This window comes from Cnephaeus nilssonii, assembly GCF_951640355.1.
Source record: "Cnephaeus nilssonii genome assembly, chromosome: X".
Classification (NCBI taxonomy): Eukaryota; Metazoa; Chordata; class Mammalia; order Chiroptera; family Vespertilionidae; genus Cnephaeus; species Cnephaeus nilssonii.
In genome coordinates this window covers 77,139,478-77,283,656 of record NC_137071.1, presented here as the reverse complement: position 1 = coordinate 77,283,656, position 144,179 = coordinate 77,139,478, and the positions used below count along the sequence as shown (strand labels likewise).

Sequence of the window (144,179 nt, the reverse complement as noted above, 5' to 3'; positions counted from 1 at the left end):
AAAAAGCATCCTAGAAACAAATGACAATGAAAACATAAAAATCCAAAATCCATAGGACATAGTGAAGGCAGTTCTAAGAGGGAAGTTCAAAGCTCTATAGGCCTACCTAAAAAAAAAAAAAAAAAAAAAAAAAAAAAAAAAAACAAGAAAAAATGGTAATAAATTATCTAACCTTGCAACTTAAAGAATTAGGAAGAGAGCAACAAGAAAAGCCCATAGTAAGCAGAAGGAAGGAAATAATAAAGATCAGAGCAGCAATAAATGACACAGAGACAAAAAAAAAACAATACAAAAGATCAATGAAACCAAGAGCTGGTTCTTTGAAAGGATAAACAAGATTGGTGAACCTCTAGCTAGGCTCATAAAGAAACAAAGAGAGAGGACCCAAATTAAAAAAAAATCAGAAATGAAATAGGTGAAGTAACAACAGACCCCACAGACATACAAAGAATTGTAAAAAAATGCTATGAACAACTCCACTCCGACAACTGGACAACCACTACAAAATGGATAAAGTCCTAGAAAAACACAAGCTTCCAAAACTCAATCAGGAAATATCAAAAAACCTGAATAGGCTGATAACTACTGATGAAATTGAAACAGTAATCAAAAAGCTTCCAGCAAACAGAAGCCCTGGACCGCATGGCTACACAGGAGAGTTTTGCAAAACATTTAAAGAAGAACTAAAACCTATCCTTCTGAGACTATTCTAAAAAATTCAAGAGGAAGGCACACTTCCAAGCTTCTTCTATTAAGGCAGCATTACCCTAATCCCAAAACTAGATAAAGTCACCACAAAGAAAGAGAATTACAGGCCAATATCCCTGATGAATATAGATGCTGAAATCCTCAACAAAATTCTAGCAAACCAGATCCAGCATTACATCAGAAAGATCATACACCATGACCCAGTGGGATTTATCCCAGGGATGCAAGGCTGGTACAATATCCACAAATCAATAAATGTGATACATCACATAAACAAATTGAAAGACAAAAATCACATAATCATATCAATTGTAGAAAAGCCATTTGACAAAATCCAACACCCTTTCCTGATTTAAAAAAAACAACCAACTCTCAGCAAAGTGGGAATAGAAGGATTATACTTCTACATAATAAAAGCCTTACTAGTATATGACAAACCTATAGCCAACGTCATACTCAATGGGTAAAAACTAAAACCATTTCCCCTAAGAACAGGAACAAGACAGGTCTGGCCTCTTTCACCACTCCCGTTCAACATAGTACTGGAAGTGCTAGCCATAGCGATCCAACAAGAAAAAGAAATAAAACGCATCCAAATTGGAAAAGAAGTAAAACTGTTATTATTCGTAGATGACATGATATTTTACATCAAAAACCCTAAAGACTCCATAAAAAAACTTCTAGACTTAATAAACAAATTTGGCAATGAAGCAGGATACAAAATTAACACCCAGAAGTCTATGGCTTTTTTATACACCAATAATAAACTCACAGAAAGAGAAACTTTAAAAAATCCCATTTACCATTGCAACAAACAAGTTAAGATACCTAGGAATAAATTTAACCATGGAGGTAAAGGAACTCTACACTAAAAATTACAGGACGCTGAAAAAAAAAAGAGTTAGAGGAAGACATAAACAAATGGGAGAATATACCATGTTCATGGATTGGTAGAATTAACATCATTAAAATGTCCATACTACCCAAAGAAATCTATAGATTCGCCAAAACCGGTTTGGCTCAGTGGATAGAGCATCGGCCTGCGGACTGAAAGGTCCCAGGTTCGATTCCGGTCCAGGTCATGTACATTGGTTGCGGGCACATCCGCAGTAGGGGGTGTGCAGGAGGCAGCTGGTCGATGTTTCTCTCTCATCGATGTTTCTAGCTCTCTATTCCTATCCCTTCCTCTCTGTAAAAAATCAATAAAATAAAATAAAAAAAAGAAATCTATAGATTCAACACAATCCCCATTAAAATACCAACAGCGTGTTTCAAAGAGCTAGAACAAACTCTCCAAAGATTCATCTGGAACAAAAAAAAGATCCCGAATAGCTGAAACAGTCTTGAGAAAGAAGGACAAACTTGGAGGGATCACAATACCAGATATCAAGCCATATTACAAAGTCACTGTTCTCAAATTGCCTGGTACGGCACAAGAACAGACATATAGGCCAATGGAAGAGAACAGAGAATCCTCAATTCGTCCCAATCCATTGTGCTCAATTAATATTTGACAAAGGAGGCAAGAGCATACAATGGAGTCAAGATAGTCTCTTCAATAAATGGTGCTGGGAAATTTAGTCAGATACATGGAAAAAAATGAAACTAGATCACCAACTTACACCATACACAAAAACAAACTCAAAATGGCTAAAGGACCTAAATGTAAGATGGGAAACCATAAAAATTCTACAAGACTCCATAGGCAGCAAAATAGCAGACATATGTTGTAGCAATATCTTTACAGACACAGCTCCTAGGGCAATGGAGACTAAGGAGAAAATAAACAAATGGGACTACATCAAAATAAAAAGCTTCTGCACAGCAAAAGAAACCATCAACAAAACAACAAGAAAGCCCACTGCATGGGAGAACATATTTGCCAATATTATCTTTTATAAGGGTTTAATCTCCAAAATGTATAGATAACTCATACAACTTAACAAAAGGAAGATAAACAATCCAATCCAAAAATGGACAAAGGACCTAAATAGACACTTTTTGAAAGAGGACATACGGAAGGCTAGGAGACATATGAAAACATGCTCAAAGTCACTAATCATCTGAGAGATGCAAATCAAAACAACAATGAGGTACCATATTACACCTGTCAGAATGGCTATCATCAACAAATCAACAAATGACAAGTGCTGGAGAGAATGCAGAGAAAAAGGAACCCTCTTGCACTGCTGGTGGATTAGCAGACTGGTGCAGCCACTGTGGAAAACAGTATGGTGTTTCCTCAAAAGGTTAAAAATGGAACTCCATTTGACCCAGTAATCCCACTTCTAGAAATGTATCCCAAGAAACTAGAAACACCAATCAGAATGGATATATGCACCCCTATGTTCATAGCAGCACAGTTTACCATAGCTAATATTTGGAAACAACCTAAGTGCCCATCAGCAGATGAGTGGATTAAAAAACTGTGGTACATCTACACAATGGAATACTAGGCTGCTGTAAAAAAGAAGGAACTTTTACCACTTGCATTGGCATGGATGGAACTAAAGAGCATTTTGCTAAATGAAATAAGCCAGTCAGAGAAAGATAAATATCACATGATCTCACTCATTTGTGGAATATCATGAACAACATAAACTGATGAACAAAAATAGAACCAGAGACATAGAAACATTGAACAGACTGTACAACCTATGAGGGAAGGCGGGGATGAAGGGGTTAGAGATCAACCAAAGGATTTGTATGCATGCATATGAGCATAACCAATGGACACAGATGGGGTGGGGGGTAAGGGCTTATGCTGAGGGGTAGGGGTAGCCGGTGGGGAGGTCAATGAGGGAAAAGGAGACTCATGTAATACTTTAAACAATAAAGAATTTAAATTAAAAAAATAATGCAAAATTCAATTTCCCAGAACACTTTTTTGCATATCACTTTTTTTCTTCCCAGCATAGTTGTTAATAGCCCAGACTCCAGAGCTAGTCTTCACTCTCTATCTGGGTGACCTTAGAGAATTATTTAATCTCTGTGTCTCAATTTCCTCGTTTGTAAAATGAAGGATAGTAACAGTACCTACCTCACAGAGTTATTGTGAGTTTCAAGTGGGTTAATATATGTAAAGGTTTTACAATCGTGTCAAACAATACTAGCAACAGCTCAATTTAAAATTATATATTCTTATTCTCATTCTGCTTTCTTTTCTGAAGGCAGAATATTCTTGTATCATCTTTTCTACCATATAAATTCCTGATTGATAGTGATTGTTATAATCATCTTCAATTGAGTGCAATGTAGGTACTATGATTAATCATAATGAAATCCTATGTAAATAAAAAAAATCTATTCTGTCAGGGATCTAACACTGCTAGATGCAACAGAAAATACAAAGCAAATCTGAGTCAATGCCTGAAACAAAAGAACCTCACAATCTGTCTTACCAGTTAAAATGAACACACATAAAATCATAAGAGAGGAATATATAATGACTAGTAAAATATTGCTCATCCTATCTAATAAAGAGGGAATATGCTAATTGGCTGTCCCACCCTCAAAGATGGTGGCGCCCACAGCCAATAAAGAGGGAATATGCTAATTGCCATGCCCTCAAAGATGGCGGTGCCAAGTCCCCTCAGCCCGGCTGGGGTGCCTGCCTCTGGAGTCCCCCAGTCCCCTCAGCCACCCAGGGCTGGCCCAAGGTGCAGGCAAGCCTTGGATGGCGGCTGCCCAGCCGCCCAGGGCCACCCGAGGCTCAGGTAACCAGGGCCAGCCGAGGCTTGTGCTGCCGGCAGTGGCAGCAGCAGAGGTGTGATGGGATGTTGCCTTCCCCTGATCACTGGGTCGCCTTCCACCCCTGAGGGCTCCTGGACTGTGAGAGGGGGCAGGCCGGGCTGAGGGACCCCCCTCCAGTGCATGAATTTTCATGCACTGGACCTCTAGTAAATTCATACAAGTACAATCTGAATTCAGAGGAGGGAGACAACAGTGTGTCTAAAGCAGGCAAAGAAGCTTTTATATGGTACATATGAGAATCATGCTGAGTCTTAAAGTGTAGACAACATTTACTCTCAGAAGGGGAAATAAATGAAGACTCCATATTAAATACTTAGTAGTTTATACAGTTCTTTTTCATATACAGACTCATTTTATTGTTGTGGAAAGCCCTTAGTGTAGACAGAGAAGGAATTCTTATTGTAGTCCATAGGTGGATCTTGATTCACAGAGCGGTAAGTAACTTGCCCAAGTTCTAGAGCCAGAAGTAGAAGCCACTTACCACTCCAGCTCCTGCAGAGCCTCTGCCTACAATGAGCTTACACTCCTATTAATCATGACTGTCATACACATATAAAAGAACATGTGTTAAAGGTTTTATTTAACTCATTATTAATGAGAGGACTGGGAGGATGCTACAGCTAGTTCAAAGGAGTAGTCAAAGATGCACACATTTATATGGAGTAAAGAAATGTTGAAATGAATTAAAAAATAAATGGGAAACTGTTTTTTTCCATGGTGGGAGTAGGAGGGAAGTTAATTGACTCTCCACCAGACATAATATATTGTTTGTGTATGGACAAGAGTTATTTTTCATTGTTACCAGTTATCTACAACTTGCAGAGTTTTAAAACATCTCAAAGAAAATGAAAGACAAACCAAATAACCCATAATAATTGGTTCTGAACAGTGCATAGTTTCCATTGAGAGGCCCAGTAATCTTTTTTGCTTATTACATGTTTCCCCATTCACCTGAGTTACAGACATAAACAGAATATAACTATAGTAACAGCAAATGATACAAGGCCACAGGGCTGAAGGTGGGGGTTAGGGATGCCTTGACCTCGCAAGATGATCTAGAGTTTTCTGGAACCTAATCAAGGGTGAGGAAAGCAGTTTGTTTTAAGAAGAGTCATTCAGAGAGTTCTGCTCTAAGTCAAGTCAGTTTTGAGTTCAAGGGAAGCTTGAAGGTAGGGTTTCTAAGTTGCTAAGTGGTAGATAGTGATGGGTGCATTCCAGGCTGGCCAATTTTATAGTGCCCAAACTCAGAGATGCACATTAACATTTAATTAAATTTATGTGTAGCATAGCTTTTTTATTAAAAAAAGCAAGTAGTAATTAATTTTATGAGCTCAACATGGATACACTTTCTTTACTACCAGAAACTATAGGTATGAGGTGAACAAGGAAGATGTTTTATTGATGTCCTAATGAGGGGTTTGTACAGACATGCACTTATGAAAGTTGCATTCATATCCATGTATGTGAATATATAGCTCATCCCTAAAAATGTAATTATGTATTTATACAAGGTGATACAAATATTAACACATAGCCTTGCCCTTATATGGAGGCAGTCGCCTACATGGTGTGAACTGAGGATGATTAAAAGCCTCCTTGCTCCCAGATGTCCCCATAGTGATCTGCCTTAATTTATGACATTCCCTCCATTGATGTTACTTCTTTGGAGAAAGAGTTACCTCCAGAAGTCACATGTTAAAATGCAACAGGATTTTTTTAAGAGTACTAACAAAGGAATAGAAAGAAAAAAGCATTCCTGAGAATGATGCCATGAGGGCAGCTCTGGAAAGTGCCACTAAAGGTGCTATGAGAGCTCTAGGCACTTAGAAGGAGGATAAGTGACAAAGAGAGCAGGAAAGGAAAAGTAAAGGAATAGAAGACAAAAATTGACCATACCACAGAGTTGTGATGGCCCAGTTACAGTATCCAACAATATGAATACATTAAAAATTACTATGTAGAATTTAATTTGAAAAAGTCAATTCACATATTATATGAAAGACATCTAATTTTCCTAATGTTAGTATGTAGTTGAAATTGGCTGAGAACTGATATGCTGGGGAATTTGCAAATCAGGTATTACCAGAAAACAAGAATGGAAGTGGGAAAACTGGTTTATCATCCAAGTAGTTAAATGCAAATAGCCAAGAGACATCTTTACTGCCATATGAATCCTCATCATCCTTGGGATCAAAGCAATTATTAAATATATATTGGTATACTGAGCTGAAGCAAATGAGTAAGTACATGCATGATCCTCTGGCCTTGGAATTATAATAGTGTAAACAATTCTGTGATAGAATTATAGTAAAAAAAATTTAGAACTTGAAAAACTAATGACTTACATTAATTTAATAAATTACATATTTTCACTGAGTACATATTAGAAGGTAAGTGCATTTACCAGAGTGTTGAGCAAAGGAGATTGAATTAGGAATTACTGCCACTTTCTCAAGACTTTTCTGGTGGAGATAGATTTTCAAGAGTTGTTTAAATGATGTAGAAAATGAAGCTTATAGAATGGGATTGAGTGCATTTTAATTCAATATTCAGAGGTGTGAATTAAATGAATGAATAAATGATACATTTTAGGGGAACCTCCATTCACTTAACCTTATATTTCCTTGTGGGAATATACACTAGAGGGATACTCATGGTCTCTCCCTTTGGCCCTCCATTTTCCCCTAACTAAGTGAAGGAAGATTTATCTGAGTAATGAGTTTTTGAGAAGAAATTGAGAATGCTCTGCTCTGCCATTTCCAGGTCTTCTGTCTAAGGATTTTACATATTGTGGTTTGATCTTCCTTATGGGAGAAGGCCTGAGCTTATCCCACTGAGCCTGTAGACTAGGTGGGTGAGGCTCCTTAATTCAGGGATCAGGGGAGGTAATCAAAAACATTTGAGGTCTCACATCTCAGCTCTGTCCTCCAGTCAGTTTTGTAGCTGATACATTGATCTATTTGACTTTGTTTCAGTTTCTTTCAAATTAGCAAGAGGAAAAGCGGTGTTATTGATTGTTCTCCTAAAACCCAACAAAAGAATGAGTAAATTTATCAGGGAGAAGTGGAGAGGGCTGATAAGAAAGAAAATTTACACTAACCTTATGAAGAGGCTCAAATTTTACTATCTTCCTTTTTTTTTTTCTACAGTGGTCATCACAAAGATATGCTACTTAGTCCAGTGCTTCTCAAAGTATCTATAATTAAAGACCAGTGTTGCTTTCTTTAAAAAAAATCAATCTATATGGACTGATGCTTTTTTAAAATGCTATAAGAATGAGTCTTTGAGGTATCAGTGCTCTTTGGTGTTGGAATCTTGTTGCATGTCTGCCTGTGTGTACATACACCAACATGGCCTCAAATGGCTATATCCAATAAGCAACCCAAAGCTATGGGGCCTACCCCACCCCACCCAGCCTGGGCAGGGTTATTCCCAGCAGAGCAATCAGCCCTATGGACAACAGAGTTATGGTAATTACAGCCAGTCAGGGGACACTCCAGTCTGTGGCCAGAGTGCCTATGCTTTTTATGGACAGACTAAGAACAACTATGACAGTTAGCTCCCCAGGAATATGGCTCAACTGGTGGCTATGACAGTGGCCAGAGCTCTCAGTTGTCTTATGGGCAGCAGTCTACCCTGGCTATGGCTAGCAGCCAGCTCCTAGCAGCACCTCAAGAAGCTATGGTAGCCCAGCCAGCATGACTCAGTGGTTGATTGTCGACCTATGAACCAGGAGGTCATGGTTTGATTCCCGGTCAGGGCACATGCCTGGGTTGTGGGCTTGATCCCCAGTGTGGGGCGTGTAGGAGGCAGCCGATCAATGATTCTCTCCCATCATTGATGTTTCTATCTCTCCGTCCCTCTCCCTTCCTCTCTGAAAACAATAAAAATATTTTTTTAAAAAAAGAAGCTATGGTATCAGTTATCAGAGCAACAACTATGGGCAGCCTAAGTGAAGGCTGTGGTCAGCAGTCTGTCTATGGTGGATAGCAGCTTAGCTATGGACAGCAGCAAAGCTCCTAAAATCCTCCTCAGGGATATGGACATCAGAAGCAGTACAACAGTAACAGTGGAGGTGGTGGAAGGGGTGGTAGAGGTAACTATGGCCAAGATCAATCCTCCATGAGTGGTGGCAACAGTTACAGCAAGTATGGCAATCAGTATTAGAGTGGAGGTGGCTAGGGGCAAGGCCAGCATGACTGTGCGGGACAAGGTCATGGCAGTGGCAGTGGTTACAACTGCAGCAGTGGTGACTATGAACCCAGAAGTCATGGAGGTGGCTATGGAGGCAGAGGTGGCATAGGCAGAAGTGTCTGTGGTGGCTTCAAAATATTTGTTGGCCTTTGGGACCAAAGATCACATCATGACTTTGAACAGAGTAATTTAAACACCACCATCTTCATGCAAGGCCTGGGTGAGAATGTTACAATTGAGTCTGTGACTGATTACTTCAAGCAGAATGGTATTAAGACAAACTGAAAACAGGACAACCCATGATTAACCTGTACATAGACAAGGAACTGGGCAAGCTGAAGGGAGAGGCGATGGTATCATTTGATGATCTACCTGGTGCTAAAGCAGCTATTGACTGGTTTGATGGTAAAGAATTATCTGGGAATCATATCAAGGTCTTATTTGCTATTTGGCAAGTGCATTTCAATTGGGTTGGTGGCAATGGTCATGGAGGCCGAGGGAGAGGAGGACCCATGGGCCGTGGAGGTTATGTAGGTGGTGGCAGTGGCCGGGGAAGATTCCCAAGTAGAGGTGGTGGCAGTGGAGGACAGCAGCGAGCTGGGGACTGGAAATGTCCTGATCCTACATGTGAAAACATGAACTTCTCTTGGAGGAATGAATGCAACCAGGTAAAGCCCCTAAACTAGATAGTCTAAGACAGGGACCAGGAGGCTCTCATGTGGGGGATAACTATGGAGATGATTGTTGTGGTGGCAGAGGAGGCTATGATCAGGGAAGCTACTGAAGCTGAGGTGGAGTCTTCAAAGGGGGGCAGGGTGGTGGGAACAGAGGTGGCTTTGGCCCAGGCAAGTTTGGCTCTAGGTGTGACCACATACAGGATCACAGGGAGAGGCCAAATTAGCCTGCCTCCTGAGATTCTGGAACATGTTTTCCCCTCCTCACTTTACACTCATCTATATATATATAAAAGCCTAAGTGACCGGCCGACCAGCCAATCGGCCAACCAGCCAGTAGCTATGATATGCACTGACCACCAGGGGGCAGATGCTCAAGGCAGGAGAACTGCTGCTGCCGAGCTGTGGTGATTTGGCAGTAGCAGTTCTCCGGTGATGCACCTGGAACCAGAGAGGAGGGAGCCCAATTCCAGGATGCGTCACCCAAGAACTGCCCTCTTGCAATCCGGGACCCTCCAGGGGGATGTTGGAGAGCGGGTTTCGGCCTAAACCCCGTAGGGCAGGCCTAGGGACCACAACGGTGCATGAATCTGTGCACCGGGCCTCTAGTTATTTTATAACCTTCCAACCCCTGATCACACACAGGTATTTTGTGTCTGACTCTGTAATTGTAACCAATTTCTGGTTCCCATTAAAAAAACATTGTTTTAGCATGTGGCTGCTGCTTCTCGGACAGGGAAGCATCAATCAGACTGGCAAACCTCAGAGGAAAGGTAGGGGAGGGGAGGGGTAAGATGGAGAGAGATCAACCAAAGGATTTGTATGCATGCATATAAGCCTAACCAATGGACACAGACACCAGAGGGGTGAGGGCATGAGTGGGGGGTGGGAGGGCAATGGGGGGATAAGGACATATATGTAATACCTTAATCAATAAAGAAAAAAAGAAAAAACATTGTTTTAGTTAAATTAATAAAATAAAATACTATAAGAATGAATTACTATAAAATGATATTGACTAAAAATCAAAGACATCCAAAATACAAGTCCAAATTTTTTAATAATTAGGTTCAACTTAAAAAAATACTCTGTTACATTGCTATAAATGTCTGTGAAAGCTAAGTCTCAATTTCTGACTTATGTCATCACAGGCCATTAAAATACAGTTCACAGAGAAGCACTGGTCTGCAGCCCACACTTTTTAGTAGCATTGATCTAGTCCACTTTGGTTCACATAATCCTTATCACCCTCCTTTCAAAATGATACACAGAGTAGTAAAGTGGTTAAGAGTGCAGGGTCTGGTAAGACTTTCAATTCCTAGTGACAGAGTGGTGGAGTCAGTATTAATACCTTCCACATAAGATTGATATGAGGATTAAATGGGAATTTGTGTAAAACATTTAACTGTGTAGAGCCTCTTATAAGTGTTCAATAAATATTATTCTTCACCATTATCCATGTTGAATGGTAGACTTCTGCTTAATGTTTTGGAAGAGGCCTAAAGAAGTATAAATAAATATTTACACAATTCATTCTTTGAATGAGTCTAAATCCCTTACCTTTTAATAATTGCAATTGGATATTTGTGTTTTCTTTTGCCCAGAGGCTGACAAAATCAGTGCAAATGAATCAAGGGGCTTGAATATTGGCTGACAAGGCTGCATTTGTTCATCCTTGAAATGAAAATGCTGTAAAAGAGTGAAATGCTCAGTCTCTCTGACTTGTCTGTTCAACTCTGCTTTATTCCCATGGCCTTCAGGCTAATGGCTTCTTTTGAGTCCTGTGTATAGACATGCTAACCATTAGAGGAATTCTGCTTGTGGCTTGAGGAGATAAGGGAAGTATGTATTGTCTACCAAAGACTTGCAGGAAACTCTTGACCTGACTCACATCAATGAACACAATCTTTCTCAGACCCTTGTTTTTGTCTTTCAGTGTGTGTGTGTGTGTGTGTGTGTGTGTGTGTGTGTGTGTGTGTGTGTGTGGTGTTGTTGTTGTTGTTTGTTGTTGTCGTTGTTAAAATTAATTTAAAGACAAGTGCTTGTAAGGATTGGGTGTTTTAAAATTCTCCGAAATATAGAAAATAAGTGAAATGCTTTTCATAATCATGTGATCTGGGAAGATATATTAAAGCTGGTTTTGAATTTGGTTTGGTTAAATAGGTCATGTTATTTCCGTTGCAAAGTTGGTCAGCAAGAAAAAAAATGGAAGTAGGATAAAAAGTTTCTTTTAGGTTTACAATGGCTTTCTACTTCTCTTTGGTAAACTTGGAACTTAAAAGTTTTGTCAGCTAAATTAAACTATAGGTACTTATTGAATATCTGAGTCATTACCACATAAGCATCCTGGGAAAGAAAGTTTTATGTTAGTTCAAGCTTATTAAGTTAAAAATAAATTTAATCAAGTAAGTGAATTTAAATATCAGATATAAGCTGATGCAAAATTATAATTAGGTTTTTCTCTTTCTGCTGAAAAGGACTATTGGTCTGCTTCTGATACTATAATATTGTCTTAATCAGATACTTGATTATTTAAGAAAACGGAATCTCCTCAAATGTCCAAACTTTTTGATATATTTTGACAAACTTCTCCAAATTTAAGTTATAAATAGAGTCTTGACCTGTGAATAACTGAGATATTCAAGAAGGGCCCCTGAAACACCTCAAAAGATTTGTTTTCTCTCCTTACAAAAGAGAAATATTAAACTAATTAGGCTTGTTTTAGTGTGTTGAAATTACATGAAAAGCATTGTGAAATAAAAAATAGCATTGAGCCTTCTTTATATTGTATTTATATAAGTATATGTTACAAATGTTCCAGAAAAATATATACAATTGCTGGAAACCTGAGCTTTCCTGACATATATGTGTCTCATCAAAATTGAGGGACACACTAAAATGATTGAACCTGAGTATCAGAGTGTGGCACATGTGGATGAAGTCCATTATGTTTTTGCAAAAATGGCCCCTCATTGCCAGACTTTTGCCATCCTGATGTTTTTGTAAAATGGCAACAGTCTGTTCCTGAATCAGAGACATTAAGGTGGGTAAACAATAACTTTAAATTAAATATAGTCAGAGCTATGGAAAACCCAAGACAGCTATTTGTTTTTTCCTGACTCCCTGGCATTTCCTCCTTTTTTTCATGCCTTCATTCATCATAGTACATTTAAACTGTACTTCATTCAACTGCCACTTAGTTTAGGTTATCAATATGTTCTTGTTTTTGTGTGTATGCTTTCTATTTGAATTGAAGCTTTCTCATTCCACAAGTCTGATTCCTAGAAAATGTGTTTCCCACTTGGGGTATACCTTCCACAATATCTAGTGATTGGGGCACCCACTTCACTGAGAAAAATCATATGAGCCTTGATGAACAGCCTTGCAAACTTCTTGTAATTATCACTTACCCTATCGCCCTCAATTATCAGGCAAAGTCTAGAGAATGAATGGAAAAATTGAGTTTAATCAGAGCAAGTTTAATTATACAGGACTGATGAAAATGGCTAAAATTTTTATGATTTTTTTGTTTGAGGTTGCTGATTTTCTAATCTTTTAGTTATCCAGATAAAAGGAAACTTGTTTACCTATGATTTAGCAATTTGGTAAATTACACCTCTATAAGCAGGATTAAAACATTTATTTTTTTCTCCCTGCTTTATCTCTCCAGAATCCAGTAATAAGTGACAATATGATTGTTTGCATAAGTTTAATAAGAATCTGTTTTATGACAATGTGATTGTTTGCATAAGTTTAATAAGAATCTGTTAAACTGGTTTATTACCAAGACATTGACTAGAATGTCATGTTTGAGAGAGACATGAATATACTTGGATATGACCAGAAGCCTTTGAGGAGTTAAGATTTACTTTGGAAGCCAATAAAAGCCCCTTCAGGAAGACAGCCTGATACCTTGTTTACATGGTACACAGCAGATTTTACAGGTCAGCATCAAAGGTTGCTTCCTAGGAGATGCAAAGAAAAGAACCTCAGGATATATTGGGAACCTTGAGAAGAGAAGAATTTGCCCAAATCTATAGGTATTGCAGGAAAAGTCTGATGGCAAATATGTGGTTTAGCTTCTCAGCCTTGAGAGACTATTTAAAGCTCAATCTTTTTTTAAAATATATTTTATTGATTTTTTACAGGGAGGAAGGGAGAGGGATAGAGAGTTAGAAACATCGATGAGAGAGAAACATCGATCAGCTGCCTCTTGTACACTCCCCACTGGGTGTGTGCCCACAACCAAGGTACATGCCCTTGACTGGGATCGAACCTGGAACCCTTGAGTCCGCAGGCTGACACTCTATCCACTGAGCCAAACCGGTTAGGGCTAAAGCTCAACCTTAATACTCCTTAGGAAAATTCCAGCAAAGCAGATTTAAAGGTGCCCATGTGGTTCATTACTATTTTCTTTTTTTGCTGAATTTATATAAACAATCAGGCCAATTTTATTGAAAATAGATTTATTTTGCAGAAAAATTAGTCTTAATTTGGCTATCTTTGGTAAAAATGGGGGTGATTATAGACAGAAAAGTATATTTCACATTTGATATTAGCCGAAAGGCCAAGAAGTGATGAAAAGTATATTTCAATACACAGTATATTTTGGTGGATATTAGATTCTAGTTCTATCCATTATCTTTGAGTTTTGTTTTGTTTTACATGATATAAATTTCAGAGAAATTGACACAAGAGCTCATCCTAATATATAAAAACCCAGGGTCCGTAATGACTGACCAAAGGCTCGACCGAACACCAGAAGTCAGTCCTGCAGTCAGTGCTAGGTTGCCGTGGCTGCTGAGTGGGCTGAGGATCAGCCCCAGAGAGAGGCCCAAAGAGAGAGACAGGGTCTGATCTGCAGTCTCCATGGCAGCTGTTGATCAGCCATTGCCTCTCTCTTTCTCTCCGGGCTTCACCAGCAGCCGCACCTCTGTTTCTCTTCCAGCCTCCGCAGGGGCTGCTGATCAGCCCCACCTCTCTGATCAGGCCCAGAGATAGGCCCGGAGACGCTGACTGGCATAGAAACCAACCAATCAGAATCCAATCTGGGTGAACTGTGAGGAGCCAATGGCTGCCTAGGAGGCAGAGCTTTGGACACTGACTGGCATAGAAACCGACCAATCAGAACCAAATTGGCCTGCAGGGGAAGGCAGTTGGGGGCGAGATCAGGCCAGCAGGGGAGGGCCATTGGGGGTGAGATCAGGCCGGCAGGGGAGGGCATTTGGGGGTGAAATCAGGTCGGCAGGGGAGGGCAGTTAGGGGTGATCAGGCACGCAGGCAGAGGGGTTAGGGGCAATCAGGCAGGTAGGCAAGTGAATGGTTAGGAGCCAGCAGTCCCAGATTGTGAGAGGGATGTCTGACTGCCAGTTTAAGCCCAATCCCACAGTTGGACATGCCCCAATTGGAGGGTGCAGGCTGGGCTGAGAGACCCCCCCCCATGCATGAATTTTGTGCACTGGGCCACTAGTACTTAAATAATCTCAGTGATTGATGCTGTATAAGCTACACAGAAAGTTTACCTGAGCTCCAGATGCAAACCAAATCTTATGGAATTTAACCCATATAGTCAGCCATTTGGCCTGTTCTACTGTTCAAGCTCTAATATGCCAACAAACCAACTTAGAGTCCTTGTGTTGAGTTCCTAGACCAAGCATGTCAAACTTGCGGCCCCCAGGCTGCATGTGGCCCACAACAAATACTCATTAATGATTACTCATGTATTTCAGCCCTTTCTATTCAGCATGTCTATTGAAATAAACCTACGTTTCTATGAAAATTGAAGCTTTTGTTTTTTTGCGGCCCACACAAACTTAAACCTTGTTTATTTGGCCCATGTTACCCTTTGAGTTTGATATACTTGCCCTAGACAATAGGATTGCTTTAGATTACTTGTAGAGTAAACAAGGATGTGTTTGTGTGGTGGCCAACTTATCCTGGTTTGGGTCCTGGGGTACATATAACAAAAGTTACTCTTTATTCTTTGTTTAAATTGAACACCCAGAATGCCCCCTATAAGTCTCAGGGGCCATCATGGAAGAGGTAGGTGTGTGAGATTGTAAGAGCCAGATAAGAAGGTAACAATGGGCAGAGAAATCTGACTTCATATTAAAAGCTATTCCTCCCTCTTAAATAAACCTGGACCTGGTTACCCAATTTCTCAAGATTGAGGAATAGCCCTAGCCAGTCAGGGCCAAGGCTTTTTTGTTTTTCTTCCAGGTCTGGATGCAACTTCTGACAAACATGAGGGGGCACACTCTTTGGGAAAATGACCTGTGCTTTTTATAATCATACTAGTGATTTAAATCTATGTACTAGATCACTATGTACTAGTGATCTAGTACATAGATTTGTGCACAGTGAAAGGAAATTAATTAGAAGGTGGCTGGCGGGGCGGGACTGGGCGAGAGGGGCTGGATACGCACTGGAGCCAACCTCTCTTGGTCCCTCCCTGGCTGGCCACACCTGGGGTGGCACTGTGGCTGGAAGGGCATCTTTGGAATAAGTGAGGTCCCTCCAGCAGGAGGGGTCCCTCTGCTTGGCCTGCAGGGATCTGGCCGAAACTGGCTCTCCCACATCCCCCAAGGGGTCCCAGAGTGCAAGAGGGCACTTTGCAACGTTGCTGTCATACAGGGTATGGAACACAAACACAAGAGTGCAGTAAACCAGATTCGGGGCTGACAGTGCCCCAGCAACAACATAACCCATGGCCAAAGGTGGAATCATGCGGCTCCATGAGGAATCAGGCTCCCTCCTCTCTGGTTTTGGGGTGCATCACCCGAGAACTGCCACTGTCAAGTCACTGCAGCTCAGCAGCTCCTGCGTTGAGCGTCTTCCCCCTGGTTGTCAGTGTGCTTCATAGTGACTGGTTGAACGGTCAGACACTTAGCATATTAGCCTTTTATACATATAGATGATCTGGGATAAGGGAACCATATATTGTTTATCAAAGATTTGTAGGAATCTTATGACGGGACTCACATCAGCTAGTACTGTTTTCTTTGGACTCCTGCTGGCACCCAGATGTCTATGGTGGTCAATTACCTCTTGCCCCTCCTGTTTTCCCTTCCCTTGACATAAAATAAGCTTCAACTTTGTACTTTTTTAGTATGGGTTTGAGGAACCAGTAGGTCTCCCATCTTTTCCATCAGCACCTTCTCAATCAATAAATGTTTCCTTACTCACAACCCTGAAATGTTAGTTTTGGCCTTTTGAAGCATCAGGCACATAGACTTTGGACTGATAGCAATATGAGTTTCTTGGGTAAGTTCTAGAAAAATATTCTTGTCAAAATTTCAGTTATAAATAGCTATAAGTGCTCATAGTAAAAAATCTAGCTTCAGTGGATCACTGTGAATGTCTCTGGGAACATTTACAAAGTTTGCTAGTGTTTCCCAATATTGTCTCCTAAAATATTGATTCTATTGCCTATAAAAAAAAGAAGGCATAGAAAGCATTCAGGAACACCTTGGAGTGAGGAAGGGTGAGTTGGTGTGCCCTGGAGCCTATAATGTACCTAGCTTACTTGGGTCAGGAAGCAAAGTGTGCCAAATAGCCTTGTAACAGGGTCACAGAAATTTATACTTGTCAGACAAGCAGCTGACTGTTTCAAGCCCTCCCCTCCCCCTGGCATTTTCTCTTCTGCAGATTTCCAGTGCCAGCTAAATCTACTTACTTATAAAAAAGCAAGAACAAAGCTACACCTGAATGGCATAGAACATTAACTAATTGTAACTCCATATCAAACAAACAAACATGCTTTTCAGAAAGGTATAGCTAATGGAAATAAATCTGATTTGCTCTCACTATTCTGGACTATCTAGTCTGTAGGGCTAAATCTGAGGTGGTTTGGGTCATGGGGGCTGTTTAGAGCACGTATCTGTGGTGAAATGTTTCATGCTCTGTGGTGAAATGAACTGACTTTATTTTTTCCAGTTTAGTCTGGTAAAAGCTACAAGTTTGAAGTTATGTATTTACTTCAAGACACTGTAAAGTTGATTCTGGTATGGTATAAAGAGAATACTATCTTGAGAGAGGTAAGCCAAAATTCTCAGATTAAATTTTGTGTTCAACAGAGGAAATAAACTCAATGACAATTCAGAGTGAGTAGTTGAAGTTGTATTGTAATTTCAGGGTTAAATAGGTCATATGTTGTGTTCATCTCTGAATTTAATTATTATGAAGCCACATGAATTCTCACTGATGGCAGGGAAAAGGGTTTAAGAACCACCAAAATGGAAGGAAATTTTTCATATTGTTATATTTAAGAGAAAGCTGAGCAATGAGTGAAATATTTACCCCCCAGAAACAAGGCCATCTGGCAGGTCCTTGACAAAACTGAAAAGAAACAAAGAATGTTAATTATGAAATCCTTGTTCAAAATTAAAAGCTATTCTTGTTTGTTATCTAATGACTAAAAATGATGCATATTTACCTGGAATATGAACTGCAATGCCTTTCTCACTGTCCTTGACTTTTTGATATGAGTGGGGAGGATTGGTATTTTAACAATTGAAATAAAATTACTCTTCCACTGCTCTCAATCCTCTCACTGGGTGGTTTGTCATGCATTTGCTTTGAAATGATCAACTTCCTGGTCAGAAGCCTCACCTGGGAAATCTTGCTGTCTGTAGCCAATTTTCAAATTCAATTAGGGAGACTATCCTATCTAATAAAACAGTAATATGCAAATCATCACTCCGCTACACTCACAAGCCACGTCCACCAGCCACGCCCACCAGCCAATCAGAAAGCAAATATGCAAATACACCTAACCAAGATGGCTGCAGCCTCAGAGAGCTGCGGTTGTTGGAACTGGGATATTGAAACCGAAGATCAGAGGGGAAGATCGGAGCCAGCGGGGGTCCCCCACAGGTGATCAGAGCCAGCTGGGGTCCCCTGCAGGCGATCAGAGCCACCTGGGGATTCCTGCCCAGGGCCCGAACCTCAGCCAGAGGCTTGCAGCCTTGGCTGGGGGTGGAGCCCCTCGATGGGAGACAGCTGGGGGTCCCTGCCCAGGGCCCAAGCCTCAAACAGAGGCTTGTGGCATTGGCTGGGGGCAGAGCGGGGCCATCAGAGCCAGCTGGGGATCCTGCCCAGAGCCCAAGCCTTGGCCAGAGGCTTGCAGCGTTGGCTGTTGGGGCGGAGCCTGGCAATCCGAGCCTGGCAATCGGAGCCAGCTGGGGTCCCCTGAGGGCAATCGGAGCCAGCTGGGGTTCCCTGCCCAGAGCCCAAGCCTCTGCCAGAGGCTTGCGGCCTTGGCCTTGGATGGAGCCGGGCGATAGAGCCAGCTGGGGGTCCCTGCGGGCGATCAGAGCCAGCTGGGGGTCCCTGCCCAGAGCCCAAGCCTCTGCCAGAGGCTTGCGGCCTTGGCCATGGGTGGAGCCGGGCGATTGCACCAGCTGGGGGTCCCTGCCGGCGATCAGAACTAGCTAGGGGTCCCTGCCCAGGGCCCGAGCCTCAAACAGAGGCTTGAGGCCTTGGCCAGGGGCGGAGCCGGAGATCACAGGAGATAGGTGTGAACTACAGAGGAAATACCTTTTCTGACCGCTCATTGGCTAAGCTCCCTGTATGCCACTGGTAATATTCTTAGTAACTTGGGTATAAGAATCCAAAAAGGTGATCTAGGGCTTTTCCACCACACTCCTGGAGAAAAGAAATGAAGGTCCGCTGCTGGAGGGCTAAGAAATGTCATAACCTGCCCTACACGGTTTGGCTCAGTGGATAATGCCTAGGTTTGCCAACCGCAGAGTCCAGGTTAGATTCTGATCAAGGGCATGTACCTAAGTTGCAGGCTCCTCCCTGGCTGGGGCCCAGGTCAGGGCTCATGAAGGAGGCAAGCAATCTAAGTATTCCTCTCACTTTGATGTTTCTCTCTGTCTTTCCCTTTCTCTTTCACATTCTCTAAAAGTCCATGGAAACATATACTCAGGTGAGGATAATAAAAAAAAAGAAAGGAAGAAATGTCATATTCTATGAAAGAGACATCTTGAAAATGCCTAAAGAAAGTTGTCATTTTTTCTTGGTGAAGGGACTGGAGTCCGTGTTGATGAAAACACCTTGGTGGCTGCGGTGACTTGCAGGGGCTCCAGCAGCGGGGAGTTGGGGCTGATGCCTTTCCCTGATCTGCCTGGTTGTCTCTAACAAAGGGAGGCCAGACTGCGGCTTAGGCCCGCTCCTTATGGGGAGCGGGCCTAAGCCGTCAGTAGGACATCCCCTGAGGGCTCCCAGTATGTGAGAGGGGGCAGGCTGGGCTGAGGAGACCCCCCCTCCCCGCAGTGCACGAATTTCATGCACCGGGCCCCTAGTAAGAAAATAATAGAAGAGTCATTTAAGGGGAAGTCAGTTTTTTTATAAGACAAAACTATAGTGTGTCCCCCAGGAGGCATTTTTCTTGTGTAATTTTCTAAAAAGACAGTATAAAGCAGACATTAAGTGAATGAGAACACCTTGGTTCTGATCTAATGGACTCCTTGGGTGGCTAGGGCCACAGTAAGAGAATACTTGGCTAAAAATATCCTTGCAACCTAGAGCTGCCTAGCACACTATAGATGCCACTAATGTTCCCAGAGCATTGAGCCCCCACCTAAACCCTAAATTCCATATACCATATATGATTCAACTGACTGTGTTCTTCCTACCATTTGAAGCATGTTTTTGTTCATTCATTTATACTTCATATTAAGTGGCATTCAGTTGTGTAGGAGTCCTCCTTGGTTAACAAGTGACAATCCTCTGAAGACATTCTAGTCTTTATTTCTTTTTCTTTTTTTTAAATTTCTTTATTGATTAAGGTGTCACATATTTGTCCTCAGCCCCCCCATTCCCATCCCACACCCCTCCCCACGGATGCCCCAACCCCCTGTTGAACTTAACCATTGGTTAGGCTCATATGCATGCACACAAGTCCTTTGGTTGATCTCTCCCCCCTCCCCCCACCCTCCCCTATCCTCCCTCTGAGGCCCGATAGTCCGATCGATGCCTCCTTGTTTCTGGTTCTGTTCTTGTTCATCAGTCTATGTTGTTCATCATTTCCCCTAGATGAGCGAGATCATGTGTCACTAGAGATATACTTATATGAACTGAATGTGAGATGAGCAATAATAGTTATGCTGACAGTCAAATGAATCAGTCTGTAGTGAGTTTCTTTCTGGACCAACAGTTCTTTTGATACCCAATATCAATGTCCACCAGTTCCTTACGTGTACATGTCGGCATTGACCCCTCAGCTCTGGATGGTGGACAAATGGTGGTAATGCAGGTTCGATTCCCTCTGGTTGGGTCTCGGCTGGACCCAGGGGCACGGCTTCATCCGGACCCAGGGGCACGTGGCCTCACCCGGACCCAGGGGGTGCGTGGCCTCACCTGGACCCAGGTGCGCGCGGCTTCCCCCGGACCCGGGACCCAGCGTCACCCGGATCCAGGGGCACATGGCCTCACCTGGACCCAGGATCCAGCTTCACCCGGACCCAGGGGTGCATGGCCTCACCTGGACCCAGGGGCGCATGGCCTCACCCGGACCTAGGTGTGTGCAGCCTCACCCGGACCCGGGACCCAGCCTCACCCGGATCCAGGGGCATATGGCCTCACCCGGACCCGGGATCCAGCTTCACCTGGACCTCTAGTCTTTATTTCTTTACTAGTGGCCCAGTGCATGAAATTCATGCACATTAAAAGGGAATTAATTAGAGGAAATATTTTAATAATTCTATTTGCCCTTTCTCTATAATAGAAGTGTCACATATTAAAGAAAATTAGTAAAATGTATATGAAACTCTCCCTCCTGTCAGAGTCTGGGGTGCGCCATGGGACCCAGAGTCAAGTCTCTGCCCACCCGTGTGCAGTTCAAAATCACGTGAGACCCAGACCTGGCATGCCCCACCCCCATCAAGCCCCACAGGGTGGGGAGGGGGGCACAGCCTCAGGTCCCCCAGCCCAGCCTCAGGTCCCCTGGCCAGGCCTCAGGTCCCCCGGGCCCAGCGTGAGGGTGCAAGGGCGCCAGGGCGTGAAGGCGCGAGGGCACGATGACCATTTGCATATTAGCTCTTTATTATATAGGATTTTTGGCTAAGTAAACCTTCTCGGCAAGGAAGAGTCACTGGTTTTAATATTCCTCTCTCTGTTGCCTCTTTTTGGTCTGGACCTCCTGAAGTCCTCTGAAAGCTGATTCAGACCTCCAACCAGATTCTTGAGCAGTGTCTACTTTCCTGGTGTCCTTGTTAACAGTGAATGGCACCAGATGTTAGACCTTGATTTTTGAGTACTGGCTAAGAAAGAATTCAAATCCAAGACTCAAATGCAAGTGAAAGTTGATTTAGAAAGTCAGAGAGGTGTAAAAAGTGAGCTTTAGAAGAAGGGAGCCAACTGGGCTTCATGGGCTCAGGAAACAAGTTACAGAGGTGAAAGCAGGGCCTTTGGAGCTTAGAAGAGAGAAAGCAAAAGTATGTGTCTTGAGTGAAGAAGGGTTTGGGCTTTCTCCAGAGAGAGAGAAGTAAAAAAGGAAATAAGGAGGTGGGGAAACCGTGTGTGCACGCGTGCGCATGAGCGCCCATGAGAGAGAGAGAGAGAGAGAGAGAGAGAGAGAGAGAGAGAGAGAGAACAAGCATGGGCATTGGTTCTTTCACCTTAAGGGCTCTTATCTGGAGGTCACAGGATGGGATCTCAATAGAATATTCATTAGCTTTCCAGGTATGTCTCCTCAGGATTGTGGGGCAGGGGATCATTAGTCATCACAGCTGGTCCTAATGCAGCCATGGCATCTCTTCTGGTTTTGCTTGTTTTCTGGGCCAGAAGCTGAAACACAGCTGAGGCCTACATGTTATTTCTAGTTTGACCAAAACTCTGTCTCTATGGTCAACAGATATGAGGCTTTGTTTCTAAGATTATTTGATAGGAGTCAGAACCTCATTTTCTTGAAGGCTTAATGTTTATGGGAGTGGTTGTGCAAGGGCTTGTCCTATGTGGCTATTCTCCACCCCCCTTGTACCTCCTCTAAGGGGGTTTACCACATGACTAGTGACATGCTAGGGGAGGAAAGATCAGGGAATGTCTGAACCACATGACCATGATATGCTATGGGAGGAAATGTCACCCTGTAGGTGTGGTCCCACCCTACAATACTTATCTTCCCAGTTTTGCCTATTTCTAGGCACCTGGGGCTTTTTACCCTGGTGACCTTCTGTACCTGGCCTATAGTTCCTACTTTGCTCATGTCTGTCTGACTAATTGCCTACTATAACATGATTATTAAACTGAACTAAGTTCAGGGTGAACCCTCTAGATCAGTGGTTCTCAACCTTTCTAATGCCGCGACCCTTTAATACAGTTCCTCATGTTGTGGTGACCCCCAACCATAAAATTACTTTTGTTGTTACTTCATAACTGTAATTTTGCTACTGTTATGAACCATAATGTAAATATCTGTGTTTTCCGATGGTCTTAGGCGACCCTGCTAGCGGTTCTCAGGGTCCCACAGGTTGAGAACCGCTGCTGTAGAGCCTAAGACCATTGGAAAACACAGATATTTACATTACGATTCATTAACAATAGCAAAATTACAGTTATGAAGTAGCAACGAAAATAATTTTATGGTTGGGGGTCACCACAACATGAGGAACTGTATTAAAGGGTCGCGGCATTAGAAAGGTTGAGAACCACTGCTCTAGATACATTAACTATTAGAAAGGGTTTCTAAACCTCACCTGGCATTCAGAGGAAATGCAAGGTCCTCTTAATCCATTCTTAGACCATGGATTTGGGATAAGTATACTTAGTGATCTAAAAAAAAGTTTTAGGGTATCAAAGCTAGCCACCTTGTTACTGGGATATAGAGAGAAAATATTTATTATGCTTAACACGTGTATAACACTCATTTTATACTTTTCAATGTGTTTTAACATTGTCTCATTAAATTCTTCCAACCTATGAAGTTAGGGAGTAGATATTCCCATAAGAAAACTGAAGTCAGAAGGTACTATTTCAAAGTCATTCAACTGTGAGGGAAACTTTAGCACAAAAGAGGATTTATTTGTTCACATAATTTTATGGTACTTGGTAGAATTGAAGGGCAAAAAACATGCCAGCATTCAGGGCCTCAGAGATTGAAATAAGAATTCAACATTGCCAGAACTTTCTCTGCACTCATCTTTATTTCATCTTGTCTCTACTGGGATTCATTCTATAGACAGGCTCTCTTTATATGCTGGGAAAGATGGTGAGTAATAGCCCCAATCATATACCCTACAACTCCTGATCAAAGTGAAGAAAACCTTTTCTTGAAACAATTTTCGGTAAAGATTTCAGTTCACTCAGTTTAGGTCATGTGCCCTCTCCCTTGGACCAATCACTGTTTCCTGGGCTACTCAGTGCTATGGTTGGGCCAGGACTCGATCATCTGCCCACTCTTATAGGCCAACAGGTTTGGGTGTGAAGGTGGAACACTGTGATTGACAGCTTCACCAGGAAGACAAAAAATAGAGAGAAAGTTCTTGAAAGGGGGGGGATGGTGTTACTGGTGAAGAAGAATGTCAAAGTGTGGGGATAGACAAAAACCACAACTATAGCTACCCACCCCACCAAAATTCTAGAAAATCCAGGTAACTCTTTCCAAAATACCACACTAGAAGAGAGTGAGAAGAAAGAAATGATTGAATACACAGGAGAATATATAAGGAATTTTAGTTATTTTTCAGCCCTTAGTTATTTTTGAGAAGTCATGAAGAAGAGTTGGATTTAGAGATACATAAAAGTCTGTGCACAACCCAGAATTGAAGAGGAAACTTCTCTTGATAACAATGATGTTTGGAAAGTTAAGAGAGGCCAATATAACTCTGATACCAAAACCTGGCAAGGATAACACAAAAAAAGAAAAGTAGACACTAATATCTCTAATGAATACAGATGCAAAAATCCTAAACAAAATACTAGCAAATCAAATACAACAGTGCATCAAAAAAATAATACATCACGATCAAGTGGGGTTCATTTCAGGGGCCCAAGAATGGTTTAATCAATGTAATATATCATGTTAACAAAATAAAGGATAGGTAAGAGTTCTTTCTTTTTTTAAGCAGCATAGTATTCCATTGTGTAGATGTACCAGAGTTTTTTAATCCACTCATCTGCTGCCAGGCACTTAGGCTATTTCTAAATCTTAGCTATTGTAAATTGTGCTGCTATGAACATAGGGGCGCATATATTCTTTCTGATTGGTGTTCTGATTTCTTGGGATATATTCCTAGAAGTAGAATTACTAGGTCAAATGGCAGTTCCATTTTTAATTTTTTGAGGAAACTCCATATTGTTTGCCACAGTGGCTGCATCAGTCTGTATTCCCACCAGCAGTGAAGGAGGGTTCCTTTTTATCCACATCCTCACCAGCATTTGCAACAGCATGGATGGACCTGGAGAACATTATGCTAAGTGAAATAAGCCAGTCTGAGAAAGATAAATATCATATGATCTCACTCATTTGTGGAATATAATGAACAACATAAACTGATGAACAAAAGTAGATCCAGAAACATAGAAGCATTGAACAGACCATCAAACCTCAGAGGGAAGGCAGGGTTGGTTAATAGATCAACCAAATGATTTGTATTCATGTATATGAGCATGACCAATGGACACAGACAATAAGGATGACTAATGGACACAGACAATAAGGGGGTGGGGCATGTGCTGGGGGGAAGGAGCAGGTAGGAAGAGGTCAATGGGGGAAAAAGGAGACATATGTAAAACTTTCAACAATAAAGAATTAAAAAACAAAACAAAGGATAAAATTTTATGATATTATCAATAGATGCAGAAAAACATTTGATAAGATATAACATCCATTTATAATTAAAACACTCAATAAAATGGGTATAGAAAGAAAGTACCTCAACATAATAAAGGCCATATGTGACAAACCCTCAGCCAATGTTATAATCAATAGTGGAAAAATTGAAATCTTTTTCTTTTAAATCAAGAGAAAAACAAGGATGTCTACTCTCACCACTCTTATTCCACATAGTTCTGGAACAGTAAAGTTTCAGGATACAGTAAAGTTGCAGGATACAATTATACAAAAATCTATTGCCTTCCTGTATACTAACAACAACAAAATCAGAAAATGAAATGAAAAAAATAACAATTCCTTTTGCAATTGCAACCAAAAGAATAAAATACCTAGGAATAAACTTAAAGAGTATGAAAGACCTACTAGTATATACTGAAAATTTACAAAGCATTATTAAAAGAGATTGAAAAAGACACAACAAAATGGAAAAATATCCCATGTTCATGGGTTGGGAGAATTGACAGAGTTAAAATGGCCACGTTACCCAAAGCAATATACAGATTTAATGCAATCGCCATCAAAATCCCAATGTCATTTTTAAAGAAATATAACAAAAAATCATCAGGTTTATATGGAACCACAAAGAACCCCACATAGCCAAAGAAATCCTGAGAAAAAAGAGTGAAGCTGGAGTTATCACACCATTGGACTTGAAATTATACTACAGAGCTATAAATCAAAACAGCATGGTATTGACAGAGAAACAGACACACAGAGCAATGGAACAGAATAGAGAGCCCAGCTATAAAACCATATATATATATATATATAATTTTTTACAAAGAACCCAGAAACACAATGGAGTAAAGATAGTCTTCAATAAATTGTGCTGGGAAAACTGGAGAGTCACATGCAAACAAAAGAAACAGGATTAGAGTTTGTCCCCATGTACAAAAATTAATTCAAAGTGGATCAAAGACATAAATATAAGATCTGAAACAATAAATTACATAGAAGAAAACATAGGTACTGAATGTATGGACTTTGGTCATAGAGAACATTTTATGAACTTGACCCCAAAGGCAAGGGAAGTAAAGGCAAAAATAAATGAATGGGACTATATCAAACTACATCTGCACAGCAAAAGAAACTGACAACAAAACAAAGGGGCAGCCAACTGAATGGAAATATATTTGAAAACAATAGCTAAGACAAAGGTTTAATATCCAAAGTATGTAAAGAACTCATAAAACTCAACACCAAACAAACAACCCAATCAAAAAATAGACAGAAAACCTGAACAGATACTCATCCAAAAAAGACATACAAATAGCCAACATGTGAAAGATGTTCAACCTCACTAGCAATTAGGGAAATGCAAACCAAAACTATAATGAGATATCACCTCACACCTGTTAGGATGGCTATTACAACAAATGCCGTGGCTGGTGTGGCTCAGGTGATTGAGTGTTGTTCCATGCACTGAAATGTTGCCGGTTTGATTCCCAGTCAGGGCACATGCCTGGGTTGTGGGCTGGATCCCCAGTAGGGGGTGTGCAGGAGGCAGCTGATCAATATTACTCTCTTATGTTTCTCTCTCTCTCTAAAAAAGAAAAATAAATAAAAATATTTTAAAAAGACAAGTATTAACAAGCATTGGAGAGGTTGTAAAGAGAACCCTCATTAACTGCTGGTGAGAATGTAGATTGGTACAACTACCATGGAAAATAGTCTGGTGATTCTTCAAAAAAAAAAATTAAGAATAGTTACCATATAAACCAGCAATCCCTCTCTTGGGTATATATCTGAAAAACTCAAAAACATGCATTCGCAAAGATATATGCACCCCTATGTTCATTGTAGTATTATTCATGGTGGCCAAGACATGGAGACAACTAAGGTCTCCTTTGATAGAGGACTGGATAAAGAAGACGTGGTACATATACACAATGGAATACTACTCAGCCATAAGAAAAGACAAAACACTGCCATTTGTGACAACATGAAATGACCTTAAGAATATTGTGCTAAGCAAAATAAGTCCATCAGAAAAAGCTAGGAACAATATGATTTCATTCATATATGGGATATAAAACTGAAACTCATGGACACAAACAGCAGTGTGGTAGTTACCAGAGGGAAGGGAATGGGAGATGAAGGAGACCTAATATAGGGTGACAGAAGATGATTTGACTTTGAGTGGTGGGCACACAGTGCAATATACAGATCTTGTATCATAGAAATCTACACCTAAACCTATATGATCCTATTAACCAATGTCACCCCAATAAATTTAATAAAAAATAAAATAAAATAAAAGTAGCACTGAAGTAGTGAATAAGAAAAAAAAAGAAAGAAAATTAAGAGACGGTTCTTAAACATTTTGATCTGAATAGCCTCTTACACTCCTAAACATTATTAAGAACTCCAGCCAAAACCAGTTTGGCTCAGTGGATAGAGTGTCGGCCTGTGGACTGACAGGTCCCAGGTTTGATTCCGGTCAAGGGCATGTACCTTGGTTGTGGGCACACACCCAGTGGGGAGTGTACAAGAGGCAGCTGATCGATGTTTCTCTCTCATTGATGTTTCTAACTCTCTATCCTTCTCCCTTCCTCCCTGTAAAAAATCAATAAAATATATTTTTTTAAAAAGAACTCCAAAGATCTTTTGTTTACCTGACTTATAGCTTATCTATATTTATAAAAAAAAATTTAAACTAAGACATTTAATTGCATGTTACATAAAAATAGCATTTTAATGAAAAATAATTATAATTTCTACTTCTTCAATGATGTTCTTAAGCAAAATGCTATTTCTTTTTCTTCAAGTGCATGGTGGTAAAGAATACAATGTCTAGTAGTATAGTTTCATGCCTCTGCCTTGATTCATGCTTAGGCACCAGCAATCTTACCCACCACTGACTTTTCACTGATAGCACAAATGCCAACACTCTGCAAAAAAGCAAATAATATTTTTGTATTATTAGGAAAGTAATTTTGACTCCTCCAACACTGTCCAAGTGTCATAGGAACCCCCAAGCTTTTGTGGGTTACACTTTGAGAACCAGAACTGCTGCTGCAGGAGAGATCATCAAATAATCCATTTACTCATCTAGACTAGCATTAAGTACTGCATAGCAAATCATTCCATGACATTTTAATCTCTCTTTTTGATAGAAAAGTGGGCCAAGGCATTAAGAGTGAAACAGTATCATTGTAATAAAATAACTTTGAAACTTTTAAAAAGTTTTTTTAAGTTTACACAGTCACCAACATATGAAAATGTTTGCTAAATTTGCAGTTCCCTAGAACAGATGCCTGTTTCTTCTAAGGGTTTAAAATGTAAGCAAAATTGGTGGTTTTTTTTATTTTCTATTTTTTAAAATATATTTTTATTGAATATATTTCAGAGAGGGAGGGAGAGGGAGAGAGAGATAGAAACATCAATGATGAGAGAGAATCATTGATTGGTTGCCTCCTGCATGCCTCCGACTAGGGACTGAGCCCACAACCTGGGCATGTGCCCTGACCAAGAATCAAACTTCGACCTCCTGGTTGATAGATCAACGCTCAACCACTGAGCCATGCCAGACAGGCACAAAATGTTGTGTGTTTTTTTAATGAGCTCATATTTAAACAATTGAATTTATTATGCCAAATACTCAGATCTAGTTTATTGTCACAGTCTTGCCCATGACATCATCTTCAATATGAACATCACAAGGGGGCAACATCTGTCTGAAAGTCCATCCCCCAAAAAATAAAAAGACTTTTACTGGCTCCTTATTAACTTGGAAGTGCTGTGCAACATATTTCACAGGCTGAGCCCTGGTAATGCTCTATCAAATCTACCTATGATTCCAAAAAGAGCTAGACTGAACAATATATTTGCATATAGCTCTAACCAGGGAACTTGGTTAAATTGGGACTGCATACTGGAAACAGGCCAGGTAATTTTTTGAAAAATGTATCAGCCCACTGAACAGAGTTTTAGGGCATAGAATTTCTAGAGGCAGTTTTGTTATTATAAATTTACTTCTGTTTGTTTAATATCTGCCTTTTGCATTCACCACAATATTCAGAGCCTATCATACAGAAGTGTTCAGTAAATATTTGCTGGATAAATAAATAATTGATTGCTACTACATGGTCTTTCATTGTCTGACCTCTACCCACCTTCCCAGCCCCATCTCCCATCATGTTCTACCAGGCACTTCTGTACTCACATTATATTGACCTTATTTTAATGCACCATACTATCTACCATTAAAGAGTCTATGATGTTTTGTTTGCTTATAATAGTTTCCCACCCTACTCCCTAATTATTACTCATTTGTCAAATATCAGCTCAAGTTTTAGGTTTAGGTTCCTAGAAAAGCCTACCTTGAGCTCCATGACTAGAGCAAACCTCCTCTTATAAGCTTTGGCAGGACCTTGCATAGGTGAATTTAATTTGTTTGTGTGGTTATTTGACTGATGTTGGTCCCTACTCCTATCTGACTAGATACTAAGTTACATGAAGGTAGATACTAAGTCTGTTTTCACTCAGTATTGTAGGTGACAGCACAGTGCCTGGGGCATGGTGTTTCACCATTATGTGTTAAATGAAAGAGAGAGTAAATGGACTGTGCTGTTCTCTTGTCATGTAAGGCACCTAATAAATACTATTTAGGATGTAGGAGGAACATTGAAGGAGTCATTGTTTATTCTCTCATTTCTTCAATTCTTCTTACTCCCTTTATTCTCCTCCCAGTTTGCTTTCTTTGGTTACTCAGCTGAAGTGGCCATTAGAACCCTGATAGTCTAGGATAATTATTTATTATTTTAATTTTTAATTTTATTTTATTGTTTAAAGTATTACATATAGTAGTACATATATCTCCTTTTTCCCCCATAGAGCTTCCCCAAGTCTCCTCTAAAAAAAAGCATTTCTGTAAAAGAAAGGGGGGGGCGGTTTGGCAACTTTCTCTGTAAAGGGCCAGATAGAAGATATTTTAACTTCACAGGACAGACAGTTTCCTTTGCAATTTCTCAACTCTGCTGCAGGGCACAAACAGTCATAGATGATATACAAATGAATGGGCATAGCTGTTTTGTAATAAAACTTTATTTTCCAAAACAGGCTTTGGGTCAGATTTGGCTGAAGTGCAGTAGTTTTTCCATCTCAACTCTAAATAATTATCCTACCCCATAGCATGAAATTAAGGATGGAAAAACTAAGGATGGGAAAAAAGAGGAACATCTGTAATAATCTGAACAATAAATATTAAAAAAAAAGAAATTGAAGCAGCGATCAAAAATCTTCCAGCAAACAAAAGCCCTGGTCTAGCTGACTTTATAGGGGAGTTCTACCAAGCATTCAAAGAACTAAAACCTATCCTCCTCAGACTTTTCCAAAAAATTCAAGAAGAAGGCACACTTCCAAGCTCTTTCTATGAAGCCAGCATTACCCTAATCCCAAAACCAGATAAAGACACCACAAAAAAAGAAATCTTGATGGCCAATATTCTTCATGAACATAGATGGCAAAATCCTCAACAAAATTCTAGCAAATAGGATTCAGCTTTACATTAGAAAGATCATACACCATGACCAAGTGGGATTTATTCCAGGGATGCAAGGATTGTACAATATCCGCAAATAAATAAGTGTGATACATCACATAAACAAACTGAGAGTCAAAAATCACATAATCATATCAATTGATGCAGAAAAAACACTTGATAAAATCCAACACCCTTTCTTGATAAAAACTCTCAGCAAAGTGGAAATACAGGGATCATGCCTCAACATAATAAAAGCCTTATATGACAAACCTACAACCAACATCATACTCAATGGGCAAAAACTAAACTCATTTCCCCTGAGAACAGGAACAAAACAGGGAAGCCCACTTTCACCACTCCTGTTTGATATAGTACTGGAAGTGATAGCCATAGTGATCAGACAAGAAGAAGAAATAAAAGGCATCCAAATTGGAAAAGGAGAAGTAAAACTGTCTTTATTTGCAAATGACTTGATACTGTACATAGAAAACCCCAAACATTCCATCAAAAAACTACTAGACCTAATAAACAAATTCGGCAATGCTGTAGGATACAAAATTAACATGGAGAAATCTATGGCCTTTTTATACACCAATAATGAACTCACAGAAAGTGGAATGAAAAAAAAAAAAACAATCCCATTTACCATCACATCAAAAAAAAATTAAGATACCTAGGAATAAACTTAACTAAGGACGTAACAGACCTGTACTCTGAAAACTACAGGACATTGAAAAAAGAGATAGAGGAAGACATAAACAAATGGAAGAACATACCATGTTCATGGATTGGTAGAATCCACATCATTAAAATGTCCATACTACCCAATACAATCTACAGATTCAATGCAATCCCCATTAAAATACCAATGGCATATTTCAAAGATCTAGAACAAACTCTCCAAAAATTCATCTGGAATAAAAAAAGACCCTGAATAGCCACAGCAATCCTGAGAAAGAAGAACAAAATTGGAGGGATCACAATACCAGATATCAAGCTATATTATCAAGCCACGGTTCTCAAAATTGCCTGGTACTGGCACAAGAACAGACATATAGACCAATGGAACAGAACAGGGAACCCAGAAACTGATCCAAGCCATTATGCTCAATTAATATTTGACAAAGGAGGCAGGAACATAAAATGGAGGCAAGACAGTCTCTTCAATAAATAGTACTAGGAAATTTGGTCAGGTACACGCAAAAAAAAAAAAAATGAAAGTAGATCACCAACTTACACCCTACACAAAAACAAACTCAAAAATGGCTAAAGGACTTAAATGTAAGACGGAAACCATAAAAATCCTTAAAGACTCCATAGGCAGTAACATAGCAGACGTATGTTGTAGCAATATCTTTACAGAAACAGCTCCTAGGGCAATGGAGACTAAGGAGAAAATAAACAAATGGGACTACATCAAAATAAAAAGCTTCTGCACAGCAAAAGCCACCATCAACAAAACAACAAGAAAACCCACTGCATGGGAGAACATATTTGCCAATGATATTTCCAATAAGAATTTAATCTCCAAAATTTACAGAGAACTCATACAATTTAACAAAAGGAAGAGAAATGATCCATTTAAAAAAATGGGCAATGGATCTAAATAGACATTTTTTTTTTCCTTTTTAGCTTTTTTTTTTTTAATTTTTATTTTTTTATTTTTTTATTTTTTTTAAATTTCTTTATTGATTAAGGTGTCACATATTTGTCCTCATCCCCCCATTCCCATCCCACACCCCTCCCCATGGATGCCCCAACCCCCTGTTGAACTTAACCATTGGTTAGGCTCTTATGCATGCACACAAGACCTTTGGTTGATCTCTCCCTTCTCCCCCCACCCTCCCCTATCCTCCCTCTGAGGCCCGATAGTCCGATCGGTGCCTCCTTGTTTCTGGTTCTGTTCTTGTTCATCAGTCCATGTTGTTCATCATTTCCCCTAGATGAGCGAAATCATGTGTCACTAGAGATGTACTTATAAGAATTGAATGTGCGACGGGCAATAATAGTTATGCTGACAGGCAAAAAATCAGTCTGTAGTGAGTTTCTTTCTGGACCAACAGTTCTTTTGAGACCCAATATCAATGTCCACCAGTTCCTTATGAGTACATGTCGGCACTGACCCCTCAGCTCTGGATGGTGGACAAATGGTGATAATGCAGGTCCGACTCCCTCTGGTTTGGTCTCGGCCGGACCCAGGGGGGGCACGGCTTCACCCGGACCCGGGACCCAGGCTCACCCGGATCCAGGGGCCCGCGGCCTCACCCGGACCCGGGACCCAGGCTCACCCGGACCCGGGACCCAGCGTCACCCGGATCCAGGGGCCCGCGGCCTCACCCGGACCCGGGACCCAGGCTCACCCGGATCCAGGGGCCCGCGGCCTCGCCCGGACCCGGGGCCCAGGCTCACCCGGATCCAGGGGCCCGCGGCCTCGCCCGGACCCGGGGCCCAGGCTCACCCGGATCCAGGGGCCCGCGGCCTCGCCCGGACCCGGGGCCCAGGCTCACCCGGATCCAGGGGCCCGCGGCCTCGCCCGGACCCGGGGCCCAGGCTCACCCGGATCCAGGGGCCCGCGGCCTCGCCCGGACCCGGGGCCCAGGCTCACCCGGATCCAGGGGCCCGCGGCCTCGCCCGGACCCGGGGCCCAGGCTCACCCGGATCCAGGGGCCCGCGGCCTCGCCCGGATCCAGGGGCCCGCGGCCTCGCCCGGATCCCGGGGCCCGCGGCCTCGCCCGGATCCAGGGGCCCGCGGCCTCGCCCGGACCCGGGGCCCGTGGCCTCGCCCGGACCCGGGGCCAGGCTCACCCGGATCCAGGGGTCCACGGCCTCGCCCGGACCCGGGACCCAGACTCACCCTGACCCAGTTCCCAGCCTCACCCGGACCCAGGGGCGCGCAGCTTCACCCGGATCCGGGACCCAGCGGGGTTTCGTCTTCTTGATCCCATTTCCTGTTGGTCAATTCCATCTCAGTAATTCCTTCGGCCATTTTCTCAGAGCTCCAGGGCAGCTGCCGCAGAACTCGTTGGGCGGCGGGCTCGGCGAAGCTCCGGTGTGCCCGGTGCGCGGCAGCGGGCTGGTCCGGGGTGGCTGCGTCGGCCCTTGGGTCTGCAGCGGTGGCCAGTCACCGAGCGTGCGCACCTGGCCGCTTCCGGGGCGTTGAGATTCTTGAAGGACTCGGAGGTCAGCAAGCGCGGAGTCTCCCACCCCATGACTCCCAGGGGCTCGTCTGTCCGTGCTCGGCAGCGAGTGGGGCCTTCCCCTCAGCCGGAGACCGCCGGGGGAACTGCGCCAAGCACGTTCCAGGCCGCCACTGTGTCGTCTGAGCCGTAGTTCTTAAAGTGTGATCTTTGGGTCGCCGGCATCAGCATCATCCCGAGTACCCCTCTCTTTTATTCTAGTTGTAGAGCGTCTGCTCAGTCAGCCCTCCGGTGGTTCTGGATGGTGTCTGCTCCGCTCTCCCGTCGTAGACTCAAAATTGTTGTGGTAGGCAGCAATCAGGCTTCCGCCCTATGCCTCCATCTTGGTCTTCCTTTGTATAGTTAAGTCTTGATTGTTGTTGGTGTCGCTGGGAGGAATTGTCCTCCAGGCCAATTGGCCGTGCAGATCCTCTGTGTCTATAAAGGAAGAGTTTCTGTGTAGGAGACAGATTTATGGGCCGGGTCTTGGTGCAGCAAGGCTTTGGCGCTCATTGATTCTGCCTCTGGAATGTGTCCTTTATGCGAGTGGTTGAAATCTGGTGTCATCTCACACCGACCACTAGATGCCCTCGTTTCTGGGTCTCCAATGGTGTGTAGGTCAGCTACTACCTGAGACCACTCAGCAGGACTTACGGCAAAAACTGCAGTTTCCTCCTCCTGTCTGAGCGTCCCTAGAGCAGTCCGACTAGAACCGCAGTTTATCTGGTCAAGCTGCCATAGGGCAGGCCACTCACATGCAAAAGCCGTTGCTTGGAGCCCAGGTGTGCCTGCAAGACGTGCGGGGCGGACCTGCAAAACGAGTGGGGCGGGTCCCAGGGCGGGGCGGGGCCTCAGGGCGCCACCAGGCCATGGCGAGGCGAACCGCACTGGCTGCAAGTCTGCTTTTTCTGTTTTCCACGTTTCCAAGCCCCCTCATTCCGCACTCCAGCGCAGCAAACACTGATTGCTGGGCGCACCTCCACAAGGAAGTCACTCCCACTCTCCGACAGGAAGGCCGAGAGTCCAGCCTCTTCCCGCAGGCGTCTGGGGAGCTAATCTCCCCTAGGGTTGGAACAAAAGCCACAAGACCCTTCCCACGACCCACGCGCCTCCGCACCTCAGCTTCTCCAGAGTTCGCTCTTTCCTCTTCTCTCTTAGCTGTAAATCCACCATTCAGCCAGCTCTCCTGTGGTTCTGGGTGGCAGACGCTCTGTGCGCGGCGAAGTTCCTTTGTTTAACTTTGAAATTGCTGTGCGCGAAGTTCCTTTGTTTGACTTCGCTGCCTTCTTAGTTCTCCTCTCTCAAAATGGCTAGAGGACTTGAGTGTAAGACAGGAAGTCTTAAGAATCCTCTAAGTCGGTGTTGGCGGTCTCCGGGGCCCCGAGGATCTCAGTGGGGAGCTGGGCTAGGTCGGTGACGCGGGTGGGCCCGTCTCGCAGAAAGATGGTCTCTTCCTTCACCGAGAGCCGCTGCGCCGAGTCCGCGGCCACCGCCACAGCAGCTGCCGCGGCGCCCACGAGCTCATGGCCCCGGCTGCGGTGCTGGCTGAGAGGAGCCGCCGCCCGGTCTGGGGAGACGCGAGCAGGAGTCGCCGCGCTCACCAGTCCATCTTTTAGTTGTTTTTCCAAAACTGCCATGCGAGGCAGCAGATCAGCCGTTCACCTCCGCCGCCATCTTGGCTTCTCTCCTTTTTAGCTTTTAATTTGAAGTTTGCTCTAAATAGACATTTTTTCAAAAGAGGAAATACAGAAGGCCCAGAGACATATGAAAAAATGCTCAAAGTCACTAATCATCCGAGAGATGCAAATCAAAACAACAATGAGATACCTTCTCACACCTGTCAGAATGGCTATCATCAACAAATTAACAAACAAGTGCTGGCAAGGATGTGGAGAAAAGGAACTCTCCTGCACTCCTGGTGGGAATGTAGACTGCTGCAGCCACTGTAGAAGACTGTATGGAGTTTCCTCAAAAAGTGAAAAATGAAACTCCCATTTGACCCAGTAATCCCACGTCTAGGACTATATCTCAAGAAACCAGAAACACCAATCAAAATGGATATATGCACCCCTATGTTCCCTGCAGCACAATTTACAATACCTAAGGTTTGGAAACAGCCTAAGTGCCCATCAGCAGATGAGTGGATTAGAAAACTGTGGTACATCTACACAATGGAATACTACACTGCTATAAAAAAAGAAGGAATTCTTACATTTGCAACAGCATGGATGGAACTGGAGAGCATAATGCTAAGTGAAATAAGCCAGTTGGAGAAAGATAAATATCACATGATCTCACTCATATGTGGGATATAATGATCAACATAATTTGATGAACAAGAATAGATCCAGAGACAAATAGTAGGGGAGGGGTGGTTAGAGAGCAACCAAAGGACTTGTGTGCATGCATATTTGTGTAACCAATGGACACAGACACTGGGGCGCTGGAGGCTTGCCCAGGGTGGGAATGGCTGGGGGTGGGAGGTCAAAGGGGGTCAATATGTAAATCTTTAGACAATAAAAAAAGAATTGATATGTCCCTGTCTGACACTGGTTCCCATTTAAATTAATTCGAAGACAGTTTCCCATGATGCCAGCATTTGCAATGACTAATAAATCACAAGGATAAACTCTAGACAGAGTAGGAATATTCCTACCTGAACCCATTTTTGGACATGATCAGTTATATGTTGCTTTCTCTCGAGTTCGAAGAGTGTGTGACGTTAAATTTGTAAATAGTTTATCACAAGGGAAATTGATCAAGCACTCTGAAAGTGTTTTTAGCCGAAACCGGTTTGGCTCAGTGGATAGAGCGTCGGTCTGCGGACTGAAAGGTCCCAGGTTCGATTCCGGTCAAGGGCATGTACATTGGTTGCGGGCACATCCCCAGTAGGGGGTGTGCAGGAGGCAGCTGGTCAATGTTTCTCTCTCATCGATGTTTCTAGCTCTCTATCCCTCTCCCTTCCTCTCTGTAAAAAATCAATAAAATACATTTAAAAAAAAAAGAAAAAAAATGAAAGTGTTTTTACTCTTATTGTGGTATACAGGAAGACATTAGAATAAGTTTAATCAATTTATCAGTCATTTTTTTCAATGTTGTTTTTATATCATGTTTTTGTTGTTTTTATACCATGTCTTTGTTGTTGTTATATCATGTTGTTATTGTTTATTTGTTAATCAATTTATATATTATTTTCATATACATTTTACTAATTTTCTTTCATCTCTGACATTTCTATTATAGAGAAAGGGCGAATAGTGATATTAAAATATTTCTTCTAATTAATTTCCTTTCAATGTGCACAAATTCATGCACCAGGCCACTAGTATTAGATATCTCCAAGGACTCAATGAAAACTGCAATAGAATTCCTTTACCTTTAGAGGGAAATGATGGCTTAGGCTTGGAGCAGTATTCTTCTACAATAGATATTAGTTTAAGAAGTTCAAGTTCTTATTGGAACCAAGGTCTGGAAAACAAGAATTATGTAACAAATATTCCATACTTTTCCAGATGGTGAAATGCGATCACATGAACACTATTATCCAAATTTCATCCACCACAAGGCTCTGCCTGCTCACAGAGGAAATTAATCCCTTTCCAAAGACTCTCCAGTTGTTCCTCAGCAAGGAGAATGTGCTTGTAACAACATGTTACCTATGTGATTGTAACAAACTCACCCATGTCCTTATAATCCAGACTACTAGTCAAAGCACCTCGTCACTGCCTCTATTGCTTATCCCCTTTGTGCAAATAGCACAGAGCTTCCATTCCTTGAGTTACTGAGAACTAAATCATTCACTCAACTGTATATTAATTTTGTCACTTGGACCTTTAACAGCATTATTTGTGTCCAGAATCATAGAAGGTCCTTCATGAAAGTGGTTCCTTCAGATTTTGGCTCTATTTTCCCCAATTGGCCTTGAATCCAAAGGACTAGCCAGAGCACCAACACTCTACTTTACCCTCTATTCTTTCCAGCTCTCTTTTTTTTCTGTGCCACAGCAATAAACAACAGACAAAAACCTACTTTATCACTCCTTCTTCAACTCAAATCCCAAAGGCTCCACTCATATGGACTTATGCAAGTAGGTCAAGGAAGGGATAAGAGAAAGTGTCACCTGATTTCTTTCAGACAAAGTTCTAGCACTAGCTTTAGCCCAGCCAGGATATTCTGTTACACATATAATAACAACATGGGCTATGTTTCTATTAGGGCCTGGGTGGGAATAGGAATAGCATGTCATAGGAAGAAAACTGGTGTAAAAGGAATCACTAATTCAGCAAGAGAATTAAACCTTGAAAGAATCAGTGGCTCCCTTTTTTGTTTTCTTACTGTTCTCCATTTTTTTAGTTTTAATATTGAGTCAAACACTTTTTTCCTTCACCTTTACATCCAGAAGATGACATAAATTAATTAGTATTCATGGTTGAACACAAGTTAAGATGATTTATGATGCTGAGTTTGGCAGGCCTCTTTGCCTTAATTCTATTTCATATCCAAAGCTAAAGCTTTCTGTTCCACAAATCAGTGGATTATTTTTCCAGGTAAAGCAGTCTTAATATGAAGACAATATCACTGTCACACTACAGTTACTGCAACAGTGAAGAAGTGCAGGAAGCCCATTTTAATTAGTTCATCATGAAGATTTTCAAACTGTAAAATATAAACAAATAGTCAAACTATTACCCCATGTCTTAAAGTAGAAGAATTTAGACTTAATTTTTTAGATATTGTTACCTATGAGGAAAATGATAATGAACCCCACCTCAACTGGTATGTTGTGAATTTCTAGACAAAAGTAGGAGGAAAGTTCTAGAAGCTGTGAGTGAGGACTCAGGAGATCTTTTTTTTTTTTTTTTACTCAGGAGATCTTAATGTCATAAGAAAAGTTCTTAAATATCAAGAATTGCTGACAACATAGAGAAGAACTTGGAGTTGGTAAAATATTATAAGAGGTGGAAAGTGCAGGAAGGAAAAGCAAATGATTAGACTGACCTAGAGCAGGGGTTCTCAATCAGGGGAGATTTTGCCCCCTAGGGGATGTTTGGCAATGTCTGCAAACATTTTAAAAACAATAAACTTTTATATTTTAGTATAGTTTTAGAGTTACAAAAAAGTTGCAAACACAGTACAGAGACTTCTGAATATCTCTACTTAGTTTCCTCTATTGTTAACATTAGTATGATATATTATTACAACTAAAGAAACAATTTGACACCTTATTATTAACTAAAGTTCATACTTTATTCAGATTTCTTTAGTTGTTACCTAATGTCTTTTTTTGTTTGTTTCAGGATCCCATCAAGGAAACCATAATGCATTTAGTTGTCACATCTCCTTAGGCTTCTCTTGACTGTGAAAGTTTCTCAGACTTTCCTTTGTTGACCTTGACAGTTTTGAGAAATACAGGTCAGGTATTTTGTAGAATGTCCCTCAGTTGGAATTTATCTGATGTTATTCCCATAATTAGACTGGGGTTATGTTTTTATTTAAGGGGAAGGATGATAGAGGTGAAGTGCCATTCTTATCACATCATATCTAAGGCTATCAACATGACTTATCACTGACAGTGTTAATGTTGACCACCTGTCCAAGATAGTATTTGTGAAGATTTCTCCACTATGAAGTTATATCCCCCCCAACCCTTTCAATACTCTACTCTTTGGAAGGAAGTCACTATGTGCAGCCCTCACTTAAAATAGTTATGCTCCATCTCCTCAAGGGGGCTGTGGGGGGAGGGAGTAACTACATAAAATATTTGGAATTCTGTATGGGATATTTGTCTTTTCTCCCATATTTATTCATTCATCATTTATTTACATTTAGTATAGACTCCAGCATACTTATTGAAGACATTTTAATTTTTTTAAGGGGACACTTATGGCACCTAGTGGTAGAGACCAGGGATGCTGGTTCTATAATGACAGATTATAGAACAGATTCCCACAACAGAAGTTATCTGTTCCCAAATGTCAACAGCACCAAGGTTAAGAAACCCTGCTCTAGAACCTTTGATGTTCTACTCTGTTAGGTGTTGCATATGGAAACGCAACTCTAATTTTATAATTGAAGTCAATAAATAAAGTTGAATTTTCAGAGATGAGTGTTGGAATGCATAAAATGAATAATTCTTTTGGTGTTATCCTATATAATAAAGAGGTAATATGCAAATTGACCATCACTCCAACACACAAGATAGCTGACCCCATGTGGTCAAAGATGGCCGCCCCCATGTGGACAAAAGATGGCCGTCACAAGATGGCCGGCAGGGGAGGGCAGTTGGGAGGGATCAGGCCAGCAGGGGAGGGAAGTTTGGGGCAACTTCCCTGAAGGGGAGGGCACTTAGGGGTGATCAGGCCTGCAGAGGAGGGCAGTTGGGGGGAATCAGCCCTGCAGGGGAGGGCAATTGGGCAGGACCAGGCCTGCAGGGGAGGGCAGTTGGGGATGACCAGGCCTGCAGGGGAGGGCAGTTGGGGGCGACCAGGCCTGCAGGGGAGGACAGTTGGTGGGGACAAGGCCTGCAGGGGAGGGCAATTGGGGGGGACCAGGCCTTCAGGGGAGGGCAGTTGGGGGGCACCAGGCCAGAATGGGAGGGCAATTAGGAGGGACAAGGCCTGAAGGGGAGGGCAGTTGAGGGGGACCAGGCCTGCAGGGTAGGGCAGTTGGGGGGTACCAGGCCTACAAGGGAGGACAGTTAGGCATGACCAGGCCTGCAGGGGAGGGCAGTTGGGGGGACCAGGCCTGCAGGGGAGGGCAATTGGGGAGTACCAGTCCTACAGGGGAGGGCAGTTAGGGGCAACCAGGCCGGGAGGGGAGGGCAGTTTTGGGGGACAAGGCCTGCAGGGGAGGGCAGTTGAGGGGAACCAGGCCTGCAGGGGAGGGCAGTTAGGGGGGACCAGGCCTGCAGAGGAGAGCAGTTGGGGGGAACCAGGTCAGCAGGGTAGCAGTTAAGCGTCAATCAGGCTGGCAGGGGAGTGATTAGGGAGTGATCAGGCTGGCAGGCAGAAGCGGTTAGGGGCAATCAGGCAGGCAGGTGAGCAGTTGGGAGCCAGCAGTCCTGGATTGTGCAAGGGATGTCTGACTGCCCGTTTAGGACTTGCCGCACCGGGATCAGGCCTAAACAGGCAGTTGGACATCCCTTGAGGAGTCCCAGATTGGAAAGGGTGCAGGCTGGGATGAGGGACACACACACCCATGCACGAATTTCATGCACCGGGCCTCTAGTGTAGACATAAATTAGGAGATTTAGTTTCTCTAAGGCTGTGTATAAACAAAATGAGCTGGGAAGTTGAAGCAGCTACCAAGACTATTCAAATCCATTAGTATCCTCCACCTACCACTCTTTATTTAAAGAAAAAATTTGGCTCAATATGTACACATTGGTAGTCTGCATTGAATGTATTTAGTGAATATTTACTTAGCACCTGTGTATGAGTTTCAAGAATCAATAGAGGCTTTGAAATGAGCCCGGAGGTGTGAGAGATGAGATTAAAAAGGAAATGCCATTTCCTTCATAGTCAGCCTCCTGTACATGCCACCTTTTCACTTCCTTGCCTTGAAATAGAACAGTGGTACTAAACCAAGTTCAATTTTGCACTCACCCAAGAGTTTTGGCAACATCTGAGGATTTTTGGTGATACCCACTAGATGCCAGTACACTCCTCAACCTCGGGAGAGACCAGGAATGCTGTTAAACATGCTACAGTACACAGTACAGCTCCCCAAATAAAGAAATATCCAGCTCCAAATGCCAAAGTGACAAGTTTGAGAAACCCTGAATTAGAGGATAAGAAAATAACCTTCCAGGTTGATCAAATCAATTTCTCACAACCAGAGAGAGGTGTCTTTGTATATCCCTTTTTAAATAGTGTGTGTGTGTGTGTGTGTGTGTGTGTGTGTGTGTGTGTGTGTGACACTAAACCCTTTTTGGCTACATTACTGTTGGGGTTGAAAGACATTCCAGAGCATAGGTATACTTGAGTAAAATCAACCTCCTTATCTTAGCCTATAAAACCCTGAAAATCAGGCTCTCCATCCTTTCGGTCTTCTTTTCATGCCCCTCTGCCCTTGGCTCTCTTGATCTATCCAGCTGCACAAGACCCAAGCACAGAATCACTTTGTGATCTTTGCACTTGATCTTTCCCCTAACTTGGGCATGACTGGCTCCCTTTCATCATTCCCTTCTCAGCTCAATGTCACCTTCTCTGCACAGCATTTCCTAATCACCCTATCTAAAACACATCTTCACACAAAACACACTCTTGATATCATAGTTTTATGTTGTCTATAGCACTTCCCACTTTCTGAAGTTATCTTATTTGTTTGTCTTTTACATTAGCATACATGCTCCCTAGGAGCAAAGGCCGTGTCTCTCTAGTCCAGCTTGTATCTGTGTGCCCTACACCCAGTCTGGCACAGAGTCACAGTTAAATAAATATTTGTTGAAAAAAAAAGAAGAAAAAAATAAAAAAATGTATTTGTTGAATGACTGAATAAATGAATGAATTACTTTGGAATAAAGATTTAAATGTTTTTGGAAATTCTGAATTTGCAGTAAATGTTTTGTGCTTCTTTAGCCTAAGGAAAAAATAAAATTGAGAAATAAAAATTTTAAATATGGAATGCTTAAAAAGAAACCATCAACAAAACAATAAGAAAGCCCACTGCATGGGAGAACATATTTGCCAATGGTATCTTTGATAAGGGTTTAATCTCCAACATTTACAGGGAATTCATACAACTTAACAAAAGGAAGATAAACAACCCAATAAAAAAATGGGCAACGGACCTAAATAGATACTTTTTTAAAAAAGACAGAAGGAAGGCCAAGAGGCATATGAAAACTTGCTCATAGTTACTAGTAATCAGAGAGATGCAAATCAAAACAACAATGAAATATCATCTTACACCTGTCAGAATGGCTATCATCAACAAGTCAACAAACGACAAGTGCTGGCAAGGATATGGAGAAAAAGGAACCCTCCTTCACTGCTGGTGGGAATGCAGACTGGTGCAGCCACTGTGGAAGACAGTATGGAGTTTCCTCAAAAAACTAAAAAAGGAACTTCCATTTGACCCAGTGATCCCACTTCTAGGAATATATCCCAAGAAACTAGAAACACCAATTAAAAAGGATATATGCACCCCTATGTTCATAGCAGCACAATTTACCATAGCTAAGATTTGGAAACAGCCTAAGTGCCCATCAGCAGATGAGTGGATTAAAAAACTGTGGTACATCTACACAATGGAATACTATGCTGTGGTAAAAAAAGGAGTTCTTACAATTTGCAACAGCATGGATGGAACTGGAGAGCATTGTGCTAAGTGAAATAAGCCAGTCAGAGAAAGATAAATATTACATGATCTCACTCATTTATGGAATATAATGAACAACATAAACTGATTAACAGAAACAGATCCAGAGACAGAGAAACATCGATCAGACCATCAAACCTTAGAGGAAAGGTAGGGGAGGGTGGGGGTAAGGGAGAGAGATCAACCAAAGGACTTGTATGCATGCATATAAGCATAACCAATAGACACAGACAACAGGGCGGTGAGGGCATGTGTGGGGGGGAAAGGGGGTGGGTAATGGGGGAATAAGGACACATATGTAACACCTTAATCAATAAAGAAATTAAAAATAAATAAATAAAATAAAGTTTGAATGCTTTATCACTTAGGAACACACTACATACTATGTAAATTTTTTTAGATCATGAAATGGTTATATTTGTTATATTACATATAAATGAGGAATTTATTAATATAATTATGAATTTAGATTGAATTTAAAAATATCAAAATTTGCCTGGACGGTAGTGGCTCGGTGGTTGAGCATCCACCCATGAACTAGGAGGTCATGGTTTGATTCCCGGTTGGGACATATGCCCAGGTTGCAGGCTCAATCCCTAGTGGGGGGCATGTGGGAGGCAGCCAATCAATGATTCTTTCTCATCATAGATGTTTCTATCTCTCTCCCTCTCAACTCCTCTCTCTGAAATCAATAACAATATATTTTTTTATTTTTTTAAATTTCTTTATTGATTAAGGTATCACATATTTGTCCTCATCCCCCCCATTCCCAGCCCACACTCCTCCCCACACATGCCCCCACCCCCCTGTTGTCCTTAACTGCTGGTTAGGCTCATATGCTTGTACACAAGTCCTTTGGTTGATCTCTCCCCTTTTTCCAGATTTTCCCCATTTAATGTAAGGAGAAAACTCCCTGAGGACAGATGAAAACATCGATACTAAAGTTGAAGATTTTAGGATTTAAGGTCCTACACAGATGTAGAAAACATTCACTCTTACAAAATGAGCCATGGGTCTTCCTAGCTCCAACCCTTAAGAATATCACATTTTCTGAAATACTGGAAAGTTGCTTTCTGATATAGGTTCTTACAGGCCTTGAATATTTGCTGATACAGTTAAATGAAATAGCAGGAATGTCATAAAAGTGCAGGCAGGAAATAAGGAAGGCAATGGTAGATGGGGTAGGTTGATTCTCAACTCCATGTATTCACTGGGTAAGAAGGAAGTTGCAACCTGGAGTGGACCTTTATATAGTAGTTTGAGCACATAAAGATAATCGACAAATGTATTGGAGAAGTTTGCTTTTTTTTTCCTTAAAAAAATTAGGTAAAGGAGAAGAAATAATCTTTTCCTTCAAAATTTCTACTTGCTTTGTTAAACATGTTCCACATAAAATGAACAGACCATATTTTCCCTAGATATTCCCAATGTGTTTTTTATCCTAGAAATTCAGAATATTTTAATAAATGTAGTTATATTAATTTTGCTTATGGTTAGATTGCCAACCTTCTGGGAAATTAATATGATGTAGGCAAGGTGGTAAAGTAGGATGAGCTTTGCAGCAAGAGTCAGGAGATCTGTTTTTCAGTCACTAGTTCTGAAATAACAAGTTTCATAACCTTGGATAAATTACCCAACCTCTTGGGGAACCCCAATTTCCTCATTTGAAAATAAATGAATGATTGGATTCTAGTTTAACTTTAAAGTTCTTTACAACTCCAAAATTCTATTTGAGAAGTTCGTGTGTTATGTATTTTAAATTTAAAAAGCAAACTCTTTCTTTGTTTGCATGTATAGAAATTAAAATTGTTGCCTCAGCCTTAGCCAGTTTGGCTCAGTGGATAGAGCATTGGCCTGCAGACTGAAGGATCCCAGGTTCGATTCCAGTGAAGGCACGTGCCCGAGTTGCAGGCTCGATCCCCAGTAAGGGGCCCAGGGACACAGACTTCCAAAATCTGAAGCCATGTTCCTCTTTGTGTACTGGCCAAGTGCCTAGGTACACTTGTGTAATGATCTGCCCTCTGCCCTGAGGTTTCTTAATCTACATTTTTCAATGTGTGTCCTATATGTTTGTTTATCAAAAGGAGCACAGCTGTCTCAGACAGGACAGAGTGTAATATCCTAGTCAATGGCTGAAATACTTTTCATCTCCTAAAATTTTCCATTCTTAAATTTTATAACTTCTTTGACCTTAAACGAGGGCACCTTGGCTTTCACTTAATCTGATGTAATCTGATGATGCATTTTATTATCTGAAGAAAGACACTGCGTTTTGAAACTCCCCTCTCCCCCATCCTATATAATAAAGAGGTAATATGCAAATTGACCATCACTCCAGCACACAAGATGGCTGCCCCCATGTGGACACAAGATGGCCACCACAAGATGGCCAGCAGGGGAGGGCAGTTGTGGGTGATCAGGCCAGCAAGGGAGGGCAGTTGGGAGGGACCAAGCCTTCAGGGGAGCACAGTTAGGGACAACCAGGCCTGCTGAGGAGGGCAGTTGGGAGTGACCAGGCCTGCAGGGGAAGACAGTTAGTGGTGACCAGGCCATCAGGGGAGGGCGGTCGGGGGCGACCAGGCCTGCAGGGGAAGACAGGGGTGACCAGGCCTGCAGGGGAGGACAGTTGGGGGCGACCAGGCCTGCAGGGGAGGGCAGTTGGGGGCAACCAGGCTTGCAGGGGAGGACAGTTAGTGGTGACCAAGCTGGCAGGGGAGGGCAGTTAGGGGTTACCAGGCCAGCAGGGGAGGGCAGTTCGGGGCAATCGGGCCAGCAGGGGAGCAGTTAAGCGTCAATCAGGCTGGCAGGGGAGTGGTTAGGGAGTGATCAGGCTGGCAGGCAGAAGCGTTTAGGGGCAATCAGGCAGGCAGGCAGGCAAGCGGTTGGGAGCCAGCAGTCCTGGATTGTGAGAGGGATGTCCCAGATTGGAGAGATTGCAGGCTGGGCTGAGGGACAACCCTACCCCCCCACCCCCCGCCCATGCACGAATTTTGTGTACCAGGCCTCTAGTTCACTTATAAGGAAAAGTTATAATACATTGGTGATCCTGCCCTGCCACCATTAGGGTTTCCCTCCAGTCTTCTAACACAGGACCCAGGGAGCTCTGGGTCATAATCATCGCCAGGAGAGTACAATTGGAAAATTTAGCCCCTGATGAGAGTAAGAGCATAAGATCTATCTAGGGAAGATTATTACATTTAGGCACATCATAGCATGAACCTGTTGATAAGTGGTAATAAAATACAAAGCCAATAGAAAAGATGAAGCTGGTCATCTCAGATAAAAGTAGCTGACATGGTCTTTGTGTTAGTATTTATTTCCAATTTTAGAGGTTTGCTAATGTTTAAACACTGTACCAGATACAATAAAGGCCCTATCAAAATTCACCATTACAGAGCTTTATCATGGAGCTGATCTGATCTGCATTATCTAAAGTTTCGTTTTTGACATTTTTTTATAACCTAGGCTATTTCTTTTATGTTAATTTATAGGTGTACTTTGCATCATGCTTCTCTTGGGATTCTGTATTTAGTCTTTCTTTCAGCCCCAGGTGAGCTTGGTTATTTCCCCAAAAGTGGCAGCTTTTGTAAACTGTTGGGAAAAGGGATAAAGTATAGGGTGTGGGGGAGGGAGGTGTGATTGAAGTTGAAGGGACTTTTAAGGTAGTGTGCTCTGTTTAATTAAGCTGTCTTTCTCTGACATTCCCCCCAAGTAGAATGTTATAATAGTGTACTCCTGCCAAAAAATCCCCAAACTTAAGTCCCAAACAAAAGAAACAACCTCTCTACCCTGAATTAAACACTATTGTTTTTGTATTGGTGACTTATTTGAAGAAGCATTATATTTAATTTAAATATAACCTTTGTGATTCTATAGCAGATCAGTGAATGCACTTGTTTTCTTTTGGGGGCCTATTTATCAATGGGACTATTACTACAAATTAATTGTTTTCTATTTCTTTTGAAAATCAGAGAAAAAACTGTTTTAGTGATATGAGTCAATTATCTTGTATCATTTGATTCTACAAGTTTACATGCAGGAGCTATTCTAAGAAACTAATTTGAGAGAAATGCAAATTTATAATCAAGAATGTAAAATAGTAATCAAGTTTTCAGGTTAATTTAAATTGGCTAATAGAAATAAGTGAACATCCAAGAAAATTTAAGTGTACTGGATAAAATTTAAGTGTACTTTATCAGCTCCATGATAAAGCTCTGTAATGGTGAATTTTGATAGGGCCTATATTGTATCTGGTACAGTGTTTAAACATTAGCAAAGTATTAACTAAAATTTCTATTGGTAGTGCATCTCATGGTAAAATTGCTTAACATGAAATGAACCTAAAGTAGTCTTATTTTTGTGTAAAAAATTAAAATTTAAAGTTATCAAGACTGCATTACAAAATTTACAAAAGCATCCATTAATAAAAAAAAAAGAAAAAGGAGGGATAGTAGGGTAATATCATGTAAGGAAAAATATCCTGTAAGTAAATTACATCTAGAAAATTTTTACTGTAGAAAATTAATTTTCATTTGTAATGCTAACAGCAAGACACCCATGAAAATCACACATGGTGTCAAAATAAGCCAAAGGAAAATCGTTTGGGAAAAAATAAAAAGGATCCCAAGTCAATTTTATAGAAAAGATTCCTGTATTAACTTTTGGTCGAGAATATGTTTGTATATTTTCAGAAAACTACTCCAAGACCATGGGGATTCCTGCAACAGAGAAGAGTTGTCAGGTCTGCTCCAACCACGAAGACAAGAGGAGAAAACAGTCCAGAGATGGAAGACGCTGACGACGCCTTGCCATGCTAGCAGTCAGCAGCTGTGCATCGATGCAGGTTGCCCAGGATCAAACCAGAGAGGGTCGGACCTGCATTGCCACCATCTGTCCATCATCCAGATATCATTGCTGACATGTACACATAAGGAACTATTTGACATTGAAACTGGGTCTCAGAACTGTTGGACATTGAAATTGGGACTCAAACATTTTTTGTTATTATATGTTTATTTCTAGTCTGCAGTTGCAAGATTTTTTAAAGAAAAGAAATGGGGGGAAAATAAATATAGAGGTAAAGAACCATTGAACAGACTGTCAAACTACAGCAGGAAGGCAGGGGAGGTTGGGGCGGGGGGGGGGGGGGGGCTGTAAGAGATCAACCAAAGGACTTGTATGCATGCATATAAACATAACCAATGGATACAAGACACTGTGGGGGGGCAGGTGAAGGCATATGCTGGGGGGTAGGGGAGGCTGGGGGGAGGTCAAGGGGGAAAAAAGGAGACATATATACTACTATTTGTAATACTTCAAACAATAAAAAAAACATTAAAAAAAAGAATGTTCATAATAGCATCATTTATAGTACTGGATAAATTTTGAAACTATCCTAAATGTCCCACAAACAATAGGGGATTCGTTAAGTAAATTATGTGACATCTATATACTAGAATATTATGCCTTCCTAAACATAGTTTTAAAATAATTTTTAATAACACGGGGGAGAGCTCATGTTACATGTCAAGGGGAAAGAAAGCACACAATACTATATATAGAATGGTTTCAATTTTGAGAAAAATATGCGTAAGAAGAAACTACTAAAAAGTAGATCAAAATATTAATAGTGATTCTCCAAGGGCAGCAGATCTGGATTAAAAAAGCATTCTTTGGGTATTTTTGGTATTTTCTGTGTAATAGTTATTACTTTTAGAAAAATATGTTAAAAATTATCAAACATTTTATCTTATTTTTAAAAATTTATCTTTATTGTTGAAAGTATTACAGATGTTCCCCCCCCCCCCCCACTAACCTCTCTACCCTGCTCCTGCTCCTGTCCCCTCTCCAGGACTTCCCTGCACTGTTGTCTGTCCATGGGCTATGCATATCAATTAATTGGTTAATCTCTTCCCACTACCCCCTCTTCCCTCTGAAATACAGCAGGTCAGTCTGTTGTGTGATTCAATGTTTCTGGATCTTTTTTCTTCATCAGTTTATTTGTTCATTAGATTCCACATATAAGTAAGATTAAACATTTTAATGAAAGCAAATTAAACAAGAACAAGATAGCATTGTTTGTCTATTGGATTGGCAAGATTTTTAAAGATTGATCATCTTCAATGTTTTCAAGAATATGAGGAAAATAGCACTCAAGTAGGAGTGTAAATTGGATTGGCACTTTTTAAAATATCTTTTAAATTTTTAAATGCACATACTCTTCGACCCAGCATCATTTCCACTGATAGGGCTCCTTTATACAGCTGCTTGAACAAATTCACAAAGATATATGCATAAATGCCCAGCTGGTGTGGCTCAGTTGGTTGAATGTCTTCCCGTGCGTGCATCACAAAGTCCTTGGTTCATTCCCAGTCAGGGTATACATGCCCAGGTTGCCAGCTTGATCCCCGTTAGAAGGTGTGCAGGAGGCAGCCGATCAATGTTTCTCTCTCATTGATGTTTCTATCTCTCTCTCCCTCTCCCTTCTTCTCTCTGAAACAATTAAAAACATAGTTTACTTAAAAAAGATATATGCATAGGGATATTAATTGGAGTATTGTGAAAAATTAGGGAAAAATCCTGTATGTTAATCAATAAGGATATGACAAATATATTATGGTATATCCATATTATGGAATACTGTATAACAGTAAAAAATGAATTATAATTCTAAACATGGAATGATGTTTCTGATATCTTATTAAGTGAATAAAAACAATTTGTAGGGCAATATGTATAATATATTCTTTTAAAAAAAATAAGTATATGTGAATTTATATGGGCACGGCAAACATTTGGGAAGATATATACCAGATGGTTCATAGTTGTTATCTCTGTAGAGTGGGATCAAAGATTCTCTTATTTATATACTTTAATTTCCATAAAGGAAATGAACATGCAGTTCTTTTGTAATAATAAAAAATAATAATGAAGAACCCTGGACAGGTAGCTCAGTTGGTTAGAAAGTTGATCCGATATGCCAAGATTTCTGGTTCGATCCTGGGTCAGGGAACATACAACAATCAACCAATGAATGCATAAATAGGTAGAACAACAAATTGATGTTTCTCTCTCTAAAATAAATAAATAAATGTTTAAAAATAATAAAGCACAGACAACAGGGGGGTGAGGGCATGAATGGGGGGTTGGGGGGTAAAGGGGATAATGGGGGGATAAAGACACATAAGTAACACCTTAATCAATAAAGAAATTAAAAATAATAAAGAGACAGTCAGTGGAAAAGTAGAGCTTATTGTGTGAAAATTGCTTTGTAAATAATCTTTCAGGAATATATCAGTCCATGTATAGTGATGTACAGTTAGTTACAAAGAGTTTAGAGACCTTTACATAGGGCCTAATTTGCACCATGACTCACTGAAGACAGAGAATAGTCACAGGGAGGAAGTTATTCATAAGCTGATCCAGAGTGCCATACCTAAATTTTGCCCAGTGGCAATAAAGTCAGAAATTTATAATTTCATAAATATTATTGAAAAGATCTTGTAGAAAGTTGAGGTTCGCCATAGATTCTGAAAGCTACTTGTATAGATGATATGTATTAGATACATCTCATAGCCAAAACTGACTTTCAATATCTATGAGTTTACCTTTAAGGTAGTATTTGCTTTAAATGTCTTGTCAGAGGAGGGGTTCCCCCTAGGTTTAGTATAGATGTAAGATATTCCAAAATGAGACTTTTCTTCTCTTGTAGATGAGTTTATGTGATAATAAGATGTACATGTGAAACATTACTTATTCAGCCACATGCACATTTTTCTCTCAAATAATATCTACCTCATAGGCTTATTGTGAAGGTAAAATGAAATAATACATGTGAAGTGCTGGGGGCAGGGACAGTGTCTGACACATAGTAAGTACTCAACAACAACTGGTGTCCATTGTTATTCAAACACATTGCTAAATATTTTCCATTTGAATGACAATAACTTGGCCTGTACCAGGTGCCATATATGGTCTAAGTGAAGGAGATAGATTTATTACAGCTTTTTAATTTGAAGAAGGATTATTTTGAATAAATGTTCATGGGTTGAGCAGAGTGAATATCTAGTTATAATGATGGGGTTTTTACATTTCATAGAAAGCATTATCAAAAGGTATATTTAGAGGATTGAAGGGAATGGAGGTTAGCTTGGAGATTAGAGAGTGATTTAATGAATGAAAGTGAAGGTGGTGGTGGTAGAACACTTCTTAAGGAATTTAGTCCTTGGCTTTAAAGAAAGTCAATCAATAAACAGGAGAATCTGAAGAAAGACTGGTGTGGTATAATGGAAGAATATGAGTTTTGATTTTAGCTTATTTTTTTTACCTATCTGTAAAATGAGGAGATTGGTAATTAGTAGCTACCATTTACTACACATTTGCCATAAGCTGGGCATTTTATAAGCATGATTTCATTTAATCCTTTCTTAGAGGAGCCTTATGAATGAAGTAATATTATCCCCAATTTACAGATGAGGAAGCTGAGGCTCTGAAGAAGTTATGTATCATGGTCGAAAGTGGTCCAAGTTCAATGCCCAAATGGTTTCTAAAGATTTTCCATTTGCTACTCTGCCTCTATGTGGCTTCTGGATTTTAATAGTTAATAATTCTGAATAAGGGGCATTTTTAAATTTTGTTATTTGACTTGTCTTTTAAGAATGAGAGATAAAATAGAATCTTCTTGTATGTGAAAGGGAAAGAAAACTAGAGATTTAAGGTGAGTTATGATATTGATTACCTTTTCCCCTAACCTAGGCTAGAAGCACTACAGAAAGTGGGTAAAAATATACCAAAGGTAACTTCCTTGCAGACTTGTTGACAACCACAGCCCATTTCATTTGCCTCATGGGTAATATGAATACTTTGTTGTTGTTTCCTCCCTTTTGGGAAGGTTGGTAAAGCAATTTGAAAGGATACTGCAGATTTTATTTAGAGGGGATAGATAGGAGTTTGCTTTTTTTAAAAATTGAATTTATTGGGGTGCAGTTTGTTAATAAAATCATACAGCTTTCAAGTGTACAACTCAATAAAACACTATCTTCATACTGCATTGTGTGCTCACCACCCAAAGTAAAGTCCTTTCACTTTTTAAAAGACAAAGAATGAGTTAGTGAGAAACAATGAAATCAAGTTCCATTAAAACCCTGCTGGGATTTTGACTTGGACTGCACTGACTTTATAGATTAACTAGAGGCCCAGCGTGATTAAAATTGCACAAGGAGGTGCCCTGCCTCCTGCTGTGCGAGGAGACACCCTGTGGGGGGCTGGGACCCGTGCCTGACTCACGCAGCACCAGCTGCCGTGGGAGTCAGGCCGGACTGGCACCATGAGAGGCCGGACTGGCGCCGCGGGGGGCCAGGACCTGCGCCTGACTCGCAGCGTCCTCTGGCCCCTCTGCCTGTGTCCACTCTGGGGCTGCTCAAGTCGCCGCACCAGCTCGGGCAGGCCCCCCTGCCTCTGTCTCTGTCTCTGCTCCAGGCCTCACCTGAGCGCACAACCTCCTCCTGTCTGATCGTGACCCGTTACGGAGTCCCGGTCTAATTTGCATATTACCTCTTTATATATATATTTGGGAAGAAACTGACTCTTTATAATATTCAGTGTTCCCATCCAGTCTTTCCATTTGTTTTGGTTTTTCAATTAATTAAAAAACTATAAAATGTACTTCAATCACAAGAAATGGTTGAAATGACAAAGAATCATTTCTCAAAAAAAAAAAAGAACATTTAGATATAACTACTATGCCTTTGACTATTTTTTAAAAGAGTAGCTTGGGTTATTACTTATGCTCATAGTGAGATCATCTTCTGTCTAGGTTTCTGATTTCACCAGTTGTTTCAGACACGCCATTGAAGACAATATTTGTCCTGGTTATTTGGTCTGAAAAAAATAAAGTCTTATTAATGACAAGACATAATTGGACTGTGAAAAAAATTGTTATAAAATCCTGCAGCTTGTGATTTCCTCCACAAGAGGATATTATTACTTTACAAACCTGTGAAATATATTTAACACACAAAGGCCTGTTCCCCAGTCAATGAAGAATTGTTGTTTTCTGACCTTCCATAAATAACTAATGCCAGTAGCCTGGCTATCTGTTTCAGTTTCTTATTACAGGAGAGTAAAATGGGCAAGACCTAAATATCGGTACCTGCTAGCAGAGCTGTCCTGCTCAATTCTGTTTGGCTTCAAACATTTTAATTTTCATGCATTCATTGCTTTTTATGTTGTATTTTGAATTTGTCAATTTTGCTGTACAACTTTCTCTTTTCAATTTCCATGTTTTTCTTTTCTATTTCTAATTGCATTGGTGATTCTGAGGAGGACTTATTACCGAGAAAGCCTGATATAGTGGCGAGCACCCTGGCTAGAAGTCATCAGAACTGTGGTAGGAAATCCAGGCTTTGCTACTAGTTAGTTGTGTGACTGGACAAGTCATTTGACCTGCATCTGGTTCTCCATCTGTAAAATAAGGATAATAATCCCCTGTCTTCCTAACTAGTAAACAATGGTGCAAATGTTCTCCTTAAAATGTCAGACAGCTGGCAGGGGAATGTTTTGCTCCTGGGTAGTAGTTCTGGAGGGTTTCTGGTGACAAGAAATTAAATAAGGTTTGTTTTGATCTTGAAAAATGAAAAAGGAAAAGCTATAAATACACTTGGTTTCCTTTTTGGCAATATAACTCTCCTTTCCTCTACATCCTGGGTGCAATTAACTGTAGAGGAAAAGGTGAGCTATGGTAGGTGATAAAAATAGCCAGAACTGTCAGCATTAATGAATAGCTTAAGTGATAAAGATGTTGAAAATTCAAGTAGTTTCTTGGTCTCAAAAATATACCTATATTATACACACACGCCTATACATAGTGTGTTATGTGCCCATACATATAAACAAAAACACTGAGAGCTTCAGGCTCTTTCCTTGAAACCTTGTAGAATTAGAGGAACTGCAGTAAGCTGAGGACTCGGTGTTCAGAGGAAATTACCTAATTGAAAAGGTCTTGGCTAAGTGACTGGTGGTAAAGGAAATTGACAAAAGTATTCTTCAATTACAAGTTCTTTTTCATCTTGGTCCAACAGATCGATGTGTTACACCGGGTCTGTACTTTGTGTTTTAATTCTACAACTAGATACAAAGTTTGTTGAGGGTTAGGGATCATTATTTCTTTGATTTCATTTGTGTTAACCTGACTATAGATGACAGTGCTCTCTGTATAGTAAGTTCTCCTTTAACTTCTAAGCAAAATGAGGTATAACAAAACCAATTTTACCCTAGGCTAATTGATACAAACAAGAGTTAAGTTCCTAAGGCATCTCATCAACTTTATAACGAAATGACGTTGAACAAACCACGTTATTCAAGAACATGCTCTACACTATAGGTACCCAGTGAATTATATAGCTGACAAATGATTATTTCTGGCATTACAACAAGATCTCGTGAAATAAACATGACAATTAAAATTGTTGTTTGAAGTCCTGAACTTTCTAGGTCAATCGTAAAAGGAAGTTACAGAACTGCCATAGCAATAATTATAGGCATGTTATATGTAAGTGGGTGGGTCTGTTGGAAATTGGATGAGTGATCCCACTTCAGAGTAGTAATATACAAAAGCTATAACTCCATACTCTCTTAATTATAAACCTCCAACCACCTATAGTGTTACCTGGAATGCTCATTAAAAAATTCAAATTTCGCCCTGGCGGTGTGGCTCAGTGGTTGAGCATTCACCTACGAACCAAGAGGTCACTGGTTCGATTCCTGGTCAAAGCACATGCCCAGGTTGTGGGCTCAATCCCCAGTGTGGAGTGTGCAGGAGGCAACTGATCAATGATTCTCTCTCATGATGTTTCTATCTTTCTCCCTTCCTCTCTAAAATCAATAAAACATATCAAAAGTTCAAATTTCTCAGCCCCACTCATATCTGAATGCAATACACTGGGGTTGCAGATACAGGCACCCATATTTTAACAAGCACCCCAGAGGATTCAGATGCAAATTAAAGTTTTAGAATGACTCTAGCTTGTAACCTGAGGCGGTGAGACACACGTGAATGTTGTTACCTCTGGTAATTCTTTGGGAAAATGAAAATAGCAAGTGAAATGAAATGTCAATTACTAGCAGGAAGAGGAAGCTAGTCTTCTAGTCTGCATCAGGAAACTGGAAGAATACTGGCGCTTTCTTATTATTTTTGTAATAAATTCTTGGCAGTTTGTCGTGGCTCATTTGCAATTATGATCTGTTCCTTTTGAAGTTCGGAGACAGTTTGCTGGAATCTTATTTTTAACAGCAATTTCTCAAATCTCTTAGGAACAGTATTTGTAGGACTGGCTCAGAAGCAACGATCAGGTCCAGTGAGATACCAGAGCGCTACAGTGACTTTTCCTTGCAGCACTGTGGATACGAAAGGCATAAAGTGGAAACCCTGCATCCTTGTGATATATCATCAGCAGGAGGAAGGGGGCGGGGGTCTTGACGCAGTGAGAGGCGAAATAAATGGAAGATGCAGGCATTAGCTCAGGCTTGGAGGAGCAAGGTGTCTTTGCTCGGCAAGATCTCTCTCCATAGGAAAGGTAGTGAATCCAAAGATGCATTCTTTCTAAAGGGCAGCTGGAAGACGACCTGAGAGGAACTTTAGAGCAGGTTCCGCATTTCGCTGAAACCGGACTGGCGCAGACCTTGAAAACACACGGGATAACGCGGCCAGCCAGCCCGGCAGAAGCGAGTCGGAAGCGGGAGCTAGAGACCCCGAGGCGAGCCTGCGGCGCGCCCAGAGCCCGTGCAGCTTCGCCGCAGCACCCTCCCTCACGCTAGGTGCCCGCTCGGCCCCGCCTCTCCGGCTGACGTCCCGGGCGAGCGGAGGCCGAAGCGTGGGTGGGCCGAGCCGTGGGCTCCCGCCATTCGGCCGGCTCAGCCTCACCACCGCGCGCCCCGACTCCGCCCGCCCCTCCAGGCGCGTCTTTTTCCGGGCTCGCGCCGCAGCTCCTGGCTCCGCCTCCGCCGGTCGTTGGCGTGCGCGCGCGCCGCTGCGGCTTTTTCTGCGGCCTCCCCGGCGCGCCCCTCCTCGCCCCAGCGCTAGCGGACGCGCCGCTCCTTTCCGCCAGCTCCCCGAGGGCCTGGCGCCTGCCGGCTGCGAGATCGCCGTGGGTAACTCCTCCGGTGAGTAACCCCCGCTGGTGAGGCTTCGGCCCGGCGCCACCTTCGGACACCTGAGCCCAGAGGCGGTTGAGCGAACGTTCCCGTTCCCGTTCCCGTTCCCGAAATCGGCTCCATTTCTTTTTGAGCCCCAGCGACTACCCACCCGCCTCCCCCGGGGCCGGAGAGATCTCCGAGATTTCTACATCTTCCCCTTTACTGAAGTCTGGAGTCCTTGAGACCCGGGGCTGCCTCTTCTGCCGCTCACCATTCCCGGAGAGGGAGAGGCATCTTCCTGATCGGGGTACTATCCTTTGCTTTGCCTTTTTCCAAAGGGGCACACCAAGAGCTTGCCAGGCTTCCCAACGACCTTTAGGGCGTCCCTAGACCTCAACTCCATTTTGTCCCCTCTGGCTCCCTCTGTATATCCGAGGGTAAGCGGGTCTCTTACCTTAGAAGCATCCGCCCTTCTAATGTGAGGGATGCCCTGGCTTTCGCTATCCTCTTAGCTTCTGTATTGTTACATATGGTAGAAAACAGCTGGATTTTAGCAGAAGCATGCTCTTATTTTTTCCCCCGTTCTTTCTATATTCTTGTCCTCAGTGGGTGCTATATATTTAGTATTAGCTTTATTCACTTCCTCTTCCTCTCATTCCAGTGCCCTACAGAAAGAACTGTGGCGGATGTCTATAGCACATAGAAAAATCGAGGAGAATATGATTCATTGCCTAACCCCCATCAAGGGGTTACATATTTTAAATAAGACGTCATTTCTCCTCTTCACTCCAGCATATGCTCCTTCAAAGGCATTTATTTTTCCTTCCTCTTGTAATGAATTTGCTCTATTCGCTCTTTGAACTTAAAAAAATCAATCATCACTGCTGTGAGATGAAGAATAAGGGCAAAATGGCATTTAATGAATCCCTTTGAAAAAGTAAGCAGTCTCCTTTATGGTTTAATCAACTATTTCCCGGTAGTTACTTGTCACTATAGTTTTTCTTGTATTTTGCCTCTAAAATTAGTTTTTTAAGTTTTTATTTACTGATTTTAGAGAGAGAAATATCGATTTATTGTTTCACTTATACTAGTATATGCGTTCATTGGTTGTTTCTTGTATGTGCCCTGACCAGGATGGAACCTTCAACCTTAGTGGATCAGACCACGCTCTAAGCAACTGTGCTACTGGGCCAGGGCTTAACTGTTTTTGATACCTAAGGCTGCATGCAAATGGAGATTCAATTACAGTACCGTCCATGAGCCTATCAATCAAGATTTTAATAGTGAAAGCCTCTTCCTTGAATTGTAAAATAGCTCATATTTTCCATTGAAGCTGGTAAAGTGCAAGATATGTAAGAAGACTTCTGTAAGAATAAACCCCTCTCAGCCGTTTAAGTGAAAGATGAAACATTAAACTGTTAGTATAGTACTTGCACCATAGAATAAAGTACGTTATTGTTCTGATGTGAGAGTAATTTGACAACTAAAAGTTCACAGACGGCGTATTGAAACCCTAAAAAGCTTGAGTAAATTCAGTCCCCCCCCCCCCCCCCTTAAAAAACCCTATTTAAAAAATAAGTAATTTAGCCCTGGCCTGGTAGCTCAGTTGGTTAGAGCATCACCCTGATACACCAAGGTTTCGAGCTTGATCCCAAATTCATATATAAGTGGAACAACAAATGGATGTTTCTCTCTTCCTCTCTTTCTCTCCCTCTCTCCCCTTACTTCCCATCTCTCTAAAAAACAATGAAAAATGATTTACATTAAGATTTGTTTCTGTTTTTTTTTAATTGAATTTATTGGGGTGACATTGGTTAATTAAATTACTTAGGTTTCAGGTGTACAATTCTATAGCACATCATCTGTATATTGTATTGTGTGTTCACCACCCCAAGTCAAGCCTCCTTCCATCACTATTTACCACTCCCATATCCTCTTCTACCTCCCCCACCCCCTTTCCCTCTGCCAATCACCATACTGTTGTCTATGCCCATGAGTCTTTCCTTTTTTTCTTTAATTGTTTTGGGTAGGAGTGGAATGGGAGGAGAAAGGAGAGTCTTGCCATATTTAGTGAGAAATGAATTGAGATACCCGAGAGGCTCAGATTCAGTTCCAGTTCTAGCTAATTGTATAACCTTGAGCAAGTTACTTTACCTCTCTTAGTTTTTGTATTTGTAAAAGTGTCTTGATGGTTGACAGAGTGATCCATAAGTCCCCCAATTTGCATTCTTTGTTTATATACTATATATATGAACACATATATATGTCTGTCTGATGCCATTTGCATCAAGGTTGTGCCATATATAATTAGTTATACCAGTTGTTTAGAATGTTTTTCTCAAAGATCTGCATATACTAGTTCCAATTTATATATACATAATTCTTAATCCATTCTTAGCAAATGATTATGCTATATGTGGAAATCTCTAAATTGGGAAGCATTTTACAAAAAGTCAGGTATTGCTTATTTCTTTTTGTAAGTAAAATGTGCAGTGTGCATAACACTTATTTTCTATAATCCTCACCCGAGGATATGCTTATTGATGAGAGAGAGAGAGAGAGAGAGAGAGAGAGAGAGAGAGAGAGAGAGAGAAAGAGAAATCAGTTGCCTCCCATATGTGTCCTAAGCAGGAATCAAACCCAAAACCTAGGTATGTGCCCAGGAATCAACCCTGAAACCTTTTTGGTGTACGGGACAACATTCCAACCAACTGAGCCACTGGGCCAGGTTCATACCACAGTTTGTTTGTTTTTAATGTTTATGGCTTTTAGAAATTTGTAAGGAAATGTATACATACTGCCTTGTAATTGACTAAGAACTTTAAAAGAATATGCAGGCATCTCATTCATTCGTTCATTTAATTTACCTTGTTCCTTCATCTGTCACTTATTTTGTGCCAGTTACCAGGATATGATGGTTAAGACAAGCCTTACCCTATGAGTTTAATATGGGATAATAGTGGTTGTATGTGTGGGTTGTGGAGAGATATATGTATAGATAGTTTATTTTTTTTAATTTATTTTATTTTTTTTAAATATATATTTTATTGATTTATCACAGTGAGGAAGAGAGAGGGATAGAGAGTTAGAAACATCCATGAGAGAGAAACATTGACCAGCTGCCTCTTGCACACCCCCTACTGGGGATGTGCCTGCAACCAAGGTACATGCCCTTGACCGGAATCGAACCTGGGACCTTTCAGTCCGCAGGCCGACGCTCTATCCGTTGAGCCAAACCGGTTTCGGTGATAGTTTATTTTTATGAACAACAATAACAGTCAAATCATGGACATAAAGTCCTGAGGATATTGAAGCTCTACAGGGTAGGAAGAGGTGGGTGATTGTATTAATTGCAGCCTTTAGACTCTTCTTGGCATTCCTTTTTTTTCTTTCTTCCTTAACTTTTAATTGCTGAGACCTTAGCAAAAATAAAACCTCTTTTCCCCCACTCCTAGCACTCACTGGCTTGTCTTACTCTTTCTCTTTTAACTTTATTTTGAGATGTAAATACTTAAACACTTGTTAAGCAATGATACACTTTATCTAATGTACTCCAATGGTAACATCTTGCATCACTGTGGTACAATATTACAACAAAGGAAATTGAAATAGATGCATTCCATCCATCTGATTCAGAGCTCATCAGTTTTACATACATGCATTTTTGTGTGTGTATTTAGCTATATGCAGTGTTATCACATGGTTAAATTTGTGTAACTACCACCACAGTTAAGATACAGAACTGTTTCATCACCATTTTGTAGTCACAGCCATCTCTCTCCCTCCCTCCATGACCCCTGGCAACCACTAATTTGTTTTACATGCCTATACTTTTGCCATTTCAAGAATGCTATATAAATGGCATCATACAGTATGTAACTTTTTGAGATTGGCTTTTTTCCCCCACTCAGCATAATTCCCTGGAGATTCCTGCAGGGAATGTGTCTTGTATTGATAGTTCCTTTTCATTGTTGAGTCGTAGTCCATGGTGTGGATGTACTAGTTTGTTTAAACATTCACCCTTTGAAGGACATCTGGCTATTTCCTGTGGTTGTTTTTTTTAAAAACCTGTTATGAATAAAGCTCCTGTGAACAGTCATGTAGTGCTTTTTATGTAAACATAAATTTTCATTTCTTTGGGATAGATGCCTAAGAGCACAATTGCTGTGGTTGTATGTTAGTTGCATGTTTAGTTAGAACTACCAAACTGTTTGCCAGAATGGCTTACCATTTTACATTCCCACCAGCAACATATCAATACTCCTTATCCTTGCCAGCATTTGGTGGTGTTACTATTTTATATTTTAGCCATTCTGATAGGTGTATAGTGATATCTTGTCATAGTTTTAATTTGCATTTCCCTTATGGCTAATGACGTTGAATATCTTTTCATGTGCTCTTTTGCCATCTCTGAATTCTCTTTAGTGAACTGTATGTTCATGTCTTTTGTCAATTTTCTAGTTGGATATTCTTTTTATACTGTTGAGTTCTAAAAGTTCTTTATATATTCTAAATACTAGTCCTCTGTTGGATACATGGTTTGCAAATATATTCCCCCAGTCTATAGCCTGCCTTTTCATCATCTTCACAGGGATTTTCACAGTACAAAAGTATCCTATTTTGATGAGTCCCAGTTTACCAATTTTTCCTTTTATCTATCAGCCTTTGGGGTCAAGGGGTGCTATGTACTTTTGTTATTTAATTTATTCCTTGCTGTTTTCTCTAACACCCAATAATTTTCTAAGCAGTCTGAACATTTTTTTTTTATTTCGCAATCCTGAAGTTCAAATATATCCTGTGAACAAGTGGTCTTGATTGTGTAGAGTGTGAATCCATACTCACACATGCTATATTAAAATGGCTGTATCCTTTTAAGACTAACAATATAATTTCTGCCTTACAAGGCTGTCAAGTGAAATGTTAAAATTAATATTTTTAAATTAAATAGGCACAGGATATGCCAAGGGAATTTTTGGTTTCACTTTCTAAATTAAACATATTTTGGCAAAACTGTGTGGGTTTTTTTTAAAATGAAGGTTTTTTGGTAAATAACCCAAAGGAAAAAAAGTTGTGTTCTCACTTAAATGTACTTTGGATATTTATTCTGCATTTTGAGTAGTGAAGTTGCGAATCATGACCATGTACTTAGTAGATTTTTTATACTCATTATCATAATAATGAATAAAAGATTATTGAATTTGTATGTTTAGACTGTGTGTTTTCCTTTTGTAGTAGCTACTCAATGTTCATTTTAATTACCTTTTAAAATATTAGCTTGAAGGGGACTTGTAATTTTATATTTTGAAAATGTATGTGATCATATGAGAAGTTACAGGAAAAGGTTAGTGATTAACTTTGAAAGTATTTGTTTCTGTAATGTGGTAATGAAATGATTACTTGTCCCTTCATGTCACCATATTTGCTCAAATAAGTGTACAGCTAGGGTAGTGGATTGCTATTTCACAAAGATCAACCATTGATATAATGCAAGGACTAGCCAAATCCTGCCAATAGCCAAATGTTGCTCACCACCTGTTTTTGTAAAAACAAAAACAACACACACACACACACACACACACACACACACACACGAAACAAGAACAACAACAAAATCCCAAGTACAAGTTCTGATATAACACAGCCACATCATTTCATTTATGTATTGTCGCTGCATTCAAAATTTTAAAATAACAGTCTCAAAGTTGAAACAGAGAACTATGGCCCTAAAAGCCTATTTAATACCTGGTCCTTACAGAAAAAGTTTGCCTAGGGACAAAACAACCTTGAAATTCATTGAGTCTTTATGTTATAAAGGAAATTTAACAAAATTTACCTATACTTTTAGTACCTTTTAGTTAGGTTTCCATGGGAAACTGTGGTTGGGAAGAGTGTATTCATTGTCTTTACTAAGTCCACAAGATACTGTTTGTTGTCCAAGAGCAACATTAAGGAATGGATGAAGAGGGTTGATTCTGTTGTCATGTGTGGGCTATTTTATTGTGAATGTAAATTCACAGGTATGGCAGTTAGTGAGATTCAGAAAGAGGCCTATGTGGTCCTGATGTCCTTTGGTGATTTTGTTGTTGCCAGAGTGGTAATTAAAGAGTCAGGAATGGCACTGCTGTTATTCCTGCTCCCAGAACTGCTATGTGATTAAGAAATACATAGTAGTTTGAGCCTATTAAGCTGTTCTTAGACTGTTGGTTTATTGTTTAAAAAAATAACATTCTTTTATAAATTAGAAGTTGACACTTCTTACTTTTTAAATCCTCACCTGAGGGTGTTTTTATTGATTTTTAGAGAGAGAAGAAGTGGGAGAGAGAGAGGGGGGGGGGGGAGAGAGAGAGAAAGAGAGAGAGAAACATTGATAGACTGTACACCAATCAGGGAAGGAACCTATAACCTTTTGGTGTATGGTACAATGCTCCAACCAACTGAGCCACTTGGCCAGGGCAACACTTTAGTTCTTTTAAATGACCTATATATGTAATGTTGAAAATGGAAATCAAGTTAGGACATTTGATTATACATTTGGAAAGAAATTGATTCCATCTCACATCATACACTAAAAATAAATTAAGAATGTATTTAAAAATATAAGCATATATTTAAAAAATGTCTGGAAAGCATAAGACAACCAAAACAAAGTTAAAAAGGCAGATGACAGACTGAGTTTCTACATATGCATCAGAATATTTAATTGACTTTCACTTAACTGACTCACCACATTAAATGATGCTTTTCATTTTCTTTGTAAACTAAACTGTATAGTGAACACTTGCTATTAGTAAGCTGATCTCCAGTATACTAGTGTGCTTGTGTACCCATCAGTAGAACAGATGCTTTTATCACTGAATTTATACATGCTGGCTGTTTTTGTAAATATCTAATTTATTTTCATATTTTGTAATGTGATAAATATGAGGGAGGGAATTGAAGGTCTTACTGAAAGTTTACAGATGAAATGATGTGATATCTGGGATTTGCTTCAAATGATATGAGGGGTGGTGGGTATGCGGAGTGTAGAGATATAAAAGAAATAAAATACAGCACATATGGATAATTTTTGAAGCTGGGTGATAGTTACATTAGGATCTTTTTTTTTTGTTAATCCTCACCCAAGAATATTTTTTCCATTGATTTTTAGAGAGAGTGGAAGGGACGGACACTGACACACTGATGGACTGATGGAGGAAGAGAGGGAGAAAGGGAGGGAGAGAGAGAGAGAAAGAGAGAGAGATGTGTGAGAGAGAGATACATTGATTGGTTGCCTACCTTACGTGCCCTGACCTGGCCAGGATCAAACCTGCAACACAGGTACTTGCCCTTGACTGGGAATTGAACCCACGACCCTTTGGTGCTCTGGTCGACATCCTAACCACTGAACACCACCAGTCAGAGCAGGTTCATTTTTTAATACAAAACAAATTGTTTTTGAAAGAGTTGAAGAAATCAAGTTATTATTGTCCAGTTAGGGTAAGATGATAAAAGATTCATATAAAATAAATATAAAAATCTAAAAGTGTTCTTTACTCAGTGCTTTGCCAATGTGTTTTGAGTTCTTTGAAGTTATATGTTGTCTAAGAATCCTGTTTAAATTTCTTTAAACTCAGTGGGCCTTACCTGCCTCCTTAGCGCAGTAGGCAGTGCGTCAGTCTCATAAACTCAGTGGGCCTGGAGTTAAATAAAAAGTTTTGTCTTCTTGGCCCTATATCAAAAGTTTGATGAATGAGTGTACATTTACTGCTGACAAAATGAAATCAATATAAAATGAATTGTTTGTCATATGCTTTTTTATGATTATTCATCTTAATTGACATTTTCAATTAACTAATCATCTGTTTCAAATAACATTATATTAAAAGGCGTCTACTTTATATCCATGATATGTAAAGAGCTCCAACAAATCAATAAGAAAAAAGACACCCATTTGAAAAAGTGGCAGAGGTTATGAATTGGCATTTCCCAGAAAAAAAAAGATGAATAAAAAAGAAAGGATACTAAAATTCACTGTAGTAATTAGGAATATTGAAACCATTGTTAAAGAACAAAATTCAATCCAGTAAATTTGAAGCTGTGATCTACTTTATTAAGCAATTTATGAATCAAGCAACATCTCTTCTAGCAACTAGCCAGGTGTTCTGAGGGGTTGCACAAAATGGAAGATTTTTTTATAGGAAGAATGATGTAGCAGGTATGTTATTAGTAAAATAAAATAAAAGATTATTTTTAGGCCAGGTCATTTCTTTTCTTTTTCTTTTTTTGGAAGGGAATGGCAAAGATTACTTTTAAGATTTTTTATTGATTTTTTTAAAGAGAGACAGGAAGGGAGAGGAAGAGAGAAACATCGATGTAAGAGTGAAGCATCAACTGTTTGCCTCCCACACAACCCTTACTGGTGATTGAGCTAACAATCCAGGCAGGTGCCCTGACCAAGAATGGAACTGGCAACCTTTCAGTGCGCAGGACAATGCCCAACCAGCCAAACCACACTGGCCAGGGTGGGGATGGCAAAGATTTTATCCTGGTATTGATCAGGAAATTTCAGACTAATTGGTTTGAATTTCTACTCCTGGGAGAGACTGAAACTATAATTAGATTAGTTATTAAGTTTTGGTTTGGTGATGGGGCTTAGCAGAAGTGACTCCAATTTGGCTGCTGTTTCCTTTTCTTAAATACAATTTTCACCAAATCCATTGGCAAAAACTATAACATTCACTTTTGGAAAGAACTGGGCAGTGCTATACACTGTTAATGAGAGTGCAAATTGTTAAACTTTTTGATAAAGAATACCAAAATCCTCTTATTTTTTTTTAAATAAATCTTTGTTGTTCAGATTATTACAATTGTTTCTCCTCCCCGCCCCATATCTCCCCTCCACCCAGTTCCCACCCTTCCCTCTGCCCTTACCTCTCCCCCTCACTATCCTTATCCATAGGTGTATGATTTTGTCCAGTCTCTTCCCGTACCCCCCACACAGACACCCCCTTCCCCCTGAGAATTATCAATCCACTCCCATTCTATGCCCCTGATTCTATTATGTTCACCAGTCTATTCTGTTCTTCAGGTTTTTAATTCACTTGACTTTTAGATTCACTTTTTGATAGGTATGTATTTGTTGTTCATAATTTTTATCTTTACTTTTTTCTTCTTTTTCCTCCTTTTAAATAATACCTTTCAGCATTTCATGTAATACTGGTTTGGTGGTGATGAATTCCTTTAGCTTTTTCTTATCTGTGAAGCTCTTTATCTGACCTTCAATTCTGAATGATAGCTTTGCTGGGTAGAGTAATCTTGGTTGTAGGCTCTTGCTATTCATCACTTTGAATATTCCTTGCTATTCCCTTCTGGCCTGCATAGTTTCTTTTGAGAAATCAGCTGACAATAGTATGGGTGCTCCCTTGTAGGTAACTAACTGTTTTTCTCTTGCTGCTTTTAATATTCTCTCTTTGTCTTTTGCTCTTGGCATTTTAATTATGATGTGTCTTGGTGTGGTCCTCTTTGGATTCCTTTTGTTTGGGGTTCTCTGCGCTTCCTGGACTTGTAAGTCTATTTCTTTCACCAGGTGGGGGAAGTTTTCTGTCATTATTTCTTCAAATAGGTTTTCATTATCTTGCTCTCTCTCTTCTTCTGGCACCCCCAGATGTTGGTACGCTTGAAGTTGTCCCAGAGGCTCCTTACACTATCTTCATATTTTTTAATTTTTTTTGCTTTTCCAGTTGGGTGTTTTTTGCTTCTTTGTATTTAAAATCTTTGACTTGATTCTTGCGATCCTCTAGTCTGCTGTTGGATTGCTGTATATTATTTTTTTTATTTCAGTCAGTGTATGCTTAATTTCTAGTTGGTCCTTTTTCATATCCTCGAGGGTCTCGCTAAATTTATTGGCCTTTCTAGAAAATTCTTGAAAAACCTTATAACTGTGGTTTTGAACTCTATATCCAGTCATTTGCTTTTCTCCATTTCTTTAATTTGTGACCTGTTTCTTTGTCTCTGCATTTTGGCTGCTTCCCTGAGTTGATAGAGTGGCTTTGTGTGCTAGGTGTCCTATAGGGCCCAGTGGCTCAGCCTCCCCAGTTACCTGAGGTGGACACTCTTGGTGCACCCCTTTGTGGGCCGTGTGCACAGTCTTGTTGTAGTTAAGCCTTGATTGTTGTTGATATCACTGGGAGGAATTGACCTCCAGGCCAATTGGCTGTGAGGATCAGCTGTGTCTACGATGGGAGAACTTCTGTGCTGGAGACACCCTTATGAGATAAGACTTGCAAAAGCCTCTGTGCTCAGCTTGGATGGGGCGAAGTCTCAGGGCGGAGCACACAGCAATGGCTTCCCGTCAGCCCTGCCCTAAGAGGCCCCTTTTTCTCAGTGTCCTGCGGTAATCGCTGCAAGCACCTCTGAGAGAAAGCCGCCCTCAAGTTTTGCCTGCTGCCAGACAGTACAGTTTCTCCCCGTATGAGTCTGGGTCCCCAGAGTCTCGCCCAGAACTGGAGTTCAGAGCAGTCGGGAGCTTTTGTCTCCCTCCCAATTGAGAAAGCTAGCCGCGTACTCAGTTGCCAGCCCTCTCCACGCGCGCGCGCCTCTGTACCTCTGCCTTCTGCAGCTCCTCTGAGTCTCAGTGTGCTTTTCTCTTTCCTTCTAGTTGTAGAATTTCCACTCAGCCAGCCTTCCTGTGGTTCTGGAAGATGTCATTTGGTCTTTTAGTTGTAGTTTTGAAATTGTGTGCGAGGGAGCAGTTTAGGTGTTTACCTATGCCACCATCTTGGTTTCTCCAATCCTCTTATTTTTTAAATGTACATTTTTTTTTTTTTTACCCAGCAATTCTGTTAGGAACCTATTCTAGGGAAATATCTACACATGTATATAAAGATATACATAAGATTTTACTGTAGTGAAACAGGTCATAACAGTGAAAACTTGGAAGTAACCTAAATATCCATTAATAGGGGAATGATTTTAATAATAATATGCTGTTATATGGAACACTCTAGAGCTTTTAGAGGAAAGAAGCCCCTTGGACCTATCTAAACTGGCATAGGAGTTCCAAAACATTGTTAAAAGGTTGTGGGGAAGGGAAAGAGTTATTTAACAGTCTATATACCATTATTACACTTATCTAAAAGAACACAAGACCTTACCATGTGTATGGGTAACACAAAAAGGTCTAGTTGATACATACCACCAGTGATCTCTAGAGGAACAGGGAGTAGTATTAGAGGAGCCATTTAGAGATTCTTTTATTTTTTATCCTGTACCATTCTACCGTGTATTTCTAAATTTATGAGTACTGTTTTGATAGTAACTATAGAGATTAATAATATCAAACTTTTACACACTGGGCGACACTTGCAATGTTGTTTCCTCATTGTATATTTTACAGTGACACTGTGCTAGAGGTGTAGTACCTTGTACTTAATGAGCATTCGGGTATTTTTTAAAAATACTTTTCTCCCTTCATTAAAATACCATTTGTATTTTTAAAATTTTCTATGTTGAAAGTGTAAGTGTAAAGAAAAAAGAAAAACACCTAATCCCAGTATATGCTTGTGCACACATGTTTGTGTACACACATGCATGGACACTTGCATGCCCATATATACACATAGGCATACACATGTGCAAACTTGTATCATTCTACACAATGGGTTCTTGCTATACACCAGAAGTGGAGAACCTTTTTTCTCTTTTTTCTGCAAAGGGCCATTTGGATATTTATAACATCATTCGTAGGCCATATAGAATTATCAACTAAAAAATTAGCCTGTTATATTTAGTCAAACATTTAATTAACTCACTCCTAATTCCTTGGCAGGGCCAGACCAAATGATTTCACAGGCTTTATGCGGCCCATGGGCTGGACATTCCCCACCTTTATTGTACACAGTGATTTGTAACTTCTTTACTTTAACTTGACACTGTATAGTAAACATCTTTCATGATCGGTCACTCTGAATAAGTGAAAAAGACATCTTGGTGAGAAAAGAACAACATGGTGTCATGTAAATATAGTGTTCTATTCTAGTTAAAATAATTGGTCTCTAGAACAAACTATACATATATATATACACACACGAGAGAGAGAGAGAGAGAGAGAGAGAGAGAGAGAGAGAGAGAGAGATATCTTAATTTACACTGAAAACTTTGATACTTTAATACTTTTCCATGGATTCAGTAGAGTCTTTTATAAAGAGTCTACCATGTAGACAGTGATGTTAATATGAAGGCTAGTTAGCAACTCATGCTTTTATTATGGAATTTGAAACAGTATCTCTGATCTCTAAGGCTGTGCTTCTTGGCTTTTTGGAATTGATGTCACAGCACGAGGGTTTTTCTCTCAGGCACTGTCAAATTAGCTGATTTTATGGGGAAGTCACCATAGAGGGTCCCTATTTCTGACTTGATTAATGAGAGGGGCATGTGAGATGTAGTTTATTAGAGAGATGTGGTAAACATTAATGGTGGATTCTAGTGGTTATGAAGTTAATGCAGTGTAAGGTATGGTGAAATACCTGTTTTCTCTTCAGTGTTCTGTTTATTACCTATGTGCTTAAAGTATTTTTATACTATAAAAAAGTAATGATAAGGTTTTGAAGGACCACTGCTCTGGAGGTACCTGAGTGACGACTCATCAAAGAAAACCTGGAGAAATGTGCAGAGCTGCTACCACTGAAATAGTGATCTGTCATTATGTTCAGATTAAAGGTTTCTCTTGCTATATAAAAATAGAGCATTCTTATGAAACTATTCCTAAGCTCAAATTGTATAAAGTGAAGAAGCAGTTACCTTAGGACACATTTTGCTAACAGATGCATAGAATAAATTGAGCTAAAGCAGAGATGCTCACCCAGTTCAAAGTTTTGGTGGCTTCAGGCTGAGATGCTGAGTATAGGTCTCAGGAAGGAGCTGGGTGGGGCTCTTCTTGCTGTTGGGGGTGCATGTTGCCTCTGTAAAGGGCTCACTGCAAAACAAACACTGAACACTATTTTCACACTTCACCTGTTTCATAAAAGCAAAAATATTCATATTTCATTCAGTTAGCAAAACAGGTATTAATGTACCTCTTTTGTAAAAGCGAATTGGCATAAAGTGAACTTTTTAAAAGTGGGAGACACCTGCATGTTAGTCATTTCTGCTTCTCAAATAATCCGTAAGCTGAAAACTTCCCTCAGATAGGAAACAGGAACTTGGTGAATGAGTGTAAAATCCAGTTGTAGCTTTGAAAGGAGAAGAGAAGATAGAAGTAGCACTAATATCTCATGGGATGAATCCAAGTGAAAAGATGCTATGTTCCACATGACCACTGAAGATACTAAGTTGAGAAGTAGCTTAAAAGAGTAGTTGACAAATCATAACTTAATTGAGAGGTAAAATTGGGCAGAATTAACTATAAGCAAGTGTCAGATGGATATGTTTCAAACAAATAGAACAGATAAAAAATAGACCAGGTGTCATGGTATTCTTATACCTGGAATCACAGAACCTCCAGGATTTGGTCAAGTGCAAGGTTAGTCTAGGATGGTTTAAAGTAAAATATTTGGGATTCCCTCTGTGTTCAGGCAGTTCCCTATAAGAGTAGGTTAGAATTTCTGTGAAGCAAGTAGTTTTCATGAGGTGGAAACTAGAAAAGGCAGGGTTCCGGCTCACTGTTGTGAATTATAGCAACCTGCTAATGGGATTCTATGTAGTGTTTATTTAATTTATTCACATGTTCACACTAATTTTAATATTGTCTTGACCACCAAGTGACTATTGAGTATTAAAATGTTTGCAGGGGAGTAGCTTTGTTTAGGAAATACCCCCCTAAAATTTACTTCTTTACAGGTGGTTTCCTTTAAAGCAGTATTAGAAGAGACAACTGCAAAACAAAAACCTTCATGGTGAAACCCCCACCTCCTTTATTATTTCTGTTTTGAAATGGAGTTTCCCCACATCACTTTTACAGCATTTCTTTTGGGACTGAGCATTTATTTGTGAATGAGAGATGATTCACAGCCCCAAGAGTACCAAGTATTCAGTGGGGATAAAAATACACTTGCATCAGCCCTGCTAACTGTCTTGAATCCTAGCTTCATGGGGGTCTACAAAGGTGCCATCTCTGGCCTTTGGGAGAACATTCCAGTGTAATAGCCCCCCCCCCCCCAATCCCTGTCTTATGTCAGTGGTGTCTTGCACTTACGCAATTGTTCTTTGGTTACATTTAATGTTGGTGTGGAGTGATTGGCTTATGGTCACAATGCTAACTTTTGTAAAATGGGAGATTTGTTACTAACAAAATTTTCAGACTTAATCTTTTTTTCAAAAGGCCCCTAATCCTAAAGATTATAGTTTATTTTCAAACCTCTTTACAGAGAAAGTTTGTGCTCACAATCTTGTTTTTAATTCACCTCAACTAACGAAGATCATTCACAGCTCCCTCCCTGCCCTTGTTCGAAGGTACATGTTGCTTAGGGTACTTCTGACAGGAAAGAGGAGGTGGGTGCTATACTAGGGCATTACCAAAGGAGGAGCAGGTGGCAGTGAATTTATGGTTTAAGCTAAAGTGGACCCTGAGTTTTGAAAACCATTAATCTCAACTCTATTTTGTACTTTAGACACATATTTTAAAAACAAGTTTTAGTCTGTAGGGTTCCTTAAGTTAAGTGTACTAGTATATATAGCAGGTCCTTAAATAGCGTCATTTAGTTCAGTATCGCTTTATTATAACTTTGTGAGTAACAGTGATTTTGCTCATATATATGGTTTTACTTAAAGTTGCAGAACCTATCAATGATGTTAAGTGAGGATTTACTGTATGCATAGTGAGAAGCCCTGCAGTGTTTAATGATATCAGTCTCCAGTGGAAATCTGCAATATTGAGTAAAAACTACTTGTAGTTCTCAAAACTACTTGTACTGTTATAATATACATACATATATATATACACACACACACACACACACACACACACACACACACATACAACTTTAATGACTTTAATGAGATGCAAGCTACTTATTTTGAAGTATCTAATTTTGTTTTTCAACCTTGTTGATTTCTCTAACTTTGCATCATTCCTAGCTAATGTAACACTGAGGTAATTTTATTTGTCCATTTGCTTCTAGAAATCATAACGGTTTCTCATGAATTCATTTCTTTTGCATTGGGAAGAGTAATTAGGAATGTGTTTAGGATGGAGTTTGGTACTTGGCCAGATCTGGGGCCATGTCCTTTTATTGCTGGACCCATTTAAAAAAACACACACAACTTTTTCTTGCTTTTAGTGGCACTGCCCCATTGCTGTTGAAAGATCAGGATGTTGGCCTGAGCTTGGCACTAGGCACTGAACCTCCTCACTCAATGCCTTTCCCCTCTACTTTCAGGCATACCAGCGCTGGAAACCATAAGATGGGGGTGTTGGAAAAATTTTGAGAATACCGTAAGACACTGTCACATAACCATCAGACCTTCAGATGTATAGAAAAAGAGAACTTTTGCTTTCAAAACTTCCTTTGTGTTGACCTTAGTTTTTGCTTTTGAAGAATAAGCAGCAGATTGCCCCATAGACATGAGACAGAAAACCATCTTACCATTTATTGCTGCTGGCATTAGTTGCAGATACTTCAAGGAATTAAAACCTAGTTTAAATATGATATGTTTTAGATTAAGTATTTACAGAAATAACTGCCAAGAAATGTCTTAAAGGCAAATCACATTGCAGATGCAGCAGAAGTTAAATGCTTTAGGGATAAGTGGGTGATATCTACTAGGAGGAAATAGTAACATGGTTGAAACTGTAGCAGGTCCTTGGCTGACCTTTGTACCAGAATACAGAATACGTAACCCCTTCCTTAAACAGTTTTTCACTGAGATGGGAAAAGACTTCTGCTCTGCTTGGGAGTTTTTAGTACTCTGGTGCTTCTCTTTGAATCTGTTCTTGAAATTCTTGTTTTGGATCTCATCCTATGCAAAAGTGCCTCATATTGAGGCATTTTAAATACTTAAGTAATAAATCCTACATTGGGTGTGTTTCACAGTGGAATTAACCTATTCCAAATTTTACACTTGCTGGAGTAGTATTATAACCAGAAGGCAGTCTTGTTTGTAATAGCCACAAATAGTCCCCAGATGAAGTTAATCAAGTCATTTTAGATTTCTGATTTTTTTTAATCTATGTATACATTTCCTTTCCCCAATATTTGAAGGAAGTTTTTTTAAAAATCATGTTTAGGCAAGCCAACTGATACCTAAGCAGTAACAGGTGTAACTGGATAATCCCGGAGGGTAACTGTTATTATTAGCTTTTTAAAAATATATAATTGTCTGGTTGGGTGTGTTATTATTACAGGGTTGAGGGTTGCTTCAAGGGTGACCCTCTTTTCCTATTCTACCTATATGTCTGCTCTCTGTGTTAGTCTAATGTTCATTTAAAGTATTATCTATTGAATGGTAAGCTCCACAAGTACAAGACATATGTTCACTGAATATTTCTTGGACAAATACATTTGCCTGCAACTCTCAATGTCCAGGATTTGGGAAACTAGATTTTAAAAAATATTACCAAGGAAAACAGTTGTTACTGGCTGTACTTATTTTTAATCCCCTTCCTCAAATAAAAATGTTATTATGGTATTTAATCTTTAGGAATGATGTTTACAAAATGAAAGAAAATAGAGACTTAACCATTTGTTTTCTGCTTCAATTTAGTCTATGCGCAATAGGGTAACATCACTTTCATATTTTAGAGAGGCCATATTATGGAATAGTCTTTACAACTTTCTGTTGCCATGCTAGAAAGTCCTAGTGACTTAGTACCAGAGAAGTTTTATTCCAATGTATTGTTCATATGTAGGGATCTCTTAACCAAATAGATTCTTTCTTCTAGCTTTAAAAATATGTTTTATTGATTTTAGGAGAGAGAGGAAGGTAGAGGGAGAGAGAGAAAGAAATATCCATGAGAGAGAAACATCATTTGGCTGCCTCCTGCACACCCCCTATTGGGGATCTAGCCCACAACCCGGGTATGTGCCTTCTCGGTTCATGGGACAATACTCAACCAAAACACACCAGACAGGGCTTTCTTCTAGATTTTTAAAATGTGATCTTATTACATGGCTTATTTTTAAAATGAATATTTCATTTTGGAATAATTTTAGATTTATAACACACTCATAAAGATAGTCCAGAGGTCCTATATATCTTTACCCAGCACTCCCTAATGTTACTATTTTACATAACATTGGTGCAATACTTTTAATTAAACTGTAGAATTTATTTGGATTTCCCTAGTTTTTCTACCAAAGTATTTTTTCCTGTTCTAGGATCCAAAATTGTTATATATGTTTATTTTAGAAAATATCCTATCTAATAAAAGAGTAATATGCAAATCGACTGTCACTCCAACACACAAGATGGCTGCCCACATGTGGTCAAAGATGACTGCCCCCATGTGGACATAATATGACCACCACAAGATGGCCAGCAAGGTAGGGCAATTGGGAGGGACCAGGCCTGCAAGGGAGGGCAGTTAGGGGTGACCAGGCCAGCAGAGGAGGGAAGTTGGGGGCGACTGGGCCTGCAGGGAAGGGCAGTTGGGAGTGACCCAGGCCTGCAGGGGAGGGCAGTTAGGGGTGACCAGGCCTGCAGGGGAGGGCAGTTAGGGGCAAACAGGCTGGCAGGGGAGCAGTTAGGCATCAATCAGGCTGGGGGTGATCAGCCTGGCAGGCAGAAGTGGTTAGGGGCAATCAGGAAGGCAGGCAGGCGAGCAGTTGGGAGCCAGCAGTCCTGGATTGTGAGAGGGATGTCCAACTGCCCGTTTAGGCCCGATCCTATGTCCAACTGCCCGTTTAGGCCCGATCCTAGTAGGATCGGGCCTAAACGGGCAGTTGGACATCCCTCGAGGGGTCCCAGATTGGAGAGGATGCAGGCTGGGCTGAGGGACACACTCCCCCCACCCTGCATGAATTTCATGCACTGGGCCTCTAGTGAATAGATAAAAAGACAAACCAACTACAATTCCCCTATACAGAGACAACTACTGAAATTTTTAGTATATATCCTTCCATATTTTTTTCTATAGAGAATATGAATCCATCCCCCCAAAACCTTTGGATTTCCCTAAAAGACAGATTAGAAGTGTGTTTCATATACTATTTTATTTATTTATTTATTTATTTTATTTATTTATTTTTTTCATATACTATTTTTTGTGACTTTTTTACTCTTAATATGGCATTAACATTTTTGTGAATATCTTCCCATGTCTGCTGTTTTTTAATATAGTTATACTTTAATTATTCTCTATTCTTAGGTTTTTTGTTTTAATTTCTTTGATTATTTAATTCTTCATTACTTAAGGTCAAACTGTGCAGGTATTCTCAATCTTCCCCCACCCCAACAAACCTGAAAAATGACATACTCTTATCAGTAAATGTAACTCATTAAGTCATTGATTCGAAATATGTGTGTATTAGGTTGAACCATTTGAAATTGCCTTTTTTTTTTTTTTTTGGTATGTAACAGATTTGTGACTATTCGAAATTTTATATGGTTCAACTGAATAGTTTGGAAAATTTTTCGAGGTTGCTCGGATCTCTTCCCCGCTCCCCGTCCCCCTATTTTTATCCCACTGAGAATCCCTGGCCTCTCACTCAACTGAGAATTTCTGCATGTTAGAATGGTAAGTCGACTCTGAAACATGTTGGCCTGGTAAAAATGTTAACAAACACCTCCCAGGTGGCTCTGAAATTTACAACACCCTTAAGACCTATGCCATGTCAAAGACATATATATGCAGAGAACTTGAACTCCAGTGAACTGCATCTGCCCATAGTATATTGAAAATAGACATCTGAGCATTCAACCTAAGCTCTGCAAGGTAGCCCAAAGGCTGTTTCCTGGTTCCATAACTGTATTAGATAATTAAGGTATTGGTGCCACCCAGTGGTACCTTACAGATGATCTGCTGATGTTGCTGTACTGCTCTCCAACATTTCAAATACTTTTACCTCTTTTCCTTTCTTTTATGCTCTTCCATGTTCATGATCTCACCTTTCTTTTCTCCCCACCTATGCCAGTGGCACTTATGGGTTTCCTTTAGCCCAGATAATAATATTCAGGAAACTATACCTGCCATATACTTTTGTGGTGTTATTCTTATTTAAATAAAGGCTTTGGAATATGGGACATGGAATAGAGAAAACACACTGAATCAACTGCTATTTCTCTGCTATGAAGCCATGATTCCTACCCAGAATGGTTGTAAAGTTTTTACTTTGTTAAAATATGACACTTCTCATGTTTAATTTCAAGTTTCTCAATATATGGGAGGAAGCACTCCTATGTATCTCAGATGTGAAGAGGTATAAACTACTACCTACAGTGAAATTTTTAACTCAGAAGACATTCTTTGTTTTCCTTTCTCTTGAATATGACTTACTATTTCATTACATGTTCATTCAAGAACTATATAGTAAGCACCTACTGTGCACCTGTACTGTGCTAGATTCTGAAGATTATAGTGGTGATCAGGACAGACTTGACTTCTGGCTTTAATGGGCTTACAGCCCAACAGGGGAACAGAAACTTGAACAAGTTTAAGTGCTGTACTTTATGGGTGCTGGGAGAGCAAATAGAAGAGGCACCTGAAGGAAGGCCTTTTAGAAGTGTTATTTAAGCTCAGATCTAAAGGAAGCCAGAAAAAGGGAAGAGAATGTTCTTGGCAGAGGGAAAAGCATGTGCCAGATGTTGAGGTGAGAGATTAAACCTGGTGCTTTTGAGAAACTTAGGTGGCTGGAGCTCAGAGATCAATCTTTTAAACCTCACAACAGGCCCTGTAGGTAGTATTATTATTCCCTCCATTTTAAAGTTGTAAATGAGGCAAAGAGGTTAAATAATTTGCCTAAGGTCATAAAACTCTGGGAAGTGGAACAGCCAGGAATTGGACCCAGGCCATCTGGCTCCAGGATATTGGCCCCTCACTACCACAATAGACTGCTTCTTAGCAGGGCATTGTGTCATGTTGAAGCATCATTGGTCAACTCTACAGACTTCCATGAAGCATAGCATCTTATCATGTCATCTTATCTGTGGTCTTCTTTTCTGATGGGCAATGTTAAATGAAATCTATACTGGTCACAGACTATTCCTAGAGCTGGAACTTATGAGTATGTGAAAAATCCCTTAAGCTTATAGTATCTGGGTTAGCCCAGAAACTTTCCGGTTAGCTTTAGTCTTTTATCACTGATTGGAAATCAAATACCTCATTTGCTATGCAACTATTAAGTTTGTTAACTGGTATTTCCCAGAAAATCATAGATGGGAAGTTACAATTGGTTGTATTTTTTTTTTTTTTGGCAAAAAATAAGTATAAGATATGTACTACCTGCAAGGCTAGAATTTTTGTTTTTGAATGCTCAATTTAACTTGGCCATATCCTTTTCTATGACTTTTAAAGTTAGTTAAAGGGTTAACACAGCTTCTTAAATAGGTCTATAGCCTTTAAAAGTCATATAAATTAAAAATCTGACTTGGAGATATTTTCGTACATTGGACCTGACTTATTCTTTATGTACCTAAAATACAAGTATGTGTTTTTTTAAGATGAGGAATTGACTTCCATTTGAAGTTATTAGTTAAGGTCTTACCCTAGATTTTAGAAGTTGGGTGTTCAGTTGTACACAAACTATTTAAGCTTGCCACAATTTGATATTGGAAGTGGAAACAAGTAATAGAGAGTCGTGTGTGTGTGTGTGTGTGTGTGTGTGTGTGTGTGTGTGTGTGTAAAATGGCAAAGAGCTGGTGCTTTTATTTACTTGCCCATTTGTGTATTACTGTGGATTCAATCAGGAGCTAGTACTTGGAAATATCTTTTCCAGTAGTGAATGTTGGCTTCTGCTGATGTAGCCAGGCCATTCTTGCCTTGTTCTCTATGGGTCATCACTAAGGATATTTTGAAAAAAAAAAAAAAAAAAGAGGGGGCTCTGATAATAATTACAGTGAACAGTAAGTGTAAACCAGGGAACAGACCTTAACAAGGTGGGAAATGTGATCACCCTCATTTTAACCAATTCATACAGAGATCAAATTTGTGAACTTAGCTTCAGAAGCATTGGCTCAATCCAGTTGAGGTATCTAGCAGCTATAGGTAGATTTCCCTTTACTTGGAGCAAAATCATTAAATTTCAAGTAAGTGTATTATTGTATATTGCAGTGAAATGTATGTATAGCAGCTGTATTTTTACAAGTTTTTGCATTGTACAGTCTGTGCTGTGAGGCCCTGTTGAGGTTATTGAAGGGCACATTCAGAAGTATGTGGGCCTTCCAGGAAGTGAGATTACTTAATTATACCTTGCTGTTGCCCAAAATGTTTTGAAATGAAAACTTTGAGGGAAGAAATGATTCAGCCTTTTCTGACTCCTAATTCTTTTAGACATTATCTTAGCTCGTACATATTTGTAACATGATGTTAAGTTTATTGTAATGTCTAATGTCTAAAGCAAGACAGTCTTAGGTAAGATGATATCCTCTGAAGTTTGAGTTGTTGATCTTAGAGTTTAGGTTGTAAACAAGAGGGTAGTGATGGAGAACTAACTTCTGAAATCCTCTCCTTTCATAATCCCTGTTATCACCTGAGTGGAAAGCAAATACGTGATATCCATTTGGTGCCTTTTGTCTTGTGATACCTTGTGATACTTTTTCAGTGGCAGGCCTCACTTACCATAAGGGGGTTGGTTCTGGTCAGGTGAAAACCTTTTCCTTTTGGAGCAGAAAAAGTGCAAGTATGTCATGGTACCTATTAAATCTTATGCAGATATCATCTAGCTCTGGCATTTGAGTTCCTGTTGGTTTAATAGGATAAGTGAGTAGAACTCTGAGCTTTAAAAATTTATATATTTCCATTTGTGCACAACCCCTCATGATTGTCTGGCTGTTTGATATTCTTTATTCACTTGCTAGTAATAGTCAAATTTTGTTAGTCACATTTTTACATAGGTGACTACAAAGTCACATTTAACATTTTATAGTAAGAGAAAAGAAACTTAATTTTATTTTAAAGTACACAAGCAAAACAAATTTATTTTCCTTTGAGTTTAAAAACAGACGTGTCTAATCTTTCTGTAGCAGTTGAGGTCAACTTGTGGCTCCTTTTAGTGTCACTTTGCCACTTGAGTAGGGCCACATAGCCATATTTGTTGTTACTTATCAACATACAGAATTAATTAAAAGACTGGTGCTGTATTTTTTACTTATTAAATGATATAATAAAGAGCTAATATGCTAATTAGACCGAACAGCAGAACGACCGTCTGGACAACCTTCCAGACAATTGTCAGGACAACCTTCTGGATGAAGCCGGGGCTCCAAGGGCCAAGTCCCTTGCAAGAATTTCATGCATCAAGTCTCTAGTTAAATGATAAAAGTAATATATTCACTGTAGCAGTTTTTGGAAATTTAAATAAAATATAAGGATAAAACAAAATCACCTATAATTCTATAATCCAGAACATTTGTCTTGGAGCCTACATATATTTGAAGAAGCTGATACTGTACTTTTAAGTTTCATGTTTAACCAATTTCACGTCATATATTTCCTATATCCTTGAATAGTCTTTGATAATGTTGCATTTGATGACTATAGTATTTAATCATATTGTTACATCATTATTTACCAATCTCCTTTTGGGCATTCAAAGTTATTTCTAGTTTTTCTGTTATATATATTACAATGATGACTATTGTCTACATTTTTGTGTTTGTATTTCTGATTATTTTCTTAGCATATTCTTAGAAGTAGGAAGTGAAATTACTAGGCAATTAAGTATGACTTAAGGCCTTGTGGTGCATATTGCCAAATGCTTTCTATAAAGCTTGTACCAATTTACACTTCTGTCAACAGTATATAAAGTGCCTTTTAAAAATACATTTGACAGCACCGAGAAGTTTCTTTGTTCTTAATTTGCATTACTTTTGATGAAACCCCAGTGCCTTGCTTTCTGTTTTAGTAAATACAATTATTGCTGGCAAAAATGAAAGTGGCAATGTAATACTATAAACGGCAGTGGTGTAAGGAACTGGTGGCCCCAGATACTTTGAGAATCATTGAAATGGGCCATATTTTAGCTCTGAGTCTGTATTTCTAAAAATATATTTTTCCTTTCTCAAGCAGTTTATCAATCTTAGCTTTAATGTAATGGAAAGTGATAATTTTTTCTCATGAAGTTATTGCTCCATGGCTACTTATTGTTCATTATGTTAGTCCTTTCTGTGCATATTTCTCTTGACTCATATTTTGTTGTCTTTAAAAACAAAATGTAACTTTTGCTAAAAATTGCACAAATTTTTTGGAAAGTTTTGATCATCACACAGGAGTACTTTCTGGTCAGGATCACTTAAAGTAATAAACACTTCTTTCAAGTATTGTTCAGGTCTTTTGTATTTTAATGAAAGCCTTGTAAATTCAGTACCATCCATGTTTCAACACACTTCCTGAATAAACTTGGAAGAGATTTGGTAAGTTCAATGTTGGATATTATGCAATCTATTTATAAAAATATTTAAAAAATCAGTATCGTAAGATTGTTGGTCCTGATTCATGAGTTACCTGTGTGACAACAATTTTCCTCTATTAAAACATTTCACCCCCAGTGGTTGCTTCATAATAGTCAAGCTGTGTCTTAGACCTTACAAATAGTATTTATTGAGGTTTGTGACTTTAAAAATTATTATTTAAATGCATTTGATATACTGAATGTTTTTAAAGAGAATGTACTTTTCTCTCTTGGTACTGTTGTTAATTTAATCCTAGGTAGCTGAAAAGATAGGAATAGTGCACATTTTTGTTGTTTTCTAATATTCAGACATTCATCTTAAGATTAAAACTAATCACTAGTGATTGGAAAGAAATTCTTAATTTTACTATATAGCTAATCACATAAGATTGTAATGTTCGAGAAAGTAGACCCTATTTTAGCTCCTATGGTGTTTTGGAGGGGAGAGAGAGAAGCGTTTCTGGTTTTAAAGCCTATTTTGTCTCTGAAAGTCTACAACTTTGTAAGTAAGGATGGAAATTTGCATGTGGTTTATCTTCTGTCCTAGTTGAAGTCTGATACTTACATTGTAGACTAGATACTTTTATTTTTTATTTTATTTTTTAAAATATATTTTTATTGACTTCAGAGAGGAAGGGAGAGGGAGAGAGAAATAGAAACATCAATGATGAGAATCATTGATTGGCTGCCACCTGCATGCTCCACACTGGAGATCGAGCCCGCAACCCGGGCATGTGCCCCAACCAGGAGTCGAACCGTGACCTCCTGGTTCACAGGTTGATGCTCAACCACTGAGCCAAGCTGGCCAGGCTATTTATTTGTTTTTCAAAAAATATTTTTATTGATTTCAGAGAGGAAGGTAGGGAGAGATAGGAACATCAATGATGAGAGAAAATCATTGATCCGCTGCCTCCTGCACGCCCCCTCCTGGGGATTGAGCCCACAACTGGGGCATGTGCCCTGACCTGGAATCAAACCGTGACCTCCTGGTTCATAGATCAATGCTTAGCCACTGAACCACACTGGCTGGGCAGTACCTTTATTTTTATACACACACAATGTGTGTGTGTGTATAATTTATATTCATGCTAAATTTATCATATTCACTGCCACCTATCTAATGCCAATAGGGGTCTCCTATCTGGGGTGGGGAAATCTGAGAAATTTTATTGAGGTGAACAGTTTACAAATTCAAGAAAGGCAGTCTCTGGTAGAAGCATAAAGTGTGCTCCATAAAGATAAATCAAAGGCTGCCCTGGTTATGGGTTACTCCATTTTTATGCAAATGAGGTATCAAAATTTGCACAGTCTGATTGGTCCAAATAGAACTGTCCTGATTGGTTGGCTTCGCACATTCTGATTGGTTGTTATGGAACCACTCTGATTGGTCAGTATATATGCAAATTAGGTTATAACTGCCACTCCGGTTAGATGAAGCAGGTCTCTAAGGATGATGACCAAAGCTCCCTTACAAGCGTTGACTCAGGTAGGAACACAGAGCAGGAGTCTGGCAGCTCAATTTCTGGCTTTCCCAGAGTGCATGAGATGCTTCTGCTAGCAATTGCAGCTAGACTCTGGTTATGAATTTGGACCCAGTAAGCTACAAGGAGTCCTTTTTGGTAGATATATTCCTTTTTGAGGTTCACAAACTAAGTGTGTGTGTGTGTTTGCATTTACCATGTTAATGATAAAGGAAGAAGTTATCACAAATGGGTGATAACAGATTTCTTAGCTAGAGTTGGAGTATTTCTCTTGGTATTCAAACTAACTGTCTTTGATGTTGGATAAAGGCAATGGATGCAGTATTAATTACCCCAGAATACTGCAGATTTATCTATGTAAAGAAATATCCACTGTTGTCATGCAATTTATATGTTCTTCTAGCACTGAAAATGAGCTTTGAGTTATGAGTAGAACCAAGGATTTTATGTTTAGCTACAATTGATTTATATATTTCCAAAATACAATGGCACCTTTTTGTTATACATACTTTCCCAAAATATCTGCTTAAAATTATAACATAAAATTAAAAAAATTCCGGCAAGGTGGTTTGGTTGTTTGTTGGAGCAGTTTCTTTTGCTCAGTGACTGGAGCTCCTCCTTGGGCAACAGAAGTGGTGAGTCGGTTCGGGATGAGGCCTAAGACTTCCGGCATTGGGTGAAAGAAAATGGTTCAAACCAAGCAGACTGCTCACAAATCCACATGTGGGAAAGCTTCCTGCAAGAGCTGACCGCTAAAGCTGCCAGGGAAAGTGCCCCCTCTACTGGCGCGGTGTGAAAACGTCATCAAGAGCTGGCCACTAAAGCTGCCAGGGAAAGTGCCCCCTCTACTGGCGCGGTGTGAAAACGTCATCACTTCAGGCCCGAGACCATTGTTCCATCATTACCAGAAACCAATCTACTTAGTTTCTGTTCTACAAGCTGCCTTTCCAGAGGTGGGTGCTCAGGGAGATCAGCCAGGATTTCAAAACGGACTGAGGTTTCAGAGTCCGTCACCGGTTCACTACAGGAGGCTAGTGAAGCGCGTAACTGATGGGTTTATTTGATGATGGGTTTATTTGTATTGTACTTAAGTCATTCCATCTTTCTCTCAGGATAAATGTGAAAAGTGATTGTTCACACACCTTAGTGATATGAGCACTCTTTCTCAGGAGTGAAAACTTAATGATATTAAGAAGGGATGGGTGATACTTCTTGCTTCTTATGTTTCTGTATGTTAATGACTTGTTGGGTAGCTATTTAAGGTACTAGAATTGATAAATGTGTACAGGGGCCTTTTGCAATAAAACTGGTTATGACTTGATCCAAGTGTTTAACAATTAGGGCTAAGTCTGACAATGCATCACTGTGATAAAATGTAGAATGTAGGATTTTTCAAGGGTGAAGATACAAATCTTACCACAGTGTGACTTACAATTTCCTAAAAGAGAAAAAAGTAACCTGGCAACTATAGAACACACTATTTGCATCTATAATAGCTATTTTATATATATAGTGATGTCAACATTTTTAAATTAAATGTTTTACATTCACCTGTGGGGTATCTTATCATTAAGGTGTGTGTAATTTAGGGTCCAGTTGGTTTTCTCCTAACTAGACTGCACTTGTTTTTATAGTAGTAAAATACTTTGCAAATTATACCTTGCATAAGTCCTCATTCTAGCATATGTTAACTGACCCTCTAGCTGATAAAGTAAATACTAATAGGGGGATTTTATAAAGGCTCTAGAATATAATACAAGTTATTCACACCAGTATAATCTGTTTCTAATATTCTGAACTAGTTAGTGCAGCTTTTCTTTGTGTTGTGGTTGGTCTCATAACTAGGTTGACTTTTTTCTCTATCAACAGGAAATAATACCAAAGTTATTTTCTTTGTGGAATTTGTATTATAATAACCCTTAGAGTAAACTTGCTGTGTGTGTGTGTGTGTGTGTGTGTGTGTGTGTGTGTGTGTGTAGGGGGGGCACATAGCTCCTGCTTATTGAACCTCTGCTAAGTAAGATGGTGTCCAGTTAGGTTACATCTGGAATAAGGTCCTGGGAATAGCACGTTATAGAGATGGTCTTCAAAGTGGTTTTGGTTTTTACATTTATCTTTCTATTGAAGTTTTTAGGTCCTTATGTATGTTGACTAAATTTAAAAATAAACTTGTTTATCTAAAAAAATTCTATCATAAAAATTATTGCAAACAGCCTAGCCCATGTTTCTCAGTGGTTGAGCATTGATCCATGAGCCAGGAGGTCATGGTTCGATTCTCAGTCAGGGCTCATGCCCAGGTTAGAGGCTCGATCCCCAGTAGGGCACGTGCAGGAGGCAGCCGATTGATGAGTCTCATCATTGATATTTCTCTCTCTCTCTCCCTTCCTCTCTCTGAAATCAATAAAAACATATTTTAAAAATTATTGCAAACAAGTGAAATGAAGGAAAAAAATAATGACTTAATCCAGCCATACTTTCTGACAATTGTTATTTCTTTTACCCATTCCAACAAATATTTGATGCTATTTCCAAGTTAAAATATTATCAGTAGTCTACATTGTAGCTTCTGAACCATTTTCCCACTAAAGATTATAAGAAGTATTTCCTCATATTTCCAAGTTAAAGTGAGATACAGAGATAATAAACCACAATATTTGGTGCTATTTCCAAGTTAAAGTGGGATACAGAGATAATAAGCCACAATTCTTGCCTCGAATGAGCTTACAGTTTAGATAAATCATTAAGATAAATTTATACCAGTAAATAATACAAGATAATAATTTTACAGCTGTTAGGGAAGAGCTGTATAGAAGTTCAAAAGAAGACTAGACATTTTAGCTCGATATTGGTGAAGGTATCCTGGAAAAGTTGGCTTTTGAGCAGACTTCTAGGTAGAAAGAACATGAATAGTTTGTAAAGCAAGAGAATGGAATAACAGTTTTTAAGGTAATAAGTGGTTTATTTGGAGTGGAATACAGATAAGGAGATACTTTTCCTATTAGATTAATACAATAATTTTATAGTAAAATACTTAATGGTGCTGATTGGAGTATAAATAGGTATAGGCAGTCTGGAAAGTAATTTTGTAGTATATATTAAGAGCTTCCTTTCCCAGCCCCACCATACCACACACCCCCAAAATCTTCTACCTAGGACCTAGTAATCATACTTTTAGGAAATATGAGGAAATACTTTTTATAATCTTGAAGTGGGAAAATGATCCAAAAGCTACAAAGCAGACTATTGTAATATTTTACTGCTTAAAACTTAGAAACCAGTATTTGGCCCAAAGAACCCAAAATAAAGAAAAAAAGCTATACTTGGAAAAATATTTGTAATATATCAGACGAGGGCTTCTCTCCTTAATAGACAAAGGACTGTTATGAATCAATAAGGAAAAATGAATAACCAAGTGAAGAATGGGCAAAGGACCTGAACAAGTCACTCATGTAAGAAATTCAGATATCTTTAATAATCTATAATAATAAAAGTGTAATATGCTAATTAGACTGGACAGCCAAACCACCTTCCGGAAGTCCTTCCAGACGACATTCCGGACAAAGCTGCAGCAGTAGGGGCTGAGGCAGAGGCGGTTAGAGGCAATCAGGCAGGCAGGCAAGCAGTTAGGAGCAATGAGGCAGGCAGGTAGAGTGGTTAGGGGCTATCAGGCAGGCAGGTGAGCAGTTAGGGGCTATCAAGCAGGAAGGCGAGCAGTTAGGGGTGATCAGGCAGGCAAGCGAGTGGTTAGGGGCAATCAGACAGTCAGGTGAGTGGTTAGGGGCGATCAGGCAGGCAGGCAGGCAGAGTGGATAGGGGCAGGCAGGCAGGTGAGCAGTTAGGAGCCAGTGGTCCCGGATTGTGAGAAGGATGTCCAAATACCAGGTTAGGCCCGATCCCGTCAGTCAGACATCCCCTGAGGGGTCCCGGATTGTGAGAAGGTGCAGGCTGGGCTGAGGGACCCCCCACCATGCATGAATTTTGTGCACTGGGCCTCTAGTAGTTAAATATTTTTATATGTTCATTGAAAATTAAAACTGTTTTTGGTATCAGAGTTCAGTCTAGTGTTGGAGGAGATGTGGGGAAATGGGTACTCCTGGTGGGAACGTGAAATGGTATATTCTTCTTAAGAGGGCATTACATTTTTCTTTTGGAAATGAGTTTTAGACTTTTGCAAAAGAGTTGCAAAAACAGTACACCATTTCCATGGATCCTACACCTAGCTCCCCCTAATGTTAGCAACTTATAAACCAGCAGTCTAGACATCCCTCTCGCAATCCAGGACCGCTGGCTCCTAACCGCTCACCTGCCTCCTGCCTAATTGCCCCCCTAATCACTCTGTCTGCCGGCCTGCTCGCCCCCAACTGCCCCCCCCCACCGGCCTTCTTGCCCCCAACTGCCCCCCCTTGCCGGCCTGATCGCTCCCAACTGCCCCCCCTCGCCGGCCTGCTCACCCCCAACAGCCCCCCCCCTGCTGGCCTGATCAACCCCAACTGCCCTCCCCTCCTGGCCTAATCGCCCCTAACCGCCTCTGCCTCAGCCCCGCCACCATGGCTTTGTCTGGAAGGACAACCAGAAGGTCTTCCGGAAGGTCTCCTGGTCTAATTAGCATATTACCATATTAACCTTTTATTAGTATAGATGGTACAATTACCAAAATAGAAGAATTAACATAGGTACAATACTATTAATAAAACTACAGACTTTATTCAAATTTTATTAGTCTTTCAAATAACATCATTTTCTGTTCTGGATCCAATCCAGGATCCCACATTATATTTAGTTCTCATGTCTCCCTAGTCTTCTCTAATCCATGGCAGTTCCTCAGCCTTTGTCTTTAATGACCTTGACAACTTTGAAGAATAGTGGTCAGTTACATTGTAGAATGTCCCATGTCCCTAATTTGGATTTATCTTATGTTTTTTTCATGGATAGATTTAGATTGTGCAATTTGGTCAAGAATACCAAAGAAGCAAAGTTGTGTCATTTTCAGTGTCATGTACATCATGTCAGTGTGCCCTACCTATTTCTGGTGATGGTAATCTTGATATGGTTAAAGTGATGTCAACTGTTTTACTACAGTGAAGTTATATTTTTTCTCTTTGCAATTAAATATTAATTATACTATGTTATATTAATACTAGAGGCCCAGTGCACTGAGAGGTGGGGAGGGTTCCTCAGCCCAGCCTGCACCCTCTTGCAGTCCAGGAGTCCTTGGGGGATGTCCGACTGACAGGGAGTGGGCCTAAGTTGTCAGTAGGACATCCTTAGCGCTGCTGTGGAAACGGGAAAGGCTCCTGCTATCACTGCTGCGCTCTCCAGCCTGAGCCGGCTCAGGGCTTCTGACTGAGCAGCACTCCCCCTGAGGGAGTGCACTGACCACCAGGGGGCAGCTCCTGCGTTGAACCTCTGCGTTGTTCCTACCTTTGGTCGATTTGCATATTAGCTTTTTATTATATAGGATGTATTTTGGGAAGATACTTTTTTTTTAATCCTCACCCAAGGATATTTTTCCATTGATTTTTAGAGAGAGTGGAAGAGAGAGGGAAAGACAGAAATATAGGTGTGAGAGAAACACATTAATTGGTTGCCTCCAGCATGCGCCCTGCCAGGGCCCAGGCCAGGGAGGAGTCTGCAACTGAGGTACATACCCTTGACCAGAATTGAACCCTGGGACCCTTCGGTCTGCAGGCTAATGCTCTATCCACTGAACCAAACCAGCTAGGGCTGGGGAAGATGCCTTGAGACCATGAATATATCCAGTTCAGCTTTAGACTTTTACTCACCACTGTTAGCATCCAATGATGGATTTTGCCTGCAGCAATTATTACTGTGGTGTACTAATGGAGATTTTCTGTTTCCTTTATTCCTTCCACGTGTATTAATTAGAATTATTCTGTAAGGAACATTGGTTTCTTCTCCCTCATTTATTTATTCATTCAGTCAATAATTTATTTTTATTAGTGTAGGCCCCTGGATATTTATTTTATTCTTTGGGATATAATCTGATTATATCATTTATTTTGTGCAAATTGTATCAGCTTTGACCATTGGGAGATCTTTTGGGTTGGCCCTTGTGTCCTGTTGACACAACCTCATTTTTTTAAAGCACATTCTTACGTTCTGGCATCAGAAGATACTAGGCTCACCTTGTATTTTTCCTGCCCTGGCTCTGAAATCAACTAGTTCTACACCAAACCTTGGTTTCTTTTATTGGAAAATAGTCATTGGAAACCCAAGATCTGGGTGCTGGTATCATCAGCTAGGGTATCTCTGCTTTTAGTACTGGAGGACAATTTTAATAGACTAAAATCTAAAATGGTTATACCCTTTTGACCTAGTGATTATGTTAGAAATGTATCCTAAAGAAGCACTGCCATAAATATATTGCTAAGGATGTACAGTGCTGTATTTCTAATGAGAAATTAGAAAAATCCAGTATGTCCATCAATAGGAAAGATTGGTTAGACTTAATTTTGATATTGTCATACAATGGAATACCATAGAACTATTAAAAATTATTAGGTAGGCCAAAACCGGTTTGGCTCAGTGGATAGAGCGTCGGCCTGCGGACTGAAAGGTCCCGGGTTCGATTCCGGTCAAGGGCATGTACCTTGGTTGCGGGCACATCCCCAGTAGGGGGTGTGCAAGAGGCAGCTGATCGATGTTTCTCTCTCATCGATGTTTCTAGCTCTCTATTCCTCTCTCTTCCTCTCTGTAAAAAATCAATAAAATATATTTAAAAAAATTATTAGGTAGATCTATGTGTTTTGGCATGGAAAGACATCTAAGAGAGTCGTTTTTTAAAGAAACTTGCAAACCTATGTGTGTCTGTATTAAAATATGCTATTCTTTTTAAAAAATATATTTGTATTGATTTCAGAGAGGAAGGGGGAGGGGAAAGAGATAGAAACATCAATGATGAGAGAGAATCATTGATTGGCTTCCTCCTTCATGTCCCCTACTGGGGATTGAGCCTGCAACCTGGGCATGTGCCCTTGACAGGAATCGAACCTGGGACCCTTCAGTCCGCAGGCTGATGCTCTATCCACTGAGCAAAACCAGCTAGGGCTAAAATATGCTTTTAAAAGTCCCCAAGAGTAACCATCAAACTCTTCAAAGCTATTATTTCTAGAGGATTGAGTAAAAAAGATACTTTCATGTAGTATTTTATGTTTTGTAATGTTTCAGTTTTTTAAACAGCTCGTTGAGATATCATGAATGTTTTTAAAACAGTTTGTTTTAGGTCACCTAACTTTTCCATGAAGCAACGGTCTAGTCTGTGACAGTCTGGAATTATCTTCATACTCTTTACACTATAAACCAGGGGTCCTCAAACTTTTTAAACAGGGGGCCAGTTCACTGTCCCTCTGACCGTTGGAGGGCCGGACTATAGTTAAAAAAAAAAAAACTATGAACAAATTCCTATGCACACTGCACATATCTTATTTTGAAGTAAAAAAACAAAATGGCAAAAATACCCGCATATGGCCCGCGGGCCGTAGTTTGAGGACGCCTGCTATAAACAATAGATATTAGGTTGTTTGACTGAAGCTATAACATTTCTTTTTGTTTTAATTGAGGGAAGAGAGGGAGGGAAGGAGGGAGAGAGGGAGGGGGAGAGAGAGAGAGAGAGAGAGGGAGAGAGAGAGAGAGGGAGAGAGAGAGAGAGAGAGAGAGAGAGAGAGAGGGAAGAGAGAAGAGAGAGAGAATTTGTTGTTCCACTAATTTATGAATTCATTGGTTGATTCTTGTATGTTCCCTGACCCTGGATAGAACCAGAAACCTTGGTGTATCTGGATGACACTCTTAATGAAGTAAGCTACCTAGCCAGGGAAGGTTATAACATTTCTTTAGTAAATTTTAATGTTTATGAGTCAAGTGACTCACAATATTATGACCATTTAAGGCTTCTAAACACTTATATAGATTCTTAAGAGGGAAAATAAAGGATTCTGCCCTAGCTTAAATTCTGAGCAGTAATCTTCAGTAGAGTCTTTGACTGGTTTATGATGGTCCTGTTGGCCTGTTTTAAATTTGTCATTTTCTTGTTTCTTTGTGATTTTTAAATCAAATTTTAAGTAAACAATTCTTATTTATAGAAATTTTTGATTTATACTAGCTCATCACAAAGAATACAAAATATAAAAACCTACAATTCATCTATAATTCTATCACACAGCAATAGCAAGCATTAATATTTGGTGTACATCTTGCTAATATTTCTATCAATATGTACCTACTCAAATATATGTGTATATAATGGTGTCACACAAACTGTTTTGTACCTGTGTTATTTCTTGATTTCAACTTTTCTAATCTTTGAACTATGTTATCTAGTATGGTAGTTTTCATCTACTATTACTTATCAATATATGACATATATGTTTATCTAACACAAGACTTATAAAAGACCATTGCTTAGGGGAAATGTTTTGTAAGGGACTCACCAGAATTTAATTTTAGATTTGAACATTAAGTGCTTAGGGCTTTGTTAATATCTTTTACTCATTTCTGAAACATTTGTTTTTAAATTTATTAAGATTGGTCCTTGATATTAAGTAAAGGAGGAAGATTCATCATGCTTGAAATATTTCCAACAGATGCTATCACAAGTTTAGTATTTACTTTACTTCTGAAGAATGTTTTTAAAATGTTGGTTAACAGACTAACTTATTTACAGAGAGGGCAAAAACTAAGCACATTAATGATTTGTTTTTTGTCTCAAAATATGAGGGTTATCGGATGTTGTTTGGATTTGTATCTCTTTTTCCTTAATCACTCTGTTAACTGTACGGATGCTGTTTTTCTCCCTGGTATTCATTGAGTGAATAAGGCTTTCTCAGTGCTGCCTCATTCCCTAATTAAAAGATGATAAACTCTAGATCCTGTATTATCTCTTTTTTTCATACCACCAGGTGATAATTAAATAATATGTTGTGTTATGCCGGCAGCAGCTTCGTATCATTTTCTCTTGTGTTTGATTTAATCTCATGGTATTTTGTAGAGTAACATGCAGTACTTTCAATCATCAAGTATTATGCACTGTATGTAATTGTATGTGCTAAACATATGTCTGGCAGTGCAGTAGGTTTGTGTACACGAGTATCACCACAAACAGGTGAATATTACATTGTGCTACTAAGTCATGATGTTACAACATCATTGGGCAATAGGAATTTTTCAGCTCCATAATAATCTTACAGGATCACCATCATATATGTGGCCCACTGTTGGCTGAAATGTTGTTAAATGCAGCGCATGACTGTATATGAAGTTACCCTCCTTTTGTGTTAATATCAAATGTTAGCCCTCAGGGAGAAAGATAAGAAAATGTTAAATAACATGCTTTATATTTATAAGTAGTCTTAACTATTTATAGTCACACATGTACTGATACTGTTGCCAGTATCCCCTCCCCAAAAGTAGATTATGGATAGTAACTTGATATTGGAAAGTAGTTCTATTAAACAAGAACAAAAGGAATACTCTGTTAATAATAGGCCTGGTTATAAATCATTCTTTCCTTCATTCTTCTGATTTTCTACTGGTAACAAAGGAGAAAATTTAACTGTCCTAATAGCAGATAGTGTTGATGTTAATTTTAGGACTTGCGTTGGGGTATCCAGATTTAAAAAATTGAAGGGCTAGTCTCATAATCATATGCAAGTAGTACTGAGTGCTACTGAAAGGAAATAAAAGTTTAGTTCTTCATAATCATAATACCATGCCCAGGAAACCCCAGGGGTGTTGGAATGTAAGTAAGCAATATCAGATTACTGAAGGGCCTTATTATACGGTTCTGAGTATTCAGATGATAAGTAGTTTTCTCTTGCAAATGCCAATATAGGTTAATCCTCAACTGCAAACATACCCCTAAACCTTCATAGTGCATATATTTTGAAGAACATCACAAAACTGATGTGTGTATTCCTCGAGGGGGGATAAAAATATCTTTAGGTTTCTACCTAGACCAGTGCTAATTTGGAAAGATCCTTGTACTATTTAAAGGAAATTATTCATTTTTCATTTTGTTGGGAAAATAGGTCCCTGCAAGTATTTGGGAGTGAGAATGTCTGACTATTTTTCTGTGGTCAGCCTTTGTCTGTGTCTCTGAACTTAGCTCCTATCCTGACTGTGGAGGAATAAGAGGTACAAATAAAACCATTAAGGACATGACTACAACTTCTTGCATTTTATTTTTTATTTTTTATTGAGATATGATTGACGTATAACATTAAGTGTAAGGTATACATTGTGTTACTTTGATACATTTATATATTGTAATATGATTACTACCATAACTTTAGGTAACATTTCCATCATGTCACATAACTATCACTTCTTTTTTGTGGTGAGGGCATTTAAGATCTAATCTCTTAGCAATTTTGAAGCTGTTACACAGTATTGTTGCCTATAATCACTATGCTATATATTAGATTTTCATAACTTATTCATCTTCTAGTTGGAAATTTGTACCCTTTAACAAAATGTCCATGTTTTTCCCCTAACCCCCAGCTCCTTGTCACAACCATTCTACTCTGTTTCTACACCTTCAGCTTTTTTAGATTCTACATATAAGTACTATCTTACTAATAAAAGCCTAGGTCCTAACCGGTTTGGCTCAGTGGATAGAGCGTTGGCCTGCGGACTGAAGGGTCCCAGGTTCGATTCCAGTCAAGGGCATGTACTTGGTTGGAGGCACATCCCCAGTAGGGGGTATGCAGGAGGCAGCTGATTGATGTTTCTAACTCTCTATCCCTCTCACTTCCTCTCTGTAAAAAAATCAATAAAATATATTTTTAAAAAAAGCCTAGGTGGTCCTCACGCCATGATGCCCTCATGCCATCACAAGATGGCTGCATGCACAGCAGAGGAGGGGCCTGGCAGCCACTCTGCACAGCCTCTGCTGGGGTTCCCATGGCCCTGCTGAGGCGGGACCCCGGCTCTGGCTTACCTCTTTGGGGTAATCCATCGAGGAGCCCCCGATGGGTCGTAATCCATCGAGGAGCCCCCGATGGGTCGGCGGGGCCTACCTCTTTGGGCGATCAATCGCAGGGCTCACGCACTGTGAGAAGGCACAAGCCAGGCTGGAGACACCTCTCCCCCACCCCCAGCCGCCCCCCAGTGCACGAATTTCATGCACCGGGCTTCAGGTCATACAATATTTGTCTTTCTCTCTCTATGGCAAATCTCAATAAGTATAATACCCTCAAGTTCCATACATATTGTTGTAAATGGCAGGATTTCCTTATTTCTGAATCATTTTCCATTGTATATGTATGACATATCTTCTTTATACATTCTTCTGTTGGCAGACACTTAGGCTGCTTTCATATCCTGGCTATTGTGAGTGAATGCTACAATGAGCAAGGGGGTGCAGATAACTTCGATATCCTGTTTTCATTTCCTTTGGATATATACCCAGAAGTTGCATTGCTGAATCATATGATAGATCTATTTTTAGTATTTTGAGAAACCTCCGTGCTATTTTTCATAGTGGCTGCATCAATTTACGTTCCCACCAAAAGTGCATAGGGTTCCCATTTCTCCACATCCTTGCCAGCACTTATTATCACTTGTCTTTTTTTTATAATGGTTATTATAACAGGTGTGACGTGCTACCTCATTGTGGTTTTGATTTGCATTTTCCTGGTGGTTAGTGAGGCTGGGCATCTTTTCATGTCTGTTGGCCATCTGCATATATTTGAAAAAATGTCTATCAGTTCCTCTGCTTTTTTTTCATTTTTTAAATATATTTTATTGATTTTTTATAGAAAGGAAGGGAGAGGGATAGAGAGAAACATCGATGAGAGAGAAACATCGATCAGCTGCCTTCTGCACACCCCCCACTGGGTATGTGCCCGCAACCAAGGTACATGCCCTTGACCAGAATCGAACCTGGGACCCTTGAGTCTGCAGGCCAATGCTCTATCCACTGAGCCAAACTGGTTAGGGCCCTCTGCTTATTATTAAAAAAAATGTATTTATTGTCTAAAGTTTTACATATGTCTCCTTTTTCCCCAATTGACCCTCCCCCCCACCCCCCAGCCATTCCCACCCCGGGAAAGCCTCCACTGCTCCAGTGTCTGTGTCCACTGGTTATGCTAATATGCATGCATACAAGTCCTTTGGTTGATCTCTAATCCCCCCTCCCCTGTCATTTGTCTCTGGATCTATTCTTGTTCATCAGTTTATGTTGATCATTATATTCCACATATGAGTGAGATCATGTGATATTTATCTTTCTCCGACTGGCTTATTTCACTTAGCATAATGCTCTCCAGTGCCATCCATGATGTTGCAAATGGTAAAAGTTCCTTCTTTTTTATATCGGCATAATATTACACTGTGTAGATGTACCACAGCTTTTTTATCCACTCATATGCTGATGGGCACTTAGGTTGTTTCCATATCTTAGCTATTGTAAATTGTGTTGCTATGAACATAAGGGTGCATATATCCTTTCTGATTGGTGTTTCTAGCTTCTTGGGATATATTCCTAGAAGTGTGATCACTGGGTCAAATGGGAATTCCATTTTTAGTTTTTTGAGGAAACTCCGTACTGTTCTCCACAGTTGTTGCACCAGTCTGCATTCCCACCAGCAGTGCACGAGGGTTCCTTTTTTCTCCACATCCTCGCCAGCACTTATTATTGCTTGTCTTTTTTTATAATGGTTATTATAACAGGTGTGGCATGCTTTCTCATTGTGGTTTTGATTTGCATTTTCCTGGTGGTTAGTGAGGCTGAGCATCTTTTCATGTCTGTTGGCCATCTGTATATACTAGGTATATGAAAAAATGACTATCAGTTCCTCTACTTATTTTTTAATCTTGCTATTTGCCCATAGATTTTGAACTGCTGTTTCTTAGAGTCAGGCTTAGTTACTTTTCTGAATTCCTAATAGCGCTACTTCCAGTTTAGACACTCATCTCTAGTCATTTCTTGTTTTTCTTTTGGTACATGGCTCATCATGAGCCAAGGTGCACAGGTAATGTGTAACATCACTTGAGGGTTTTTTTTAAGGGATTCTTTTTTCATGTCATTGTACCCATGAATGTTGTCTCTTATTGCAGATTGAAATAACGAAAAATATACGTGTTCCTCTTAAGAGAAAAAGAGGTAATCTGTAAGTATTTGTTCTTTAAAAATTCTAAACTTGCTATTATATCAGCTTTTGGAGAAAATTAACTGCCAATAATAACAGATATCTTGACTATTTTTATAGTGGAAAAACCCTGCCAGTATTTATGTTTGTGTTAAAAGAAAGGCAGCATTTGGAAAAGTAATAGGAAAAACTTTACCCAGTGCAACTCCTTAAGATTTAAACCACCTGTCACTAATTTATAAAAGGAGAAGTGATAATATCTAAATAAAATCTTTTTCTTTGAGTAATACTAAAAAAATGTAGTAGCAGATTGCATTTCCAATCTATTTAGGCTTATAGGCTGTGTGTGCCTTTGGCAAACTATTTAGCTTCTCTTTGTCTTAATTTCCTCATCTGTAAAATGGGCTTAATGGTAAGTGTCCAGTGAATGGTTCATTATTATTGATGAGGTTACATCTGTGATAGTGTACACTTTCCTCTATTAAATTGAAGCTTACTCTAGTTACTATTTCTTAAACTAATTATATTTCTGATCTTCAAAAATTTAAGTACTAGCACTGTGCTTCACAGAGGCACCTATTCTAGACATTAATATAGAATAAAAGAAATACAACAAATTACCTGAATTTAGAATCATAGTGTTTGAGCCTTGCACCTTGAAAATTACCTAGTCTAGGAGTTCTCAAACATTGATTTTTAGACCAGTGCTGGTCAGTGAAGAATATTTACTGATCCATGGTGAAGCGTGGAAAATAAGGACAATAGGCCATGAGTTTTTTAAAGCTAATTTTTTTTCCATTTGAAGGATTGCTTCTTATTATAAGATATAGTCTTCTAATTTTGGAGAGTTAAACATGTCTGTATTTTATGAAATGATTGTGATAGTAAGTGGTAGGTATTTTGTTTATAATGTTCATACCTGGCAAAAAGTTGACAGCTATGCTATTCCCTTCACCATCCTTCTTTCTTAATAATTTTTTTTACTGGTCTGTGATCTTAAAATCTGAATCCAACTTTCTCATTTTGTAGATGATGAAACAGACGAGCAATTATTTGTTTCAGGTATTATAGCTCAGCAAGCTGTTGAACCAGGATTAAAACCCTGTATACAATGTTGCCTCTCTTGTATTTCTGGTCTTCTGAGAATTGCTTTCATTATAATAGGTTATGAAGTTGAAACAGAAAATCTACTAGTTTGTATGTGTTGGTAACTAATTTTGAATTTCAAGTGTAAAGAAATTAGAAAGACTTAATATTCTTCTATCACTAAAGTCTACTTGTTAGCCTGCATTAAAAAAATCTTAAATATGGCCAAAGATTTTCATCAGCAGGCCAGAATTAGCTGTCTCTGAATTCAGCTACTTAGGCAGCATGCTACCCTGTTATTGACAAAGGAGGCACAATATCAATAAGGTTAGCATTTCCTTTGGGAAAGAGACAATGGTGTCTTTATGAGGGTAGTAGTTTTCAAGCTTCTGAAGTTAACTTATTTACCCACAGAGAGTCTGCTTGCTTCCTCATGCATGCTCTCGCTCTCTCTCTCTCTCTCTCTCTCTCTCTCTCTCTCTCTCAAAGATAGATAAGATAGATATAGATAGATAAACATATATAGCAGTTGACTTGCAGCCCACCTAGATGTATAAGAAAAAACTACAAAGGTGAAGAGTAAGAATTAGCAAAAGCATTAGCAGGAACATCTACCCAGTGTTTTCAGGAGTTTATAGCCACTTTGGAGTGTCTGTGATAATTTAGAGACTCCATTGGCATACCTTTGCCTTGGCTATCCCAAAATACACTTCAAAACAGAAATACCTAATTATCTTCCTTGCCTCACTCACCTTAGTGAAGCATGCCTAGGCCAGGAAAAGAAATGAATGTGAAGGGAGAGAAGATAGTGGAAAATATCTACCCACTCCTAACGTGTAGACTTTAACTCTAGGAGTCCTCTCCAATGGCTACTTATAATGGGCTTGATGTAGCTTCCTTTTTAGTTAAGAATTATCTCACCCTAATAATTTTAATTTAAAAAAGAATTCTTTAATTTCTGAAACATCAGACACACCCATAATGAAATGTTAAGAATATAAATACATTTTGAGTTACCTGCTGCCTTTGGAATATTTGTGTTCTCTTCTTTACTAGTGCTCATATTTGAGGGTTGATTGAATGGACCATAAGATTTCCATCTTCAACAGATTTATCCATTTTTTGAGTTCTTTTATTAGTCTCATTTATAAGGTGTATTTAACACTGAAGAGCAGAGTGAGCTTTTTTTAAAATTTATTTTTAAACCATGATACAGTTTTACATTGTGCTGGCCAGGTAGCCGACTTACTCATTTCAGTGGTTTATTAGGTCATTTTGTAAGAAATGGTTTAAGATTACATGGTTGTATGATTTTTTTAATATATTTTATTGATTTTTTACAGAGAGGAAGGGAGAGGGATAGAGAGTTAGAAACATCGATGATAGAGAAACATCAATCAGCTGCCTCCTGCACACCCCCCACTGGGGATGTGCCTGCAACCAAGGTACATGCCCTTGACCGGAATCGAACCTGGGACCCTTGAGTCCACAGGCAGACGCTCTATCCACTGAGCTAAACCTGTTTCGGCGGATTTTTAATGGTATGAAGGACTGGGAAACAACATTAACAAAGAGCTAACCTATTAAACTAGCACCTCCTCTAGCAAATGTAGAGAGTAGGTCATGTGGCAAAAAGGTATAGTTGCATAAATTCGCCCTGTAATACAAAGATATTACTGTGGGCACTATTACTGCTAGTGACAGGTTTATTTTTTTGAACTTGCACTTATGATTGGTAGCCCACAGTTGTATTATTGCACTATGATAAATAGGTAAGATGACAATAGATAGATATACTCTGTACAGTAGTCCTACCTTATCCATGGAGGAAATGTTCCAAGACCCCTGGTGGATGTCAGAAACTGCAGTTAGTACCGAACCCTTATATATACTATGTTTTTTCTATACATACGCACCAGTGATAACGTTTAATTTATCCATTAGACACAATAAGAGATTAACAACAACAACTAACAATGAAATAGAACAATTATAACAATAAAATAAATGTTACTCGAAGACAAGCATTGTGCTATCTGCTTCCTGTTTATAGCACTGAAACCTTTATATTTCTCTCTAAACATATTAATCCCAAAACTTAGTTTTCTCCCTTTTCATGATGTCTAATAAAGTTGGGTTGTAATATCATGTTTGTCAAGCATAATTTATCTTCAAAATTCCTTAAATATACGCTTTGGATTAAATTATACACTTAACTCCCCACTTTAGAAAGTTGCATATTAAAAACTTATGTTGTGATCACTGAAATAAGGAAATAGATGCACACAGTGTGTGGGATGTTTATAGGCAGCAACACTATCTCCTAGATAGCCTAATTTCAACACATATAGATAGGATCCCAATTATACCATCCTGTGACCTAGAAAAAACATTATCTGATGGTTATTGGGAAAGTTCTTAAAGGCATTAAGGGAGGGAACTTGTACTTGGAGTATGAAAGATCATCTTCAACATGGCAGCTAAGGTGCTTTCTTTTCTGGGAAAAGCTGGGAAGAGACTGGCAGGATGGCAGCTTCAGCAATTACTATCTCTCCAGGTGATGAAGTAAACAGTAATCTTGTTAGAGATGCATCCAAAGATCAGTCATAGTTGTTAGATACTTCTAGTCAAAATAGCTAGGCACAGGTGCAATGTGTTGATACAAGGCATCTATATTATTCACCCTAAGTTTTATTTTGTTTTGTTTTTCAGTTTTCAAGTGTATTATTATAACTTATAATAAATGAATGTATTTATTATAATTTTCAAATTCATTATAATTATTGGGTTTAAAGTTTGATTGTACAAGCTATTTCATAGTGATTATATTGGTCTACCAATTTGAGTCAGATAAGATTTACAAGGAGCAGACAGAAGTATATTGCACATGATTATTCAGTCTTGTAGACTGATAGCAAAAGATCTTGCTAGCTACTCTCAATGACTTATTTTCTTAAAATATTAAGTTTTTTATTAACATAAAATTAATTATATTGTAATATAAAGTTGGTAAAGTTAGATTTTATTAACCAAATGCAGTCATTCTTTTTTTAACATAGTATTTGAACCTTATCCTGTACATTTTAAAATGATTTGGAACTTTTTAATAATGTGTGAAAGAAAATAGGATTTTGAAAAAAGCACTCCACCCTTTACAAAAGCCTTGGTGGTGCAACATCTGTGGAGAAATATGCTATTTTAAAGTGCAAGTGCAATATGTATGTTATCTGTTTAATCTCTTGAAACTTTTTTTAAAAATATATTTTATTGATTTTTACAGAGAGGAAGGGAGAGGGATAGAGAGCTAGAAACATCGATGAGAGAGAAACATCGACCAGCTGCCTCCTGCACACCCACTACCGGGGATGTGCCCGCAACCAAGGTACATGCCCTTGACCGGAATCGAACCTGGGACCTTTCAGTCCGCAGGCTGACGCTCTATCCACTGAGCCAAACCGGTTTTGGCATCTTGAAACTTTTATAATAGTTTTCTGATTCAACCCTAATCTTTTCAGAAGGCGAATTACCTCTTTATTGGGTAAATTACCCTTTATGATGTGTGACTTGAAAAATGTGATTTCTTAAAGTAGCACTTACATAGTTAATCATTGATTTTCAAATAGATATTTTTTGCACTTTTATAAAGTTATTATGTTAAGGACAGATTAATTTGTCCATACTGTGTGTTATAGCTTGGCAGGTGCATGGGTCCTTGCTTGGTTTAGTCCATTTCCTAAAACTTCTGAAATTGTCTTGGCTTTATATGACTTCAGTTTATTAGTTTCTATCATTCTTAAATTGATGATGTATCTGTCATATGCTTCTGGAGATGATGATTTCTGCTTTTAAATTTGGACTTTAATCAGTATGTAGTATTTGTTTCCTTTGTATACTAGAGCTTAATGTATCACTAATGCTTTTTTTGCATTTAGCCTAACTATCTCAGAACTTTTGAAGTAACTGGAATGAAATAGTTACTATTAAGTTTGGCCTCAAAACAAAAAAATAAAATAAAATTGCATCTGATTTTCCACTAAAACTTCTAGAACTTACTAGACATCTAAAAGGTCTCCCTTCCCCCCCTAATTTGAGTCAAATAAAACTTGCAAGGAGCAGACAGATGTATAAAAAAAAACTGCATTGATTTGTAGGGCAGATCAGTGCTCAAAATTTTTGCCAAAATTTCTTTATATACAAAGTTTGTCACTCTTTTCACTTTAGATTACACCAGTATGACTAGGGTCACAGACAGTGTAGCTGAAAACATGGACTTTAAAATCAGATAGACTGGAGTCAAAAATCCCTACTTAGTTATGTTATCTTGGGCAAATTGTTTAATCTTTCTGAGACTGTTACATCAGCTGTAAAATGAGGATACTACCTTAAAGGTGTTTTCTGAAGGATTAAATAAAATAATGTATGTATAGGCTTGAGCACAGTGCCTAGCCCATAGTAAATGCTCAATAAGTGGTTATTAATATGCTTTCCATATAGAATGGTAAACATAATGAACAGTCAACTATTCTATGACTAAAAATGATATCCTGCCCTTTTCTGGCTAATCTGTAATAAGAAAAGCGTAATATTCTAATTAGACTAGACGACCTTCTAGAAGAGGCAGCCACCGTGGTGGCTGGGGCTGAGGCTTATTGGCCTGCTTCTTCCCAGTTTGGCCTTCATCAGCTCTCAAGGAATGGTTTTTAAATGAAAGAAATAATAGCCCATTATAATGCTGATGGGAACAATTCAGTAGATCAGGAAAAATTAATGAGGCAAGAGTGAGGGGAGAATCCAGGGAAGAATCCATAGAGCAGAACCTCCAGGTTTTTATTCTATGACTAGGTGCCATGCATGAGTGAAGGGGGTTGGCCTTACCTGGGAGCATCTGTAGTTGGCCTTAACTGGTATTCATCTGTAGTCACAGGAGTGAAAAGATCATGTGGCCACATATGCTAGTAGGTGGGCAGATGCAGTGGTGGGCAGTGGGAGTCTGTGGAAGTTCTTTTCAGACTTTTTTTTAGTTTTCTCAGAAAAATAGTGAGCCAGGTTGGCAGCTTAGAATGAGGATGGAGGGAGAATATAGGTGTTCTGGAGAGAGAAGAAGGCATGAAACCCTGGAGAGTGGGCCAGTGCATAGACTAGTGCAGTGCAATATGGCCCACTTGAGGGAGCAATCACAGATTTAAAGGGGGACATTCAGCACAGTCAAGTTTTTCTCCAGTCAAATTCAACTGTGTTGGATATAGGTGTTGATTGGGTAGAGAACTGGGCTTAACCAAGTCATGGTTTATCCGCGTAAGTACAGCAAAAAGAGAGGCAAGAGTGTTGAGTATATTCCAGGGACTGATTATTATTGCCCATTAAATTTAAGCTGGATAAAATGAAGGATTCCATCAACAATACCATGCAGTAGCTACTACAAGTAGTATTCCTGTTTTATTTTTTTAAAATATATTTTATTGCTTTTTTACAGAAAGGAAGGGAGAGGGATAGAGAGTTAGAAACATCGATGAGAGAGAAACATCGATCAGCTGCCTCCTGCACACCCCCTACTGGGGATGTGCCCACAACCAAGGTACATGCCCTTGACCGGAATCGAACCTGGGACCCTTCAGTCCGCAGGCCAACGCTCTAGCCACTGAGCCAAACCGGTTAGGGCAATTTCCTGTTTTACATATGGTGCCACTGATACAGAGCTTTTCAGTGAGAGGTCATATAACTTTTTCAAACTCACACTTCATAGCAGACACTGGGTTTAGAACCCATATCTCCTAACTGTTCAGCCCATTTACTACCTACATATGCATGTGCCTCTCAGAATATAGTTGTAGTCTAGTAAAGTTGACTCTGGAACAATTCAATTTACCCCTTGCTCTATATCATAAAAGTGGAATAGCACTTTACACGGAGAACATTACAGCATCTGCTACACTACTTGCTGCATTTCCAATACATGCTGCACTGTTTTGCTGCATTCATTTGCTCATCCATTTGTTCTCTCTGATAGGACTGTCCTCATTTCCTAATCATCACCCTCTCCTTTTGAAAACATAGGCATCCTTCACACCCACCTCAAATGCTATGTTTTTGTGTGAAACCTTTCTGGATGGTTCTACTTTCTCCCTCATCTCTTTTTCCCCCCAAACTGGGTACAACCCCCCCCCCCCCCCGCTTTGAATATATTTAGCATTCTGTTCTTGTTTCTCTTATGGGATTTATCACATTCTATCTTATATATTTGTGAACTGATGTCCCTGCCCCCTCCATGACATATATATGAACACATGTCCATGCATATAGAATGCAGGGCATGTTTTACTCATCTTTGTATTAAGTGCTCTAAACTTACACATAGTAGGTGTTCAAATCTTACTTTTAAATGAATTGATCAGTAGATGTGAGTATATCCCTGGAAAACTCTTAACAAGGAAGGATTTCAAGATGATAGACAAAACTGAAAAGAGGCCAGCTGGTGGGCTTGAAACAGCACCAGACTTGGAAATGGGCCTCTGTTACAATTGGCACTCTCCCTGGTTTGCTTCTCTGTGAAATAAGGGATCAGGCAATATCAGTGGTTAAAATATTCAGCTGAACTGGAGGTTCCAAGTAATCCCTTTAGGGGCTTTCACAGCCTCCCCCACGAAAGCAGCTCTGCTTTTTACTTTTATCTGTATTTGTATTTTCATATCCATATAAAATTGTATTCAAATGAATGAACATCACTACACTAGAAATACTTTGAAAATCTTTGGACTAAATGATGTCTCTGATGGCTCCTCACTTGAATGTTCTTTGAGCCCTACCTATTGTGTGTGTGTGTGTGTGTGTGTGTGTGTGTGTGTGTGTACATAAATGTGACTCTGTACTATGAGAATTTAAGTAGAGAAAACATTTCCCTACCACCAAGGCTTAAGGTAAACATGTATAAAATATTAAGCATATATAACAACATAAATGACTAAGAAACATACAGTACAGTTTAAATCCAACTAGATTATAAAGCCTTTCAAAAGCTGCCTTCTACTTCTTTTTATGTCTTCAGCTCCAAGTCTGACAATTTCTGAAATGAGAATGAGGTGGTACTCACCTCTTAGGGGCACTTCCTCAATTGGAGACTTTTTTTTTTTTAGTATTGTCCCTGAGAATTTATATGTTGAAACAAATATTATTTTAGTTTAACTTCATTTGTATAGTCCTTTATAATAACAGTATGGAATTTTTAAAATTGTGTGTGTAGGTAGATTATCTGTATCTTTTAATGTTTATTAGGGGGTATTATAAAATATTTGATACTAGAGGCCCAGTGCATGATTAAATCATGCACGTATAGGGTCCCCTAGGCCTAACCTGCCATCCAGGCCATATCCAATGCCCCGCAAAGCCTAGCACGCTCCGCGGACACTGCTGGCAGCCTGCTCCCTGCTTTTGATGGCAGGGGATCCGCTGGTGCTGGAGCGGACACACAGCTCCACGCTTTCGATCACAGGTGAGCTGGCTGTCTGTCCGCTGGTGCACCAGGCCTTTCAAAAGCCTCTGGCAGAGGCTTTTGGCCTGGTGCCGGAGCGGACAGACACCCAGCTCCCCCGCTTTCGCTTTCTATCGTGGGTGAGCTGGCTGTCTGTCCGCTGGTGCACCAGGCCTTTCAAAAGCCTCCGGCGGAGGCTTTTGGCCTGGTGCCAGAGCGGACAGACACCCAGCTCCCCCGCTTTCGCTTTCGATTGCGGGGGAGCTGGGTGTCTGTCCGCTGGTGCTGGAGCGAACATCCAGCTCCCCGCCTTTGATGGTCAGCGGCGGGATGTGGGCTCGCTGCCCCAGAGGCCCCTTCTGTGCCGCAGGACAGCCATGGCTCAGCGTCCTGCCGGCCCAATCGGCCACCCCGGCCACCCCGAGTCCCGCCCCCCCACACCTCCTGGCCAATCGTGGGCATAGCGAAGGTATGGTCAATTTGCATATTACTCTATTATTAGGTAGGATAAGAAAGGTGTTGTGTTTGATAGACTTGAGAACTACTGGTCTGTGCTCTATGCTTGGGTGCTTAGATGTTTGGAAATGATGGTACAATCAAGGATCAGAATGAGTGGTTGACATTTCAAGTGATGTAGGAAATTAGAGAATGGAAAGATTTGTTGATCTGGGTAGTCATGAAATGTCTGATGAAGGAGAGGATTGTTAGAGGGGATCTTGCATATTGAGGACCAGGCTCTGTGATAGACACTTGACATACCTTTTCTTAAAGAAATGAATGACCAGACTTGTGAGAAAGACTGAAAGAGCTATTTTTAGGTAGGGGAAAATCACAAAATTTGAAGTTGGAAGGGCACCAGGAAATCATCTAGGCCAGAAATCCTGAGTTCAGAGTTGGTGTCACCCTTTGGGGTTCATGGATGTGTTTCAGGGAACACACGATTCCCCTGAAATTTTGTGTAATGTTTTGCATATTTTTCTTAGGGGGATTGGGTTCATAGTTCTCACTGGATTCTCAAAGGGGCCCATCACCTCTAAATAATGGCTACTGATCTAGTCTTACCTTAAGCTCAAGCAGCTGGCTTTGCTCAAGGTTATACAGCCAGTTAGTGAACAAGATGGGGACTGAAACCCAGATCTTTTCACTTGTAGTTTCTTGTTCATTTTACCACACTCAATTAATAAACAAAAGCAGAGGCAGAATTAAGCTACCATTTTATACTAATTGGTGTAATAATCAAACAACTATCCTGGGGTCAGTAGTCTGCCTGTCTGTTTCCACATTTGCAGAAGGATGAGCTTCAGTTTGTCTCCAAGTGAAGTAATATTTTAATTCTTATGGTTAAAATACACGTTCACTCGCCAAAGTAGCTTTCTCAGCTGAAGGCACACTCCTTGAAAGATAGTATCCTGGAGGCTGTTTCTGCAGTTCCTTTCCAATTGGCACTATTTTTCTGACCTGCAGTGACCTCCCGTTTTCTGCCTAATCAAATCAAAATAGCTTTGCCTGATTTGTCAGATTCTGTACCATTGTAGCCTACTTAGCCAACGAATACTCTGTGCCTCAGTCAGGCTAGTGTCCATATTATTGGCACTCTCCACTCTCCCAAAATCTTTTCATTCCTACATCTGTATCTTCATGTTGTTCTCCTACTGGAAATGCCCTACAGTTTTCTCCTTTATTTCTAGATCCCCAACATAAGGTCCAGCTTAAGTCTAATTTCCACAGATCCTCCACTAGTTACTCTTGGCCATTTGTACTTCCTCTGAACTCCAATTACATTTATTGCTTTTCCTGCACAACATAGCACTTGTTTATTTCTGTAGGGCTTTACATTGGAAATGCTTCAGTGGTCACCTTGGGAGTGGGGTTCTAGGAAGTTCAGGGTGAGACTCTGGACAATCCCAATCCTTGCTTCAGCCAGAGCAATTCCACTTTAGTTTTATATCAGGGAAGTCTGCAAGTGTTTTTATTTGAAGAAGTGGTTTAGCTGCACCCCGCCCCTCTCAAAAGAGTTTGAAAAATGCTCACTCTATCTGGTGTGCTGATTTCCTCATAAGTGTTAATTTACCAGGTCTTACACTATTTCAGACTTAATACTACCATTCTTGCCTCTGGAATGCAACTGGTTCATCTATAGTCACAAAAATATGCAACTGGTGCAATTTTGAGCACAAAATGGACACTTAGGAAATGGTTTTATGATTGTATTGCTCTAATTTTTTGGGATAGGAGACAGTGAATAGCATTATCTGAGAAATTTACCTTAATGAAGAACTCAGAAAAAGAGTTCTGGTTGATCTTTGAGAAATAAGCCTAAAATGATCGATTGTTTTCCCTTTTGGATATAAAACCAAATCTGATTTAAATCTGATTTACATATACATATTTCTGATTTACATATACATATTTAAGAGGAACTCATTATTGGCATCCCTACTCACCCAAAGTTTAGCCAAACTTAAATATCATATTCATGCATTCGTGTAAGTATTAAATAGTGCTACTCAACTCACAGAATGATGCACAGAGTATCATTTATACCTAAAAACCTAGGAAGGAGTAAATTCAGAAGTTTATGGCAATAATGATTAACATAGGAAATGCCAGTTTTCAGACCAGTTATTTCAGCTTTCTGTATCAAATCAATTATATATAAACTAAAGACCTGAGTATTTAAATCAGTGTGCTATCAACTTGTTAATACTCTTGTTTTTGTTTTTGTCTTTTTTCCTACTGTCTGCCTGGCTCATTGTCTTCACCTACAGGTGTACTTTTTTGTCGGCTTCCAAAGATTACTAACTTTTATCTGTATCATTAAAATTGAACTGCCTTGGCTATACTGCTACTCTTACTGCTGCTTCCATTAATGCCTTCTTCAGCAAAATAAGGCTTTTTGAAGCCAAAGAATAACAAGAAATAAACACCATTTTAGAAGCCTTGCAACTATGAATCTTAAGCTAAATGTGCCCACCATTATTTTGCTGCCTGTCCACTTGTTAATAACAATATACAGTGCCCTTATATTTATTCCATGGTATTTTCTTACCAATGCCAAGAAGAAAAACGCCATGGCAAAGAGAATAAAAGCTAAGCCCACTTCAGACAAACCTGGAAGTCCATATCGCTCTGTCACGCACTTCGACTCACTAGCTGTCATAGACATCCCTGGAGCAGACACTCTTGATAAACTATTTGATCATGCCATCTCCAAGTTTGGGAAGAAGGACAGCCTTGGGACCAGGGAAATCCTAAGTGAAGAAAACGAAATGCAGCCAAATGGAAAGGTGTTTAAGAAGGTAAAACATTTTTGGGCTTTTTATTTTTTTTAAGGGGAGGGTACATTTTACTTGATCATAAATCAAGTGCATTTTAAATATCTCTGCCCTAGCTGGTTTAGCTCAGTGGATAGAGTGTTGGCCTGCGGACTGAAGGGTCCCGGATTTGATTCTGGCCAGGGGCACAAGCCTGGGTTGTGGGCTCAATCCCCTATAGGGGGTGTGCAGGAGGCAGCCAATCAATGATTCCCTCTCATCATTGATGTTTCTATCTCTCCCTCTCCCTTCTTCTCTGAAATCAATAAAAATACATTACAAAAAAGCTTTAAAAAAATATCATTGCATTCCATTCTGGTGCTGTGTAACTAATTCTCTGAAGGTTCCCATAGTTTTTGAATATTCATTTCAGGGCAACTTTAAAGTTTTATACTTTGAATAGTTTTTTAATTGCTTGCTTGGATAAATGTACTAATATTAGAGAATGTCTCGTTTTAACAGTTAATTCTTGGGAATTATAAATGGATGAACTACCTTGAAGTGAACCACCGAGTGAATAACTTTGGTAGTGGACTCACTGCATTGGGATTAAAACCAAAGAGCACTATTGCCATTTTCTGTGAGACCAGGGCCGAGTGGATGATTGCGGCACAGACCTGCTTTAAGTACAACTTTCCTCGTAAGTGCCTTGTATTTTCGGAGGGGGAGAGAGAGGGCTTTGTTTATATGTGAAACTGTCTTGAGATCTTTAATTTTTTGAAGTAGGTGTCTTTTAGTCATTTATCTGCCTAAATTATGTTTGTAAAACAGTATGTAACATAGTTAAAATATATCTGACAATTCCTGTTAAAGTTAATAACTTCTAAGAGCTAGTATGAGATTTGGCTGCTCAATGAATAGAATTTAGAATTTTACTTTTTAATTGGAAGTGAATTGTACTTGAAAGATTTGGGGTTTGGGGCATTTTTTAGGAAGTAACCCATAAATAATCACACAAAAATCATTGCTTCAGGTAATTCTAGTTCATTGTTTCACTTCAAGGTCTCTTATTGTACTTTTACCATTTTACTTGTGAAAGAAGCATGTGACAGCTTGAACTGGCATTAGATTATGTTGTCCAGAAAGTAAAATTGAGTATATTTTTTTTAGCCATTGTTCAAGAAATTATATTTAATTATTAATAGCCCAGAACAGTGCCAGCACTCAGTTATTTGTTGAATGAAATAGAACACTATAGGTGTGGTGTAGTAATCAAGGGTTTGCATTTCAAACAAACAAAAATAGATATGAAAATGATCCCCTATATATGCATCACCCAACTTAAACAATCAACAGCTTGTGAAAAGTAGCAGTTCTTAACCATGTTGCTGTTTTGGTTACCAGCCTAGAGTTGAATTTCCAAGCCTATCTAAGTTTAGCAGATGTCCTCTGATTCTAACTATTCTGGGTTTCAGTTTATGTTTTCTTTGTCTGTTAGATCCTAAAGAGTAGATCTCCCTGTCCACTCCAATTTAGGCTTAGAGGTCTCCAATCAGTGTGGACATGAGACCTACAGAGAAAGCTTCTTAGAAGGAGTGAGAATGTGATTTATGGCCTATCTTCTGACTTGAGATCCTCAAAATGTGAGGATTCTCAAAGACTTATCCTTTCTTTGGCACTATGACCAATGAAAGTGTGTGTCACAGGGGAGCCCTTGCTGGAATAGCTCTGACCTTCATTGAGAGGTCAGCCAGACCATATAAAAGAATGATCTTACCATTTTCAATAGCATGGATGGAACTAGAGGGTATTATGCTAACCAAAGTAAGTCAGTCAGAGAAAGAAAAAAATTCACTTATATGTGGAATCTAAAGAACAAAATAAATCAACAAACAAAATAAAAACAGACTCATCGATACAGAGAACAGACTGATGGTTGCCAGAGGGGAGTGGATTGGGGAACTGTAGGAAAAAGTGAAGGGACTGAGAAGTACAGATTAGATTAGTAGTTAAAAAATAGTCATGACGATGTAAAATACTTCATAGGAAAGGAAATATAGTCAATAATATGATATGTAATAACTATGTATGTGCCACTAAGTTACAGGAAATATCAGGGGGAACACTTTGTAAAGTATATGATTGTTTAACCACTATGCTGTACACCCGAAATGAATATAAAATATTATTGAATGTAAAATGTATCTGAGAAAAAAAAATTTAAATATATTTTATTGATTTTTTTACAGAGAGGAAGGGAGAAGGATAGAGAGTTAGAAACATTGATGAGAGAGAAACATCAATCAGCTGCCTCTTGCACACCTCCTACTGGGGATGTGCCCGCAACCAAGGTGCATGCCCTTGACCGGAATCAAACCTGGGACCTTTCAGTCCGCAGGCTGACACTCTATCCACTGAGCCAAACCGGTTAGGGCAATCTGAGAAATTTTTAAAAGTTCAGCCAGAACCTATTGGCCTTGACCATCTTAAATGACCTATTTTTGACCAGTTGTGGCACTTCCTGTATTTCTGTGTTTCTTCAGGTTTAGAAAGTTAGAATTCTGCGAATTTGTGAGGAAAGTTTTGGAATACTATATCAGGAAATTTGAGGCAAGGTTGAAGCATAATATAGCAAAGACTGTGAAGTCAAGTTAAATTATAAAATATCTTTCCATCTGTGAGTATGCTTATCATTAAAGGTTGATTTAAATAATATACTGAATAATTTTTTATCATTTAACTTTTGTGTTTTTTTTTTATTATGTAGTTGTGACTTTATATGCCACACTTGGCAGTGAAGCTGTAGTTCATGGGTTAAATGAATCTGAGGCTGCCTATCTGATTACTAGTGTTGAACTTCTGGAAAGTAAACTTAAGGTACGTATTACATTTTCTTTTAATTATGGTAGTGTTATATGACAGGACAGGAAAATGTTTAGTAATTGAGTTTACTGCAGGCCCATATTTAATAACTGAATTTTCTTTCTGCTCAACAGACTGCATTGTTAGAAATAAATTGTGTTAAACATATCATTTATGTGGACAATAAGACTGTCAATAAAACAGAATACCCTGAAGGATTTGAGATTCACAGCATGCAATCAGTAGAAGAGTTGGGATCCAAGTCAGAAAACTGTAAGTAAAGCAGTTAAAACAAATTTATTAATCTATTCATAGTTATTTCAGTAGGTTAGGAAAAGAAATGATGTAAGTGAAAAGCCTAAAATTCTTTGATTAAAAATGTTTTAAAATGCTTGAAAACTATCAAAACCATATAGTATTCAGGTTTTCCCTCCCTTTTTCCTCTAAAGCTAACCACTGTTTTAAAATTTACTTTGTAGTAGAGATGTACACAATGGTTCAGACTTGATGGTGGTTGCTGCCTAACTTTTCTTTTTTTCAAATAACCTTCTAATTTAGACCACATAAGAAAAAGGTATCAGGCCTTCCATTCAGTACATTTTTAAAATGCTTAATTCTAGTGATCTTAATGATGTATTAGGGATTGCAAAGCTGTTTAGTTGGTATTTCATTAGAAACAAGTCAGTCCACCTTGTAGCAAAATACCAGTTGTGGAAATTAAATAATATACTGAATAAATGTTTATCATTTAACTTTTGTGTTTATTTTTTATTATGTAGTTGTGACTTTATATTCCACACTTGGCAGAAAAGCTAAGAGGGTTGAAGAAATTAAACATTCCATTTAAATATTTTTTCTGTCATGTTTAATGTTATTGTAATGATACTCTACTAGATGAGGAAAGGATTCATTTTGGCAGAAGAAAATGTTGGTTGAACCTCTGTTTAGCTTATGAATATTTGATCATTAGTGACTTAGCATATGTTTGCAATAAAAGGTATCAAGTATAGGACTCTTATCACTTGTGGAGCATGACATAGGGGTTGACATTTTACCAACTTGCAAACAAGCAAGTGAGCTTGCCACCACTTCTTGGAGATACAAAGCTCCTGAATCAGATATGAAGGACAGTTTTTTAATCACAGCAATAGCAGTACCCAGAGTTTCAGCATTTATGTTGCTTCCTTGCACTCCAGTTTCCACAGGGCATTGTGAAGAAGGTTAGATGACACCTGCACTTGCAGTGGGTTGTGTTATAGGAGAGGAACCCTGATCTTAGGAAACCTGAATCTTAACAATGAGCAGTAAGCAAACCTGTCCTCTGCCCTGGAGAAAGAGATTATGTATATTTTACTGGACAGTAAGCAAGCCTGCTCTTTGCTTTGGAGGGAGACTCTATCTCTGTCTTCCAAGGCTGTTAACTGTGCAAACTTTCTTGAAAAGATATTCTAGAATAAAGTCAATGCCTACACTCACAAGATGTTTGGCAATTCGAAAGACCATGGAGAATTGTCTCTCAGCACCAGGTTGACCCTGCAAGATTGGGATAAACTTAAATGTGAAGTCCTGATCAATAGGGATCTGTTGCCAATTCTGCTGATTCATCAAAGGATGGTGGCAATAAACTATGGGGATATTGGGTCCTTGTATCAATAACATAATAGATCACTAGTTCCACTCATTTCTATACTAGATCAGACATCTTTTTGTGATAATTTATCTGAGTAGATAGTTGTTATTATGATAATAAGAAGTGTAATATTGTGTGCTTAGAGGAGAGAGCTTAACATACAGGGTGGGTAAAAGTAGGTTTACAGTTATGAATACATGAAACAGAGTTTATTCTTACATTATTAATTATTAATTATTGTATTATTTTCCATATGAACAACTGTAAACCTACTTTTACCCCACCCTGTATTTACTGCTGCTGCATCCATTACTCATCAAATGAAGGATTTAGTTCAAATTTTCTTGGTTTATAAACTGATAGTAGATATCTTTAAAGAGCATTAGCATTCGTTAATTTATGTATAACTTTATCTTTGGTTATTTTAGCGGTAAAATTACACTGTTTAGCTTGGGCATAAAATGTAATTCAGTTTCATAAACTAATTCTTTTTTAAAAGTTTATTTTGTAGAGCAGTTATAGATTCACACCAAAATTGACAGGAAGATACAGAGAGTTCACATACTGTATACCCCCTGCCTCTACAAACATACTGCCTCTCCCACTGTCAACTTTTCCAAATAGAGTGGTACATTTGTTACAATTGATGAGCCTACAGTGACACAGCATAGTCACCCAAAGTCCATACTTTACATTAGGGATCATTCTTGATGTTATGCATTCTATGGGTTTTGTCAAATGTATAATGACATGTATCCATGATTATAGTATCATACAGAATATAAACTAATTTTTAAAAATCCAAGAATTTTTTTAAACTTTTATTTAATTCTGATAATATATCTTTGTCTTCTTGGACATTTTGGTGTATTCTGGGATAGCAAAGAGGTTACACAGAAACCCCAATGTGCTGTTTAAAACTTAGCATGTTAGAATATTAGAATATTAGAGTTGAAGTCACCTTAAAGATAAGTTAACAACAACAAAAACAGAACCCAAGAAAACTCAGGGAGGTGATGGGTATATCTATTACCTTGATTGTAGTGATGGTATCATGGGTGTTTGTGTATGTTCCAGTCATTAATGTGGTGCTTTTTCATTCATTTAGCATGCATTCCTCCAAATAGACCAACTCCTTCGGACATGGCTATTGTCATGTATACCAGTGGTTCTACTGGCCGACCTAAGGGAGTGATGATGCATCATAGCAATTTGATAGCTGGAATGGCAGGCCAGTGTGAGAGAATTCCTGGCCTGGGGTAAGAGAGAATCATTCAACTTTCTTTTTAGATATCAGAGTTCACGTTGGCATTCTCTGAACTTAATCTATATTAAAATGATAAGGTTGTTGACATTTCTGATTTACAATGCCTTTTTAAAATAAGCTAAAATGTTTCTCTTATTTTGTTTTAGACCAAAGGACACATATATTGGCTACCTGCCTTTGGCTCATGTCCTAGAACTGACAGCAGAGATATCTTGCTTTACATATGGCTGTAGAATTGGATACTCTTCTCCACTTACACTCTCTGACCAGGTGACAAGCTTTTAAGTGTATTGGCATGATCATATCAAGTTTCATTGTTTGGCTGAGAACATATTACTAAAGCATGAGATAGTTTAGTTCAGCTAAAACTTATTCCTTGTCTTCAAAAACAGCTCCCATGAGCAATGAGTAGCTGTTGTAAATAAACTTGTTTTTTACATTGTTTTACCTACATATTTTTAAATTATTTTGAAACTAATAATTTCTTTTATCTTACTTTTCTCTATTAGATTTTTATTTCAGTGAGCTAGGATGGAGAATATAAACACAACCTTTTCTGACATATTACTCAAACATTAGAGGGTTTTTGGAGAGATTTGGTGGTAGGATTTTGGCCCTGTTTTACTCTGAGTTTTCTCTAAATTTATGCTGTCCAATACAGTAGCCATTAGCTACATATTGAAATACAGATTAATTAAAATTAAATCAGAAAAATTCAGTTTTTTAATTTTTCTATCCACATTTCAAGTTTCCTGTGGCTTCCATATGGATAGCACAGATAGTGAACATGTCATCATTGTGGAAAGTTATATTGGATAGCATTGCAGTATATCAAAGGCAGCCCCCATATTTCTACCCTGAGTCAGTCTTCTCCCTTCTCCCTGTTGTTCATAGCAGGAAGTCAAATAATGGGTAGGGCTAATTCATGTTTGTAAGCCCATTTGAATTCACAGATCTAATACCTACTGTCCGGAGCTCTGATTAATTTCTTCTTTGGCTGTAGAAAAGCTTCAGCCAGACACTGTGGGGGTGGGGAGAAGAGCTTCTAAGGGAGTCGTGGAGCTCAGAATGCTGAAAGACAAACTGACTATAGGTAGGAATGACTTGGTTCTCTCCCATCATTGGAGATCCCATCACTGGAGGCCCAGCTGTCATTTTTCAGAACCCCTGGCATTGCTGCCTTTTATTTGGGAGTCTTGATGGAACATTCATTTAGTAGGAAGATGTCCCCTTGGTGTTCACAGTTAGAAATTGTAATACTTTTTTTGTAGACATACCATTTTAGGTGGAGGTTAGGTAGGTTTTATAATATTAAGACAAAAAAGTTAAATATATATATTTTTGAGATTTTTTTGAGATTGCAACCATCTTTTTTTGGGGGGGGGTTGTTTTTGGATGTAAACTTAAAGTGCACAGACCTTAAGAGTACTGCTTGATTAAATTTAATATATGAATATATATGTAGATTTCTGTGGTGATTGGCACCTAGATCAATGGGGAAAAAAGAACCCCAGAATGTCCCTTGTGTCCCCTCATAGTCATTATCGCTACTCTACCTCCAAAGATAATCCATCTGTCTTTTAAGTGGCTTAACCATGAGAAAATGTTCTATGTTCCAAATAATTACCTATTTTGTACTTTAAGGACCACAAACCTCTTTGTAAGATGGAGAACATGCTGTATTTCACTAAGCCACTCAGCTAAAAATTTACGTTTAAAATCCACTAGAATAGTAATGAATAAAATAAGTAAACTACCAAATAAACTGCTAAACAGAACTTGATCTAGTGAAGTCATAATAGATCTATGAATGAAACGGGGGCTTAAATTATTTTTAAAATTTAAAGAAAAAGTTGTGCTGATTACATTTGATGCATTGTAGTGAGTTTTTCTTATGTTCAGAGATGTTTTCAAAACAGCTTATGAAGTTTCAGTAAGCTTTGAGTGTGATTTCCACCCCAGCAGAGAAGTACACAAAGCCCATGCTTTCACTGACTTTATGAAAACAATAGCCTCAGTGTAGGGATCGGGGGCAGTTGGAGTCTGTTGCTGGTCTGACTTCATTCTTACTGTCTCTTCGGCCAAGTAGTACATTAGAATCCTGTTATAATACTGACAGGGGCATTCATACCTACATTTTTTTAAATCCTCACCGGAGGATATTTTTTCCAATGATTTTCAGACAGAGTGGAAGGGAGCAGGGCCAGGGTGGCGCGGGGGGAGATACATTGAAACATCAATGTGAGAGAGATACACTGATTGGTTGCCTCCTGCACGAGCCCTGACCGAGGCTGGGGATAGAATCTGCAACCAAGGTACGTGCCCTTGGCCAGGAATAGAGCCTGTGACCCTTTGGTCCATGGGCTGACGCTCTAACCACTGAGCAACCGGCCAGGGCCTACCTACCTTTTTAATAAACTTTATTATAAAGAGCCTCAATCTGACTAGGAATCAAAAACCCAAGAGTATCCCTTACATAAGAAATCAGAAAAAGGTGGAAGACCAGAGAAACCATATTGGAAGCCAGCAGATGATAACAATATGGTCAAAACTAGGGGTTAGTGTGATGATAATAAAGACAAGAACTGGAATATTACTAAGAATAATAAAGAAAGCCAGGAAGGACTCCTTGTAGCCACTGCTATCCTGGAACCACTCTCTAAAGCAAAAACTGGTCAGCAGCACGTGGATATCAGCTTGGACTTGAAGGATATAAAAACCCATCTTTCTCTCTACAGAGCAGCCCTCTGTGTATGGTGTGGATTTGCAGGTTTCCACTTGCACATGTGCACACACTTGCACATACGTGAAACCCAAGAAGTTATTTTATTTCCTCTATTTGTCATAAAGAAAAGGGGGATAAAAGCTATCAAATGCTACCAGCAGAACTTTCTATGTGGCAGAGCTGGTGGTACCAGAGGACCCCTTAAGAGCTGGTTTTCTTCTCGCCTGTGTTGGCCACGGCTAACATGTGACACAGCTAAACTTACAGACTAACAGCATTATAGCAGATTCTTATTTTTATCTATCTCTTTAATGGATAATTATCAGTTTTTCTACCTACTGTTCTAACATTTGAAATCCCCGATAGTACTTATGTATATAAGTAAGAAAAGAAATGATTGGAAAAAATATACACACATTTACAAATATATGTGCATATCCCCACATGGTCACTGTCAGTGTCTTCAGTATTCTATCAACCACAATGTTACCAAGTTAGTATTTCTGTATGTCAATTTATGTTCATAGTGGTGACTGAGATGGTGGCTTTGCCTTTTAGCTAATCAAAGAAAGTTAAAATTATCTTCAACTTTCTTTTAGTGTTTGATCTACCTCAGGTGAGGGGTTTTGTTTTATTGAAAAATGCCTGGTCAGTGCTGTGTTTGATGGTAATGTTATTAATAAGTATGTTTGATTTACCAAAATATCCCATTCTCCTTTCTTCTGCATCATAGTTTCTCCTCTAAGGAAGGCTGAAATGTGCTAGAAGAAATAATCTATGGGATAAAGCACTAAAGCTCTTATACAGTTCTAACCAATAACTCACAGAGCAGTAGAAGATCATATTCCATGTATAAATTTCTGCCTTTGTTATTGCTAAAACTTGAATTATAACATTTTTTACTAAGGTTAGTTGCCCTAATCCTATTTACTTATTCTTTAATGTAGTCCAGCAAAATTAAAAAAGGAAGTAAAGGAGACTGTACTGTACTGAAGCCTACGCTCATGGCAGCTGTTCCGGTAAGTGCAGAGTATAAATGGCATTTGTTGCTTGCAACTTGGATTTTTAAAAAAGCAATGTTCTTAGGTATTTGTGTGCATTTTGAGATAATTTTTCTTGTGTATATTATGGCAAATATGTTCCTTCAAACCTTAGCTAAGTATTGGGAAAGATGAATTGGCCAACTTCTGAAATGTATAGATGGTAGTGTTCGCTAATACTTGAAAATTAGGTACTGAAAATGACCAAGGTCAAATTACCTAGACTGAGAATTGGTCATAATATTTTAAAGGTAGAATATACTCTAAAGATCATTTTGTTTAATCACTTAATTTAAAAAATGGAGAAAACTAGGCCATCCTGGAGAACGGAGGCAGCATATCCAAGGTTACGGAGCTGGTTAGTGACAGAGCCGAGTCTAGAATCAAGGCCTCCTGACCCTATGATGACCTTGAAAGCTGTCATTTGAGAGCTCTCAGAGAAAAAAGTTTAATTCTCCTTATTCAAAATCCTTATATGAAATACCACCTTTTATACAAATAAGATGTTATATTTTATAGCCTTATAATGACAAATTCTGAAATATTTAATGCAATGTTGGTATAATCAAACACATTCTACTGCTTTTAGGCTTTAGAAACTCCAGTGGGGATGGATGGGTATCACTACTGATTGTATTATGATCAGACTTTAAATCTAATCCCAATATCTTTCACAGAATTGCTTTTGCACATGGAAAGTCTAAGATTAGATAATGAAGTAAGTTTTTCTAAGAATTAGAGATGGAAGATACTTTAGGGTTTTTTAGCTTCTAATTATGAAATTACCAAATAACCAAAGAATTAGAAGAAGTCAGAATAGCATTTGCCTTTTTATTTAGAGGTGCTGTAGAATTTAGTTTGTAGAATACAAACTAAAATGTTCCTCATAATAGGTAGGGTAGTACTTACTATGTTCAAGGCACTGTGCTAAGTACTTTATTTACATAGATTATCTCATTTAATTCTCCCTAAGACTCTGCTAGGTAGGTCTTGCTATCCACATTTTATAAAGAAAAATACTTGCCTAAGGTTACATACCACACAGTGGTTGAGTTGAAGTTTGAACTCTACCAGTCTGATCTGAGTCTTCTTAACCACTGTGGCTGTCCATTCAGGATTGTTTTTGTTGTTTTGTTTTGGGAAATAGTAAGTTAGTTTTATTATCCAAAGTATAGGGGTCCCTATCAAAGAAAATAGTTAGGGAGTGGGAAGGGCTGGGAAATCTAGGAACTAATGTCTGAATTTAAGCTTGAAGAATAAACAAGAGTTAGCTGATATGCTGTGTATTTTCTATTTGTCCATTGTCCACTCTTTACTTTGTGTCTTGGGAGGCTAACTTCTGTGAATGAATTACCAGGGCTTGCCTGCATTCTGATTTCTTTTTGGGTTCAGTCAATTGTTGGCACTCATGAGAGATCAGAGGGTAGGAAGTGTGAGACAAGGATATGCATGTTTACTATCTTTTCTCCTTCCCTGTTGGGCTGCAATTTTGGGAGTCCAAGGCATGCATTGACCAGTCTCTTTCCCATTGGCTATAACCAGGTCTTTTCCCTGGCTGCAGTCCTCATTCAGGTTTCAGTAACATTTCTTTCCTTATACTTCTTCAGGCCTAGGGATAATAACTGTTGCTAGTCCATTGATGCTTCCCCATACCTTGTTGGTTCCCTTAGCTCCTCACACTCATCTCTATAAATAGGCTTTTAAAAACATTTTTATTGAGAATTGTTTTTGGTAAGTTTTACTAGTATTTTCTGGTCTTTTCCTGAGTCAACCTAAAAGATCCACTTAATATTGTAATATTCACATTGTGAGAATTCAGAGGAAACCACTGAATTGAACATCATGTAATTAGGTTGAGGTAAAAAGGTGACTTAATGTGCTAATAATAAATCCTGACAATTTGTTGTACTTGTGTGTGTTCCTTACTCATTGAGGTCTTTCTGTGCCTGTGATTGGTATCTAGTATTGAAAGCAGCAGTACAAGTGGTTCTCACACATCTGTCTCCTCCTACCTGGTATTTTAACCTCAACATCCCATACACTTTTTTAAAACCCTCACACAAGGATAGGTGTGGTTTCTTTTGTGTGTGTGTTTTTTAATGATTTTTAGACAGAGAGGGGGAGCAAGAGAGAGAAAAAGAGAGAGAGGAGGGGAGAGGGGAGAGAAGAGAGAAACATCAATCTGTTGCCTCCCATACATGCCCTCCACCAGGGATCATACACACAACCTTTTGGTATACTGGACGACTCTCCAACCAACTGAGCCACCAGCCAGGCCATCCCATACACTTTTATAGGATGATACAGCCCTTTTAGAGAACTTTGGGGATTTCTCAATCACAGATCTAGACAAATATTTTAGTTATACAGTAGTGATTCCTTTTGTGGAAGTGGAGAAAATAACATTGTACCATGTTTGAATGCCACAGAGCCTTCCCAACCTCCAGATTCACTGAGATATAATTAACATATAATATTACTAGAGGCCTGGTGCACGAATTCATGCACCAGTGGGGTTCCTCTGCCTAGCCTGTGGAATTGGGCCAAAACCAGATCTCTGACATCCCCTGAGGGGTCCTGGATTATGAGAGGTCGCAGGCTAGGCTGAGGGACCCCACCGGTGCCCGATCAGGGCCAGGGAGGGACACAGGAGGTTGGCCAGCCGGGGAGGGAATGTGAGAGGGCTCCAAGGCATGTCTGGCCCATCTCACTCAGTCCCAATTGGCCAGACCCCAGCAGCAAGCTAACCTACCAGTTGGAGCATCATAGCGACTGGTCAACCATTTGACTGTCTGCCCCCTGGTGGTCAGTGCACGTCATAGCGAGCAGTTGAGCAGCCTTAGCATATCATTAGCATACTAGAGGCCCGGTGCATGAAATTGTGCACCAGTGGGGTCCCTCCGCCTGGCCTGCGGGATTGGGCCAAAACCAGCTCTCCAACATCCCCTGAGGGGTCCCGGAATTGCGAGAGGGCTCCGGCCAGGCTGAAGGACCCCACCGATGCACAATGATTTTTAGACAGAGAGGGGCCAGGAAGGGATGCGAGAGGTTGGCCAGCTGGGGAGGGACTGTAGGAGGGCTCCAGGGTGTGTTCTGCCCGTCTCGCTCAGTCCCGATTGGCTGGACCCCAGCAGCAAGCTAACCTACTGGTCAGAGCTCTGCCCCCTGATGGTCAGTGCATGTCATAGCGACTGGTTGACCGGTTGACTCTCTGCCCCCTGGTGGCCAGTGCATGTCATAGCGAGCGGTTGAGCAGCCTTAGCATATCATTAGCATATTACACTTTGATTGGTTGAACGTCTGACTAGACACTTAGCATATTAGGCTTTTATTATATAGGATGTGAGTTTAACATGCACAACATGATGACTTGATATATGTATATATTTTGAGGTGATTACTACAATAAGATTAGTTAACACATTCATCACCTCACACAGTTAACCATTTGTGTGTGTGTGTGTGTGTGTGTGTGTGTGTGTGTGTGTGTGTTGTGAGAACATTTAAGATTTACCCTCAGGCAACTGTCAAGTATACAATACAGTCTTGTTAACTACAGTCAGAGTGCTATACATTAGATTCCCAGAACTTACTCAACTTCTAACTGGAAGTTTGTACCCTTTTATCAGCATCTCCCCATTTATACCAACCCCCAGCTCCTGGTAACCACCAATCTATTCTCTGTTTCTATATGTTTTGCTTTGTTAGATTCCACATGTAAGTGATATTATGCAGTATTTGTCTTTGTCTGTCTTATTTCACTCAGAGTAAAAACAAGGGATGGTTCTACGGTCCTCATTTGTGAGCAGCTTTTTATCTTTGTCCCCTCTTTTATTAAGAGCCATTCATAAAGTTATATGGCACAACTGAATTTACACTAATTGCTACTTTCACTATTTAAAACTAGGTATTTATAAATAGGTATGCTTTATATAATAACTAGCATTCCCGTTGCAGGAAAAATCCTGCAATAGGGTTTCCTGCTGCACTCTACCCCACCCTGCCTGCTCTCCTCCCTTGTCCCCCGCCCCGCGATCTCCGCCAGCCCCCCTGCTTTTCTAACTTCTCCGCCAGCCCCCCTGCTTTTCTAACTTCTCCGCCAGCCCGCTCTCCTTCCTTCTCCCCTGGCCCCGCCTCCGCTCCTCCCTTCTCCCCCGGCCCCGCCTCCGCTCCTCCCTTCTCCCCTGGCCCTGCCTCCGCTCCTCCCTTCTCCCCCGGCCCCGCCCTTTCTCTCCCGGCCCCGCCTGCTCAACTTCCTTCTCCCCCGGCCCCGCCTCCGCTCCTCCCTTCTCCTCCCCCCGGCTTGCTTGCTTCTCTGCAGCTTTGCTCCCTTCTGCAGCTCTTGGCTTCTTTCTACACTGTCACGATATGCAAATTAGCCGCCATCTTTGTTTGGATAATTTGCATATTTGTCCTGATTGGTTAGTGGGCGTGGCTTGGGCATAGCGAAGGTGCGGTCAATTTGCATATTTGTCTATTATTAGATTAGATTACGTTAATTGGTGCTAAGTAATTTCAAGAAAACATCATTTAGTAATAGTCTGGGCTTTTTGTTTGTTTTGTTTTTTATTTTGTATATATTAGCGTGGGAGTTATATTATCTGAAACCTAGTCCTATTTTTAATTTTCCAAGGCAACTGTGAGCATGAGTCCTGTTCCTTTTTGTTGTCTGAGCTTCTATTAAAATGGAATAGTAATGCCTAAATTACAGGGATACAATTTTAAGAAACTGTAAAGCTCTATGACATACTGTAAGATTTACAAGGTAGTAGTAATAAAGAAAAAAACATTAGGATTACAGTCAACATAGTTTGGTGTTTGGGCACTATTTGAAAATAAGTGAATATATTTGAAAGAGCAGAATTTTGAAAAATTACCTTTATGTGAGAGATGAATATTTTAATCTAATTATCATTTTTTAAAAATTTAGTGTATAGAACTGAAGAGATCCCTATACTTGTCCTTAGTTTTTTGAAATAGTAGACAAGTCAGTGAAATTAATTATGTAATAAAGTAAATATATTTATCATACTAAAGACATTTACATAAGATATTATAAATAAGGTATCTTCAACTAAAGACTATCTCAGTGTTCATATAATTTTTTCAGATTATTGAATATTTTGCTTACCTTATAGGAAATCATGGATCGAATTTATAAGAATGTTATGAGCAAAGTCCAAGAGATGAATTATATTCAGAAAACCCTGTTCAAGATAGGGTATGATTACAAATTGGAACAGATAAAAAAGGGATATGATGCACCACTTTGTAATCTGTAAGTACATTTTAAAGACTCTGTATTTTTAGTCTTTAGATCTTTTTGTGTTTTTACATCTAGAAGATAAATAAGTAAATGGCAACTTAATTTAATTTGAGCATCACCACCATGATAATAAGGTTGAATTTTTAAAATTTACTTTTAAGTCACATTGCTGATATAGCAAGCAGAGGACCCTGAACAGTGATCTTGGCAACTTAACAATTTTTAATAATTGAGTAAATATTTGAGATATAATTATAAAACTTGGTCTTATGAAGAAAAACTAGAATACACTTTTGAATCAAGACATTTGAGTTAAAAACACTGACTTTTCTAACTTAAAAAATGATTTTTAAGATCTATTCTGCATGAAGGTTTCTGATTTATTGTTTTCATAAAATAGTGTAGTAAGTATATGAATATAACTTTTAAATGCAAGGCTGGGGCATGGAGATGGGAAAATATTTTTCATTGGGCGATAAGATAGATGACTAAATGTTCCAAAGATAACTTAAAATATTTTTCCTTTAACATCATAATTTTCTTTCATTTACTGTGCATCAAAGCAATTTCCCAACACTGCACTTAAAAAAATTTTAAGAGTCTATGTCGCATTTTTTCTTTTTTCTTTTTTCTTTGTTAATCCTCAGCTGAAGATATTTTTCCATTGATTTTTAGAGAGAGTGGAAGGGAAGGGAAGATACAGAGAAAAACATTGATGTGAGAGAGACACATTGATTGGTTGCCTCTTGCACACACCCTGACCAGGCTGGAGCCTGCAACCAAGGTCCATGCCCTTAACCAAAATCGAACGTAGGACCCTTCAGTCAGTGGGCTGATGCTCTATTCTCTGAGCCAAACCGGCTAGGGCAATGTGGCATTTTTTCAAGGTGTTACTCTTTATTGCTTTGTTATCCTCTCATTATCACCGTGGTTTTGAAATTTTGATGTCTCAACCAAAGTTGAGAAATCTTTCCCAGAGCTTATTAATTAGCATGTCTCCAACAATAATGTATACATGCACTGCAATAATTCATTCCTCCTTTTTATTAAGGATACTGTTTAAAAAGGTGAAGGCTCTGCTAGGAGGGAATGTCCGTATGATGCTGTCTGGTGGAGCACCATTGTCACCTCAGACACACCGATTCATGAATGTCTGCTTCTGTTGCCCAGTTGGTCAGGGTTATGGATTGACAGAATCGTGTGGTGCTGGCACAGTTACTGAAGGTAAGCATTTTTAACGTGGCAATTCTATATTAGTCACTGCTCATAAAGCCCATTTGCGCTACCTTTGTAAACCATGATCATATTATATCTTGTTAATAATATCAGGATTCAGTGCAAATTTACATAGTTTTAGTTTTAGAAACTTTTAGTTCAGTATCATATGTACCCTTATTTTTAAGCCTTGTAAATATGTATTTTATGCCACATTATCAATCCTCAAAATTCTGTCATCATGGTCCTATGACCTTTTCTTTCTCTTCTTCAGAGAACTGCACTCTTGGAATAAAGTATCCCTTTTTTTTTTTTTTTTTGCTCCCTCTCAAATCTATATTCCTGCCCTGACTTCTTGTTTGTTTTTTCTTCTGTTATTTTCAACAGCCTATAGCAGTTTTCTCAACTTAGACACTTGAAATTTTGAACCATATAATTATTTATTGTTGGGGGTTCTCCCATGAATTGTAGTATGTTTAATGGCTAGATAGTAGTAGTAACTTACTCCCCCCTGTGTGACAATGAAATATCTCCAAACATTGCCAAATATCCTTTGAGGAGCAGAATCACCCCAGGTTGTGAAACAATGGACATAGTATTGTTTGTGGATTATCCCAGTTTAGCTTTCAACTTATTGTGTCCAAAAATGGTTACAATGTCCAAATACCATTATCCCAAACTCTGTGACAGTCATGTTACCATCCTTAAAACCATTCAAGCTTTGAAATCCTCTGATTATTTTTAATATATTTAAATTTGATCATTTCTTCCCATTTATTCACTGGATCACTCCCTCCCCTACATGCCACCTTTAGCATCCAATCTTTTATTACTTTATACTGCTCTTAGGTAACATCCTTTCAATGGCTGTGTCTGACTGTAATATACGTATAACTTCTGATTCATCCTGCATACTTCAGTCAGGATCATCCACCTTCAAACACTGCTTCACACCTAGTGAGCCTAGCTTTCAAGACCTCTTTAATCTGACACCATTGTACCTACCCATAATTATTTTGCATTTCCCCCCACGTGTATACATACCTGGCTCTTCTCTCCAGACAAGCCAATCTTCTCACCATTTCTCATGCATGCTTTATTGGTCCCACTTCTCTGTATTTTCTGTTCCCTTTTCTTGGACTACTCTTTTTTTAAAAAGCTGGCCACAGCCAACTTCTAGAGTGCAACTCTTCAATTAAGTCTTCCCCAACTATTTCATTTTACATAGAACTTTCCAGTCTCTAAGACACTGTTGTGATCAACATCAATACCATGTAGTTTAGTATTTCAATGTGCTCTAAATTGTTTCACATGCATTTTTCCCAGGCAGTTTGTTGGTAAGCTCATTGAGGGCAGGGTTGTCTTATCCTTATGTTGTCCTCATAATATTTAATATATTGCTAGGTATATAATAGGCTGTCAATAAATATTTGATATTGCTAGTAATAATCACAAATTACAAAAGGATAATATCATCATCATCATCTTTGATAATAGCAGCTAACATTTATTGAACAATTTATTTTTGCCCACATATAATCTCATTTAATCCTCACACATGTTTCTATCTGAAATAGACGAGGAAATGGGGACTTAGAGAGGATAAATAACTTGTCTAATTTCACAGCCAATCAATGAATGGTAGAAAAGAAATTCCAATCAAAATCTGTCTTATCAGAATCCACATAGATAATGGTGGAGCCAGCTTTCCTCCTTTAACAGATTTTTGTACTTAATTATCTGACATGTAGTCATGAGAATAAAAAATAATGTAACAACATTGGAATCGATTGCACTATTGAAATGAAGTTGACATATTGAAAAATGATCCCAGTTGGTACTCCTCTCACTATGTTCTCTTCTTTTGTCATCTTCCAGAATCTGGCTCTAGCTCTAATGTTCCTGTTATCACATTGGTGTGAGTCTGGACTGTGGTATACTAATATCTTTGTTGCTTTCCCCTCATAGTTACTGACTATACTACTGGCAGAGTTGGAGCCCCTCTTATTTGCTGTGAAATTAAGCTAAAAGACTGGCAGGAAGGTAAGAATTTTATAAGTGCTAGTGATTCTAATTATTCTGCAAACCACTGTGAGCCTAATGACTTCCATTTCTTTAAAGTGTTAGGCAGTCTGTTGTTGCTTATTCCCTATGCTTTCTTTTTTCTCAGTAACATCTGTAGGTTGCCAAGAGGAAAAGAAAATCTCAAATCTAGCCATGATGATTTTGGAAATACTTGATGGTAAAGGGGAAGAATTCTTAGTGGGGCAGTCCTGGGTTAGGGGAAAATGTGTATCATTTTCAGAAGATTGAGTGACTAATCACACACACACACACACACACACACACACACATGCACGCGCGGCTTCTTAGGTCCTCATCTCAGCAAACATTTTCATAGTTGAGACTCAATAGTCCAGCTATTTGTATAGTTGAATTTTTGTATGTAACTGCAAAGGCAAGCACACTTAGAGGAAACCTGCACTTAGAGACATTGGTGATAATCCTTTTTACAAATCAATTGACAACAAAAGGAAAACACTTTGTGTCTTCCTATGATGAAATTGTAAAAAAAAAATACTAAATATATACCTAAACTGCAAAATTAACAAATAATGAACAACCTAGCCTTGCCAGATAAAGGAAGAATAATTAAAAAGCTTAAGATTTTAAAAGAGAATATACTGCTTGGGAGAGAGCCACAAACTAAGAATGTAAAGGATCAGTTACTTTAGAGGACATCCCTTAGGTTGTTTAAACCCAAGAAAATGAATAGGCTTTATCTGCCATAAATTTAAAGTTTCTAACAGTGTTTCTCCTATGCAGCTTTCTTATTATGTGCGTTATTTTTGGTGCTTTACAAGCAAATAACCATTTTTTTAAAAATACCATATTGAAGAGCCAATTTCATTCCCAAGCATTTTACATCATGGGAATAAGTTCCTTCTCCCATGATAATGCCCGTCCAATTTTTTAATGAAAATCTGAAGAAAATACAGATAGTATAGGGTGGGCAAAAGTAGGTTTACAATTGTAATACAAATCATCTACCTAATAAAAGAGTAACATGCTAATCGACCATACCTTCATGACACCCACCAGCCAATCAGGAGTGAGTATGCAAATCACCCAACAAAGATGGTGGATTAATTTGCATACACAGGTGCTGAGTGGCTGGGGAAAGGGCAGGATGCTTGTGTCGTCACCATGGCGATGATGCAGGCGTTCTGTACCACCCCAGCCACTTGGGGCCTCTGGGCAGCGTGGGAAGGCAGAAAAGCGGCTCTGGGCTGGAGCGGAACTGGCCAGAGCGAAGGCGGTGCCAGCAGCCAGGGGAATGAAGGCCCATTCTTGCATGAATCTTCATTCATGCATTGGGCCACTAGTACAATAATAAACTCTGTTTTGCATACTCACAACTATAAACCTACTGTATGTATTGAGCACCAGCTTCAAAATCATTTTATGAGATGGGTTATTCATTAGACAGTGTAATCAGAGAAACAAGGTATATAGTAAAACTCAATAAGGAGAATTTTGCCTTTAATTTCAATTTTCTGATTTCCTGGTATTGTGCTGCAATGTCAGTTTTGGGGAGTGGGTCCATTTTTGGATATGTATTTGGAGTTTTCCTTGCTATGAAGGAAACTTTGCTTTATATAATAGGCATGATCTTAATGCCTATTAAGATCATATATACAATGGGTTTCGTCTTCTTGAAATATTGAATAGTTTTCTATTTAAAGAGCATCTAACAGCTGAAGGGAATACTGCTTTTAGTCCTCTTATGACATAAAATCTAATTAGCATGTCAGTTTATAAATTCAGATTTTTGTATATTTTCCTTAAAGTAAGCCTTATTCAGTCATAAACAGTTAATAAATAATGATTAACTATTTTAATGGTTATTGGTCAATTAATTTGGTGTTTTAATTTTTAAAGTCATGACTGGTCATGGGCAAAATTAAGAAAATAAAATTTCGCCCTGGCTGGTTTGGCTCAGTGGCTAGAGCGTCAGCCTATGGCCTGAAGGGTCCCGGGTTAGATTCCAGGCAAGGGTACATGCCTGGGTTTCGGGCTTAATCCCCAGTGGGGGGCATGCAGGAGGCAGCCAATCAATATTCTCTCTCATTGTTAATGTTTCTATCTCTTTCTCCCGCTCCTTTCTCCTCTGAAATCAAGAAAAATATATTTTAAAAAATAAAATAAAATGTTATCTCCTGTTTCCCATAGCCTCCCTTTCTCACTTAGTGCTGTTGCCTATGTAGGCATTTACTACCTGCTCCCTTTGATTAAAATCTCCTTAGGAAAAATTTGAAATGCATTGCTATCAACAGATTATTAATTTACTTATAACAGCTTCCAGTGTTACCCTTCTTGGGAACAATTTTATCTTAACAAAGAGAGCTCTGTGAACCCTAAACTAATGATATTCTAAGTGTGAAATTTTATGGTCATTGGAAGGTTTAGGGTGGGTGGTGGCTGGTGATTATCATTGACTCCTGAAATCACAGTCACCCATTGTCGTCACATAAATCTGCATAAATACAAACTGATATTCTCCAATAAAGTGATGTACAATTTGATCAGCAGGAAAATATTTTCAAAGGAGCTTTAAGAATTAATACTAGATCAACCAAAGGACTTGTATGCATGCATATAAGCCTAACCAATGGACACAGACACCAGGAGGATGAGGCATGAGTGGGGGCGCAATGGGGGATAAGGACACACATGTAATACCTTAATCAATAAAGAAAGAATAAATAAAAGAAAAAAAAGAATTAATGCTAGAAGAAGTCAATGGGGGGAAAGGGAGACATATGTAATACTTTCAACAATAAAGATTTAAAAAAGTAATGCAAGTACATTTTGTTTTAGAACAATAACTAATTTGCTTTAATGACTTCCAGGTGGTTATACAATTCATGACAAGCCAAACCCCAGAGGTGAAATTGTAATTGGTGGACAGAATATCTCTATGGGATATTTTAAAAATGAAGAGAAGACGGCAGAGGATTATTCTGTGGATGAAAATGGCCAAAGGTGGTTTTGTACTGGTGATATTGGAGAATTCCATCCTGATGGATGTTTGCAGATTATCGGTCAGTGTATTTCCTTGTCTGTGGTTTTCTTTAGGTTTTGCAACTTCAGCATATATGAAAGATAATATTGATCAAGTCATTGATAGGGTTGATGGTTCCATTGGTTTAAACTTAGGGAATGTTATTTAACTTACGTCTGTGCTTCTCCATCTGTAAAATAGGGACATTTTACAGATACAGTGTACTGACCTGGCATGGCTTTTGTTAGTATTAAATGAGTTTATATATGTCAGATATCTAGAACAGGGCAGTGCCTGCATCTAAGTAAGTGGTAGCAACAGCAGCAGCAGCATTTGAGATGGGGAGGATGGGCAGGAAAATAGCAGATGGGTAATAAGGGAACAAAAGTTGCTCAGAAGAGGTTTTTTGTTTCTGTTTTTTTTTTTTTTTTTTTTTTTTTGTCAATGGCAAGTGGTTCTCTATAACCATCTACTGTAACATACCCTATTCTATTCATTCCTCACCTAAGAGGCATTCTGGACACAGTTTCCCTAGTTGCCATTAATATGGCTCTAACTAGCCCTGAACCTTCGGAAATTATAATGTCAATCCTCAACATTAATCTGTTCTTTTGAGAATGTCAGTTGGTTTCGCATTGTTCTTTTTGAGCCTACTAAAATAGACTTGTAAGTTCAGAAATCTATGCCAAATGACCCTTATGCTATTCACTTAATTTATTTTTTAAATATATTTTTATTGATTTTAGAGAGAGAAAAAGGGAGAGGGAGAGAGAGAAACATCGATGAGAGAGAAACATTGATAGGCTGCCTCCTGCATGTCCCCTACTGGGTATTGACCAGCAACCAGGTATGTGCTCTGACCAGGAATCAAATCAGTGACCTCTTGGTTCATGTGTTGATGTTCAACTACTGAGTCACGCTGGCCAGATGCTATTCACTTTAATTAGGCAAAAGTTAAATAAAAATTTGACTAGCTGATAAGGGTTCTGGTCAGGTCTAAAGCCATAAAATTTCCTCAGTCATATTTCTAGTAATCGGTTTAAATCTGCCTCTGGAACCTTATCTGACATGAGTATAGTTAAAAAATTTTAGGGAAATTTGACTTTTTATCTAGAAGTTTGATCTGTTGGGGAAATTTCTAAGAAATATGGCTCAATCTAGAATCAATATACCCCCACCTTTTTTTTTGATCCTTAATTACACTGGAATCAAATGTTTCTTTTGGCATGTAGAGTGGGTTCCCAGGCTATGGGTAGGCAAGTCAACACTCACACGAAGGACATAAGGCAAGCTGATGTTTATTCATGCTGTGTCATCCTGTGCCAGACATCCTTAGAGCACTACCATTTTAACAAGTTAATGTCACATAGGGAAAATGGGTAATTAATATATATTGACCATGTTCTGTATGCCATATATTGTACTGCATGCCTGTATGAGGTAGGCGTCATTATCCTTGATAAAATTGAGGATTGGGAAGGTCTACTGACATGCCCAGGATCATATAACTAGTAACTGGCAGAGTTACCATTCAAGTCTAATGATCCAAAGTCCTGTTCCTTCTATTAACTTTGTTATAATGTTTAATATTATAAGATATTAAAGCTTTCAATATAGTGTATAACATTTTAGCTAGTACTTCTTTATTTTACCTAGGCAATTTCTTTTCTTTAAATATATTTTTATTGATTTCAGAGAGGAAGGGAGAGGGAGAGAAAGATATAGAAACATCAATGATGAGAGAGAATCATTGGTTAGCTGCCTCCTGTATTTTCCCCAGTGGGGATCAAGCCCGCAACCCGGGCATGTGCCCTTGACTGGAATTGAACCCAGGACCCTTCAGTCCATAGGTTGATGCTCTAGCCACTGAGCCAAACAGGCTAGGGCAACCTAGGCATTTTCTTAACTGACATGTATAATAAGATTTTAGAAGTACCTTTGTAAATAAATATTAAGCAATGAGATTAAAAGAAAAATCATAATTGTACAGACCTTAATAAAATGGACTATGGATAACAACATTCTTCATGACTTACAGATCGTAAGAAAGATCTGGTGAAGTTACAAGCAGGAGAATATGTATCTCTTGGGAAAGTGGAAGCTGCATTAAAAAACTGTCCACTTATTGACAACATCTGTGCTTTTGCCAAAAGGTAATTGTAAAAGTTATGTTTGTTTCATATACTTAGAGTAAAAGGATAATTGGAAAAAGTTTGATTATGTATAGTAATAATGAGGGACACATGAAACTTTCATCAGAGTTGGGGAATGTTATATATTTCTGAACGTTCTTGAATTCGATTATTTGCGATAATCCAGACATTTTAACTATTTATTAAACCCCTACTATGTCTTGCAAAATACTATGCCACAAAACTCATTTAAGTTTCATAATAACTGAAACTTAGCATAAGTAATTTTTCCAAGAAGGTAACACAGCTAGTAGAAATTTTCTAAATAAAAAACCTGAGAGATTAAACCATTTTCTTTATATTTCAATGTTTTATTTTTATGGGCTTTATTCATTCCTTTAAAATTTCTGAAAAACACAAGACAAAATTTAGTATCTCAACCATTTACTAACTGTATAGTTTACCAATGTTAAGTATATTTTTCAGAACTCTTCATCTTGGAAATCTAAAACTTTATATCAATTAAACAATCCCCATTTTTCCCTCCCTCTCAGTTCCTGGCCACTACCAATCTACTTTCTGGTTGTTGTTTTTTTAATTTGACTATTCTAGATACCACATATAAATAGAATCATACAGTATTAGCCTCTTTCACTTACCATAATGTCTGCAAGATTCATCTATATTGTAGTATGTGTCAGAATTTCCTTCCCTTTTAAGGTTAAATTATATAACATTGTATATAGAGAGACCACATTTTGTTTAGCCATTCATCCATCATTGGACCTCTTGGTTTGCTTTTACCTCTTGACTATTGTGAATATACTGCTATGAACATGGATATGCAAATATCTCTTCAAGTTCCTGCCTTCATTACTTTCCAATATATACTCAGATGTGGGATTACCGAATCATGTGGTAGTTCTACTTCTATGTTTTGAGGCACTCCCATACTGTTTTTCATAGCAGCGGCACCATTTTTACTTTTCCACCTGTAATACACAAGGGTTCCCATTTCTTAATACCTTCACCAACACTGGTATCTATTTTTTTTATAGTACTCATAGTAATGGGTGAGAGGGAATATCTCTCCCTTAAGAATTGGTGATGTTGAGCATCTTTTCATATGCTTGTTGGCCCGTTTGTATATTACCTCTAGAGAAATGTCTAGTCAAGTCCTTTGTCCATTAAAATTTTGTTCTTTTATTTTCAATTATACAGTACAGTGTTACCAAAAATAGTCACCATGATTTACATTAGATCCTCAGGCTTATTCATCTTATAGTTGAAAGTATGTACCCTTGGCAACCACTTTTCTACTCTCTGTTTCTATGAATTTGACTTTTTATATATAAAGATTCCACGTAGCTGAATAATATTTTATTGTTTGTGTGTGTATATATATATATATATATATATATATATATATATATATATATGTATGTATTCACATCTTTATCCGTTCTTCCGCTGATAGATACCTTGATTGTTTCTATATTTTGGCTATTGTGACTAATGCTGCAATGGACATGGGAACATGGGAATACAGATATATCTTCGATACCCTGTTTTCATTTCCTTTGGATTTATACTGAGGAGTCAAATTGCTGGTTCATATGGTAGTTCTGTTTTAAAATTTTTGAGGCATCTTCATACTTTTTTCCATAGTAGCTGAACCAATTTACATTCCAACCAACAGTGTATGAGGGTTCCCTTTTCTCCACATCCTAGTCAGCACTTATCTCTTGTCTTATGGTTTGTTTGTTTTTTAATTACTCTCTTGTCTTTTTGATAATAACCATTTTAACAGTTATGAAGTAATATCTCATTGTGGTTTTGATTTGCATTTCTTTCTCTGATGATTAGTGATATTGAGTAACTTTTCATTTGCTGGTTGCCCATTTGTATGTCTTCTTTGGGAAAATGTTTATTCAGTACCTCTGCCCTTTTAAAAATCAGACTGTGCTTTATTTATTTATTAATTTTTATTTTTGTTTATGAGTTATTTATAATTTTGTATATTAATTCCTTATCAGCTAGATATATGATTTTCAAATAATTTTTCCTATTCCATAGGTTGTCTTTTTCATTTTGTTCATGATTGCCTTTACTGTGCAGAAGCAGTTTTGTTTGATGAAGTCCCATTTGTTTATTTTTGCTTTTGTTGCCTTTGCTTTTTCTGTCAAATCCAAAAAATCATTGTCAAAACCAATATCAAGGAGCTTATTCCCTATGTTTTCTTCTAAGAATTTTATGGTTTTAGGTCTTTGCCCGCTTTTTAATTGGGTTATTTTTTATTGTTATTGTTGAGTTATAGGTGGTTTTTATATATTATAGATATTAACTGCTTATCAAATACATGATTTACAAATATTTTCTTCAATGCCATAGGTGGCCTTTTCACACTATATTGACTATTTTTTGACACACAGAATTTTAAAAAATTTATGTTGAATTCTCATTTATTTTTTTTATTGTTATTGCCTGTGCTTTTGGTGTCATAGCCAAGAAAGCATTGTGAAATCCAATGTCATGAAGCTTTCCCCGCCTATGTTTTCTTCTAGGTGTTTATAACTTTAGCTCTTACATATTTAGGTCTTCAGTTAATCTTTGTATATGATATAAGGTAAAGGTCCAGTTTCATTCATTTCCATGTGTATGTCTAGTTCTCTCAACACCATTTAATGAAGAAACTGTCCTTTACCCATTGAGTGATCGTGGGACCCTTGTTGAAGATCATTCTACCATATATACAAGGGTTTATCTCTGGGCTCTCTATTCTGTTTCATCGATTTATATTGTCTGTCTTTATGCCAGTACTATGGGCTTTATTCGTAATGAAACTGTAACAAAAAGAAATATGCATTTGAAATTATATTGTAATGTATTATTTCATTGAAAACGTTACTTGTTCTCTGTTTTAATTTCTATTTTGTTTTATATTATGTATTTTTTAGTGACCAGTCCTATGTGATTAGTTTTGTGGTTCCTAATCAGAAAAGGTTGACACTTTTGGCACAACAGAAGGGAGTGGAAGGCTCTTGGGTTGATATCTGCAATAACCCTGCCATGGAAGCTGAAATACTGAAAGAAATTAGAGAAGCTGCAAATGCCAGTAAGTAAGAAATTGCTTGACTTTAAGTCCCTTAAAGTCATTTAATGGTGTCTTGATTAGGTTCTTCAAGATGCCTGTTTTGTTTTGTTTTTATAATAAAATACATGGGTTTAGAAAACTGCTCCTTAAATACGTGTAATGAATTTCCATGTTGGAAGGATTCTTAAACATTATGTAGTAGAATAACCTATCTAGATATTTATTTCATGTTGCAACCTCTTTGCTAAGTGGTCATCTACTCTGTGTTTGGAATGGTCCATCTGTGTTCTGATAGTTCATAATGATGTGACCTTGTGTGGATCTTTTATTATTTATCATTGTGTATCCTACTTGTTGTGGGCACTTTGAATCTACAGGTCTCTGCCCTTTTGTTGTGGGAAATACCTGTGTATCATCTTTTGTTTGTTCTTCTTTCAGTTTTTCCCTCCAAATTCTGTGTTTGTGTTTTTACCTGGGACTATTTTTATATGGAGATTGGACCCCCTGCTTTAATCCTCTAATTTTCTTCTTTTTTCTTTTGTTTTCTACATCAATTTTGTTTATATTCTGGCAGCGTCCTTAACTTTATCATCTTATGTCTTTTGAATTTCCAGTATCAGAATTTTATTTTCCAGAGCTCTTTCCTGCTTTCTCAGTGTTCTTTCAATAGCATCCTGTTGTTCTTTCATATATGCAGTTAATGTGTCCTCCCGTATTCTTCTGAGGATATTAAAGGGATTCCTTTTATGAAGTTATCTTCTTTATTGTCTATTTCCTCCAGGTTCCGCTGTCTGTTTACTTTGGTCATGGCCTCTCATAGATCTGCTGATTTGTCTCTCCATTCACATTTGAAAATGAAGTATTGAAAACCTGTTTGTAAATTTTACTGGGCTCGCTGAAAAGTTATTCAAATGTTAGTGTCTTGAGTCATTGATCCATTTCTCCAAAGATTACTTCTTCAGTCTCTTGCCTGGGGTTGTTAGCCTGACTATCAGTACTCTGGTAGCCAAATAGAGGAAATTGGAAGAAGGCTGGGAGTGGAGTGAGTGAGTCTTAACCTCATTGAAATCTTCTGTTTCCAGCTTTATTCCCTCTCCCTATTGTCCTTGAGTTCAGAGTCTCTAGTTCAGTTTTTCCAAAAAGTAAACCTGTCTCCATCTTGGTTTGCTTCTTACGGGCTTCTTGTTGGCAGTTCTCTTGGCTCCCAAACAGTGACTGCTAGTACATTGCTTTTGGTCTTCTAAAATGTCATAGAACTCTCTCTCCCAGTGTTCACTTTATTTCATTTCAGATTATTTTTTCCTGTGGTTAATGCTTTTTTAGTTTTAAAAATTATTTTAAACTGTTTAAATTATTTCATAGGGGGAGCAGAGTTGAAATATGTCACCTTCATTTTTAATTGGATGCTGTTAACCTAGTTTTAACCTGTTGCTTTTCCTCTTAAAAAATAAAAGTATCATTTTTCTGATTATAGGTTATCTGTATTCATTATATATATTGGACAATATAGAAAAACATAAAGGAGGAAGTAAAAATCACTTGATAGTTATCTTTGGATGGTGACATTGCATTCTGGTATATAATCACCTATGAACATTATCGGTATTTTTATGCCAGTAGATACAGAATTACATTATAATTTTTAATAACTAAATAGTATTCTGTATAAGTGTATCCACTTAAGTTCCTGTTATTGGACTTTTAGGATGAGTTCTTTTTTCCTCAGACTATGTACAAATATAACACAGATCTTGTATACTCAGTTATTTTCTTATGTAATGATTTTCTTAGTATGAATCTCTAAAAATGGATTTTTTTGAGTCAAAGAAAATATATTTTAAAGGCTTTTTCTATATTGCCAAGTAACTCTTCTTTCCCCAGAAAAACTGAACTAGTTTATACTCTTGTCATAGATGCACGAGCACACATATTTTCCTAACCACACTACTATTATTTATTTTTAAATTAACTACTTAGGTTCAATATTTGTTTCAAAATATAGGTAGTAATGTTAGCTAGAAAGTTGAAGTTGAAAAACCGTATTTCCTTAAGAAAAACATTCTTATTATTAACTCTGGGCACTGTAAAGTTATTTAAATATCAGTTGCCTATTATAACCATAAAGACAGTGACTTAATGTTTCTTTTTCTTAATGATGGTTTTGTTAATTATGGCATTATTGATATAGCACACTTTTAATATCACCATGCTACCAGAGTTTTTAATTGTTATAAATCCTGGTTTGCCCCCCTTTAAATGTAGCATTTCAAAAAGTATTTCAGCCTATAAGCTATTAGTCACTCTCTGAATGTACTCATGGAGTAGAATGTGATTTGAATAATTTGTCATTGCACATGTAACGGTGAAAAGCAGTAATGGGGAAAATCAAGATGTATTACAATCAGGTGGAAAATGGAATAAAATTCTAGGACCTGCTAGGCCCCCATAACATTTCTATGCTGGAATGAGGAATGAAATTGAACAACTCATGATTTGGATAATAAACTTAACATTAGCTGAACGCATAAGCTTTTCTGTGCCACAAAGATTTCTCGTCAACCTTTTGCTTGAAATTATAATTTCAAGACTTATACCAAAATGTATAAAATAATCTTGATTGAATCCATCTATATCTGTCTGAACTTATACATATTTCATAGCAGTCCTTTTCATGTTTTAAATATACTTGTGAGGTATATGTAGTATCATAAGAACACAAAGTATGGAATTGTTTTGAGGTGATTTTTCAACTACCAATGGGAAGAAAAAGTGCTCTTTACTCCCACCTGCTGGTCACATTTTATAGTGTTCTGGGTAATTCAGAGAAAAATGCCACATTGTAAGATCATTTTTGTTTTTTCTTTCCACTAATCTTGCCTACTTATTGGCATTTTATTCTGTTTATAGGAAACTGTGATTGCTCTTTGCTCCCTATAGTCTGTGGTACTAGATAACGTTTAGGAGTTCCCCAAACAAAACCTCTAATGCAGCCTTTTTTTTTTAAGCTTTGAACAGGATTTTAGTTAATAAAGATTAAATATAGGAACTTTTATATAAATGTGTTAAATTTGCTTTTATGCAACTGAACTAATGTGCCTGCCTTGTCCCATTTTTTAAGTGTTTCTGGTTTGAACCTGTGTGAGTAGGGACAGTAATATGGAAGAAAAGGTTTTGAAGGCAAATCTATAGTTGAGAATTTGTTTCCTTGAGATCCAAATGTGAACTTAGGAACAGATGGGCTTATTTCAGGCACTGCTATGTAACGGCTATAATATATCAACAGGGTAGACATGGTTGATTTGAGCAAGTTTTTGTTCCTTTTCTACCTGTTCAGGCATTACTTTTAAAGTTGGTTCTAAGTAATTTGAACAATTATTTTTCACACTCAGCTTTATAATTTTCTCTCATTTTTAATAAGAAACTAATTTAACCAATCTTTCATAAAACTCAGGCTAGTATTAGAACAAAAACTTCCATGAATTTGAATTCTTTTGTACTTGTCACTAAAACCAAGTTGTTTCTAAAGTCACCTAGGCTATTAGCAGTAGTTTTTAAACATGCAGATGTTTGCTTTTTCAAAATTGGTGTTTTAAATAATTGCATATAAAATAAAGCTCATCTGTAGATTCATATTACTGTCAATGGGCCTTCAGAATTTTAAGGATGAGCTTGTATTAGTAAGTAATGATGAAATGTAATTTATTGAATTTAAAATTATTAAATACTGTATTTATTGCTTCTGTGTCCTTATTTTCTTACATTTCTTTCAAGATGTTGAGTTGTCTCTCTCAAATAATAAATATGCTGCATTTTATACCAATGAAAAGTATGAAATTCACCATCCCCTTTTTGAATCTGATTTAAACGTTTAATAAAGCTCATGAAGAACAGTTGTCTAGAGACTTAATTTTCTGTAGAATGAATTAATAAATGTGGATATATTTATTGAGGGATGTCATGTAGCCCTGTGGATGGCAGTGAACAAAACAAATACCCTGCTTTTATAATAGGCGAGACAAATATATAATACATCAGGTGGTCAGGTTTTTTTTTAAGAAAACATTGTAAGAAGATATAGAGAGACAGAGACAAAGGGACTTCTGTTTTGTTATGAGTGGCCAGGTAAGTCCTCTCTGAGGAGGTGGCATTTGAGTGGATAACGGGATGAAGTAAGGAAGTGAGCTGTGCATCTGCAATGGGGAAGACCATCCCAGACAGAGGGGATGACAAGTAGAAAGACTCTGAAGAGGGAGGTTGTCTACATATATATTAGAATAAAAAATTCATACATCAAAACTATCTAACTGAAGCAATTTATATATACTTTGAGGAACATAAAATGAAATTGTAAGCTAGTGGTATCATTAACTAACATACAATTAAATAAGTTTGCTTCATCACCTGCATCATCTAGGTAAATCCTGCAAAATTCATGTTTTATTAATTGTTTCTCTCCCACTTCCCCACCCCCTCCCACTGCACCTGCCCTCTTCTCATTTCAGTGAAGTTGGAGCGTTTTGAAATTCCAATCAAGGTTTGCTTGAGCCCAGAACCATGGACCCCTGAAACTGGTTTGGTCACTGATGCTTTCAAACTGAAAAGGAAAGAACTGAAGAACCATTACCTCAAAGACATTGAGAGAATGTATGGGGGCAAATAAAATGCTGTTCTCTTTACAATTGTGCAGTAGGTGGCCTGGTGGTTTTTCAGACTTTTAAGCCTTGTTGAACTGTCTGTTAGAATGTGAAGTATATAATTCTAAAGACATGATAATAAAAAAATAAAAAAAGTGATTAAAATAATTGTTGAATCAACTTTAACTTAGTTTTGCATAGTTGTAGTGAAGCTGAAATTGAAAAATTGCTTCCTTTTAGCTGTTATTAATTTTAGAGTAAAAATTCTGTTTTTAAAAATTAGCCTAAGATACTTGTTTTTATGAGAAAATTATTTAATGTTGAACAAAACTAATTGGAGTTGTAGTAGAATGTAGTTTAATGAAATTTGCAGCTTCCAATGTCTATTATCTTCCTAGTTCAAAGGAAGCTTAAAAATATTAAGCACGACAAAAAATAGGTATTAACACTACTCAAAACAGAAGTGCTACAGGCCTTTTAAATTCTCTTCCAACCATTTGTCCTGAAGGGGAAATTAAATCATAATATAACATAGAGAATCAACACCGGGCAAAACATTTTAGGATTCATAATTGTTGCATAGGTTAGAATATAATTATTATATATTGTGAATAATTACAGTGACTGAATTAAGAATAAAACAACATAAACTCACCAAAAATATCTAGTAATATATTTAAAGGGAAACTGAACTGCTTTTTTTGAAACTTGGAGGTCTAAAATCAGTAACTGTAATTATTTGAATGACTAAAGATTTCTTAAGTACATTTGAAAAAATGGTGAAAATTATCTTTCTCTGTTCAAAATAGAAGACTGAGACCAAGAGTAAAATGATAGGAAGTTATTCAAGTTTTAATAGGAAGCATTTTCTCTGTCAGAAAAGATGAAATCATAAGTGTTTATAGAGTTATCACCCTTGCACAGCACTAAACCTGGGAAAGGATTTAGACTCTGAATTTATCTTTGATAACAGGGACTGATTTTAAAATGTGCTCATATTAAATTACACATGTAATTTAAGTTGTGTTTGCAGTTCCGATTGTATTTTTGAGCAATAGTTTGTATTTCGAAAGCCTTTCATTTTGCTTTAATTTTAGCAAAGCGGGTTATGACTTCCCCAATATCTTGTTTGAATGTATGAATGATTAATTAACTTGGATGAGTTTGGGGAAGTTAAAGGGGAGAACACACTGTTACTACTTTTTTCCTGTTTGTGAGAAGAGTTTAGAAACTGGAAAATGCTGGATTCGGGAGAAGGGAAGTTACTTAATAAGGAGCTGATATTTGTACAGTAACTTGGCATGTGGGCTTCTTTTTGAATCTTTAATTAAAATCAGGGATTATATGTCCCTGATAGATATTCACACTTGAACCCTTGAACCATAGTTACTGTAAACAGCAAAAATTCTTAATACTGTTACTCTTTGCACTTTTTTCTTAATCATTTCATATATAGCTTATATTGCTTTGTACAGATGTGGGCCACCACTGCAACAAAATACATTCTTTTTGCTCTAAAATATTTATAAGGACACTATTTAAATGTTATGTATATGGTGGTAAAAAGGAAAAAAATCATCTGGTGTTATTTTTAGCAAGAAGGTTTTTGTAAAGATTTCTGTTCAGTGTTCTGCATTGTAAAATTCAAGGCAAGTTCTCCCTGCAGTTTTGTATATGTGAGTATTCTCATTCTTCCAAACTTGCCTTTGAGGAGTGATGAACCATTGTTATCAAGTAGACTACTATTCAGCTTCTACTGTTCCTGGCCCACTGTTGATCCTTTAAAGATGATTTCCTTAGACATTTTCAATATGTGACTTTCCCCCACATTCGGAATGGTGATTTTAAATGTGCAAGTGCATGCATATTCAGATATTTGCACCCCCACCCACTTCCATCTCCCGAAAGCTAGACCACTGCCAACTAATCTGTTGTGTAGGTCCTTTAGAAATACGTAATTAACACTTAAGGTTGGGTGCTTCTAATTCTTTGCGAAAATCCAAATATTGTTAAGGGACCAGGGAGATGCCATTACCCTCTGATTTTTCATTAGGAACTATACATATTTATGTAAACAGATCTTTCCATATTCATAGTGACTTTTTAAGTAGTTTAGCCTAAAGATTTTGATCCTACATTTCTATACGTGTTTAAATCATTCGCTGCTCTTACATGTCAGCCATTCAAATAAAGTGTACTTTAAAAATTTACTACAGTTAATGTACATTTCTAAGTAGAACACGTGTGACCTTTGCTTTAATTTAATGAAAGTGTCTTGCCTCCTTGATATTTGTATTGATTCTTTTTTTTTCTAGAGTGGATATATAATTGTATGGCTTTTCAGAACAGAGACACAGGTGAATGATTTAAAAAGTCAGAAGTTAAAGAAAGTAATGTTTCTTTGGTCATAAAGACAGATTAAAAATCCTCGTCTATATTTTCTTGATAGCATAGGGCAAATGTTTTGAGGTAAGATGAAAACAGGTTAAGACTGTATGGTATTTGGTATTTGGAGAGAAATATTTTAATTTTCAAATGTAGTTACAAATTAGAATGTATTCATATTTGTACTTTCTGTTTAAATGCACGATTGCAGGATTGTTACTTGGATTTTTGTGTTTATTCTTGAAAGCTGTTCTTGTTTTTAAGTTTGTACTCGAATCTCAAGAAATAAATTCACCCATGTTATCAAGTTAATTTGTGCTTAATTCTGCACCAAGGTAAAATCTGCAAGTTTGAAGAATATTAGCCAAACTTTTAAATACATATATTTAAAGTATTCATCTTTAAGTTTATGGAGTTGTATTAAGCAGTCAACCTGGTTTGTATAAGATCCACCCATACTCCCGTTTGTAGTATTTGAACCCAAAGCTGTTACTTTGAAGCAATTAATAGAGTAGAACCCTTTAACACTGATATTGTGAGACAAAACATAGTGATATTGTGTGAATTATTAGTAGGTGCTAATAAATGATAACTGTTGCATTTAGTCTAATTAAAATTTATGGAGAAATTAATTTATCTGATTATATTATGGGTTTTTTTATAAAAAAAAGTGTTAGAGCTCTGGAATCAGACTTCCTCAGTCTATTTCCTGGCTTTGCCATTCACTAGCTTTGTGACTTTGGTTGGGCAAGTGACTTACATCCCTCAGCTGCATTTCTTCATCTGGAAAAGTGGGGTTGACTGATAATAGGATCTAGCTCATAGGGTGGTTGTTAGGTAACATGAGTCAATTCATATAAAGTGTTTAAAACATAGTAAACTTATGTTGACTATCACCATTATCATCATTATTGTATTTAGACAGTATTCATCAGTCAGGTTGTTTAATGTATTGCTAGCACACTCAGGGCCTTAAGGGATTAATTGCCTCCTGCTGAAGACTTTGTAGAAAGAGTTCTGGTTTCAGAGGTGAGGAGACATGGGCTCATTCTTTCACTAGCTTTGCAACCATGGACAAATCTCATAACACCCTCTCACCCCCTTAACCTTAGTTTCTTCTTCCCTTTTATTAAAAAAAAAGACTGGACTTCAAAAAATATTTTTTTTGCAAAAAGGGAAAGTTGAATGACAGAAGATGTAAGGAATGTAATAGTCTATGAGGTCCATCACAACTAGCTTTTTTGTGTCTTTTTTAATTATTTATTGTTTAAAGTATTACATATAATATTACATATGTCTCCTTTGCCCCCTTGACCTCTCCCCGGCCACCCGCATCCCCCAGCACATGCCCTCACCCCCCTAGTGTCTGTGTTCATTGGTTATGCTTATATGCATGCATACAAGTCCTTTGGTTGATCTCTTATCTGCCCCCCTCCCCTGCCTTCCCGCTGAAGTTCCATGGTCTGTTCGATGCTTCTCTGTCTCTGGATCTATTTTTATTCATCAATTTATGTTGTTCATTATATTACACAAATGAGTGAGATCATGTGGTATTTATCTTTCTCCGACTTGCTTATTTCGCTTAGCGTCATGCTCTGTAGGTCCATCCATGCTGATGCTAATGGTAAGAGTTCTTTCTTTTTTACAGCAGAGTAGTATTCCATTGTGTAGATGTGCCACAGTTTTTTAATCCATTCATCTGCTGATAGGCACTTAGTTGCTTCCAAATCTTAGCTATTGAAAATTGTGCTGCTATGAACATAGGGGTGTGTATATCCTTTCTGATTGGTGTTTCTGATTTCTTGGGATATGTTCCCCACAACTAGCTTTTGTGTAATTTTGCTGTCCCTAGGTTTTGTTTGTTCTCTTTTGTTTTTTTAAATGATGCTCTAGATCCCAAGTTTCCTGTAGGGATATGAGGCTGTGGATAATGCCATCACAAGAAGTGAGGAATCTACTAAGTACAAGGAGTCTCTGTAATTCTTATGTTCTCTCTTTTTTTAAAAAAATCAGGGTTCTGTACAGATCATTGAAAGCAGTTCTTTCAAACTTTTTTACTGTGATTCACATTGCTGTGTGCAAATGCTTATGTGTATATCAAATAATATTTTATAACAATGTTTATGTGAAAAAAACAATATGAATGTGATGCTCACTGACTTTCTTTTTTTATTTAAATGCTGATTGTGACCCAAATTGGTTCAAGGCCCCACAAGATAATGCTATCCAATAGAACTTTCTGTGAAGCTGGAACTCTTCTGTGTCTGTGCTATCCATCACAGTAACTACTAGCCACATGTAGCTATTGAGCATTTGAAATGTTAATGTGACTGAGGAACTGAATTTTAAATTTCATTCCATGTTGAATAGCACAGCTGTACAGACTTTGCAAGACACAGTTTAGAAAGGATAGGTTAAAATAAGCTACTCTACAAAGTTTATTAAAGAAAGCTTCCCCTGGTCTCATCTTTTTTAATTCCTCTACCTCAGAGGCAACCACTTTCAACTTTTAGTGGATTATTTGGATGTTTACTGTCTTGTATCTAAATAATGTGCTTGTTGTGTTGCTGCTTCTCAACTTTGTCATGATTTATTGACCTCTTACTATACTGAAGAACACTTCCTATCCTCCCAATATATATGTGTACTTAGGTAAATAAGTGTTTAAATGATAATAACTATGCTATGCAGAGCTGAAACGTATAGTAAGAAAACTGATTAATTTTATTTTTCTGCACTTATTTAATACTCTTTCTTGCATTTGCTTGGCTTTCTATGTACTTGTCACTAATAATTCAACCTCAGACTACCAATTGTCTTCTCTCAAGATATGCAGATAACAAGAATTCTAACAATTTCATCTTATGGAAGAAATCTGTCCTAGAACCATCTGACCTACATCAATCTAGATCATTCATCCTCCTGTATCTGGTACAGGGCCATTTCTTAGGATCTACCTTCACCATCATCCTAAGAGTTCCCTTCACCTTTATCATGTGTTGGATCTCTTATTTCAGGCATCCCATGTCTTTTTCTTACTTGGATTATTTCCTCTTTGATGCAATACATCTTGTAGTAGCTTACTGAGAATGGATATATGGAAGTTGCATTTCAGACCTTAATTGATAATTTGGTTGGATGTACAATTCTAGATTGAAAGTGTTCCCTCCATTGACATTAAGCTCCCAGTGTTAATTTTGGCAATTCGAAGCCTTTCCAATTTCTCCCATCCCTTCTATGTGACTTGTTTTCCTTTGTAGAAGATCATAAAATTTCTGTGCTCTAAAATCTCATGATCATGTGTTTTGGTGTGGGTATGTTTCCATTCATTGTACTAGGCCAGTGGTCGGCAAACTCATTAGTCAACAGAGCCAAATATCAACAGTACAACGATTGAAATTTCTTTTGAGAGCCAAATTTTTTAAACTTAAACTTCTTCTAACACCACTTCTTCAAATTAGACTCGCCCAGGCCGTGGCATTTTGTGGAAGAGCCACACTCAAGGGGCCAAAGAGCTGCATGTGGCTCGCGAGCCACAGTTTGCCGACCACGATACTAGGCCATTTCAATCCAGAAACTCACATGTACACCTGTTCTGAGAAATTTTCTTAAATTTAGTTTATTTTCTCCCTCCATTTTCTTCTCTCTCTTTTGGACTTCTGATGTTCAAATGATGAGTCACTTGGGTTGATCCTTAATTGTTTTTATGTTTTTGTTCCTTCTTTTCATCTTTAAAAAAATATTTCTTGGAGATTTCCTCTACTGGCTATTTTAGCTCTTCTTTTGAATTTTTCACTTCTGCTATCATGTTTATAATTTCTAAGAGCTGTGATTTGTTGTTGTTCTAAATATTCTTTTCTCAGTACTTGCTTCATGGTATTTTTATTTTTATTTTTTATTTTATTTTATTTTTTAATTTAATAAATCTTTATTGTTCAGATTATTACAATTGTTTCTCCTTTTTCCCCCCATAGCTCCCCTCCACCGGGTTCCCACTCCACCCTCTGCCCTTACCTGCCCCCCACTGTCCTCATCCATAGGTGTACGATTTTTGTCCAGTCTCTTCCCATACCCCCCACACCCCTTTCCCCTGAGAATTATCAATCCATTCCCATTCTATGCCCCTGATTCTATTATATTCATCAGTTTATTTTGTTCCTCAGATTTTTAATTCACTTGATTTTTAGATTCACTTGTTGATAGATATGTATTTGTTGTCATTTTGTTGTTCATAATTTTTATCTTTACCTTTTTCTTCTTCTTCCTCTTCTTAAAGAATACCTTTCAGCATTTCATATAATACTGGTTTGGTGGTGATGAACTCCTTTAGCTTTTTCTTGTCTGTGAAGCTCTTTATCTGATCTTTAATTCTGAATGAGAACTTTGCTGGGTAGAATAATCTTGGTTGTAGGTTCTTGCTATTCATCATTTTGAATATTTCTTGCCACTCCCGTCTGGCCTGCATAGTTTCTGTTGAGAAATCAGCTGACAATCATATGGGTGCTCCCTTGTAGGTAATTAACTGTTTTTCTCTTGCTGCTTTTAATATTCTCTCTTTGTCTTTTGCCCTTGGCATTTTAATTATGATGTGTCTTGGTGTGGTCCTTTTTGGATTCCTTTTGTTTGGGGTTCTGTGTGCTTCCTGGACTTGTCAGTCTATTTCTTTCACCAGG

At 38.7% G+C, this 144,179-nt stretch overlaps 1 protein-coding gene and 1 pseudogene across 10 annotated transcripts; both read left to right on the top strand.

The window, feature by feature from the left end:
* Nucleotides 1-7,811: 7,811 nt before the first annotated feature.
* On the top strand, nucleotides 7,812-9,556 carry LOC307095342 (RNA-binding protein FUS-like; annotated as a pseudogene). Its single transcript has 2 exons — nucleotides 7,812-8,167; nucleotides 8,384-9,556. The product of its transcript is annotated as an RNA-binding protein FUS-like (transcript).
* Nucleotides 9,557-56,087: 46,531 nt separating this feature from the next.
* Nucleotides 56,088-140,159, top strand: ACSL4 (acyl-CoA synthetase long chain family member 4). 9 transcript variants are annotated; one of them, XM_079765117.1, is made up of 16 exons: nucleotides 56,169-56,307; nucleotides 94,355-94,400; nucleotides 105,706-106,236; nucleotides 106,714-106,891; nucleotides 108,959-109,068; nucleotides 109,188-109,326; nucleotides 111,792-111,942; nucleotides 112,097-112,220; nucleotides 115,623-115,694; nucleotides 120,854-120,993; nucleotides 122,033-122,205; nucleotides 124,165-124,239; nucleotides 127,110-127,301; nucleotides 129,300-129,414; nucleotides 132,351-132,508; nucleotides 136,990-140,159. In XM_079765117.1, the coding sequence occupies exons 3-16, from the start codon at nucleotides 105,886-105,888 to the stop codon at nucleotides 137,145-137,147; spliced, it is 2,136 nt and encodes a 711-aa protein (XP_079621243.1). In that variant the 5' UTR covers nucleotides 56,169-56,307; nucleotides 94,355-94,400; nucleotides 105,706-105,885; the 3' UTR covers nucleotides 137,148-140,159. The 9 variants fall into 9 exon arrangements, with proteins under 9 accessions (XP_079621250.1, XP_079621243.1, XP_079621242.1 ...); XM_079765116.1 differs by having other exon boundaries at nucleotides 94,355-94,407; XM_079765122.1 differs by having other exon boundaries at nucleotides 106,000-106,236; nucleotides 136,990-140,157.
* Nucleotides 140,160-144,179: the final 4,020 nt, after the last annotated feature.

What these genes read in the sequence shown, in the direction of transcription:
- ACSL4 (XM_079765117.1), top strand. Translation starts at nt 105,886, where the DNA reads ATGAATCTTAAGCTAAATGTGCCCACCATTATTTTGCTGCCTGTCCAC. An exon ending in ATGGAAAGGTGTTTAAGAAG is followed by an intron (nt 106,237 to 106,713) that starts GTAAAACATTTT and finishes TCGTTTTAACAG; the next exon opens with TTAATTCTTGGGAATTATAA. An exon ending in GGGATCCAAGTCAGAAAACT is followed by an intron (nt 109,327 to 111,791) that starts GTAAGTAAAGCA and finishes TCATTCATTTAG; the next exon opens with CATGCATTCCTCCAAATAGA.